Raw genomic sequence first — 119,350 nt, 5'->3', positions numbered from 1 at the left:
CTGCAGAGGAGGGGCTGGCCAACAAGCCCCACTTATCTGTGAAAAGACTTGCTAATAACTTTAATACCCCCTCCTAAACCACGGGGCCTTTGCCATGCAAACAGATTTTCTAAACCCACTTAGGTTCCTGGAGGAAACATCCCATCTACCCCCTTAGGATCCTGGAAAGCGAGAGTGACAAGGGGGTGGAGGTACAGGAAAGTGGGGTCATCACTGAAGGTGCAAGGCCCCACCTCCGCTGCAGGGCCCCTACTTTGGGATCCCACTCCCTGAAGCCAAATGTGGTCAGGGCGCTTGAAGTGCAGGTCGGCGAGCGCCCCCCTACTATGAATTACTGCCCCTCCAGGCCTAGGCAGGAGCCCTGGTTAGGATCCCAGAGGCGGGTTCAAAACAAACGCATCAACACCAATGGATAAATAAACTGTGGTGTGTAAATATAATGGAATACTATTGGGCAAAAAAAAAAAAAAAAAAAAAAAAGGAAAGGAAAGAAACCGATGAGCTGATATACAGACAGGAGTGAACCCTGAAAATACTATGCTGCATGGAAAAAGACAGACACAAAGGGGCCCACATGTACTGTGAGATCCATTCCCATGAAATGTTCAGAACAGGCAAATCCAAACAGAAAGCAGAGTAGCGAGCTGGGGGTGGGGTGCAGGAGTGGACTAGTTGGGAGTGACAGCTAATGGAAATGGTTTCCTTTTTAAAATTTTTTTTATTGAATTTATTGGGTGCCATTGCCTAATTATATTATATAAATTTTAGAGTTTCCTTTTTGGAGGTCTAAAAACAGTCTAAAATTAGTAGTGATGGTTGCATGACTCTGGATATATGAAAACCATTCAAATATACTTAAAAGGAATGGACTTTACGGTACACAAATTTTATCTCAGTAAAGTTCTTATTAAGAAAACAAATACCAAGGCCTGTGTTTCCAAGAAGCTCAAGGCAGGTGGAGAGGAGAACCAGGCATCCTTAGAGGACTGAGGGACCCTGGACAGAGGGAGTATGTCCTCTTGCCCACCAGGCCTGGCTGCTCGCCGGCCCCCCGGCCCCCGCCAGGCCCCTGGGCTGCAGGCCTGGTCTGGTTCTGGGTGTGGAGTCAGATGCAGCCTGATGGGCTCGTCACCTAACCCAGGCCTCTGGGATGTCCTGTTTCCATAAACACAGGATTGCCTCACTGATGTCACTTTCTGTCCCCAAACCATCTGGGAGAGGGACCTGAGGTGAGGGAGACGGGACAGTCCAGGGTCCAGGCCAGGATGCTCCAGCACAAGGGGAGGGAGGACTCTGGACACCCCTTGGGGGTGTTGTCCCCTTCACCCCAGAATGAACTAGGCTGACAAAATCCTACCAGGGCTGTAGTGTTGATCCTTGGCTTAGGCTTCTGCAAAATGGTTATTTGGGTACAAAACGTGTAAAGGATCCTATACAGTAAGTACTAATGGAGATGCACTTTCTGGAGATACTTTGGTTTTCTGCAGCCCCGCCCCATCCCGCCCCCATCACCCCCCCCCCCGCCAGGTTCAAAGAAAAGATGGACAGACTGCATTTTCGCCACTGCCCGGTTCCAGGCTGAGCCATCTGCACAGAGGCACTGGGGGCAAGGGGGCAGGGGCCTGTGTGCTCCGGGGGCTGAGGACTGCAGGAACCCTGCAGCTGTCCTGTAGTCTCCTCTGGAGAGGGAGGGAGCTTTGCGTCCACGCCAAGAAAGAAGAAATTTCCAATTGACACCAGCAGTTTATTCACAAATAAATAAATACAGAGCGCGCAAAGCTTCCTGACTGCCTCAGAGTGTCTGCTCTAAGGGTCCCCCCGCGGGAAGGGCTGGGGTGGGCGTGCTGGGGGGCCGGCTCTCACCCGCAGCAGTGCCGTGCCAGCCTCGCCGGTGCCCTCGGCGGGGAGACGGGGTCAGAGGGGACCCGCTCCCACGGTGCTGAGCCGGAAACCCCGCAGTGCTCCCACGCAGGGCGGCCGTGGTCGGTCAGTCGTCACGCAGCCGCTCAGGCCCGCGGCCACTCCAGGGGCGAGAGGGGACTCCAGGCCTCCAGCGGGGGCAGCACGTGGCCCGGAAAGAGCTGAGGGGACAGAGGGGACATCGTAGCTCTCAGCGCTCACGGGCTCCACTCTCGGGCACCCACGTACACCCGCTGCGACGCTCTGGAGCGCGAGTGGGAGGCCAGGCTGCGTGCCCGGGCGCGGACGGCGGGGGCAGGCGACACTAACCCGAGACGGAGATGAGGCCTCCGGCCCCGTCGCCAGCCCTTCCGCGCCCACCGGCGCGGGCACCGCCGCGGCCCCGGGGCAGGCGGGCGCAGACCCCCAGGGCCCCGCGGCGGGGGCGGTGGAGCCCGGGCCGCCGTCGGGGCAGAGCGGGCAGCCCCGCGGGAGCGCCGCGTCGCGGCGGCGCCGGCGCTGCAGGCGCTCCTCGCTGAGGCCCAGCACGGCCGACAGGTGGCCGATGTAGCGGATGGCCAGGCGCAGCGTCTCGATCTTGGTCAGGCTCTGGCCGGCGGGCGCCACGGACGGCGGCAGGAAGCGGCGCAGCTCGTGCAGCGCGCGGGCGAGCGTGCGCATGCGCAGCTTCTCGCGCTCGCTGGCGCTCTGCCGCTGCCCGACGGCCGGGCGGCTGCCCCGGGCGCTGCGCCTCCCGGCGCGCGGGGCGCGAGTGACTCCGCGAGGGCCGGGCCGCCCGGGGCTCGGCACGGGGCTGCAGACCGGGGCGCTGCCCCAGGAGCCCGGGGACGAGGCGGGGGAGCAGCCGTAGCCCGCGTCGGAAGGCGGAGGCGGCCGAGCGGCGCCCCAGCACGCGGGGAGCACCCAGGACTCGGAGAGCGGCGGGCACAGCGACTGGGCCATGGCAGCGGCGGTGCCTCTCGAAACTGGTGGCGCGACCGCTTTATCCTGAGCCCGAGGTGTGAAGTGGCCTCTTCCAGGCCACATCAGCACTTCAAAGCGGGCTCGGGGCCAGGGGGGACGGGGCCTGACCCTTTGAACCAACGCGGGCTGGGGGTGGGGGGCAGAAGGTGCTGGCCAGCTGGCTGCAGCACGTTGCCCCACCTGAGCCAGGGCACGGGCACCGGGCACCCGGCACCCGTCAGCCACTCGGGTCTGCTGCCTGCGGCCAGCTCAGCACCTTAAAGGAAGCCGGATCTCAGACCTCCAAGTCAAGCACCCAGGTCTGGGGCTGCCTTCGCCTCCTGGGGGCCTTACACAAATAACTGAATTTTCTTACACCTTCCTTTCCAATTTGTATAATGGGATCCTCAGGCCCTGCTGCAGCAGGTCTGTAGAATCCGCGAGGGCCAGGAGCGAGGCCCTGGCTCCCCACAGAGGTGAGAGGAACCGAGATCCATCCCTCCTCTGAGGCTGGTCCTGGGTGCACCCCTCCCTACCGCTGGCGAGCTGGGGGAACCGCGAGGAGGCGGCTATCGCAGGCCCCTCCACCGAGCTGGCCCGATGTGGTCAGGCTGCTGCCCAGCAGAGCCGAGGGAGGGGCGCATCTCCTGGCCTCCAGGCCACCCTCGCCTGGCACACCAGGGGCCCGGCCCGTTGCCACCACTGGCCTCCGGCTGGTGCCTCCTCACTTTGGGGCACGCATAACAGGCTTTGCCAATGAAATGAATGGAAATGACACGGAAAAAGCATCTGACAAAATTCAACACCCCTTCATGATAAAAATTCTCAGCAAACTAGGAATAGAGGGGAACTTCCTCAACCTTATAAAATACAGCTACAAAGAACATATAGCTGACATACACAGTGAGAGACTGAAAGCTTCCCACCTAATGCTGGGAAAGCGGCAAGGATGTCTGCTCCTACCCACGCCTTCCTATTCAGCACTGTCCAGGACGGTCTGGCTTATGCAAGAAGAAAAAACAAAAAGTCGCATGGACTGAAAAGGAAGAAACAAAATGGTCTTTTTTTATAGACAATATGATTGTCACATAGGAAATCTCACCAAGAAGTTACACTGCCTGCCTGACCCCTTCGGGTGGAGTCTGCACCCTGTCATAACAGCTACTTCAGGCGTGACTCTCTAGCTAGACTGTGCAGCACCTGGTGTCTGGCATAAGGTCTTCAGGAGAAGCGCCAGGGTCTAAGCTGCACCCTCCATGCCTCCAGCCCCTAGAGGCTGAGGGGTGAGCAGGTGGGAGAAAGCGAAGTGGCCTGGTACCTTCCCCACTCCCACCTGGCACCTCTGCCCAGCGCTGCCCCCTCGTTTCCTTCATCATCTGTGCATCGGCCCTCCTCTAACACCTGGACCCCCTCGGCAGCCTATCCCAGCAGCCCCAGGACGCCCACAGTCACATCTAGGAGAGGCAGAGCCAACCACCCTGGGTGCATGCGTAGGACCCATCTATGCCCAAGGGAGCCTGGCCCCTCAGCCTGCAGCTGTCAGCAGGGTCTGCCTCTTCCAGGCCCTGGCTGATGGATGCCTTCTTGGGGCTCCAGATTCAAGCCGAGAACCTGATACTGGAGCCCAGTGACTAGGCCCCTTCAATCCCACTGGACCCCAGGGAACAAGTGGTTGGGACTTGGCAGAGCGTGCTGTGCACAGCACAGGAGGAGGTACAGGGTACGGGCTGGACAGGCAGGAACTTGGGATCTTGGAGGGCCTGGGCACCCTGTCACCAGCCTTCTAAGTATCAAAAAATTTCTCCACTCCCATAAACTAGTGGCCTCCACTAGCTTGTTGGCAACGATGCTCCCAAGCGAATCTGTATCTCTAAGCACAAAATCAACGAGATGTACTTGGACATACTATCCTGAAAGCACAGCCCTGGCCCCTGGGGATTCATAGATGCCGGTACCTAACAGTTAACACTGAGTGCTTGCACGGTAGCCACCAGGAGTTCTGGGGCAGGAGAGGGCACCCTAACTGAGGTGTGACAAGAGGGTCTCTGGGGTCAGGGCTGAGGGAGGGTTCAAAAGGCCCAGGGGCTGAGTGTGGGGACAAAGCCCACAAAAATGGCATGAAAGAGGCGGGGTCTTCAGCCCTAAAGGGTGACAAATTGGAGGTGCCACGTGGGAGTCCCTCCCTCCCCTGTTGCCCCTGGGGTCTCTGGCCCCGACCTGTGCAAAGGCTGTAGTTACTGGGGGCAGAGGAGGAACCCCAACCTGGAGCCTGGGTCCTGCCAGCCCCTGCCAGCCAGCCCCCCTCTGCCCTTTCCCCGCACCTCCGCCGACTTTGATCTCCTTATCACCAGCCTCTCTGGTGGGTTCATTTGGGAGCTGTCCGAGTTAATGAGTTCTCCGGGCAGCAGGGCCACACGCCCTCCTGCTGGGGTGAGGACTTCACACCTGGGGGCCTGTGTTTTGACAAGTGCCGGAGCCAGTGGCTCCTGCTCCCCTGCCCGAGCCTGCTGCCTCCCCCTGCCAAAGTGTAAGGCTGGGAAATGAGGCCTTGGGGCAGCCCCACTGAGCAGAGGTGAGAGTTCAATGGGGTCCTTGACTAGGATGGGGGGCCAGCAGGACAGGGCAGCCCCCCTCGGAGCTGGGGAACGGGCCTCAGCCTTCCCGTGAGGAACCAGCCGGCCTCCTCAGGCCAAGCCCGGGTCTCGGGCGCTGCCGCCCTCCCAGCTCCAAGCCCCAGTGCCCTTATTTCCCGGCCAGCCTCTCTGACACAGGAGTGCTAATCAAAGGTGCCATGTCAATACGCCCCTTGCAGCCCTTAATCCCTGGGTCTGCTGGAGCCAGAGCCCCCAGGAGAAGAAAGCAGCTCTCCTACCGCCAGCCTGCTTAGCGTCAGCCGTCGCATCCCCTGGGAGGCTCTGGATTCGGGGGGGTCCCCTACTGCCAGCGGTCTTCTCACCACACCTCACACCAGCCCGAGATAGCCCCCACCTTCAGAGGGCTTAGGACATCCTTCTTGGGGGGAGTCCCTGTCCTGCCATGTCCTACCTGTGTCCCCCGCTCTGGTCTCCAGGCCCCAGGGTGAGTGGCATCAACCGTGCCAGCGTGGCAAGGACCAGTCACACCCCATAGACACGCCTGGAGCACACCCGCACCCACCTCCTGCCGCTGCTTGGGCTGGCGCTGTGCTGGCACCTGGCTGGGGCATGGTACACAGCTGTGCTGTGACGTGGGTGTTTTCAACTCACTCGACAGATGAGGCAATGGAGTGGCGAAGTTGTCCCATGTCACATGGCTGTATGGGGCCGAGCTGGGGTCCGCTCTGCTCTGTCTGGGGCCACAGCCTGTGTGGCCCTGCCACCTCTGAGTCTGGGGGCTCACGTGGCTCCTGTCCTGCAGGAGGGCTGCCCCAAGAGTGGGGGTGCCAGGGTGGGGGTCCGCAAGCCCCCATAGAACCTTGTTCTGTGTCAAAGGGACCTGCAGAGATAAAAAAAGAAAAAGATTTCCAGGGTCACCCAGACCTGAGGATGCAGCCGCAGAGTCTGGATCTGAAAAGGACCCAGAATTAGAAAACTCAGCCACCTTTGAGAAATGTGGCTATAGTGAACACCCCCCAGTGAAGAGAGTGGAAAAGGCGCTGGGAGTTCCTGCCCCCCATCCCATGGATCCTAGGAACCCCCTGGATCGCAGGTAGATGAGGATGAGCTTGGGCTGGAGAGGGGGTTGTGGCCGCCTGGAGTCCAGGGCAGCCAGAGGGCCTAGCACTGAGGACCCCACCTGCTCCACGCCTGCCTCTGTCCCCAGCAGCCTCCCAGCCACAGACTGAGGCTCTCAGGGGGCCCCTGCCTGCTGGGATCACCCCTTCTCCTAACACCTCTGGCCCCTGGAGCCACTGAGTTGGCAAGCCATATGGAATAGATTATTCTGGAGCCACGATAATCTGATTATCTTGGCCATGGGTCAGCTGGATATGCAGCCAGTGGAGTCACAGGAGGCAGAGGGCTGCCAAGTGGGGAGGGGGTGGGAAGAAAAGAGAGAGAATTGGATTCTGGGAAAGGATCAAGAGAAGTGCCAAGACCTCCAAGGTCCCCGGGAGCCAGGCGGAGAGAGCAGGGCGGGCAGACAGCGCCTCTCGCCTTGCGGGAGTCATAGGTTGCTCCTTTGCTTTATCTGGGGACATGGAGGGGGGTCTAAGCGCTACAGTGAAAGGTGGGAAAACGGAGGCATAAAGTGGACCTGTTTCTCCAACTGTAAAATGAGCAGGGACCCCCAACTGCCTGCTGAGATGCCCTGGGAGCTCTGCACACCTTGCTGAGGAGGCGTTGGTCTCAGGCCACAGTGTTGAACCCCTGAGTCCTGCACACAGGATACCCTAAGTGTCCTGGTAATCCCAGCGGCAGACAGAAGAGGGCGTTGCCCAGCTGCCTGGGATCTGGGATCCGAAAGGGCACAGGCACCTCTAACCAGTCTGAGGCCTTTTTCCTCCAGCCAGGGCCAGTGCAGGGTGGGAGCGCTGGTCACAGCTGCTAAATGCCCATGTCAGAGATGCTGGGGCCGGCCCGCAAAGTGGGAGAAGCTGGCTCAGTGCTGGCGTGATGGGCTCTGTGACCCTGACAGGCCACTTGCCTTGTCTGGACCCCAGTTTGCTCCTCTGTCCACTAGGAAAAACAGGCATCTGTATGCAGAGGCAGAGCCCAGCCCTGACCACTGTGGCTCAGTGGGTTGGAGCGCTGTCCCCTAAACCAAAAGGTTCTGGGTTCGATTCCCGGTCAGGGTACATACAAGAAGCCAACCAATCGATGTTTCTCTCTCACATCGATGTTTCTCTCCCTCTTCCTCTCTCTCTAAAAGCAATGAAAAATTCTCTGGTGAGGATAAATTTTTTTTTTTTTTTTTTTTTTTTTAAGAAAAAGACAGCGCCTAGAAGAGAAGGGAACTGGCTCAGGAGGGATGTGGACAAGCAGGGCTCCACCTTCCTCCGCATCTTCTCCCTCCCCGCCGCCGGCCTCCTCCACCCACTGCTAGCACTCTGCCTGCTCCAGCAGCCCTCGCTGTGATGTGGCCATGGTCTCCTTCCTCCAGAATTCCTCTATGGGTTCAAATCCTGGCTCAGCGGGGCCTTAGGCAAAGGCTGGGACCCGCTGGGCCTGGTTTCCCTGCCCTGGCAAGGGGAGCACAGCAGGCTGGAGCCCGGGGTTGGAGCCCTGAATGGCTATGCAGGGACTGCTGGGCGCTCACACAGCAGGAGGGCCTGCAAGGCCAGGTCAAGGGAGCTTCGGTTCCAGCAGGTGCTTTGTGACTTGTTCTGGCGGCTGTGGGTCTCTGGGCCTCCCAGGGACGTGGGGGTGCTCTGCCTGGCAGTCCTTGTCATCAGTCCTCCCTGCGTGTGCCCAGGGTCATGTGCCAGCACCTGGGCTGGGGAGGGACCGTATCTGGGCAGGCTGACTCAGGGCATCAGGAGTGAGGGGTCTGTGCAGGCCCCCTGTCCCTTCCTCCCTTGCCATCCCAGGGACACAGAATCTGCCTTTTCCCTAGCCCCCCACCCCCACCCCAGAAGCGCGTTCCAGGGTGGCTGAGGGGGCCCGCTGCCCGGCTGTTTTGGAGGCCCCTGCACACCCTCGTTCCCAAGTCGACACCTTCTGCGCCGGAGGAGGCGGCCTGTGTCAGCAGGCGGGGCGGAGGTGTGAAGGCAGCCCCAGTGCCCAGGGGGCTGCCTGGCTGGCCCGCACTGCTGGCTGGTAATGAGAATCCCACATGGCCCCTGCCGCCCGGCAAGGCCTGCCCCCTCCCTCCTTCCTGCCCGTTCCCACAGCCTTCCACCCCAGGGCGGGAAGGGAAAGAGGACCTGTGCGGCAGAGGCCCGGCTGTAACCTGGCTCCAGCCTTGGACCTGCTACCGGGGTAAGAGCAGGTGCAGAATGCGGTGGGGTGAACAAATGGAGACGCTCGCTCGCCTTAGGCCACCAAGAGCAGGCCTGACCGGAGCCACTGCCCTCCCATGGCCCCTCTCGTCTGACCGGTGGTCAGGGGCAAAGTCCTGGCAAGCCGAAGAGGGGACGATGGGGCAGAGGCCCCAGTGTTCAAGGAGGCCCAGCCCAGCCAGGGCTTCAGGCACGGAGACCAGGGCTGGGAGTATTCTGAACGCTGAAGCCCCCGCGAGGCCTCACTAAGCTCCTCCCAGCCCAGGCGCCCTGACGGACCCCCCGTGGCCCCCTCACCAAGACTGTCCAGAGCCCAGAGGCGGCACCTCCCAGCCGCGCCCCGATTCTTGGCTTCAGTTCTAACGGCGCCCCGGGGTCGGCAGGCCCCGCGCCCTGTCTGATGGAGCCTGTCAGCGTGGCCGGAGGCCGTGTACTGACGTGCCGGCCATGCGGTCGTCTGGCCTCTCCTTGATCACCTCCAGAAACAGGCCTCTCACTCCCAAGTCAGCCCCTCCGACCTCAGCAAGTTCTCCAGACTCTCCCTGGAGGATTCTGGGCATAACCTAGCACCTAATTTATTTTCTTTTTGGACAAAGGAGCCCTGAGTCCTTTAGCTATTTCTTAGGGACCTGGCTTCAAGCCCCCTCACCAGCCTCCCTCCCCTGGATTGTCCCCGTCCCTCATAAATTGTGGCCCCTAGGTGCGACCGCAGTCTCTGGGCATGGCCTACCCTGCCTGGGGAAGGGGAGACCAGCCTCCATGGCTGAAGACCCTCTTCGTTGTGGGTGGGAAGGGGATCACGTGTGTTTCTCATGTCCTTGATTCCTGGAGGGTGGCGACTGCCATGCCCTTGACAGACATGTTGCCAGCTGCATAATATCCTGCACCCTGAACTTACAGGGAGGACACACAGGGCCCCGCTGACTCCACTGTATTCGATCTGGTGGGTTCTTCCAGCCTGACTGGATCTCTTTAGATCCTGGCTGTTACCCAGTTCACTCCTTGGGTCGCCATCTTACCTACCTTGGATCAGTTCCTACCTTCGTAACGCTGGCCACGAGCAGGCTGGGAACAGAGCTGGAGACCTTCCTCCGGTGCGCACTCATCACCCATCCATCCGTCTGCGAACACAATGAATCTGCTGTGAATTCACTCAGCTGGACTCTCACCCAGCTCACGTGACCCCATTTATTCACAAGGACACCCTAGGAACGTCTTTATTCAGTGGGCAGGAATTGTGTCTGGCTGCTCATAGCTAACACCCAAAATGACCATAACTTAAGATAGTAATTTAGTTTCTCTCACATGAAAGAAACTTCAGGGCTAAACTGTGCTGGGGATAGTGTGGCACATCCATGTTGTCGCTGATGCCTTGGCCTTCTTTCTGCTCCCCCTTCCTTAGTGACGTCTGCCCTTGAGATTGCCTCAGGATCACAAAGTGGCTGCTGAAGCATAACCATTACGTCTGCTTTCCAGGTAGAAAGCCCTACTTTAAAGAGCTTTCCTAGAAGCTCCATTCAATACTTCCACTAACACTTCACTGGCCATTCCATCTGCAAGAGAGGCTGGAAACTAGGATTTTTAGCCGGCATGGAACCATCCGCAAGAATACAGGCTCCTGGTATTAAGGAAGAAAGACGTACAGAGGCTATATATAACTTGCGTCTCAGCGCTGAGATGCCACCCTCTACCTGTCTGATTCCACAGCCTGGCCCAGTGGGAGGATGTGCTTTGGTTTCTTCCCGGGGAGTGGGGCTGGCAGACAGTGTGCCCCTGGGCTGCAGAGCCCAGCTTTGAGGTCCAGTGAAGACCCAGGGGCCACAGAAAACCAGGCCCAGGGCCCCACCTTCAATAGCTTATGCTCTGACACCCCAGAGTCAGTCTGAGGTCCAGGCTCTGGGGCTGGCCCAAACCGAGACAGAAGCCCTGGCTATCCTAGAGAGGACAAAGCACCCCGGGCTCTGCGCCAGGTGGGCTCCCATTATTCTCCAAGCGCTTTCACAGCGGATTCCTCCAGACTGGCTCTGACAGGTGGGGGTGGGGTGGGAGAGAGCAGGAATCCCTCTGGGTATTTGGAGCCTTCCTGGAATCCTATAGCCACTTCACCTTCCCATTCCAAATCTAGCTGCCTGTGCACAAAACTAAAAACATGCCACAGGTGCATCAATAAGAGCCTGGTGATGACGTGAGCATGCTGGGGAATATTATATAGCCGTTAAAAAGAGCGAGTCGGAAAGCTCAAGATCATCATATTTAATCTGAAACTTTAGAATCCAGATCCAGAAATATATATGAAACCAGGTGAACTTTGTTTACAATGGTCAATTCCATGTACATAAATTCCTTGAAAGTACGGTCTGTCAGAGCTTTATAGTATTGAGTTTTGGAGGAATAAATGATGATTGACTTGTGTCTGCCACTATTTTAGCCTCAAACATGTAGGGCTGGATGTCTCCTAAGTCCACAATGCCCTCGGGAAGAAGTATTCTTTTTTTTAACCTTGGTTTAAACCCTTTTAAGTCACGAAATGTTGCATAACTACCTGCTTCTTTCCAAAGAAAGCCTGTCTGAAATCAGGCCTGGTTCACGGACTCCACCTTCGTCTTGTGTTATAGTTTCTCTCCTCGTTTACAGCAGCTACAATAAGCCAAACGACAGCTGTCCTGACCAATCTTACTCTAGGTCAACCATCACTTCATCATAATGTGACAGTGGTCACATGAGCCAGCTTTGCTCCAGTATATTTTAAAACAAGTGCTGGGGAGGAAGTGGTATAATTTCATCACTTGCCCCCCCACCCCACACCAGTTAAAATTATCCTCTATGAGTGAAATCGACTATGACCAACTACGAGCTAAACATGTGCTGACATGGGATGCTCTAAAATAGGCTGCTGAATGGAAAAAGAACAAGTTGCAGGCTCGTACATGCAAGGTGCCATGAAGTCACCTCCTTTACACTGTCTTCTAAGGACACGTGTGGATGGACGGGAAGGCACCAGCCAGGCCTGGAAATGCACCTGACAAATCTTTTTAGCCACAGCTGTTACCTTTGGGGACCTCCAGCTTTTTCTCGCTCATGCTTCCATTTCCAACCAAGAGAATGTATTTGTTATGTAATTTGTGAAACTAAAAATTAATTTTTTAAAACAGTCATAAAATACTACAAGGCCATTTCCATTTACTACGTGGGCTGATATCGGCTCGTCTATTCCCGACAACCGGGGAACACCTTGCGATCGGCCTCACCCTTACGCGTGGTTCCAGGCCCTGCTATGACCCCTACACCTCCGTGGCCAGACTTCTACGGTCGCTGGCTCTCGTGCGACCCTTAGCCTCTGAGTCAGGTCTTTTTTCAGAAAGATCACAAAGGACATTGATGCTTCCTTTAAACTGCAATTATTGCTGAGGGGTGAAAGGTTTTACTTTATAAACTTCACTATGTCCAGGTTTATGCTGTGAAGATGGGAACAGTCCTGTGACAGAGACATATAATTATTATTCCTGTTTTACAGAGCAGGAGGCTCAGACAAGTGAAAGGCTCTGCCCAAGAGCACACAGCTCATGGGTGGTGGGCCTCCTAATTATATAAGGCTGGCTCACGCCTCTCTCCCCCAAAGCTGTAACATCCTGAGAGGACAGAACACAGCTAGCTTGTTCACCCTGGCGCGACGGACACTTACCATTTGCTAAATAAATATGAATTAAAAGAATAATGCCTAAGAGCATCTTGAAATGTAAGTATCTTCATTATGAAATGACAGCACCGCACACTGAGCCTGCTTGCCAAGTCCACCCTAAGTGGTGCCAGGGACAGTTCCACTTGGTACTGGCCACCATCCCGGGGGGGGGGGGGTATTCTGTGCTCTTGCTGAGAATGACGATACTTGAGCCTCAGAGGAGTTATGTCACTTGCCCCAAAGTCACACAGCAAGTAAGGGGGGTCTGACTCTGGGCGGCTTGGGAGAACAGAAATGAACTGAGAGGACCTTCTTCGTGTCACTCAGCAAATTGGCACGTGCAGGTTCCAAAGGACCCGGGAAGCGTCCACCTGTAGGCTCCCCACCCCCCCGCACGGATGGCAGGTCCCTCGGGCGAGTCTCATAGGCACTGCGTGTAGGTTCCTGGGCACAGCCGCCTGGGGGCTGGTGCTGAGAGAGGCGGCCACGCTTTGCAGGGGCCCGTGGGTCATCTGCGCGGCAGTTCGGGCGCCGGCGACGATGGCAATGCCCAGCGTCATCGCACTCCTGGGCACTCACCCTGCGCAGCGGACGGGCGGGGTGGCTGGGCACCCGGCGAGAAGCTTAGCAGCTCCATCCAGATGCGAAGTGTCCCGCCCACACTTCCCGGGCTGCAGGGGCCTCCATTAGAGCCCCCAGGAGTCAGAATCCACACCTCCGCAAATGGGCCCGCTTTCCCAGGGCCCCCCTGCCCGGGCCTTCCCTGGGCTCTGTGGGTTTTGACACCTCTCTGTAACCTGGCGGGGGAGGCCACCTCGCACCTTCGGTCCAGTTAAAAGCTCGGGCCGGAGGTGGCCGGCGCAGCGTCCCCGAGCCTGCGGCCCGGCCATGGCCCAGTCCCCCACTCTGCACTCCCTCGACCACTGGCTCTTACCGCAGGGCTGGGGCTGGGCCGGGCACCCGGACTCCGCGTCTCCGGCCTCCTCTTCGGACTCGTCGGGCTCGTGCCCCTGCGACGGCGCCCGCGGCCCCTCGCAGGCTGCGCCCCCGGCCCGCGGCGGCCCCGCCGCCCCAGAGGCCTCCCCGACGGCGCCGGGACGCGCGCGCTCGGGCCCGGCCGTCGGGCAGCGGCAGAGCGCCAGCGAGCGCGAGAAGCTGCGCATGCGCACGCTCGCCCGCGCGCTGCACGAGCTGCGCCGCTTCCTGCCGCCGTCCGTGGCGCCCGCCGGCCAGAGCCTGACCAAGATCGAGACGCTGCGCCTGGCCATCCGCTACATCGGCCACCTGTCGGCCGTGCTGGGCCTCAGCGAGGAGCGCCTGCAGCGCCGGCGCCGCCGCGACGCGGCGCTCCCGCGGGGCTGCCCGCTCTGCCCCGACGGCGGCCCGGGCTCCACCGCCCCCGCCGCGGGACCCTGGGGGTCTGCGCCCGCCTGCCCCGGGGCCGCGGCGGTGCCCGAACACTTGACAAGTAGGATCCCCGACCAGGGTCCCTGGGTCTCCGCCCCTTACTGCTCCGGGACGCAGTCGCTTCCGCAAGTGTCCCAAGGCAGGCTCCCCGATGCGGCCCTTTGGACGCTGCCCCCCGCCAGTTCCGCTGCGCAGACACCCCCAAAGCCCGGCACCCAGGCCACGTCCTGGGCGCCGCCCCCCGCCGACCGGGAGCCTTCTGCAGTGTACCAGGTACGGTCCCCGGGCTTCCCTCGGAAACGGACGCGGTGGGGAGGCTCTCGTCTGCAGACGTCCCGTATTTTCTAGGTCCCCATTATCTAAGCCCTGGTTGGGGTTGGAGAGGGCGCTAACCTCTGGGGAAAAAGGTGGGGCCCTGGAGAGTTAAGCCCCCACCCCCACCTAGACATCATCACGCCTGGTGGAAGAGGGAGGCGCCATCAGACTTGTCCCCTCCACCCTGGCTTCTGGAGGTGGCGGGGGCCAGGGCCCAAGAGCTCCATTAAGGGCTGGAAGGAGGGAGGGAGAGCTCGCGGCCCCAGGGTTAGGGGCTTTGAGCTGGTGGCATTTGTTTCTGTCAAGCTTCATTCGCTCATGAGGTCCATGAATGAATGACTCACGGTTCATAAAAAAACGTATTAACAGCCAAAATTTATTGAATGCTTACTGTGTTCCCAACACCATTCTTGGCACTGGGCGCGAACTGACTCTTCCTGCCCCCCAGCAACCTTTATGAAATAGCTGTTATCATCACCCCGGTTTTACAGATGAGAAAACTGAGGCTAAAAAAGGTTACCAGCGTTCTTGGAGCTAGTGAGTAGCGGAGCTGGGATTTGAACCCTGGCAGTGTTATCTCCAGGGTGGAGGCTCCAAACCACTTTGCTTCACTGCACTCAGGGTGCCAGGGCGGTTCCGAAGCTTCCAGCGACACTGCGCAGCGTCGGGGTTCGAGATCTTGGAGCATCAGGCAGTAGCCCACTGACTCGCTGCTCTTGTCTGTCTTGCAGGGTATTCCTGCGTCTCCGGAGTCCTATCTGTTGCCAGAAACCCCACCCCTCCTGCCGGGCCCAGCATGCCAGAGACTCCAGCCTCAGACCCAGTGGGGCTACTGGAGCCACAGTGCAGAGGTGCTCCCCAGCTCCGAGGACCAGGACCAGGGCCCGGGCCCCGCCTTCCAGTTCTGTGATGAAAGCCCTCTCCAGAGCTCAGGCCTGCAGCTCAGCGGCTGCCCTGAACTTTGGCAAGAGGATTTGGAGGGGGGCCCCCTGAACAGCTTCTACTAATGGTCTTGCCTGTCCCCCTTCTCAGCAAGGAGTCAGGCCTATAGTGTGGGCATCCTCCTTACTGGCAAAGTCAGTGGTTTTTCAAACTTCCCTTTAGCTGAGGATCCCTTCCCCAAGTGACGTCTTTCATGGAAGCAGCGTTTGAAACAGATCGTTGGCGGCCGCCGCGGCTGGTGCTGGGGCTGGGCCAGTGCCCTGAAGAGCACAGCTGTTTGACCACCACGTTGGCAGCTGGGACTGATGGGGGGATGAATTGGGGGAGTAGGGTAGGGGGAGATCAGACATCTCTATGCTTTGATTTTGCTTCTTTAAAAAAAAAACCACACAACCAAATTTGCTTTGGTCTGTTTTTCTTCTATCAACTTGAGTTCTTTGGGCCCCTGGGAAAGGAAAAATGTTCCCATCCAGTGGGAAACAAATCATGCCTGGAAGGTTGACGTGGGCATCACTTGCCAGCTGGACCATATCTATTGTGTAGGGTGGCACAGGTATGTTGACATTTGGACCCCTCTGCTTGCCTCACACCCATCCCTTTGCCCTTTTCCATTCTTTTGGGTGCCTTCCTGCTGGCCCAGAGGGCTCTTTCCCAATTACATGAAGTTGTTTTCGAAGGATGCCTGTGAGTGGCCCCAGGTACTAGGCCAGTGCATCAGTTTGCTTGGGCTGCCCTAACAATACCACAAATTGGGCAGCTTAAAGACAGAAATTTGTCTTCTCACAGTTCTGGAGGCTAGCAGTTCAAGATCAAGGTATCAGCAGGTTTGGTGTCTTTGAGGCCTGTCTCCTTGGCTTGCAGATGGCCACCCTCACTGTGTTCTCACATGGGCACTCCTTGGCCTGTGTATCTTTGTCTCCTCTTCCTCTGATAACACCAGTCATACTATGTTCGGGCAGCTTTGTTCTCCCACGTCCCCTCAAGAGGAACCCCTAGGAGGGGTAGAGGTGAGAGGCTGCCACCCGCCCCCACACTGGAGTGACCTGAAATTCATCCCAGATGCTGCTGGCATCAGAGGACCTGGTCCCAGGGGAATGGGGCATAGCATAACCCTGTCCTCATCCTCGGGGCTCAGCCCTGCTTCTTGGGAGCAGCATCCCTTGCCCTCACCGGTCAGGGCTGTGTCTCCATCCCTGGCCTGCGGCTCTTGGCTGCACCTCTGCTAAGTGGCAGGGGAGGAGAGGAACCAATACCAGTGCCTGGGGTGACTGGTCCACCCACACCTTCTTCAACCCCCCCCAGCCATCGCTTGTGAGGCTTGACATTGGCTGAGTGCCTTGCCTGGGCTTTTCAATGACCCTGCAGTGTGGAGGGCAGGTCTCTTCAGATCCTGCCTTTACCCATGGCCTTGAGCCTGGTTCTGGTGGCCCCCTGCTCTGTGCGCAACCTTGAGCACAGTGCAGCGGGCAGGTCTCTGGTTCTGCATGTCCTCGCCGCAGTCCGGGAGCTGGTTCCTCCAGCCACATGGGGTACACGAATGCCAGGGCTGTGAGCTGTCAGGTGGCCTGAGCATGCGACATGTGGCCGTCACAGACCCTGCCCCAACTCCAAATGGAGACATGCTCCGCTCCCGCAGGGGCAGGAGACCCAGTCTTGGGTCTCCTTCCAGCTCTCCTGAGTTGTGACTTAACCTTCCTGAGCCTCAATTTCCTTATCAGTAGACCCTAGATGAAGGCTGTCCTTATCTCCTGGGCCTGTTGAGACCCAAATGAGATAATGCGCATAAACGCTGAGCTCAGTGTCAGGCACAGACTAGGGTCCTCAGCAGGCTCTTCTCCCTGCAGACCAGCTCTCTCCTAGGGACACTAGATGGCGGGGCTGACCCCTCCCCCAGCAGGGGCCACCTGAGGGGCCCTGCGCTCTGGTCCTGTGAAGGTCAAGTGCCAGCCGCTGCTGCTGGGCACTGGCGACAGGAAGGACTGGCTCAGAGGGGACCTGGTTGGTGGAGGGACCCTGCCCCGCCCTTTGAAGTGCGGCCACCAGCAGAGCACAGGGGGAGCCTTCCTCCCAAAGCGGGAAGGCAGAGGGGAGAGGGCTGGTGGGGCCTTGAAGCCCAGACACAACCACGATCACGGCCAGCTGCTCTCACCTGTCAGCCACGTGGTGGTGTGGGACCCCTTCCTTCTGCACCCCAGACCTAGGATCAACCTCTATCGCGCAGGTGATGAAACCAAAGCCCAGGGGTTCCGGTCACGTGTGCCAGAAACTGTGGCTGAGCCACTAGCAGAAGCCAGGGCCTGGACTCCAAGGCCCCAGCTGTCACATCCCTGCAGGCCTTGTCAGCGACCTCCCTCTGCCTCCCACCAGCCCTGGAACCCGGACCCTCAGCTGGGCCTCACTTCCTGCTGCCTGACTCTTTTTGCCAAGAAATTCCCAGCAAGTCCCATGTGGGCCATGGATCTCGGAGAGGTGGCAGGACAGGCCCCTGGCCTGGGACCCAGGGTTTGCCGCCCTTGGCACAAGCCCTGTTCCGTGTCCTGGGCTTGCTGGCTGCGGTGCACGGGGAGGGGCACTGTCAGGACCTGCTCTGGCCTGGCACCAGGCCCAGCCCTCCCCACTGCACCATGGGAGCTCCACACCCAGCACCTGCCCTCCACCTTCCAGGCTCCCCAGCACCAGCGTCGCAGGGCTGCCTCGTGATGAAATGAACGTGCGGGCAGACAGCGCACACAGGTATTCTGCAGGAAGGACTGGCAGGGGGTCACTTCCCTCCCATGCTCCTGGGGGTCCCAAGAGCCCACAGTGCTGCCTGTACACCCAGCTTCCCTCCTGAGCTGTTGTGCAGACCCACTCCTGCTCTGGTTTAGTGATGAGTCTGGAAGCTCATCTAGAAATCATTTATCACATTTTCTCTTAGAAAAAAATATACAGATCTGGTGCCCTGTTGAGTCCCCAGTGTCAGGGTCTTCGTGGGAAGGCAAGAGAGGGCGTGGGGCAGCTCCCCAAGGCCGCCCACCGTCCATCGAGGGCTTCTGCTCCTCTGCCCTGAGCTGGACGTCCCTGAGATCAGCCCCAGGGCCCGGGGTGCTGTTGGCACGAGGGGCGGGGACCGGGAGGTGCTTGGACAGTCTGGCCATCAGGAGCTGCGCTGGCCCCACAAGCAGAGTGGAGGGAACTTGGTCCAGGAATAGGGGCCCCGCAGCGGGCACGGTGGGCAGCTCACGTGCGGGCCAGGTGACCACAGACCACGGGTTACTTGCTGTTCTCTGTGAACCACTGGAACACCACATCCCTGTTTTCCTTCACCCACTTGATGTTGGCTTTGGTCTTCTCCAGGGCTTGCTCCAGAGCCCGGGTGGCTGAGCCGAAGCCTGTGCCCATGTTGCTTTGCTTGAACTGCTCCAGCTGCCGGGAAGAGGGAGACTCTCAGCCCAGGCTGGGAAGGGGAGCCCTGTCCCCTGGCCTCCCACTCCACAGTCCGGCCGGGAATGAGGCCCAGAGCTGTTTCTCCAGGACAGGAAGGACCGGTCATTCCCCTCCCCTGGGGCCAAGTCCTTATCTAGCTCAGAGCTCAAAGACGACAGCCACCCTCCCACTCCCCACCCCCGCCCCCTGCTTAAATCTGGCTCCTAGATGTATTTAGCCTTCAGTGTGTGGTTCCTCACTGAATTACAACCTCAATCCAATCAGGGGAGGACAGAAGGACAAATTAAACACAGACACAGGAAACAACCAGCCAAATTCAAAATGTGGCCATTTCCATACGATAATACAAAGGACCAAGTTGCTTCAACAAATAAATGTTAAAAAAAAAAAAAAGATGTTACAGATTAAAAGATATATTAATGTATTAGTACTGGAGGTTGGAAGTGGGGTAATTAGACTAGAAAGGAAGAAGTAAAACTCTCCTTGCAGACGGCATGATTTGTACATATACAGAAAACACTTAGAAATCTACAAAAAATCTTATTTAAACGAATGAGTTTAGCAAGGTTGCACAACACCAGAAATATCTAAAAATCAATTGTATTTCTACACACTAGCAATGAAAAATCTGAAAATGAAATGAAGATAACAGCCTCATTTACAACAGCATCAAAAAGAATAAAATAGTTGAGAATAAATTTGACAAGAGAAGGACAAGACTATTATGCTGAAAACTATAAAATGTTGTTGAAAGAAATTAAGAAGACCTAGATAAAAGGGAAAACGATCCAAATAAATGTGTGTTAACAGACTGGGAGATCTAATATTATCAACACGACATCAGTCCCCAAACTGATCTACAGATTATATGCAATCCCTATCAAAGTCCCAATGGCCCTTTCTTGCAGAAATTGGCATGCGAACCTAAAATTCATAAAGAAATTCAAGGGACTCAGAAGAGCCAAACAGTCTTGAAAAAGGACAAAGCTGTAGGACTCACATTCCTGATTTCAAAACTTACTACAAAGCTATAGTAATCAGCACCCTGGCTGGTGAGGCTCAGTGGATGGAGCACCGGCCTGCGACCCAAGAGGTTGCCGGTTTGATTCCCCGTCAGGGCACATCCCTGGGTTCTGGGCCAAGTCCCCAGTTGGGGGCATGTGAGGGGCAACCAATTGATGTATCTATTGCACACTGACGTTTCTCTCCCTCTCTTCCTCCCTTCCCCTCTCTCTAAAAATAAATTTTAAAAAAGTTTTATGTAAAAAAAAAAAAAAAGCTATAGTCATCAAGAGAGAGCGGAACTGGCAGGAGGATGGAGGACTGATAGATCAATGAAACAAAACTGAGTGTCAGTTGACTTTCAACAAGGGTGCCAAGACCATTTGATGGCGGCAAGAATGGTCTTTTCAACAAACGGCGCTGGGACCACTGAAGAGCCAGCAAAGGAATGAACTCAGACCCCAACTTTACACCCTACGCAACAGTAAGCAAAAACTCTCCAAAGCCCTAAATGTAAGACCTAGAATGATAAGGCGCTTAGTAAAAAGCACAGGTGTCAATCGCTGTGACTCTGGGTCAGGCCATCGTTTCTTAGCTGGGACACCCTAAAGCACAAGCAGGAACCACCACCAAAAACAGTAGAAAGTTGGACTTCATCAAAAAACAAACAAACAAAAAAAACTTCTGTATCAAGACACTTCTGCAGGAGGTGAGTATAAGAGGACTAAAGGGTAATGGGGAAAAATACAATAAAGATTTAATTAAAATTAAATCAGCCGGTGGGTGTGTCATCTCGATGCACGAAGGCTGCAGGTTCAATCCCCAGTCAGGGCACAGACAAGAAGCAACCAACGAACACATGGATAAGTGGAACAAATCGGTGTTTCAAAGGAATGGCAAGGGCACAGCAGGGAAGGACCTTGAGCACATGATGTGAAGTGAAGGAAGGCAGGTGCACAAGGGCACACTGACAGGCAGACCGACAGACAGGAGGCTCGTGGCTGCCCGGGGCTGGGAAACAGGCGGGGGGACTGCTGATGGCTGTGGGGTTTCTCTGGGGAGTAATCAAAATGCTCTAGAAGCAGACGGTGGTGATGGCACAATCTTGTAAATGTACGAAAAGCCACTTAAAAGGGTGAATTATATGATACATAAATTGTATCTCAAAGAAAAAAGGAAAAAGAAAAATCAACCTAAAGCAATGAGTTAACTTTGGCTTCTAACTCAACTATATCAATGGCAAAAATAATCTTTTAAAGAAACTTAGAGACTCTGAAAACAGGCTGGGTATACAATGATTATTAATTTTTTTGAGTTTGGTAATGACAGTGGAATTATGTTTTAAAAATCCCTTTGTGTTAGGTATGACCAAAGTAACTAGAGGTGAAATTACATAATATCAGTGATTTGCCTAAAAATTACCCACCAAGTATCAGGGAAAATGTTGATGAACTGTTCAGTCTGAGTAATGGGTACACGGAGGGTCACGTTACTCTCTTTCCTTTCTGCCTATACAATAATTCCAAGGGGACCTGTTCTGACTGATATGTCACCACTTAAGAAGTCTGGACACTGAGCTCCCTCTGTACACGAGGGAGGCCTGACAACAAGGCACCCATGCGCTCCCTGTGACCATCCTCGGTGACGGCCGCCCCCTTGGACAGGGGCTGGCCCCAGGGCCTGGGCTTCTTACCTGTTGCAGCTCGTACTCAGTGGAGAACCGTCGAGTGACTGCCTGGATGAGGTTGGAGAAGGAGAAGGAGCCGCCGCCATAACTGCAGGGCAGGGAGAGAGGTGACGTGTGAGGAGGGCGGGCACTCACACTCAGGGAGTGGCAGGCGACACTGGGACCGCCTGTCTTGTAGACAAGACGAAATGACACATCCACGGGACACAAGGCAGGTCTCACTGCTGTGTCCTGGCTCCCATCTCTCCTCAGATCCTGCCCACCATCAACCTTTTTCTTTCCTCCAAGGGGGACAACGGAGGGCCCAGACCCGTCTGGCCTTTCGGCCCCTGCCCCAACTCCTGGGCAGGCTGCCTTGCCGCTCCCAATGCCGCGGCATCCCAAGCAGAGACCACTCTCCCGGCGCCCCCGACGCAGCCGCAGCAGACTCACTCCTCAAAGAGCTTCTTCCAGTTCCTCTGGACAAAGTTCCAGGCCAGAGTCTGCCCCACGACATTGCTGGCGACACTGCTAATGGTGGAGGTGGCATCCTGCTTCCGGATGAGGTCAGGGTTTAGGGTGTAGTCCAGGTACCTGTGAGGGCGGGGGCTGCACTGGTGACCACGTCCAAGGGCTGCCGTCCGATGACGGCAGAGAAGCCCACTGGCAGGGGACCTGCCCTCCCCCCACACCTCTCCTGCACCCTCTGAGAACCCTCTGGCACACCGAGGGCCGAAGACCCCTTGGTCCTGCCTCTCCATGTAGATGGGACACTGAGTGCCCTAAGCAGGGTCACTGGCTATGCCACATGTCATGTCTGACATGGACCTGGCATGTGACAAATGTCTGATGGGAAAGGAAGGAGTACTGGAGCTGCAAGCCCTGTCAGGTAGGGGAGCCCCTCCTGTCTTTGACAGGAGGGTAGCCCTTCTTTACTGGGGTCCAGGAGATGGCATCTTGGGCAAGCTGCTTTGCTTCTGAGCCTCGGTGTCCTCATCTGTACAATGGGATCACCCTGCCCCACTGCTCAGCTCTGTAAGAGCCCCATGGGAAGTGTGGACGCGCCTGTGAGGCTGGTTCTTTCTCTTCCACCTCGGTATCCTGGCCCCCGGTGGGGAGGGGGACTCGCCCAGCCCTGCCGCCGGTTCTCACCTGTCCAGGATCCAGACCTTCTTGCTGCAGGCCAGGGCTGCACGGAGCTTGTCAGCCTCATTGACCAGTGTGGCTTTCTGGAACTGGTCCCAGGCGAAGTTCCACTCATCCTCGCCACCTTCGGCAATGGCGTTGCAGTAGACGGCGGAGCGCAGGTTAGGGTGGATCCTGGCGTGGGAAGTGGCGGGCGGAATCAGAGGTGCAGCAGCAGCAGGGAGCGGGGACCAGGGTCTGATGAGGACAGGGCTGTGGGCTAGAGGGACGGAGGACGCCTGGGGAGGAGCAGGGGACACTCACGGGTTGTGGCTGGTATTTTTCATCCACTGGGAGAAGAGGCCCGACACCAGCGTCTGGCACTCAGGAAGCCCACTGGAGCAGGCGGTGCTGATGGCGTTAACCTCGTTGTACCTGCACCAGGTGACACCTGGTCAGCTGCCTGGCCCAGGCTCCCGCCAACAGTCTCCAGCTGACCCATGACTCCAGGCCGTGAGCTAAGGCTGCAGCCACCCTGCCCTCTGGGTACCCCTTTGCTCTGTGCCCTGGACAGCCAGGGGGCCCACAGGGCCAGCATAGAGTCCAGCCCACACCTAGAATCTCAATGACCAAGTCAGGGGAGGGGGGGACCTCAGTTTCCATTTGGTCCTTTGTGCCACATGGGCCCACAGCCCACACGGAGACTCCAGCAGGGTCTCCTCCTAGTCTGGCCAGGAGCTGGGGTGTCCAGAGCAGAACACTGCCCGGGTGTTGCCCTGGACCCCCCCAGGTCAGGGTGGCTGGGCCCCATGACATGCAGACCCAGAGAAGGCCATACTCACTGGTCCATCAGCTTTTCTGGGCGCTGAGTCCAGTCCTTGGTGATATTTTTAAAATGACTGAAGAGTGGAGTGACCTGCTTCTTCAAGTAATTCTAGGAACAGAAGACGCACAGCTTCAGAGGGGAGACTCCTGCCTGACTTGTCTGGAGCCCCCCGGAACCAGAGGTGTGGGTGGGCAGGTGTCGCCAGGGCTAACGGCTACAGAGGCTCAGCCCTCCCGCAAGGCCAGACGGCGCTCAGAGCGGCCGTGCCCATGCTGGCTTCAGGGGGCCGCTGTGACGTCCTTCCCCCTCAACGGCTCAGCAGTGCCCACACCCAGGGTCCCCGTTTCTTCAAGGACAGTGTCTGGAGCCGTGCATTTCCTCCTCTTCTTCTTTTCTCCCTAGGGTGCCTGCATTCCACACACTGCACTTTCTACCTGGCTTTGTCACGTAAGCCCCACCCCATGTCATCCAAATCCTTTGCAGGCCCTGGCTGGGTGGCTGCATGGGTGAGAGCGTCTTCCCGACACGCCAAGGTGGCTGGTTTGATCTCCCATCATGTGAATAAGTGGAACGACAAATCGATGATGGTTCTCTTTCTCTCTCTCTCCCTTTTCTCGCTCTCAAAAATCAATACGTTAAAAAAAATTTTTTTTTTCGTTAAAAATGTTTAAAAATTGAAAAGCAAACTTTGGAAAGGCCTGTGATGAATATCCTGCGAGTGTTCAGAGGAGACCCTGCCCAGGACGCAGGAAGCCCGCTGGAGCAGGCGTGGACATGACCTTGCGGAGGAGTGGGAGGGCAGACCCCCGGGGGGCAGGACAAAAAGCCCACGTGCTGGGAAACAAGAGGAAGAGAATGGGAGGACTAATCTAAAAGAGAAAAAGAGCAAAAGCAGAGGAGGAAGGTTTACAGGAGCAATACAGAGATGCCCAGCCTGGGAGTGCGGCAGGATGAGACCACCAGAATGGAGAGAGGAGCCCACACGCTGCAGGAAGGGGACGGCGGCCCGTTCAAGGAACCGGAGCGAAGAAAGGCTCTGGGTTCCTGAATACAGACGAAAGGTCGGTGCAGCAAGACCTGGCATTTTCAAGGAATAATCTCCAGCGCGGAAACTCTGCACCCAGGTGCGCTCTTGTGCCCGTGTGAAGGCAGAATAACGACCCACCCCAGGACATCCACCTTCTATGAACTCTTTCTCAAAACTCCTGGAAGATGAGCCCTGCCGGCCCCTGACGAGACAGAAAACTCAAGGAAGAACGAGACCAGGGGAGCCTCTCAGGATTAAGAGCTGTGTGGGGGTCTAGAAGGTGAGATGCCAGGCCCCAGGCAATTGGGTGCTCGGGCCCTGTCAGCCGCGCCCCTCGGTACCTGCATGGGGGTGTAGACGTCGGAGCGGTCGAACATGAGCTTGAAGTAGCTCAGGCTGCTCAGGGCGGCCTGCCAGGGCAGGTATTCTGTCTCATTGCCCAGGAAGAGGGTGTTGTCCAGCGCCAGGGTGACATTGACCATGCGGGCACTGGGGGACAAACAGAGGGGCTCAAGTAAGCACCCCCACCCAGTCCTCTCTGGGAACTCCAGTCCCCTCCTGGAGCCTGAGGTCCCAGGGCCCCAACAGGGCCAGTTCCAGTGCCACCGGGGTGGGGAACACAGGCGCAGGGTGGGGCCACAAACAGGGTCAGCTCACGCCCGGCCCTCACCCGCTGCCAATCACAATCCTTTGCTCATTACCCCCATTTTACAGATGAGGAAATGGAGGCTCAGAGAGGTAAAGTGACTTGCCTAAGGCCACACAGCCCACAGAGACAGAGCTTAAGAGTCAAAAGGACCAAAAGCCTGTGTTCTTGCCCCTGCCGACCTCTTCTCTGATTTGTGTGGCCCTGGAGTCTTTCTCCCTCCCCCTCCTCAGGTGGTCTGTGCACCCCGGGCTCATAAACGTCCAGGCCTATGGCTGACGTCTGTTTATCCGCGCTGTGCGTCGCCTGTCCCATCCTTCCCAGATCGTTTCAGCCCCTAGCACAGCACCCTGGCACACGGCTCTGGGGGAAAAGCTTGGTGCCGTGTGGCTGTGGAGTTGGATGGGCCTGAGTCTGGCTGTTCATGGGCTGGTCATGTGACCTCAGGCCAGGCACTCAAGTTCCTGATCTGGGAATGCGGACCGAGGGAGGGCACACGGAGCACACGGAGCACAGGGAGGCTGCTGCACTGCGTGGCCCGCGGTGAGCACAGCCACTCCCCTGTGGAAACCCACTTGCTCCAGCCGCCAGGCCTTCCCAGCAGAGCCAGCCTGGGCCCGAGGCGCACTCACCTGGCCAGGTCGAAGGCATCATGGATGACCTGTGCCCGATTGATGACAGGGATGACCTAGGAGGGGCAACAGAGGGTGTGACCTCAGGGTGTGACCTCGGGCCAGGCCTGGGGCAGGGCACAGGGGCAGGTGGCAGACACCCACCGACAGGTCTCGCTGCAGCTGATCCTGAATCATTTTCCAGTTGTTGTCATCGTAGTTCACCTGGTAATAGCCCGTCACGTTGATGTTCAGCAGGACCCAGTCGTCGGGGCCGGCTTTGAACAGTTCGTTGGCTGTGGGGAGAGACCAGAGCTGCGGTGGGGCAGCTCCGAAGACCACAGGCTGACCCTTGACCCTCCTCGCCCCAGGCCTCAGCAAGAGCAGCCTCCTGCAGCCTGGCAGCGGCTGGCCCCCAGGCCTCTGGGGCGGTGCCAAGGAGGGGAGAAGGGGCGTTGGGCAGGCTGGCCAGCGACCTCAGAGGGACCACATGCCACGTCTGAACCTCAGCGCCTGCCCTGCCCGCCACAGGCAGCGGGTGCCCGGGCCAGTGCCAGCTCCCCGGACATCTCTCTTCTCACACGCCCAGTCCACTCAGACGCCCCTCCAGTCACCCCGCAAGCGCTGCCCATCTCTTCCATGGGGCTTAGCGCCCCTCCTCCCTGCTCTCCCTTTCACCCTTCTGTCCTTTCTCCTGGCACCAGAGGGGACCCTCCATACCTGCAGGTCAGACCCAATCATTTGCCCGCTTTCCACCTGCCCCAGCTACTCCCTGGCCTGAGGACATCGTCAGTGTCTCCTGCATCCTGTAGGGACTCTACTCAGTCCCCAAGTTCTCTCCTGCCTCTATGCCCTTGTACTTGCTATTTCCTCTGCCTGGAATGTTTTTCTCTGCCACCATTAGCCTAGCTAACTGCTGCTTTTCCTCTAAGACTCAGGTCACCTGCTCCAGGAAGTCTTCCCTGACCTCTCCATGAAGCTGAATCTCCCTTACTTCCAGCTCCTGGCCCCCGTGCCCAAGCAGCCCAGAGGCCAGAGGCGCCTCTGTTAAAGCACTCAGAACTGCTCGGAGTTTTAACTGCTCATCTTCCTTCCCTTCATCGGCAGCCTTGGCCTAGGCAGAGGACGAATTTCCTCGACCTTGGTTTCCTCCATGCCTGGCAGAGTGGGGCTGCTCATACTACGTGCCAGGCACTGTGTAAAACATTTCAGGTGCACTGTCTCCTTTAATCCTCACACAGGTCAATGGGGAAGAGACTGTTCTTAGCCCCACTTTATGGATGAAGAAATCGGGACCCGACAGGGACGGTAATGTGCCCAGGGTCACACAGCTGGGCAGCAGCAGCAGGGATTTCAACCAAAGTCGCCTCCACCTGGGGAGTGACAGGGCGAGGAGCTGGGAGTGGGGGTGGGGCTGTGTCCATGAGGGCGGGGTTACTTTCTGAGGCTCCCTGCAGCCAGGCGTCATTCTGCTTCTTGCCATTTTTCATAGATGAGATGTGAACGATCCACTGGTAGCTGCAACAAGAGACCCGAGGTCAGGCAGTGAGAGACGGCAGGTCGTGGCCACTGTTGGCAAAGAGAGGTCCTGCCAGGGCTCCCACTTTCTCCCCGCCTCTGGCACCAGGCACCCCCATCCTCCTGGCCCAAGAGGGACAGCATGTCTGCAGCCACTGGGGCTGAGACCACAGCAAGCCAGGCCCTCGGATCCCTCCCTGGGACGCCCGCCCCGTGACCCTGTCCATCTGCTCACCTGAAATTTGAGGGGCGGGTGACGATGGACTCGGGGTCAAGGAGGAAGTGTTTCTGGGAGATACGCCCTGTCTTGGTGTCCACAGTGATGACAGGGAAGCCCATCTGCAGGATCCAGCGGTCCATGATGTCGCTCACGTCTCGCGGCAGCTTGATGGAATTCTGTTCGTTCACAGCCTGGAAGAGGACAGCCAAGTGAGGAGAAGCCATGTCACAGTCAGGGTGAGAACCATGAGCACCCAGTTGGGGGCCTGGGGATGGATTTAAAGTGGTTATTACTGTAGTCATAGATCTTTTTGATCTTTTTCCCTGCATATGCATTGCTTTTTAAGAAAGATTTTATTTATTATAGAGAGGGGAGAAGGAGAGAAGCACTGATGTGCGAGAGAAACATCACTGTGTGGCTGCCTCTCACCTTCCCCTGCCAGCTGGGGGCCTGGCCCGCACCCCAGGCCTGTGCCCTGACTGGGAACAGAACCGAAAGAAGGGGTTCAGGGGAAGAAGGAGCAGGAGGGAGGAATGGAGTTGGAGGGGCACCTGGCCTGGAGGAGGGCTCAGCTTTGCAGGACAGGAGGAGGGAAACTGAGGCAGGGCACAGAAGACAGCGGAAGTGAAGGGGAAGGACTAAGGAGGGAGGAGCAGGTGGACCGGAGTCATGGCAGGTGGAGTGTGGGCTGCAGGTTGGCCCAGAGGACACTGAACCACGGCTGTGACCTGTGACGAAGCCCTGGGTCTGCCCTCTCAGGTCAGACTGGCAACCCTGGTGTGCATATGGCAGGGTGGGGGACAGAGCAGCTGGCGGGAAGCCCGGGGCATGGGGCTCTGCGGGGGTCAGCCCAGTGGTCTAAGGACAGCCTCAGGGAAGGGGTGGGGCAGCTGGCCGCAGTGAGAGATGTGGCGAGAGATGGGGGATGACCTGACCGGGAGGGCGCAGACTCCCGCCTAGGAGGGGCAGGAAGGCCTAGTGGGTGGCAGACACTCAGAGGGCCTGCCCCACAGGCAGGAATGCAAGGCGGAGCTGGAGGGGAGGGTCCTAGTTTGTGCAAAGTCATGGCCGGGACGGGGGAGGGCCCCAGGCAGCAAGGACAGCTGAGGAGGCTGAACGGCAGAGGAGGGCGGGGCCATGGGGGCCAAGGGGCCGTTGGGGCGTGCAGGGGCGTGCAGGCGGTTTCCTCAGCACTGACAAAAGCGGACTCCAGACCCCATCACGGAGCTCCCTACGGGGGGAGGCAGGCAGCCTGCTGGGGTCCTGCCCCGTGGTTTCTTGAACCACCTCCTTCAAGGGGCCCTCCTCGCACCCATTTTACACATGACCCACTGCAGCTCCAAAGGACCTGCCTGGGCTGGCGAGCAGCGGCGCTGGGCACATTCCCCTACATAGGCGCAACCACCAGGGACTCCTAGCATCTCAGACAGAATGGCTCTAGGGGGGCTGGCTGTTACTCACCTTCTGCAGGTGCACCCACAGGTCCTTGTAGGTGGTGCTACTATAGGCAAAGGCTTGGAGGTAGGACTGTGGAAAGACAGGCCATGGTGAGGGCAAAGCCGTTGTCCCCAGACTCCACCATGCAACCTCTGTGGTAGGCTGAGCTTGGGGACAAGGGGCGGGGACTGGGGGAACCCCCACCACCACCACCTGCTGGCCAAGCACACTCACCGCCAGGCCCTTCTTGAACAGCTCTTCAGTCAGGAAGCTGGAGAGCATCCTGATGACGGAGGCTCCCTGGGGGAGGAGAGGGGCTCAGAAAGCTGTATTCACCAGCAGGACCCTGAGACCCCGGCGGGACCCTGTGACCCTGGCGGGGCCGAGACCCCAGTGGGGCCCTGAGACCCCGGCGGGACCCTGAGACCCCGGCGGGGCCCTGAGACCCCGGCGGGACCCTGTGACCACGGCGGGGCCCTGAGACCCCGGCAGGGCCCTGAGACCACGGCGGGACCCTGAGACCCCGGCGGGACCCTGAGACCCCGGCGGGACCCTGAGACCCCGGCGGGGCCCTGAGACCCCGGCGGGCCAGGACAGGCGCTCCGGCCTGCGGGCCGCGCCCCCACCCCCCTCCCTGGGCCCCCGCTGTCCCCAGGGCCGGGAGCAGCACCTTGCTGTAGGAGATGGAGTCGAACATCTCACTGATCTGGGCCGGCGTGTTGACCTCGTCGGCAGGGGTGGTCAGCGGGTGGGAGGAGGCCAGGGCGTCCACGGCCATCACGCGGTACAGCTCGTTCTGCACTATGATGTCTTTCTGCAAAGCCCCAACGGCAGTCAGCGGGCAGCCCCGGCGCAGTGACCCAGGTCGTGCCCGCCCCCCACCGGCCCGGCTCCCGGGCCCCGCACGGCCGGCTCACCAGGTCCCACGTGGGCTCCGCGAAGTCGGCGCCCAGGTACTCCACGTAGGAGGCGAAGCCCTCGTTCAGCCACAGGTCGTTCCACCAGGCCACGGTCACCAGGTTCCCAAACCACTGTGGCGGGGGAAGGGCCTCTCAGCAAGCCCCCCAGGGCCGTGTGGCCACCAGCAGTACCCAGAGGCTGGGACATCACTGTGATCCCCCCTCTCTGCCCCGCCCCCCTTCTCCCTCCTCAGCAGCCGAGGGCAGAGCCGGGACCTGGGCTGTCGCCGCCCAGGGCCCCGCGTCCTTCTCCGCCCCCCACGTGCGGAGGGATTACCTGGTGGGCCAGCTCGTGAGCAATGACGGTGACCACGCGCTCCTTGTTGCTGCTGGAGGAGAACTGCGGGTCAAACAGCAGCGAGTTCTCCCGGTAGGTCACCAGCCCCCAGTTCTCCATGGCGCCGGCGTTGAAGTCTGGCAAGCCGATCTGGTCTGGGGAGGCCAGGCAGTTGGCGGGGCAGCCTCCGGGCACAGAGCCCCCCCGCTGCCCCCCCCCATGAGACCCCGCACTCCCTCACTCACCGGACTTGTCGAGGGGGTAGGCTGTGTTGTAATGAGCGGCGAAGAAGTTCAGGATGGGGCCGGTCACGTTCAGGGCATAGTTACCATGACCTGCTGCGGTGGCGCTGGGCCGAGCCCAGATCCGGATCTGCAAAGGGGGTGGAGGTCGGTCAGAGCCCGTCTTGGGGCCCAGCGCCTGGACGCGGGCAAACCGGCTGGCCTGGCCAGCAGAAGAGAGGGCTGCGGGGTCTCCGAGTCCCAGCCTTTGAGAAATAACAACAGTCACAGCCATCTGTCTGCCTGGCACCCAGGGGTTGGGAACTCCGTTCACGAAGAGACAGAGACTGAGGGCCAGAGAGGCAGGTAAGATGACTCCGCCGGGATTCCCACGGCGGCCTAACAGCTCAGGGGCTGGGACAGGGATGAAGAGAAACAGGAATACGCCTCAGGCAAGACCAGTCCTGATAGGACAGGGGGGGCCCTGCTTCGTACCAGCAACTTGTCGTCGTCCTTCTGCACGGACGTGAACTCGCTAACAATGTAGGCCAGCAGGTACGTGGACATCACAGGGGTGGTGTGGAACTCGGTCTGACTCCAGGCGGGGTCGTCCTTCAGCGCGACACTGGGACCTGGGCACGGAGCGTTCAGGCGTGTGGGCATGCCCCCAGTCCCCTGCCCGGTACCCCAGCCCTGGGCTGCCGGCCGCCCCCGGCCGCGTGGCCCCAGGTCGGACCTGCTCACCTGTGGGCCGCATGTTGGACAGGGCTGTGAGGTTGCTGGGATGGATGAGGGTGATGTTAAACCGGGCCTTCATGGCTGGCTCGTCAAAGCACGGGAAGGACTTCCGAGCGTCTGCAGACTGCATCTGCGTCGTGGCTAGCACCCTGTGGCAACCAGAGTGTCAGAGGGCCTGCCGGCACAACGCTTGTACCCCTGTGTGTGTGTGGGGGGGGGCTCTGCTGTTGCTGGGCCTGCAGGGAAAGGGGTGCACGGAAGGCTAGTCCAGCCTAATCCCTGCCCTCCCTGCCTCACCCAGGCAGTGTCTGGGCCCCAGTAGGCCAGCTGATGCTGGGAGATCAGAGCTCCTTCTGGACTCGGGGTCAAAGTCCCGGCAGGCTCCATCCCTGTATCAGCAGGGAGACCAAATCTCCCTCCTCTGAGCCTCAGTTTTCCTGCCTAAACAAGGGGCACTTGCGTTGCTCATGCCCGACTCCCTCAAGGTGGGGAGGCAGGCCCTCCGGGAGAGGGTTTGTTGTCTTGGGGGCTGCTCCCCGAGAGCTGCAGATGAAGCAACGGGCCAGCCGAGGGCTCCAGAAGGTTCAAAGGCCTCAAACCCAAGCCCTTCCCCGGCTCCCAGGCTCCAGCTCTGCCTCAGCACCGAGGACCTGCCCCCACCAGGCAGACCCAGCTCCGACTCACTTTTTGACGTTGCCGTCCATGTACTCGCTGCGGTAGAAGCCGGCCAAGTCGTCGGCCAGCTCGCCCTGGAACTGACTGTCCATCTCGTAGAGGCCGCCCGCCTGCAGCGAGCCCTTCAGGTGTACCACCAGGTACTCGGTGACCTCTACCAGCTCGGTCCTGTCGATGGCGGGGGTCTGGGCGCCCCCCAGGCCCCGCAGGACCACCCTGTGCCCCTGGGTCAGGGTGTAGTTGAGCTTCTTGCTGTGGATGATGATGACATTGGTGGCCTCCTTGCACATGAAGCGGACAGTGCTGGAGCCCTCGAAGATGTACAGGCCGTCCTTGTTGGGGGTGAGGTAGGGCCTCAGCGTCACCTTGTAGGACTCAGGCACCAGCGTCTTGGGGAGGCGGTACCGGTTCCATGGCTTGCTCGGGTCCAAGGTGGTGGCTGTGGTGGTGGGGCTGGTGGGGCCGGTGGGGCTGGTGGGGCTGGTGGGGGTCTGGGCGGAGTTCTCGGTGTTCTTGCTCTTCTCCTGGGAATACACCACAGACAGGGCAATGATGGTGCTCACGGCCCCCACGGCCAGGACGATGCCCAAGATGCCAAGGGGCTTGGAAATGTAGAAGCCCTTCGCCATGATGAGGGTAGGCGCACGCTCGGGAGGCTCAGGGCAGGCAGGGAGCAGGGCAGCCTGGGGCCAGGCTTTATATCCCGGCGGGGAGGGGCCCCACAGCCTGCAGACTGGGCAAAAATTAACCAGGGCTCAGACAGGCGAAGGTCACTGGGCTGGGCAGGGACGCGCTTCGTCCAGGCCCCCGAGGGGAGATCTAGAAACGGTGCACCTGCTGGAAGAAAACAGTGTCCGGTTACATGCTGCCGGCTGTCCCAGAGCCTGCCCGCCGACGGGCTGAAGGGTCAGGGGCAGGCTGCAGCCCTGGCAGGTAGGGGAGCAGCCAGGTGGCACTATCTGTGGGCAAGCTTCTGTGGGGACAGAAGCAGGAGGATTGAGGTTAGAGTCAGGGAAGGACTTTCCAGTGGGAGATGCAGAGAAGGGGCAAGGGTTGCTGGGCCAAGAACACACTGGGTCTCCTGTGCTCGGGAGCCAGAAGGGTGCCCGGGCTCTGCAGTGACTTGCTCCCAGCCTCCCCTGCATTCCTCCAGAGCAAGCGGGGCGCCCAGGTGCCCCTTTCTTCTATCCTCAATTATCAGCTCACTGAGTAAAATGAAATAAATTGTCTTTTTAAGAGAGAAAGCTGGTGGAGGCTTAACGTCTGGACCAACCATGACCTTGAGTAGGTAGCTCTATCTTTCTGGGACCTCTTTCCTCAAAATGATAGAATTTACCTCTCTTGTTTAGCAGAACCAAAAAATCATCCCCTTCTTTCTTACTCAGAGATCGCTCACTGCCTCTTTTCCTATCCTTGGTAGAAATGAAAATATTACTTATCATTCTCAATAAAACAGGTCCTTCCCATCCACCAGCACAATTTCTTGGACTGTGACTCTGCCTGACCCTCACCCATTGGCCCCTCCCCTGATCTCACCATGTCCTCGCTCAAAGCCACTCTCATTGTCTACGTGGATACTGCTGTACCCCCATGAACTCCCCACTTCTACCCCGGGCCCCCTCAAACCTCTTTGCCACACAAACTGGATCATTATTTTCTGCCACTGCCTAAAACCTTTCTTTTGGTCTTGGCGTCCAGACCAAATCTTCTGAAGGGGCCCACAAGTTCGGGTGCCCTCAGCCTGCCCACTGCCCAGCCTCCTCTCACCACACGCCCCTCTGTCTCGGTTCCCCAGTCCCTCACCACAGGACCTTTGCACACGCTGTTTCCTCCGCTTGGGTCATCGCTCCCTTCTCACCCTGGCAACTTCCTAGTCATCCCCCAAGTCTTTCTCAGAGACGATACCTGACCTCCCTGACCAGAGCAAGCCCCTTTGAGCTCCAACAGCACCACAAACCTCTTCTTCAAAGCCCTGTAACTCGGTGAATTTCCCGTTTGACCTGTGTGGTTGACGACGAGTCCGGCCTATTTCCCCCACGGACTGGAGGCCCTGTGAGAGCAGGGCCTGGGCAGCTTCTGTGTATCAGCTCTCGGCGCATGCCCGGCCATAGCAGGTGTGCAACGCACACTTGTTGGGAGAAGGCACGCGTGGGCGAATGAGCGAACGAACGGGTCAGTTCAGGAGTCTCGCCTTGTTGAAGCCTTTGTAGCCCATCCCTGCTCCCGCCCCTGCCCCCGCGCTTGCCCTGGGAGGACTGGCTGCCCTCTTCCCTGAGCCCACTTGCGTTCACGGCAAACAGGCAGGCAGGGGGTCTTGTTGGGGCCAAATGCATCTCAGGACTCACGTCTGTCAGCTCCATCAGCTCATCAGCCCCTCGAGGACCTTGTTCCCCTGCCACTCCCGAGCCCGGCAGGAAGGTCCGGTCAGTGAAGAAGTGCGTGAATGGATGCAGAGATGAATTCACTCAGGCGCAGTCGCAAGAGTGAATGACGGCCACATGTCATCCGAGTGCTGGGTCTTCAGGGGACTCCTGGGTGCCCATCTTTCAGGGGGAGGGTGCCCCGAGCCCTCAGCCTTTCCTGCTTTCTCTCTAGAGACCTGCCCCCAGGGCCCTGGTCTGGGCAGGGGGCACTTCCCCCTGCGGTGACTGGAAGGGAGCCACCCCCACGGAGTCCAGGCTGATGGTCAAGGGACATCCATGGGAAGCTAAGTGCCCAGGGTAGGGCTGCAACTTGGGCATGGGGACTGAGGGAATGGAGATCCCGGGGGTGAGGTAGCATGTGCTCCCAGCTCCCTCCATCAGGGCTAGAATTTGCCAAGGAAGGTCATCTGCACAGCACCCCTGAGGGCCAGAACCCGGGACCCACGCAGCCCCCCGAGTTGCGTTTCATCATGTCCCTGACTGGGCCTGCAGCCCCCTCCCACTTTTGCAGCAGAAAGACCCACAAATCCCCTTGGCCTAATCCCTTCTCCAAACAAAGAAAGAGGCCCCGCCTGGCCCACCGTAGTCTTTTCCTGTTTGCTTTGGACTCGGACCACGGGCCCAGCTGGCTGGAAGCTCAGTTCTTTCGGAAAGGGCCTCTGGTCTTCAAAGTTAGCGCAGCAGGCGGCCCACTGCCCTGTAATGAGAGGTCCCTGCTCTGGGCACCAGGCCAGCCCCAGCTAAGGGGCGCAGAGAGGGGCTCACTCCACAGCCCCTGCTGTGGCCCAGGCCTGGCCATCTCCACGTCCCACAAAGAGGTGGCGATGCTGTCCCTCCCCGTCTGTCACCCAATCCCGGCCCAGAAATCCTCTCCTGCTCATGCCTGGTCTCTGGCTCCTCACTGCCCATAGAACATAGAATGAAACCTCAACTCTGGCTTGGGCCTCGAGATCTTCTGTGATCTTGACCCTCTGGCCTCTTATTTCCAGTGCCCACTGCGGCCGGCTCCAGCTGCCAGCATTTCCCCAACCCCCTGGGCTTTTTCATATCTCCGTGCCTTTGCTCATGCCCTTTCCACTGCCAGGAGTATCTTATCTCTCCCTCCTGTCAAACTCCTACTCATCCTTCAAAACCCAGCTCTGATGTCACTGCCTTCTCCTGTACAGGAGGCCCTCTGTGCTTTCCTGGCCTCTGAGTCAGTGTTATCACAGCTCTGATGAAAAGGATATCTACACGTTGAAAGCCTGCCGCTAGACCCGGGCACCTCGAGGGACGGCTCGGTGACTGCGTACGCCCCTCTGTGCCTAGCACAGGTCAGAAGCCTGATGAATGCTGGCTGAATGAACCACAGCTACGCCCCCTGCCACGGCTTACAGGCCCAGCCTGATCCAGCCCCCACCCCTCCCACCCCCGCCGTGAACCTCCGGTCTCATCCCTCTCTCCTCTGCCCCAGTGACCTCTGTTGGTTTACCAAGCTCCCCAGGTTCTCCCCCCCGCCCCCTACGCCTCCAGTGGTCCCACAGGAGCTGCTCTTTGGGCCTAGAAAACTTCTGTCTTTCCCCCACCAGTCACCCTCTCGTCCCGGACCGTCACTTCAGCGATGCCGACCCAGGACAGCCCCCCGAGCACCCCCAAGACTCTGAGCACCGTGCGGGTAGCATCCTCTCCCCAGGCAGTCACCCAGTGGGTGGCAGGTGCTTATGGAACAGGTACACCAATAAGAGAATGAGAGGCAGTGGTTCACGATGGAATTCAGTGTAATTCAGCCCCTCGATCTGGGGGACAGGGTTCCCCGCCATACCCCCAACTCTTTCTTGGGGTCCCAGACTGGGCACCCAAACTACCTTTGAATTCTGCCACCCTGTGAGCCTTCTGTACGTGACTTAATATTTTTCTTTAAATCAATTCCCGACTTGCTCTCCTTCTGAGCAATGACCACAAAATGATGGCTGTCGTGCTACAGTTATGTTTTCCTAAAATCATCTTGTATGGCTGCGCCCACATTGGGATCACTGCTGCAGCCCGCATGACTTGGGGGGGCGGCATCACATGTGGCTGCCTTTGAAGTGGCACCTTTCTGTAGGTGAACACCATGGGTGTTCTTCTCCCGGTTTGCCTCTTGAATAGGGAGAAACCAAGTACCTCCAGGCCCAGCTCAACCAAAGCAGCCTTTCCATGGGCTTACATATTTCTGCCCTGCCTGCGTTTTGATCCAGAGGACAAAAGTTCCTCGAAGTTAAAAAAGATAATAAATTAAGGCTGACAATGATCACGGGAGAGGATCCTTAAGGCATGGCCACACATGCAGAAGACACCAACTGAATGGGGAAAGGCAGCTTCATCTCAGAGGTGGGGACAGGTTCCTTTTACTGAAACGAAGAAAGGCCATGCGCCTGGGAAGGGCTCTGGTGGGAGGACCAGCAACCGGGCAAGTGCCTGGGACTTGCAGGCTCTCTCGCGGACCACTGGGGCCTTGGGTAAGCTACGCATGCTCCCTCGGCCCCCTGCATCCTGTCAGCTGTTGGGTAGGGGAGCTGGGAGCAAGGGGCAACCCGAAGCCCATCTGTCTGCTCTGAAGGAGCAGTGAGGGGCCAAAGACAGGCCGGGGCCTCGGGGCAGGGTGCGCTGCGGCCCCTCTGGCCCCAGGCCTCCTCCAGGCTTCCGAGGCCTCCACCCCCAGCTGCGAGGGCCTGGGCCTGAGCCAGCCCCCAGGGTGCTTCCGCTGGGAGCCTCAGACGCTGTCCATCCTGTGAGAACCTCAGAAGGCCCCCTGATGGGAAGTCAGCTCCCATCTCAGCCTCTGCAGCCCGGGGCAGGGCACTCAGAGGAAAGGAGCAGGGGGGCCGGTGGGAGGGGGGGAAGCACACCAGCCATGGAGGAGTCATTCTGGGCTGCAGGTCCTGCCCAGCAATGCCCCTCTGTTTCACTGAGCGCTTACTGTGTGCTCCACCAGGGTAATCACCACCATTTGGCAGCTGAAGAAACCAAGGCACAGAGAGGTTAAGCGCCTTGCCCAAGGTCACACAGCTAGTCAGTGGCTGGTTCTAGAGGATTAACTACACATGCTTCCTAGAGCATCCTCTCATAAAGCACCCCTCCCCCAATTTTCTACAGGAGGGGGACACACACCTGTCAGTGTAGTAACCCTGGAGGAACATTCCACCTCCTCTGGGCCACGCCCTCATTTCATCCCATCATTGCCCCAACCCCAAAACTGATGCCCTGAGGGCCCATCTGCTCCAAAACTCGGGGGTGGTGGGAGAAAGGGGTTCAAGTCACAAAACCCAAGGCAGGGCTCACCTGGGTCCCCTGCCCACCGCACTGCTGGGGGTTTGGAGGTGCAGGATAAGGACCCCACTGGCCCCATTTGGGGACCTCTCCCCAGAACAAGGTACGGCAGGAACCTTGATCTGTCTCCCCAGGGAGTGCCCCACAATCCCAGAGCCAAGGCTCTGCACTGGGAGACCCGCATCCTAGCGGGGTGGTTGTAAGGAGAAAGGGAGACCGCGACTGTAAAATGGGTGCATAAAAGTAGGGGTGCTCTTTTCTCTCCCCGCAGGGGCCAGGGAAGGGCTTGGGACCGAGGCAAAATTCCTAAGGCCCCTGAAGAAGCCCCGGGGCGGCTGTCTAAGCCCCCAGAGATTCTCTCTCCTCTCCAGCTCCACCCTACCCGCTGTCAGTGCCCTCAGGCGCATGCAGGGTGCAGCCCGTCCCACCGGTCTGGTCTGCCCACCTATCCTCCCCCAGAGGCTCCAGCAGCCCCTTCCCCGCCCTGGGCCACCTCTCCAGGTGGGAGGTCCCCCGTCCCGACTGGGCTAAGAAGGGACAGCTTTGGGATCTCCGCCAAAGGCATTCTTGGCTCTCACTGGGCCTCAGTGAGCCCGCCCGAGAAGGGGGCGCGGGCAGCGGGCGTGGGGTTCCCTGTGCTGCACCCCCCCCCCAACGGCCCCCATGCCCCCTCCACTGCGTTCCACTTGCCTAGGCCACCGGAGCCTCCTCGGGGAGGACGATCTGCACCAGCCACCCGCATGCCCCGGCAGGACCTGACTCCTCCTTTCCCAGGCTTTTTAAAGGGAAGTAACCTGACCCGACCACTACTCCTCCGGGTTAACTCTTTCATGCCCCCCTGAGGGCCCCAGATGACTCTAGTTTCTGGTCTCCTGCTCCCCGCCAACAACAAGTGGCACCCCCACACCCCGCCGTGGCCCACCCCAGGGCCCCGCCCGCCACATCTGGACAGTTTCTGCCAGAGCCTTGCCCTTCCAGCTGAGGTGGGGGAAGCCCCCCCACCCCCACGCTCATCCAGAAAAAGAAACCATGAGTCCCAGCATCCCACCCACCCCAAAGATGGGTGTTGCAGGTACTGAACCTCGCCGGGATGTTCATGGAACTTTCGTGATTCCGGGGACTCACCAGAAAGATGGCAAAGCCAATAAACGTGAGCGGAGCCTGGGGACCCGCTTCTCACACCCAGATTCTACTTCCAGGGGCTGTGCCCACAGGGGCAGGATCCTCCTCTTCCCTGAGCATCTTTCTCCTGCGCAATACCGGGCCGTATCGAGTGCTCCTTTCCCGCGGCCGCTGTAACAAATGGATAGAAACTCAACACTGCACACTCCTTCTCCCACAGCCGGTTAGCCCTGTCCACACTGGGTCTCACCAGGCTACACTCACGGGCGTCCGCCGGGCTCTTTTCCAGCCTCCCATGGAGCACCTGTTCATTTGTTTGTTTTAAATTTTCTGCCCTCTTCCAGCTTCTGGCGGCTGTCCACACACCTTGGCTTGTGGCCTCTGCCGTTTTCAAGGCCCGCAATGGCCAGCCCAGGTTTTCTGACATCCCGTTACTGGGATGCATCACTTTTTTCCTGCCTCCTCCTGCTCCTACTTTTAAGGATCCCGGTGGCTACACTGCCTCCGTGGGCATATCCAAGAGGCGCTCTCAATTTTAAGGTCAGCAGATAGAAATCCTGATCCCACCCTCAGCTTTAATTCCCCTTTGCCACGCAGCGTAATAGATACAGGGGTGGGCAAAACTAGGTGTACACAGTTGTGAGCACGCAGGAAAACTTTTATTTATTCTTGGGTTAGTTTCCATACGAACTGTAACCCTACTTCTGCCGACCTTTGTGTACAATTGACTCTGAAGATGCACAAGGGAACTGATGGCGGGGGTGGGTGGTTTTCCCAGAGGGGAACTGGGCAGCTAGAGGACAGGGCAGGAAACTGATTTTTCAATGTAACCTTTTGTTCTGCTGTCTGTTCAAAATATAAACACAATTAAAAGTGGAAGACAGAAAGACCAGAGGATTAACAGATCTTCCAATATAAAAATTTAAAACTTTTCGTGTTTACAGATGAAATTATTTGAGGCCTGGGGTTTGCTCTGACATAATCCAGGTGAGGTGGGGAAGCCAGGCCTGGCTGCTCACTTAGGCAGGATTTAAAAAAGGGGAAGCTCTGAAACAACCTAATGTTCAGTAATTGGGGACTGGTTAAATAAATTATGGTCCTTCCTGTGAAAAGAAAAACACTATACCACCATTCAAAAGATAATAAATCATGTTTTACAAGTAACCAGAAGAATCTGTTTTGTGAATAATCGTGGAGTGGGAAGACCCTTCTAAGTGTTACACAAAGCCCGGAAGCTACAAAAAGAAAGACTGAGAAATGTGACCACATAAAAGCAAAAATCTCTGCATTGCTAAAACTGCCACAAGCCACGTCATAATCAAAAGGGAAACATTACTTGGGTTGGGGGGGAAGGGTTCTGCCCTCGCGTGAGCACTGTTGGAGCTCAGTGGTAGGTATGGTATGACTTCATCAGACTGGTCTTATTACTTTTTTTTTTTTTAGATTTTTAAAATTTATTTTTAGAGAAAGAGGAAGGAAGGGAGGAAGAGAGGGAGAGAAACATCCATGTGCAAGAGAAAGACATATCAATCGGTTGCCTCTCCTATGCCCCCAACCAGGGACGCAGCCTGCAACCCAGGCATGTGCCCTGACCAGGAATTGAAACAGTGACCTCTCCATTCGCAGGACGATGCCCAACCCATCACGCCACACCAGTCAGGGCCTGTTCCTATTACTCTTGAGTATGTTTTCAAATTTCTGTAACAAAGAGTTAACAATAACAAGTTTATACAAGCTTCTCTAGGGCCAAAGACAACCATCACACCGTACTCATTCTTGCAACACATGAGACAGGATTAATACCAATGATGTTCACAGAGGCCCTACGGGGCGGGTTTAAAAAAAACAGACACCACAATTGAAAACTGGGCAAAAGATTAGGTTCAGAAAACTCACGGAAGAGGAAATTAGAAAAGGCCAATCAACAGATGAACAGATGTTCGATCTCACATTCAGGAAATACAACTTCAAAACAATGAAATGTCAGTTCTTGCCCATGATCCTGGCAAAGGTTCCGACCACTGGCCCCGCCTGGGGTTGGCCAGGGTGTGGTGAACCAGCCTTCCCAGGGGCTCCTGGAGCCCTGGGGAGTGTCTCTGACCCTCGGAGAAAGCAAAATGCATATACCCTTTGACCTGTGGCCCCACTTTAGGGGAATTTACCCTAAACCCAGGGGGACCCAAATAGAGTTTCAAGGCCCAAGTGTCCACCTACAGGAACAATGACACGCCAGTTAGAACGAGTTAATGCTATGCATATCCCGTGGGAATGGTGACCATAGCCAATTTTTTAAGTTTAAAAGCAAGTGCCAACGTAATACACCCACTATGATACCACCGTCACGAGAACTCTCGGTGCTGGTAAACTTGTGTAGTGATGAGTGTTGGGAGGAGAGGGGACACATGTGCCAAATGGTGAGCCTAAGGGACCTCAGCGAGGCTGGCCTGACGGAGGGGGCAGGGGCGGGGACAGGGGTGAGAAACGGCCGTTTTTATCCTTAGGCACCTGTGTAGTCTTTGAATTGTTAGAACAAACATGTACTATTTTTGTAGTAACCACCACTACCAGTAAAACCAGTATAGCATTGTTTTAAAAAGATGAGAAACCCTCGGGAAAGGGGGAGATAGTAGGGGCTAGGCCCTGCCTGTCCGTTGCTCAGGGTTGCTGTGCAGAGTCCTGGCGGGGGTCATGCTGGACTTCAGGGTGGGGCAGGGGCCGGCTCCAGGGTGACCTTTCCTGGAAGCCCCCTTTCCAAGATGGAGTCCCTTGGTTGCGACAGGGGCGTTTGTTTGCAGGCCTCCCTCCTTCTCCCTGTGAGCTCACAGTGTGAGCTCAGGGCAGGGTATGGACACCCAGGCTCCCCGCCCCCAGCCTGGAGGATCATGAGCACTCCGTTTCCTCACCCCTCACTGCCTCTTCCCTACGCTCTTCTCTCCCCCCTGGGGAATGTGTCGAAGAACTGAGCACCCATGGCAAGTGGGTAACGGTTCAACTCAGAGTCCAGCACAACCCCTGCCTAGGAGCGGGAAGGGTACGGGTAGTCCCTCATTTCAGTCGGTCCACAAACATGGAAGGAGCACAGACGCCCTGCAGGCCCGAGCTCAGCCCTGCGCAGGAGGGGGTACCTGGCCTCATGGTCTCCCAGGGCAACGCTTTTGCCTGTGCTCAGTGCCGGGGCAGAGGACTTGTCACACAGCAGGTGAGCAAGGGAACTGAGCTCCTCCCGTCTGCCATGACAGTGGGGAGGAGCGCTGCTCCGTGCTGGGAAGGCCAGTGGTTGTCAGTGAACACAGGGGACTATTGGGGTGGAGTCTTGAGCCCCGATGGACGGATGGAAGAAGGGTGCCCCCAAGTAGAGGGCCCAGCATATGCCAAGGCAGGGGGTCAGGTGCATGGCGGGGGGAGAACCTGGGCGGGCAGGGGCTGGAGCCTGGAGCCTGGGGTGGTCTGAGGAGCTGAGGCTCTGTGAAGGTTAAAGAAAGGACACTGATGGATGTCCTTTTAGAGTGAGCCTCTGGGGACAGTCTGAGGACCGGCTGGGGGAGGGTCAGAAGGGAGGCCGGGAGGGCAGTGAGATGGGAGGGGCAGGGGCTCTGCAGAGGTGCAGGGGCTGGGCAGCGGGCAGAGACCTGGGGCTTGGTGACGGGGCCCCGTGGGCAGGAGGGGAGCCTGAGCTGGAGAAGACGGTGCTGGAGTCAGCTTCCTGGAGCTGAGATTTTTAAACTATTATTATTTCTTATTGCTGTTGTTTCCAAGACTTCAGTTTGGGTCTTACTGTAAAATTGATTAAAAACACATTTTTTTGGAAAAACAAAATAAAAGGACAAAGAGCAGCTTTTAGAACAAGCCCTCTTGGCGAGGCAGGAAGTGGGACAGCGTCTGCTGATGTCAGCCGGCCCAGCGGGGGCCGGGCCGGGAAAGGACCTGGAGGCCTGGAGCCCCGTGGGAGGGACCGGTCAGCAGCGCACGAGGCAGAACGAGCCCTGCACCCGGGGTGGGCTCCCACTCAGGGCCCCCTCAGGCCCCCACCCCCAGTGCACTGTGCTCGCACTCTGGGAGCCGCCTGCAGGCAGGGCAGGGTGCTTGGGCGCTGGCTTTGCAGTGACAGGTAATGCCAGCTCTGGGAGCACTGGGGTGGGGGGGATGTCCTGGTAGGGTGGGGGACACCAATCAGGGACAGGACAGTGGCAACTACACCCCGGCCAGGCACGCTCCCCAGGGCTGCCACTTGGGACTCCTGAGACCCCAGCCAGGCCAACACCAGGGACAGTGGGCTCAGTAACGGGGCCACCTTGGCGGACATGTGACAGCTCCGCATCACGTGGAGGCTGGGGGCAGGGGGTGGGAGCTGCTCAGCAGGGCTGGGAGTGGGGTGTGGCCCAGACTGCTGTGGCTTAGGGAGGGGCCTGCCAGGAAGGGCCCTCATCCCACGCTCACCCTGTGCCAGGTGCGGCTCGGTGCTAGGCAGCGTCACGGTGACACTCACGTGTGTGCAGTTTGGACCCAGGGATTCCCCTCCAGTCCTGTTTCATCACCGTGAACTTTACACGACTGATGGGCTGGCTGGCACCTCGCAGGTCCAGCTGGTGGGGAAGAGGCAAGGCGTGGCTGGAAACCCAGAGAGAGGAATTTCAGCAGGAAAAAGTCCCCAAAGCGCCCCGTCCAGCACCTGAAAGGGAGCCACCTCCTCAGGAAACCTCCCAGGCACACATGAGGTTCCGGACAAAGAGGCTCAGCAGCTAGCAGTTCAAACCCCACTTGCCTCAGTTACACACGCACTGTCCTGGCAAGAAAGGACTGCCTCCCGGGCCAGCCATGCTGCCACCCTCATGCCAGACAGGCAGGGCAGGACTCAGAGGCCTCTGGCCAGCTGGGAGCCACTGGGAGGCTCGGGAGAACGTGGGACGAATGGCACCCAATGCCCAGTGCTCAGCACTGGGGCCAGAGGGAAGTTCCGCACCCAGGCTGCCAAGGCCAAGGCGGGCAGTGCCCTGGGCCGGTGGCTCTCGCTCAGCCTCCCGTTTCTCTGCTGGCTTGTGAGGGTCCAGAGAGGGGGCATTAGGAGGCCCCCTGCCGCTCCCACCAGTGTCCGAGTTGTTAGCTCAGCAAGCCACACATGCAGCCAACGGGGCCTTATCTGGGCCTCACCCAGGCTGGCAAAGACTCAACTGCAGCTGCCCGAGGCGGCCGCCTCCTGGGCGCCCCTCTGCTGCCTCAGGACAGGCCGGGTTCTGGTGGCAGAACCGAGGCCCAAAGGTCACACCCCACCCCTGCCTGGTGCCTCCACTCCGCCTGCCCAGCGCCTGGGCCACGCTGCTCAGTATCTTGGTTGTCGCCCCAGGGAGGGCCCGCTTTGGGCATTGGCCTGTGCCAAGAAACAGGGACACAGCTTAGGTCCTCGTTCTCGTCCCCGGGGAAGACAACCTTCACTGCCCTCTTGAAGGTTTGGAGGGCACCCCGAGGAGGCAGGGGAGCCCCCCTGTTCCCAAGTGCTCTCAGGAGGCCAGGCCGATGTCCAAGGTGCAGAAGACCCAAGACCCCATTTTTTAAGGGACGTGTGGAGTTCTCTACAGGACCGCAACGCTTAGCCAGGTCTGCTGGGCCAGAGGCCCTTCCCCTGGGTCTGCGGGGCCTCGAGGCTCCCCTGCGGACCTGGGGAAGGGAGATCCAGGCTGGGGTCCCCACCCTTCTGGCCCTACCAGTCATGAGCTTGTGCCTGGGTCTTCAACTCCTCATCGTGAAGGAAGCTTCCAGAGATGCTGCCTCTTCCCCTGCAGCTTCGCCCAGCGGGGGGACTCAGCCACCGTCCCCATCACCCCCTGCACACCCACTCCCTGGAGGCCCACCTGGCTCCCCCTCTGCCAGGACTTGAGGGCCACATATCCAGCTTCTCCCAGCTCTCTGCACCTACATTGGCTGCCCTTCCCCCTGCAAAAACCCCGGCAGGGAGCCCTCGGCGGGGGCATCGGTACGCTCAGTTAGGCGACACGGCCCCCAGAGGCAGAGGCAGGGTTCCGCCGCCTGCCGTGTCCCAGAGCTGGGCTGTGACCCACCCACTCACACCACCACCACTGCCCAGAACCAACCCTTCCGGGTCCCTGTATTGCCACCTGCCTTGGGGGCCTGGTGGGGGGAGTAGCCAGCCCAGGAGGGGCCATCTCTTCTCGTTCCCGGCCTGAGCCTCTCAGCAGGAGCCACGCCCCCCACCCAACGGAAGTGCCTGTCCCGTCTGGAGTCTCTTCTCACTTCCTCTGCCCGAGGCTGGGTCACCCTGGCCCCTGACCCCCATCGCTCGTCTGCGGGCGCCCACTCTCTCTCTGGGATGGACAATCACTTCCTCTCCTGCCCACGGCCAGGTCCCCAGATGGCTGGTGCGCGTCTGCCCGAGGTGCTGAGCACAGCGGGGAGAACGACCAGTGGCCTCAACCCTGCACTCCTTCACCCGTCACTGAGAGCCGCGTACCGCGTGCGGCTCACAGCGGTCGGTCACAGCGTGAGCGAGACACGCTTCTCCCTCGAGGGGCGCACCCCCTAGCAGGGGACAGACAGCAGCCACGACCCCAACAGCCAGTTACGTCCAAGTCCACGGAAAGGGGAGGCCGAGCAAGAACAGGGCGTGCGGGTGGGGGTCTTCCCATGGTGGCCTGGGCACCCCTGCTCCGTACAGCAGCAGATGCCCTCAGTCTTGGTAATAAAAGAAATCCAGGGGCTTCTTAATCCTTGAAACGAAAAATGCTTGTTTCTACCAGGAGCGGGTGGGGAGGGGAGGCTCAGTGGTTTGGAGGAACAGGGTGAGTCTGGCTGCACAGTCTTTTGTTTTCTTAATTTTTTACCCACATGAGTGCGTTTCCTTTTTAAAGCTTCAATCACTGAAACAGGAGAGTTTTAAACAGTCGTTAGGAGACTGATCACTTTCACAGAAGCACTTCCTTCAAGGGTGCCGGTCTGATACCTGCCAGTCGCTGCTGGTGCAGAACCCAGGGCTCCAAGGCCCAAGTCTTGGCCGCAAGCGTGGCCCCTGGGCTAACCACGGCCACAGGAGACGGGCTCCTTTGCAGCAGCAGGCGGGAGGGCTTGGGGGGCTGAGGCCAGGGCATTTGCTAGGAGCCAACAACCCCTGGGTCTCTCTGGCTTTCCCCGCAGGGACCAATCACTGCTGCCCCCAGTTTGGTGGCCACAGTAAGGAAAATCCCTCCAAAGACTGGTCCCCAGGACAGGATTTAGCCAGCAGCCTGGCTTTAGCTCTAGTCCCCTGGTTTCTTTCCTAGTGAAGCTGAGGCCAGAGGGGGAGCTTCACCAGGGATGCCCCGTGGAGGGGGCGGTGGTGGGGAGGGCGAGCTGGCCCTTAGGTGCCGAGACGTGAATAACAGGAACCCGAGAAAGCGTGACATCCTGGCTTCATCCTCCCGCGGCCAGTGCAGGGCCATGAGCAGGCCCAGAGGAAACAAGGTCATGAGGTGCACTGCACGGATGGCGTGAGCACCCCCCGCCCCCCTGCCACTGCCGCTGGTGTGCTGAAGTCTAACATGCAGTGTGGAGGTGGGTGGCAGTGGGGCCACAGGAAAGACAGTGTGGATGGGGTCCCAGGGGCCGGCCCCCATGACAGGACTGGTGCCTTTCCGGGGGACAGAGCTTCTTCTCTGCCAGCAGCTATGAAGCGGGAAGCAGGCTCCTCGTGAGGCAGCGCACCTGCCAGCCCCTGGGTCCTGCCCAGCCCACGGTGTCTCTGTGACAGCAGCTGGAACCAAGGCTGCTCGCGGCATAGCCTGACGGGGTCAGTAGGGGGCGGGAAACGGGGGGTCCTTCAAATATGCCATATAACAGAGTCCCTGACTCCAGGCTGCCAGCCAGACTCAGCCTGAGCCCTCAGAGACGAGGGAGGAAGCGGAGGCCTGTCTCCCTACCAGTGTCCCCGCCTAGAACCGCGCCTGCACTCACCGGGTGCTCAGAAGCTCACGACAGGGTTTTACTTTCTAATTAGTGGCCGTGAGCACGGAAAACCCAGCACTCTTCTAATGCGCTTGGAAGCACCCAGGGCCAAGGTCTCCCAAATGAAGCCCAAGCCCCTGGTTCCATAACTGACCGCTCTCAGCAGCACTATCTACAGCTCTCCACACACAGGCCAATGAGGGTTTCCTCTTCACTTACATAAAAAAAAAAAGTTTATGAGTTTGCTGATAGTGGGCAAGAAACCTGCTGCATTTGCAGGCCGCCCCAAGCAGTTAATGAGCAAGGGACCGAGTCCTCCAAACACAAGGCCAGGCTGAAGCCAGTGCCGCTCAGAGGCGGTGCGCGGGGGCTGCTGGCGGGCCCACCCCTGCGGTCTGCGGGACCCGCCCGTGTCTGGCAGGCACAACACCCGAGACCACCCCAGGAATTCCTGGGCCCGTGGCTTCCTGCTGGAACGCATCACACCACAAACAAACCGAGCAAGAGGAGCTGGCTCTGGCTTTGTGACATCGGCCCGCCAGCCACCCAGGCCTCCGCTCCCCACACGCCGGTGTGGCACGTACGCAGTGGTCGCCAGCTACCTCATAAAGCCAGGCCCGTTTCTAATCAGGCTGGGAGAAGCTACTTAACCTCAGGGAGTCTTGGTTTCCTTACAGGACAGGAGAGAAACTCAGGAGAAATAACAAGAAAAGAAAAGGGCCTTGGAGTTAGGCAGGCTCCGCTCTTAGCCCTGCAGGGCCTTGGCTGGTTACCTGACCTCCCTGAGCCTTCCTTCCTTCCTGGAAAACGGAGACGACCAGGTCGGCTGCAAGGACTGTCCAGGGATCCCGCTGAGCCACCTTCCAGCAGATGCAAAAGAAACATGGCTGCCCTTGCTTTGCTCCTGCTTCACACCCAGCAAGCAGGAGGGAAAGGGATGCGAATGTGCCCACATGTCTGTAAAAGAAAACCAAACCCCTCTAAAGGTTCTGACACCAGACACACTCGCCTACATCCCCCTGCTCGACATAAGGGGCTTCTGACCAACACGGCCCCCCTGTGAGGCCGCCAGGGAGGACCTGAAAGACCGAGGCCAGAGGCGGCCTGAGCAGTGGGCACCATCCAAAGAGGGAAGAGCTGTAGTCTGGACACATGGTCCCGCTGGGCATCCTGTCACCGGGCTCTGGAATGCATCGGGAGGCCAAGGGAACAGTCTGGGTCCCGTCCAGCAAGCGCCCCAATGCTGCAGTGGCCCCCCGCTGTCAAGGCAGCTCCACACTGTCCCTGACACCTGGCTGAGGCCCTGCAGGAGCGGCAGGCACTTCTCCAAGGAGCAGTTTCGGCTCTGTATTAACCACGGGAAGGACTCAGGGCACACACCAACACTGACACACCCCAGACCAGCCCTGCGAGAACACCCTGCAGGGAACGAGGCGTGCCCCTCAGACCGCCTGCCTGCCTGCCTGCCACGAGTCTCAGCCGGCACGCTTCCCCGGTCCCCAGCCCTGCCCACCTTCGGACGGCAGTGGGTTCCCCACCCTGAGAAGACTCGTCATTCATAACACAGCAACCGACCCGTCTACTCCTCGTGAGGAGAATGTATTTTAAATCCAGAAAGAGTTGTAATTCTGAGATGCTCCATACGTTGCCAGCTTTACCTTCTACGTCAGCAGGAGTGTGGGGGCAGAGAACAGGCTTGTGACCCGAACGGCTGCCCGCACACACACTATGGGGGCAGCGCCCGACGGAGGCGGTGGGAGATGTGTGCTGCAGGAGGGGGCAGTCAGGGAGTTGGGCTACACAACAGGGTCTTGGGGCTGACGACCTAGCAGAGCCAGCAGGCTGCTCCAGTTCCCGTAAGATCCTGTCCTTGCCTGCCAGTCAGCCCGTCCCAGATCGGAAGGGTCACACCTTTTCCAGCTCTGGCGCCTCACCAGCAAACATAAACGCCACAGGACTCAGACGTCTCGTGCTGCTGGCGAAGGAGACTCTAAGTCAGACCCGGTGCCAGTGGGGGGCCTAGGAAGCAGCTGTGTTGTCTACGCACACTGGGCCCCCTCGCAGGTGCAGTCAGACCACAGGGCTGCACACGTGAGCACGGAGCACTCGCTCACAGCGACACAGGACTCCCTGCCCCGCGCCGTGACAGCACGAGTCGGGGCCCAAGGCTTCAGTCCTGAGGCTCAGAGGGGGTTCTGCTGCGGGACTGGCCTGGGTCTGCTTTCGTCTAGGACTCCAGCTCAGCCCAGTCTTCAGCCCTCAGACGAACTGGGACAGGTTGGGGACTTTGATGTTGAGGTCGCCGATGTTGATGTTCCGAGGAATCTCTGGCAGGTTGATGTTTTTCACGGCAGACACGGCGCGGGCAGGGGCCGCTGAGAGGCCGCCCTGAGGAGAGACAAGAGGTGGGCGTGAGAGGCAGACCCTCAGTGTCACCTACTCAGCGTGCAGGACAAACCGGGAAGGAGGCCTAGAAAACGGCCAGCCAGTGCAAGGTCCGCCCCTCCTCCCTATCCCTCCACGGCAGCCAATGTCCTGAAGTGACATGATGGGGGGGAGGACCCGCAGGGCCAGGTGACAAGCGCAGACAGCAGGCAGCCGGGCAGGCAGCACAGGTCAGCCCGCGCCCTCCGGGCTCCGGCCCCTGCAGACCAGGGGAGAAGCTGACAAGGACCCACAAAGCCATGTCCTCCTCATCGGCTGGCTGCTGGATGCCGACTCCGGCTCCACCTCTGCCCAGCAAGCCCCCACGCCTTCTCGTTTCCAGCTCCTGCCTCTGACTCACTACCCCTGGAAGCTTCCCAGCCTGCATCTCTAAAGCTGTAGTTGCCACAATAGCTGTGGTCTGGAAATGCTTCCTCAGCAGGACTGCCAGTCCTCACGGGAAGAATCCCTGGTTTCGCAAGATCAAGTTCTGCTACACAAAGCAAGGAAGCCGTTGAAGACCCTTGGAAAACTAAAGCGGTCGCTTGTTCTGTGATTTCCGCTGCGTGTGAAGGTGTACCCCTGTAGCTTCTCCTCCCTGGGGAGGCTGGTGAAGGCTGTGGAGAAACCGCGGGGGCAGACACATTCCCTGCGGGCATCTGTACTACGTGTGGCTGGACTGGGGCATGTTATGTTCAAACCCAGCCCAGACTTCATGCAGCTCTTTATAAGGCTAACTGGAAACAAGAAAACTGGCAGCTCTGAGGTCTGAGAGACACCGCGAGAAATGGCCCCTGGGAGAGCAGACGCATCTGGCGCACAAACTAGGAACCTACACTGGAATCGGAGAAGGGAACGTGGGCCCCCCAGGGAACTTGTGGCTTTGGGAGAAAGAATCACAAGCCACAAACGTGGGCTATAACCGCCCCCGCGAAGCTGCTTGCCTCCCCTGCCAGCTGGCTTTTCCATGCACACCTTTAGCCTCATTCTTATCTGGCCTTCCAGCTAATGAGCCTTTGTTTTCTTATGTATCATGTGAGCTTTGATTAGCGAAACAGAAAACTAAACGCAGACAACTGCTTTCTTTTTGCATCTGATCTGACCACATAGCAGAGAAGTGATTCTTTACGAGGATGTAGGTGAGAACTGTCAATGTGCCAGTTCTATTAAAAACGGCATGCTGAAATATCTAATACAGTTAGGTAAACGAAATTTAAAAGAGAACCAATTAAATATTAAAAACCACAGGGATCTCTCCCTCAAATATCAGGGGCCTCCTTTCGCAGTCTTCCATGTGGCTCATTTGCAATCAAGATCAATCACACTGCACAACCCACAAAGGAAAAAAGCGAGGAAATGCATGGGTAATTTTCACAGCTTCACGGTAAAGTCTAAGACCACAAGGATGGTTATCTTCTCTAAACTGCTCATAAGAGGCTCACATGATGGCTGCCTTGGCTGTTACTCTTACAACTACTTCCATGATTCCAGAGATTTCTCTATCAAAAGGCTCCATCAACTCAATGGTTCCCCCTGTCCTTCCCCGTCTTTCCCAGGCTCCCCACGAAGCAGACGGCGGGCGGACGGGCTGAGCGAGCGCGCTGGCAGTGGTGCGTGGCGTAGGCAGCTCCGACAGCTGCGCCCACAGCACTGAGCGATGGGCTCCAGGGAGAAAGAAGGTATGTGTGAGACATTCCTAAGGCTCCACAGAGGCAGAGAGCGACCCACGGACCCCTCCTCTGTCCGCCCAGGCACCCCTGAGCCAGCGGGGCTAGGACAGCTGTGCGCTCACCTCTGATCTCTCCAGCCTGTTCTGAGCTTCGATCTGAGCCACGATCTCATTCATGTTTGTCTCCAGGACCATCCCGCCCATCACCACTTCCTGCAGGATGTAGTGCACCTGGAGGGGGGCAAAATAAGAAGGGTCAGAGCCCTGCGCAGCCGTGCGTGTGGCCCCCAAGGAAACCTCACAGGCTCTCCTGCAGCAGCAGGGCAGTCGGACCTGACACCGGCTGCTGATCCACAGCAGACGCCGGGGCCCCTGGACCACCCCCTCTCTGGTGAGACCTCAGGGGCTCCCCACGCTCGCTCATCGCCACATGACGTGTCCTGCAAGCGGTGGGAGTGGTGCCTGGCTGCACTCAAGGCAAGGACACTGGTAGCTGAGGGCACAGGCTTTGAGGCCAGAGAGACGGGTTAAATCTGAGCTCTGCTATTAGCCCGTGAACTTGGGCACACTAGCCCTTCACTGCCTCAGCTTCCTTCCTGGATGGCAGTGAAGACGGGATGAGATGGCCGGTGCCTGGCGCACACAGGATTCTACAGATACTGGGGACGGCCATTAGAGTATCATCACCCCTGGACAGATGGGTGGATCAACAAAATGTGGTGCATTCATACAACGGACTGCTGTTATTCAGCCTTAAAAAGGAGGGACGTCCTGACACCTGCCACAGCATGGCCGAGCCTCAGACACTGCTCAGTGAGAGGACACACAGGGTTTGGTCCCACTTCCGTGAGGCACCTGCCAGTCAAACGCACGGAGACGAGACTGATGCGGCCTGTGAGCCTAGCAGCTGGAGACGTAACCAGACACAGAACCACTCTGTTAAAGGGTAGGAGGTGACCGACGGAGGGAGCTGGAGGATGTCAAGAGAAGCGTGGGTCAGGTCCTCAGAGCCCCGAGAGTCACAGGCCAACATCAGAAAGGGAGGGAAGGGAAACAAAACTGTACCGTGCAGGCAGCAGTAAAGGCCACACGGACGGAGGACGGCAGAGAGGTATAAAGTTCTTCACGAGCCCTGAGCCCAGCCTGACAGCACGCACCGAACAACATGAACTGCCCACGGATAACAGCGCACAGCATTCTGCCGTTTCAGCAGCCACCTAAGATAATGACGCCAGCAAAGTCCTGTCAGAGGTCTGTTCAGGGGACAGAAGGGCTGCAGATTCGGGCGAGCCCGCCGGCACTTCGATCCAGGCATCATCCCAACCAGGAAAGTTCCTCATCGGAACATCAAGATTACAATACCCCAATAAACCAGCAGGTTATCTTGACAGAAGAGGACAACAAGGACATACTTGCAGCGATGAGTCAGAAATGAGTGCTGGGTGGAACCTGACATTTTACAAGACCAAGATTCATAAATTACAGCCACACTTTAGTGACTGAAAGTTGGAGTTTATAATTCTGTCCTATTACACACTGCCTCTTAAAACTCTTTAAAACAGTCAAAAAGTAGGAATGGTGACCAGAATCAACACGTCCATTCCTCTGAAGGCAATCTAACCCACGACCAACCCTCTGTTCTCCCCCCGCCCCCACATCTGGACATCTGTCCTCCTCCCTGTTTCTTTTCTGGGAAGCTGTCCCATCGTCCCCCCTCCCCTGAAGGCACTTGCTTCTGTAACGGGATCCACTGGGCATCCAGTCGGGCCTCACTCCTCTTTCCTGCCCATGGAAGGTGAGTGTGTGAGCCCTTCCCCATCTCGTCCCCTGGAGGCAACATGAGTATCCTCGTCAGGACGGGGACCTGCAAGTCTGTGCCCTGGGCTCCGCCAGGAAGTCTTCCCGCAACCCCGTTCGCTAACGGGTGACACAGGAGAGCAGGCCGGCGTAGCCCCAGGGCGCGATCGTGCCCAGGGCAGCTCTGGGGCTCCTGGCGGGGGGCCTCTCCTGCCCTAAGGAGCGGGAGTGGAGGTCCGGCCAGCAGCTCCGTTGCGCACCTGCAGACGGGACCGAGTGCGCCGGACAAACGCCTGCTGTCCGCAGGCACCGCCGAGGCAGCCTCGCCGCCACACAGGAGACAGTAAAATGAGTCAGAGCCAGGGGCACGAGCCCAGTGCTTGTCCTGAGGCGGGAGGGTGCCAATGTTACGACAGTCGAGTTTTAAAAACCAGCAATCAGCAATAAAATACCGAGTCTGCTGTATAAAACGGTGCATGTGGACAACTTTCTCTGCCCCTTATTGACTTGGCTGGTTTCATTAATTCCTAGGAAAGGGCTTCCGAGAGCGAGGAGGAGAAATTCTTGGTGGGGCCACCCCTCCTCGTCCCTGCTCCAGGGTGTGGTCGCTTATACGCCAGAGGACACAGAGGACACGAGGAGGACTGAGCAGTGGTAGGGGAAGACCGAACTGAGTCATCGTGGCCCAGAGTCCGTCTCTAGTTCCCATATTATCCATTCTAGAAAAGATACGAAAGGGGAAGAGGGCACAACACCGCCCTCCAGAAACCTGGTGCGTAATGAGCCTTCTCTCTCACCCCCACTTTCGTTCCAAAGTCCAACACTCTATCAGCGTTTCAGGGCCTGCTCAGGACGGCCTGTCCCCAAGTCTTGCCCTTTATCGCCCTTGTCCACAGAAGGACACATGGCAATTAGATTCCACACCTGTCAGTTGAGTCTCTCTGCAGGCCTCACTGCCATGAACAGCACAGAGCACAAGGCAGCTCCAGGCACACCCGGTCCCCCGAGAAACTGACTTCCCAGCCAGGGAGACAGAACAACACAGGAGAGCGCCAAACATTCCGTCACCGTTACACTGTGTGCTACACACCCCCAGGACTTCTACAAACAGAGCACTCGGAAGGAAACGGAGCCTGGTCCCTGCCACTCGCTGTTGGTGTTGATGAATGAATCTCCTCCACGCGGAGGGGCCGCCGGAACCTAGCGCACGGGGCGGTCGGGCCCCAAGCAGCTCTGCTAAGGCAGAGGAAGCCACGTGCTCGGCAAAGGCCCACGCTTTCTCCTTTCCTTGCCATGAGTGTCTCCTGAACCACGTTTAGGACCTTCCTGGTCCTCAGACGGGACATTTACAGTTTCCTCCAGATTTCGTCTTAGGTCTCAGTCCCTGGGTCCTGACTTTCTCTCTCCGTTCTCATTCGTGTGATCGTACATTCTTTCAATGACGAACAAATGAACAAACGAACCTCTCGTCTGGGACGAGATCCAGTTCTAAAGCCACCAATAAGGTGGGAACCAGACGCGGCCCCAAGCCCCTGCACCACCGGTGTAGTCCACCCCACTACCCTCCCCTCCGCCGACGGAACTGCTCTCCCTCCCAGCTGAGCACCAGATGACGTGAGCCGTGCACTTGGGGACCGCACAGGGTGAACACCCGCCTTGGACCTTTCAGGGCTGACATCACTCCAGCGCCGTGAGAGGCTGATGCCAGAGCAGGGGCAAAGGGAAGCCAGTCCCAACCCCCCATCTCACCCCGGGCACTCCCCAGCTGAGGACTGTGGGTGGAATCATTCTGTACTTAGTTGTTATTCTTTTTGCCCAACGGCTGGAGCTGAATCTGCACACGGGAGCCCACCCGACCCACCGACACTGATCAGGTGCCGGGCCAAGGTTTTCGCTCGTGTTCCCCGGGAGAGTAGGGCCTGCATCCACATCTACCTTCACCCCACAGAACGCTAAGGGCTGACGGAGGAATGAAGATAAGATGTGGACCTTGTCCTCAAAGGGCTTAGGCTCACATACGGAGCATAAAACGTGGAGAATAAACTGTAATAAAAGGAAGACTGTGGTTGGTACCAGAACTCAAGGACAAAACGTGATATAAGTTTAGAGGAGGGTGGGCCTGAAACTAACTGGTAAACAAAGGAGGGAATTTCCCATCTCCCAGCAACTCATTAACTCTTCCTTGGGCGCTGCCAACAAGTCTTCCTTCATGAAAGGACCACGAACTCCGTGGCTTTGCATGTGCACAGCTGACTGCAGCAGAGGGCACTCCCTGCAGAGCAGGCCTTTAGAAAGGAAGCTCCCACTACGAGTCAGAGCTCTTTGTGAAGTGATGTTTCAGGTGCTATGGCAGGACGTTCTCTTTCCCGTCTGCTGCTCCGCCCCCGCCAGGCCGTGCCTGTTCGCAGCACAGCTCTGGGTGAGAAGAGGATGCAGGCCCCATCCTCCCGGGTTTTACGCTCTGGCTGGTTATGTGCTAACACGGCATGGCGCAAACACACATCTCTTTCCACGCTGAGGATGCTCAGGCAGGAGAGGGGGCTAAGGACCGCGTAGCGGTGTGGTGCCCAGGGTCTGCATTCTGTCTCTGCCGCTTACTAGCTGTGTGACCTTGAAGACACAGGCGTCCTGGCTCTGCACCTCAGTTTCTTCACCTGTAAAGTAGGGAGAACAGTTCTTCCCTGACGTGCCTGCCCTAAATCTAAAACAAGAGGCCGCAGGGGAGAAGTGAGACGCTGTCTCTGAAGCGCTCCGCTATTTCGTGCCTGACAACTACTAGCTGACGTGGCGATGGCAATCATGACCGACCCCCGTCCCAGTGCGGGTCTAGCCCTGGCTCTGGAGACAGAGCAGACCCTTCACCTCGGCGAGCAGAGCTCGCGCTGCTCCCACACCGCCCAGTCGCCTGGGCAGCAGCAGGAGCTGTCGGCAGTGCTCGGCTGCATCGAGCCCCAACGTGCAGGGCGCCATTCCCATCCCAGGCCCAACCTGTGCCCTGCAGTAGCCGAGAATAAGCCCTGCCTGCCACCTGGGATCCTGTCACTCTTCCCACCCTGACCAAACGACACACAGTCAGGTAAATGAAGCACATGTTATCTGGCCATCGAGAAAAATGTCCAAACACCGTGTCTGGATCAAGAGCCTATTTCTGAGACGGTCCCTGTCCCTCTCCAGTGCTGCTCCTGGGAGGGCCCTGGCCCGCCCTCTCTGGCCCTTCCCAGGCAGAACATGAAACCTCACAGAGCCGTAACCTCCCTGCTGACAAGGTATATAAATAGTTCGCTGTCGTGCAGCACAAAGTGCAAGGGAGGTGACGGCAGGTGGTGAGCGGGAGGCGGGTGGGGCGGTCCCGCAGGTCTCTGTAACCACTGGCAGCGGCCCCACGGCTTTGTCTACACTCCGGGGAACCCACCTGCATGACACACGTCCCTCAACCACAGGTCGCAGAAGGGTTTGGGGATGGCAGGTGAAGGGGTGAGGCGTGTCCTCCTCCTCCTCCGTAAGAGCTGCCACTGTGGGGGATCGCGAGCCACAGAATAGTTCAAACCATGGGGGCGAGGGGGTCAAAACCCCTTCTGATATGTCACCAGAAAGGTGTGTCAAGGGTGGATTTAAGGGGAAATTTGGAGCAAGAGAGAACAGTAAGAAAAAAGTAAAAATAAAGACAAAATCACCATTTATTGAGCTAAGCAATTACTAACTGGACTCCTCAAAGTAACCGTGAATGGCGGAGGTTAACACACTTGGTCAAAGCCAACACGCCACTGATGAGAAATCACACCGTTATCTTACGTACCACCAAACAGGAAAGACACTGCCAATGAGGCTACAACTGCCCGGGACTTCATGGCAAATCCTGATTTGCTGTGTTACAACCCCAACCATCACAAAAACGGGAGTCTAAGAGTCGATGGACTATGAGACATGAACAGGCGTTTGAAGGGGCCGCCTGCACCCCTCACTCGGAGCCCCAAAACCAGCATGCGTGTGTGGTCGTCACCCTGAAAGTCAGGGGCTAAGGAGAATCTGACTTAAAATGCCCATCAGACGTTAGGTCTGAAAGGTACTATAAACATTTAAAACTTAAAAACCACACATAGGGTGGACAATCACCCAACCAGCCCACTGTACGCGAGCGCCCGCACTGTTCAGATAATCAACGAAGTATCGCACGAGGGTATCCCAGGGCTCACGGTCCAGCGGACACAGGACGCACAACCTGAGAGCGGGAGCGGGAGGCCGGACCGGCTGGAAAACAGCACGCTGGCGGGCAGAGAAGACGGGAACGCAACACTGGCGCGGAGCCCTGGCATCGGGAAAGCTGGACGGGGCACGGGGAGGGCACTGGGGTGGGGGGCAGCGACAAGGGCAGAGGCGGGGGCGGGCACGTATGCAGGAAAGCGGAGGAAGCCGTCTGACGGGTGGGCCCGCGCCCGAGTGCAGGGAGAGCCGCAGGCCCAGGGGGTGTGTAACCCAGAGATCTGGAGGCCAGAGGGAGGAATGCAGGTGGGAGGGAGAACGGGAGAGCTGTTCCCTAGGGAAGATGAGACCAAGTGTGGGGGGCGACTGGATGTAGCTGCTGCAGTTCCCAAGAGCTGATCTGTCAGTCACCTGGACTCAGGTGAAGGGAGCTTAAAAACGGAAGGAACAGAGAAGGAAGAGGTGGGCTGGAAGTGAATACTGAAAGGAGAACCCACACCATCTGGGGTCCTGTGGAAGCAGAAGGGAGAGTCAGCCGCACTGAGACACCATGCCTGGAGGAAAGATGGACATGTACCACTGACAGAACTGGGACGGGCAGGACAGAATGGGGTTGGGGTCGGGGGGCAGCGGCTTGGCGCACAGTGCGCAGGAAGCGGGGCAGGCCGTCCAGGTGGAAAGGTGCTGCCGCTCCCAGAAGCACAAGCTGCACCAGGGTCGGAATGAGGGACAGACGTGCAGATGTACCCCGGGTGGGCGCACGGAGCACCAGCGGGGGCAGAGGCGGAGCTGCTGGTGAGGTGCCCGCTTCTCTTACTCAAGGGCAGGAGAAGGGGCCGCAGCCTGAAAGCCCGGGGTCAGGCCCATCAGTGGGGCGCCCTCCCCTCCTTCCCCGAGGCTTCCGCAGCCAACATTAAATTCAGGCGCGAGGACTCTGAGAACCCAAAGGGACACCTTGTGTAGTGCCTGGGAGAAACCCGGACGTGCTCAGCCCCTCCAGTGCTAGGGCAGAGGGGCCTGGGCACCCCTGTGCCGTGAGCTGCTGACGGCCTCGCGCGGGGCAGACCTGGCTGACTTCAGGAACAGGCTCGGCAACGTGTTCTCTCCTGAATGGGAACCTTCACTCTCAGGTCACAGGCAGAAGTGATCACCAGCACTTACGGACGACAGAGACAAACGGAGTGTGTTTTCACCAAGCTAACAGATCCATCTGCTTCCAGGCTCATAAATGCACCGAGGCAGACTGGGGGCCATTAGCGTCGCTGAGCACACACTCCTGCGCCCTCCCCACGGGGCTCGGGGACTCAGGGCGCTCCTGGGCTGCACTGGGGATAATGGGCAGACCATCTATCAATCTACCTGGCTCCCAGCTCAGACCTGGCCTCAGAGCAGCAGAGAGATTTTACACTGTTTACTCTGCCAGGCAATAAAGCTTAGAGGGAGGACTTCCTGTCCTCTTCAGCGCAGTGGGCTGAGAGGGCCCAGGGTAAAAAGCACACAATACGTGCAAGTGATGCGACATTTCTGAGTCAGTTCCTGTGCTGCGCCAGCTCCCCTCCCCAGACGCAGGGACTCTCGCAGATTTCTTTCGTAGTGAGGACCTACCTGATCGCTTCCCTGCCCCCACCTCACCACCTGTCCCATTCCCATCCAGCCCTCCTGGCCTCAAGGTCTCTGCTCTCCTTCCACTCCCGAATGCTCTCTGGCGAGCCTTCTCTCTCTTACTTCCCTCAGGTTCTGCTGAAATGCCATCTCCTCAGAGAAGCCCTCCCCCGCCACCGGCCATGCCTCAGCCCGCTTTATTTCCTCCCCTGCCTCCATCGCCACCTGCCGTTTCTTCTGTTCTGTCCCCTAACAGGTCAGGTGCATGAAGACAGCACTGAGACCAGCGGACGAGTAACTGGCTCCAACAGCGAGTCGCCGGTGCGCAGCCGCGGGGAACAGTGGTGACCAAGACGGTCTAACCTTCCCATAGTGACGTGCTGGATGGTGGGGGGGTGGGGTCTGGTGTCTGCTCTCCGCCTGGCAGAGTGCCAAAGAGCCCACCTGGAAACGCAATGGCAACAGTGCCGAGGGCGTGGGGGCAGGGGATGACAAGCATGGCCACTTCAGCTGGGGGCAGGCAGAGCAAGGTCAGGAGAGGCTTCGTGAAGGCTGATTTCCTTTAAGAGGGAGTCAGAACTGTCAGTCTGAACAGGCAGGGGCTGGAGACTGTCTTAAATGTAACTGACTGGGAAGTGACCTGCATTTCAATGGTAACTTAGGAGTCACCAGCAGACAGGAAACTGAAGCCTCGGTACTGTGTAAGCTTTCCTAAGAAGAGAGTGTCCAAGGAAAAGAAGAGGGACCACTCAAGAGGTAAGACAAGGCCAGATGGAAAGGCCAGGAAGACAGAGAAAACACCAGGTGAAGGCGCACCGTGGAAACGAGGGACCGAGCACACTTTAACAATGAGGAAGCGCCAGGCTGGCTGGCTGAGACACTGGGAAGTGCCCGCGGGAGTCAGCGACGCAGAGGACAAGGCTCTCCAGCCTGATCGCCACCCACTGCCTCAGACTTGGCTCCGACGAACCCCAACACGCGCCGTGCGCCCTGACCCAGCGCCCTTCGTACAGGCTCTGTCCCCACCTGAGGGCACCTGCAGCAGCATCAGGCCGGGGCCCGACAGGCATGTGTTGGGGGGTTGCCAGGGACGCTAGGCAGCAGCGATGCCACGAACAGGCGCACAGCCCTGAGCACCCCGGCACCCCCACTGGCGACCCCAGTCCCGCCGGAGCGACGCACAGCCCCCAGTCGCCAGTGGCCTTCCCGTCTCACGGTCACACACCCTGTGCTCCTGCTGCCTCAGGTGTGTGAGTTCTGAGAATCTAATTCCCCTGGAATCCTGGTTTTAGTTTAGAAACGGACAAATTCTGTAAATTTTACATGCCATGTCTATTGTAATAGTCATGCTTTAGAATTCTCTAGTTCTTTAGTGGAAAAAACATGAGCTTTTAGTTTCGGGTACTCCAGTTTAAGCCTCAGCTTGCTGATCTGTTCCACGGGGATGTTTACCGCCCACTTCATTCAAGACTCTCAGGCATGAAGTACCCAGATCAGGCCTGGCAGGCCCGGCCCTCAGCAGTGGCCCAGTCGGCTTCGGTCCCCCTCCGCTGGCTGCCCCTGCCCCGGTGACTGCTGCGCCCCACCTCGCTCGTGTCACCTGGCACGGACCTTCCACAAACCGCCACCACACTGTGGCGCTCGCCCGCCCTGCCTAGGCTGGGCACACTCGGTCCACAAGGGCCACAGCACTCAGCCAGCACTGCCTGACACTGGCTTCCAGGACCCCAGACTCGCAGCCGAAAGCTGCCGATGGGCCTCCTCGCAGACCGCCGTGTGGCACCTTTCCCACAATCCGCTCCCCCCATGTGACCCAGCCGTCCAGGGGAGGATGAGCTTCTTGAGTGTCAGGCATGTGCCTTTTCCACCTTCGTATCTCTGCACCTGACAATGATGGATCTAAAAACACCTACTTCCTCAGGATGAAAACAGACTCATAAAGGATCATGGCTTAGCAATAAGCAGTGTCCTAAAAATCAGTCTCTCTCTCTCTGGGGACCATGGCTCATAGTGACAACAGCTGAAGAAAACCCATGACCAGGTAGACCTGCGGCACACCAACCTCCTCCAGCAAACGGGCTGGGCACAGTGTGGGCCCCGCCGGAGAAGGTAAATGTGGCAGCTCCTATGCCCCCGCTGACTACCCCTCACGTTTAATCTGGCACGCGAGGGCATAGGTCATGTTCCAGAACACGCACTTCGAACCGCTTCCATTCTGCCTGCCAGCCCGCTTCCCTGCCAACCACCAGCGGACTCTAAGCTACAGTACTGCTATCTCAGCCACTGCGGCATGCACAAGGAAACTCCGAAGTCTTACTAGCTAAATCAAAGCCTGTGTCATGGTTATTTCGAAGCTTCTCTCTCCCTGGACTGCTGCCTGGGAAACATAAAACTATTTATAATCGACATAAAACTCTTTATCTCATTTATGGCTTGACAGCCGGCCAGTGCCACCACTGCCATATACCAGGGAGTGTCTGAAGGGATGAACCAGGACACAGGCCCAGCAGGAACCTCGGTGTGTTAAACCTGGGGACAGGTCTTAGCAAAAACGCCCCCCAAACTATCACACTTAAGTTATTAAGTAAAAACAGGTCCGAGGACGATCCCAGAGAAAGAAAAAGAAGAAAGAGCATGAAGGTGTAGAGGGAGCTAGAGAGGCCCGAAGCTCTTTGCCTTCTAGTAACCCGGGCTTGGGAGAGACGGTACCTTATCCATGTGGAAGATCAAATCCAATTCACAAACATTTTCGAAACATTTATCCAGGGTCTCCACAAAAACCTAGGAAACACACAAACAAACAAAAATCAGGTGAAGAAGAAAAATAGAAATATTCACATCTTCATAAATATCGCACCTGCAAGTAAAGGGGTAGTCATGATACCAGTTACCTTACGGTAAATCTCACACAGAACAGGACCTACCACCATTAGCTCACTCTAGGAATCCCAATTTGGAAGGCACAATCTAGGGCAAGTTTAAAAAAAAAATATATATATATATATATATATGTTGCAGGTATGAAATAAGACTGAGTCACAGAGAAGTACAGCCTTTGGACTCCCCTGCAATTTCCACAGCATTCGCTCATGTCTTAGAAGCATTCAGAGCGAAGCTACCTAGAGGGTTTAAGAAAGCAATCAGCACCCTGACCAGTGCGGCTCAGCAGGCTGGACGTCGTCCCGCAAAGCGAAAGGTCGCCGGTTCGATTCCTGGTCAAGGCACATGCCTGGGTTGCAGGCCTGGTCCTTGGTACATGTGAGATGTAACCAATCAATGTTTCTCTCCCTCTTTCTCCCTCCCTTCCCCTCTCTATAAAAATTTTAAAAATCTTAAAAAAACATCCAGAGAGATGGGGTATTACCAGCCGCCTAGAAGCCCCCTGCACCTCCTCACACACACCCCGTCTCTAAAGGCAAGCACCCCTAACACTACAATCCCAGGCGAGTCTAACCTGACCCCATTTACACACACAGTCCCTGGCGTCTGGATTCTTTCTCTCTGCACAGGCGCTGCGGGCCTCCATGTGACCTCACGCCATCCAAGCTTGTTCACAATAAAACACATCCCGTCTCCCACAGACTGGGCGTTTGTTTTCAGTTCTGGACTCGGCACACATTGATGCAAGTGGAAACTGTATTTACACCCACTTAGAGAAACTATTTGACGTAATTTACGAACCTCTATGGCCCAGCAATTCTCCTCGGTGCATACCCAACAGAAACGCATAAAGATGTCTGCCAAAAAACACATCCGTTCCTAACGTCCCATCTGTACCTGTGACTGCTGAGTCCCCTGCAAAGACAGCACACTTCACGCTGGGCCCTTTGCGAGCCTCACAATCCAGCAACTCAAAGTCCCTCAGTTTGGGGAAATGATCAGATTATTTTGTTGAGATTTCCTCCCTTCCCAGGTTTCTAATCTTTTTTCCGGAGCTGCTTATATTGGGGTACTGGACCTCCTCATTTTATCTTTTCTCTCCCATTTTCCTCTCAGGTTTTTAGTTTCTAGAAGATCATTTTGTTTCTTGTTTGTTTAGCAGCCCATTTTTGTCTTCTTTTATTTCTGTGGCTTTGAGATAAGGGTTTGTCTGTCTTATTGTTTTCCTTCCTTTGCATGGTCTCTACTTCCTCCAAGTGGGTTTTCACTGTTTGTTCACTCTGGTCTGTATCTGCCACGTTAGACGCTTTCCTGAGAGGCTGGATTGTCCTTGGCTTTTTATTCATAAGAATAAGAGGCTGATTGGAAGCTCTGCAATCATGGCTGTTTGTTGGGCTTTTTTATTTCCTTTTCCCTAGACTGGTCAGATTTCTCAAAGAAACGTTATCCTGTCTGCCTGAAGACTGAGACAAGCAGCCAGGAATCTGGGAGCTGAGTGGCGGGAAGAGGGCTGGACGTCAGTATATGGCATTCACACAGCTACATTGACGACCCCCACCAACTGGGCCTGGTGGCCCCCAAACCAGGACCGGAAATGGTGGCTCCCATGGCATCCTTGTGAGCTAACGCTCTGACAGACAGCGGAACAACTGTGTTTAGCTGCTATAACCCAGCACCTGTGAATCCGATGAAATCTGCTGAACAAGAGAAAATCTGCCTCGGTGAGGCAAGAAACAAGGAGACAAACCCAAGCCTGCTTAATTATATATAGGATCAGCTGAAGCTTGAGAACAAGGACCAAAATGTCAAATTTAGAAAAGGAGTGGGTATTAAGAGGGAATGATGATACAGCTGGACGTAGCTCAGTCGACAAAGCAAGGGACAACACTGAACGGCAGGAAGAAGTATCTGGAAATCGGGAAGTCCCTTTTCCCCTCAAAACATTCTTCTGCATTTCCTCACCACCCATTTTTCCTGACAAGTTTCCCCTTCACCAAGTTCTGTAAGCTCCCCTGAGGGAATTATACCTGGGGCTCCCATCTGAGCTGTTGGTTACCACCATCATCTTCGCTTGACTCTTCCCAACAAGGGGGAGGCTTACAGCTTCAGCTACTCTATTATTCCTTCATGATGTTCTTTTATGATTTTGCAATTTTATTGGGATCAATGTCAAGTATTCCACTTACTAATTTGCAAGTATTGGTTTCCAAACACTCAATATCCCTTGTCAACCACTATAAGTGAAACTTCTTTAATTATGAATTTCCTAGCTGTTTTCACAGAAAATCTAATTTTGAGGACCTTATCTTGTATTCTGCTATTTTGCTCTTATCATGCATAACTTGTGATACTTTTTGCATTTTTTCTTTTTTTTTAGGTTCTCTAGGTACATACTTAGGCCATCTTACAGTGACAATTCTCTCTCTCTTCCTTTACTATGTTATTTCTTTTCTTTTCTTATCACTCATTATATTTATTCAAATTGAAGTAAACAGTAAGACACACCTTGTTTACATAAATGTCTATAGATACTGCCCCTGAGATAACACTGCCTCTGGCTCCTGGTTTTAGAACTAAAACTGGCTGCTTCCAAGAGGATAAAGGAGGTGACTGGAGGAGCAGGCTGGGAAAGAAAAGGATATTTTTTGCTATATACTTCTGGTGTACTTTTTGAATTCTGAACAACATAAATGCATTATTTCTTCAACAGTAAATAGCTTATGCGAAATAAATAAACATGTACTAAATAATCAAATAAAAATGCTTCCTATTCCAATTTAAGAGTATTTCAGGGATACAGTTTGGATGGTCATTTCTCTCAGCTCCCACTGAGGGAAAAGGGAACTATTAGTTTCCACTGAGGTGATGCTGGGGGTCTGGTTGCCAGGGGAACCAACCATGTGACTAGAGGGCTGGAACTTTCAGTGCCCCCCACCCACCCCTCCCTGGAAGGGACTGGGGCTGGGGGTTGAGTCAGTCACCAATGGCTGATGATTTAGTTAACCAAACCTACGTAATGAAGCCTCCACAAAACCCCGAAAGGATGGGGTTCAGAGCTCCCAAGCGGGGAGAGCGAGTGCCTAGAGCGCCCACGCAAGCTGTGCCCTTTCCCTGCACCTCCATCAACACTGCTCTTCCATCTGGCTGTTCTCTGTCATATCCTCTCATAATAAACTGGCAATCCAGTAAGGACTACGTTTCCCTAGAGTTCTGTGAGCTACGTTAGCAAGCGAATCAAGCCTGAGGAGGCAGTCAGGGGAACCTGACTGACAGCAAGTCCGTCAGAAGGACAGACAACCCGGTCTGTGTTTGCTGTCCATCTGCAGACAGTGTCAGAACAGAGTTAAGTTTATGGGACACCTGGTCCGCGTCCACAAAGAACTGACCTGCTTGGTGGCTGGTGGGGCAGGGGGGCAACATATACATTGGAACTGGTGTCACAACAGTACACGAAAACCAAGGGCAGCGAGAGGACTGGGCAGAAACCAATGAATCCGAAGTGTTAAAATGTTGCTCAGGAGCTTTCTCGTGGCACCACCTGGTGGACATCTGGCAACTTTCACCAATGTCAGTAAAGGGACTCACAAGGGATCTGTCTACAGATGGTTCCTCAAAAGTCAGTGCTAACTCTCTCAGTGGCTGCCACGACCTGACTGTACATACCTGGATGAGGTCCAAGATCCCAAGTTCACTCTCTGATGAATCCACACAAAATACAAAGTAGAGGGTAGCGTAGTGCCGATAAATCAGTTTGTAGTCAGAGCCTCCAATCAAACTGTGGAAGACGGGAAACACTTAAATGCCTGTAGCTTAATTCAACACATCAAAGAGAAACCCTGTTCCGGGAAATGAGAATGGACCCCATAGAGAGAGGGGGGAGGACAGGCCAAAGAACAGGCCAGTCCTACCAAGTGAGTGCAGCCAGGTTTGGCAGAGGTGCCTAATGCCGCTTCGCCTCCCCTCTTCCCCTGCCCATCCTCCCAGGAACCACACACCTAAGTGACTGATACGTGAAACACAACTGTTCATCAGCTTCCAAAAGGAATCGGGTCTCTCCCTCAGCTGATCGTGCGGAGGTCAGCTCCAGCTGCACTGGGTACCCACCCACCCGACACTTGAGTACTGCCCTAAGAAACGATACTGAAGAAGGCCACCCAAAGTGGACATTTGGGGAGAACACTGAAGCTGGTCCTTTACCTTCCGCCCTCCAAGAAGTTACAGATATTGTCATCCCGTTTGAGAACTAGATGGAAGGTCTCTCGAACAATCTGCTGTTGAATTTCTTCTGGCTATGGAATAAATAAAGTGAGTCAGCGAGGATGTCTGAAAATACATTTCATCGATGGAGCTGGATAGGGGGAGAAGCGCTTCCAAGCTGGGAATGATCTGAACATTTGGTACCAACTTCCAGGAAAGACAAAAATGATGAGTAGAGAAAAAATAAAAGGGGAATCTATGGAAAAATGGACAAGGCTCTGTTATAGGAATTAAGAAAGGGTACATTTACCTACATATCTAGTCACTAACCACTATCGCTTGGATAGGTAAGCTGTTATTTCTTCACAGTTAATCACCAACGAAAGGCAAACTGACAAACTCTCAAGCAGGGAAATATTTTGTCTTCCCCTAGAAAACATCTATGCCAGGGTAAATAATATCAATAAGTCTAATACCTCAAGGAGATCAAGATGTAACTGCATACAGGTTTTTATAAAACCGAACTTGCCATTTTTCTACTGGTGATATAGGTACTACATTTAAGATGTTGTGTTTCAAAAAAAAGTGTTACTGAGGACGATAAAAAAAGTTCTACTTATAGTAAGAATTTTGAATAATCACAGAGCTATGAATACTTTTTTTTCACTTACTACATATGAGAAAGCTCAACTGTGATGGAATCTCTTGGTAACTCACATTTGATTTCTATTTATACATGTATATCAGGTTCATGGTAAGTCATTACAGAAGTAATTAAAAGTTCCAGACCAGTGCTCTCAAATCTCCATAAATGTGCAATAAATCACCTGGAATGTTATTAAAATGCAGATTCTGATTTAGTAGGTCTGGGTAAGTCCTGAGACCATTTTTAATAAACTTCTAGGTGGTACCAAGATTGCTGGCCTGGTAACCACAACTTGAGTAGTGAAGCTTAAGAAAGCCTTCATATTGGACTTGCCCTGAAAGTCAGAAAATAGATTGAAGAAATGTTCATCCCTTTCTTCCTGCAGCATTTAATTTAGACTTGACATGGTTTGTTATCTAAAAGAAATAGAGGTAAAAGTGGGAAAATGTCATTGTGGAGAAATTATTTTTCGTAACTTTGACTCAATGTGGGTATACAATGGTTCTTAGTATTTACTGAATGGACGGGTGAAAATTTGCTAATCACTGGCCCCTGTGAGTCTGAGTAAATCAATCACTACTTTCCTGGTTCCCATGAAAGACGTTCAGGGATGCCAGGAGTTAAAAGATTAACTGTGTGCTTGGAAATACAAAACATGCTAAGCATCAGCACTTTTAAACTGACAAAACCATCTTTCAAACTAAAGCCTTTTGGACTCCAGGGAGCAGTGGCATCAGTCAGTGGGGAAGTGGTATGAAATGGTGAGGCTGCCTAATTTCTAATTCATCAAAACAGTCAACTACCCATTGTTTATAGAGACTTCAATTATTTCAATAATCCCTCATACCTTTCAGTACTCTGCATTTTTCAAGGTAATTTTCACTCGTGAGCTACATATGGTTTTTATAAAAATCCTGTTCTTCAAAAAAAAGATCTACAAATGGTTACTAAGGACATGAAAAGCTGCTCAGCATCATGAGTCACCGGGAAAATGGAAATTAAAACCACAGTGGAAATCCACTTTACACCCACTAAAACATCTTCAATCAACGAGATAACAAACGCAACTAAGGAGGTGGAGAAATCGGGACGCATACACTGCTGGAGAGAACGTAAAAGCATTCAGCCACTTTGAAAAAACTTGGCAGTTCCTCAAAATGTTCACCATAAAATTACCATATGGCCCAGCAATTCTCCTCCTAGAGAAATGAAAACACATGTCTACATAAAAAATCATCGTGCACGAATGTTCCTAGTGACATTAATCACCAGAGCCACAGGTAAAGACACCAACTAACGAAGGGACCAGCAAAACACGCGACGTCCGTGCAATGGAATGTAATTTGGCAACAAAAAGGGATGAAGAACTGATCCACGCCACAGCGTGGATAAGCCCTGAGGACACACTGTGCTGAGTGAGAGCAGCCAGGCAGAGAAGATCCCACGCCATATGGTTCCATTCATGTGAAATGCCCAGCACAGGCACATTCGGAGACAGAAAGTAGATCAGAGGTTGCCTAGGGCTGAGGGTCTTGAGGGGGAAACACAGAATTATTGGCAATGGGTTTCTTTTCAGGGTAACGACGACGTTCTAAAATTGTGGGGGTGGCTGCATAACTTTGTGAGCCTACTAAAAACCACTGAATGGCACATGTTAAGAAGGTGACCTCTACGGTCTCAGTAACACTTTAAAAAACAGGGAAGAATTCACACACACACACACACACACACAATGCAAATAAAAAATTGAGTAGTTCTAGCGAATGCTGTCATTTTTGCTTCAACATCATTTAATCGAATGTAACCGAGTTTAACAGAGGCTATGAAAAAGAAAGCCAGACTCTCTCGCTAAAGCAAAAAAGCTTGAAAAGACTGCATATTGCTTCCCTTCCGTGAACCCGAGGTTAAGCAAGATTCAAGGGGCTTAAATCACTCACGTCTGCAACGGGGCACCATCCCCACCCCGCGTCACTGACGGAGCCCTGAGGCCCTGCGAGAAACGGCACAAAATGGCCCAAAACGCCGGAGTCGGGGAAGGGGTCGGGGCGGGCGGAAGCAGCGGGGCGCGGGACAGCAGGCCCGACACTGGCCCCGGGCCCGGGACGGAGGCTAAGTGTGGGGGTCAGGCGACGTGCAGGCGCCGAGCTGGTCCGTGCGCCGTCAGAGCCTGAGGGGAGGGGAGTGGCCGCGCGTGCCCGTTAGGGACGCGACGACGCGGGGCCGCACTCACGAAATGCTGGTAGAAGCGGACTAGCCGCGGCTTCCCGTGGTTGTTGAAAACCAGAATTGCCTGAATCATCTCGGCAGCCACGGTTCTCCGAGCACGGCTCCTGCTACTTAACAAAAAACCCACCAACTTCCGCCGCACACCGGACACTTCCGGTGGGGACGCCTCTGAAAGCGGCCGCCGGAAACTCTCCCCGGCGCCCAGGGGCCGGGCCTCAAAGAGTCCGGGTTCCCCAAATGCCGAGAAGGCTGCAGGGTGGGCGGCGAGATCGCCGGCAGGAGGGTCCGTGAGGACATCGAGACGCCGAGGCTGGGGAGGGTTGTCACCTCGGTCAGCGTCGGCCAGGACGCGAGCCTGGGTCTGTGTCCTTCGGCCAGACCAACCGCTTGGCCACCCGGCAGAGCAGGTGCGGAGGGCGAAGGGGCGGCCCGGGCCCCCCTTTATCACCGTCTGCGCCCAAACAGAATGGCCTGCCCTCCCGGTGTGAGGCGACAGCTCATTTGGCTCTTCCCGCGTTGGGGCATATTAAGTTCACTTTCATTTGTCGGCATTCCATCCATGGTAGAGTGAATGGTGGAAGCAAGAGATCGCTAATGCAATCCCATTTAAAAGGCACCGGCAACCCCGAACTGGTAAAATCTTTGTTTTTTCACTGAATGATTTAGTTGGGGTGGAGTGGAGCACGTCCCTATATTGCAGAGAGAGCTGCAGACCGCAATCACCTCTCCAGATGACTGCCACTATGTATCAAAAGCCTTTGAAATATATGGAATAGTAGATTCAGCATTTCCAGTTTTAGAATTTATAATAAGACGACTGCGGATGTGTAAAAAGATTAGGCTGTGAGAACGCACATCTCAGGAGTGTTATTATATGGGAAAATGGGAAGCAAACTAATTATGCCAAAGTGAGAAATTGGTGATATCTCAGATGCACCGATCCACATGCATCTGGCAGATATTAAATAGGTATTAAAAATCACGTAGGGAAAGATTTACGGTATAGGGACATGTGCATGACATAGCTAAGTGAAAGGATGACACGAAGTATGTACAGGGAAACCACACATTGTAAAAATTGTTATTAGATACACCAAAATATGAATCCCTGTGTGCGGCAGGGTGGCGGCCTCAGGGTGATCGGCACAGGCGCCTGGAACCAACCATTGCCCTGATTCAAGCCCTGGCTCTGCTCATCGCCCAGGGGCCTTGGGCAAGTGTCTTCATTTGTAAAACTGGCATAATGTCAGTCTCCTTTGCGGTAAAACTGGGGCTTTTCTCTTCTACTTGAAAAAAAATGTGCTCAGGCAGTTGTTATGAATACAGAAGGACATGGCACGTATCAGAGCACTACCTAAGTGGTTTTTTAAAAGGTGGCCAAATACTATATTTTTCTTCTTAAAAATTTTCTAAAATAAATATGTATTAGTCTTGTAACCAGGGGTTTCTGTGTGTGTGTGTGTGTGTTTAATGTATTCATTTTAGAGAGAGACAGAGAAAAAAACATTGATTTGTTGTTCCATTTAGTTATCATTCATTGGTTGGTTGCTTGTACGTGCCCTGGCTGGAGATCAAACCCGCAACCTTGGCATGTCTGGAAGATGCTCTAACCAACTGGGCTACCCAAAGGCAGTAAATATACACTGAACTTGACCAAGTGTTTTAAGTGTTGAGAAGGGATACCAAAGAGAACTCTAAAACAGGAGAATGAGGGGATCTAGCTCTACCAACTATCAAACCCTACTATGATAGTATGAATTGACGTTATAGGGAGACCTAGTGAAATACCAGGGAAAATTTAAGTGTAAAATAATTTAATATATGATGTAGGAGCCATCATAATTTGACAGTGGGAGAAAAAATTGACAGTGGGAGAAAAAATCCAATAAGGACATTGGGATAACTGGTTAGCTATTTGAAATTAAGCAATTTAGTTATCTCACTTCATATTCTCCCACAAATTAAACACAGAGTGGATCAGAGTTAAATATAAACCAGATAATAACCACAGTGAAAGACAATGAAGTTGAGTAACATCTGAAAAGAGACTATCTTAGAAGCAATAAAAAAAAGTCACAAAAAGTCAACAGATCTATCTAAAGATTCTACATTTAAAACCAGTTTTTAAGAATGGACAAAAATGAATAAGTAAAAATAGAAAAGAAATTGTTAAAATATGGCAAATGGTTGTATTGAAAAATATAAATAATTGTGGGAAACCAGAAAGACCTACCCCCTCAGTAGATAAATGGGCAAAGAAACTGAGTAATAAAAGAGAAAATACAGCTAGGAAATGAACATGAAAAAGATGTTTAAGCTCACTATAAATGGGGAAAGGGCTAATTAAACTATTTTAAAAATTATTTTCACCTTATCAAATATAATTTTTTTAATGTTATCATACCCAATCTGACAAAGTAGCATGAAAACGGTCCTCTCCAGCATTGCTGGTGAAATTATATAACTTAGAACAATCTATTTGGAAAGCAATTTGACAATATAACAAGACCTTGACAAAAATGTCCTAGATTCTCAGTAATCTGACTCCAGGAAATCTGTCCCTAAAAAAATAACTCAAAAATATAGTGGGGGAGGGGAGAGGGGGGTGGCTGGATGAGATTGTGGGGACTATATAATTCACAACAGTTTTTGACATAATTATGTAAGCCCACCAAAAGGGCTAATTAATTACCCCTAAATTGGACAGCGATAGAGCTATTTATTAAATGGCAGCCAATCTTAAAAACAACTGTTATGAAGACCAGATAGCAACATGGAGAAGGATTACATAACAACTGAAAAAGGATTATCAGCCCTGGCCAGGAGCTCCGTTGGTTCGTGTCATCCTGATACATCAAGGTTGCGGGTTCGATCCCCGGTCAGGGCGCATGTAGGAAGCAACCAATGAATGCAGCCGTAAATGGTACAACACATCGATGCTCCCCCCCGCTCTCAAATCAATAACACATTTTTTAAACATAAGAAAAAAGAATGTGGACTTTGAAATCAGCCTGCTGGGGCTCTCTTTACTATACACCTGGTATTGAGGGAGCCTCAGAGCTTCAGTATCAGGAACCAAACGGGGATAATAACCTCGTGCCCCTCACAGGATCGCCGTGACGATTACGTTAGCTGTGGCAAGTTCTCAGCCCAAGTACTAGCACCAGGAAGCACTCAACAGTCCGTGGCTCCCACTCTTACCATGAGAAGCACCTCGTACGATGTTAGACACGTTAGGGGGCTTGACAGTTGTTAGTTCACACCCACATCTTTTTCCAGAGCCAAGCTAGAGCCCCATGCCACCAAGTCCCTACCTAGTCTTAGGACAGGTACATTTCCATTTCCGATCTCACATGTCATGGTCATGACCGAAAGGAAATGGCTTCCTGCCCACAGGGACCCTGCTTGGCTGGAAGGCTGTTTCCATCGACAATAACCCAGTCCGTGTAGAGGAGTCCTTTTCTGAAGATTTACTTGTTTATAAAAAAGGACTCAAGGTACAAAACAAGAACAGAAAAAGGTGTTATTAAAACAGGGGCCTGGCGGAGTGCGGGTGGGTCCGAGAGACAGGCCGGCCAGCCACACCTGAGCGCAGCATCCCCAGGAGGGCAGCCAGGGGGGTCAGGAGGCAAGAACCCCAAGATGCCAGAGAACCAGAGGCAGCTTCAGGGAAAGAGAAGGGCCCAGGGGACAAGGAGGCCTGAGCAGGAGAGCAGAGACCCCAGCACAGAGCACCAGGGAGGGGGCAGGTGTGGAAGGAACACAGGAGATACAAGGACTAGAAGGAGCCCGCTAGCTTCTCCTCAGGGCCAGTCCGCACGTGGGTGAGGGATGTTCCCAGTTCTGCACCAAGCCCACACCCAGTTCCTCTGAGAGTCCTGGGGTACTGGCTCACCACCTGCCTCCAGAATCCAGGCTGCCGTCAGGGCAGGGCCGTCAAGAAAATATCTAGGAAGGCCAAACTCACATTCCGGGAGGGCCCCGCTGCTTACATCGTGGTCGTGGATTTGATCCCAGCAGGGTTTGTTCAAAGCACGCTCCGTGGTGCTGCAGGGAAGCACCAGGGAAGGCTGAGTGGGCTGCGTCCTTGAGCCCTGGACTGGACTGGAAGTCGATGGCAGAAACTCTCAACAGCACTGGTGAGCCCCAGGGACACCGCACCTCCCAGGAACCTCAGTCGTCCTGGGGATAAAGTAAAGAGATGGAAACTGAGCATGTTTCTTTAAGTCATCAGACAACCAGGGCTGGACTGAGGGCCCCCAGGGGGCCCTTAGCCACCTGCTTCAGGGTCACCTCTTTACAGGTGGCCCTGGGAGCCCGCTGGGCCTCTCCAATTGTTTTTTAGTCCAACGCTCACTTTATTAAGACAAAAGGGAATCCAGAACCTCTGCTCTACCTGCCCCTGCTTTCTCCAGCAAAGGTCGTCACCTTCATCTCCAGGATAAATAGCCCATTTTTCTGTGACTTTGTTGGTAAAGCGTCCATTGGGGCCTTTTGACATCAATTCAAATCTTGAGGTGACATACGCTTTAGAAAAACATATCAGCTGGGAGTAGGCTGAGGCCACCAGGGAGCTGACACATGTCCCCAAAACAAAACAACAAAAAAACATCTCCGAAGTTGCCCTGGCGCTTGGGACAAAGGAGAAAACACTGCTCAGTCATTTGCCTGACCGCCGCAGCATGGCCAAGGCAGCCCCCTGGCGTGACAACATTTGGAGGCTTGGTATGAAGTCACATTGGTCCCCTCAGCTGTCCCTTCCTTCTGTCCTTTGCTTTTATAAATCTCTGGGGCTTTCTTGTAGATGGGCACAGTTCAGACCCACCACAAGAAAAGGGCCCATATCATCCGCCTTCACACCTTGAAGGAATTTTCCTCACGCTAACACACCCTCGGGAAGGCCCTGGAACTCCCCCAGGGCGGGGGGTCAAGTTTACACCGTTGTCTCCTGGCCCTGCACACAGCCACCACCCCACCTGCAGGACGAAACTCCTGCCAAGAGAGAAACCATGCCGATGCCCCAGCCCGGACCTACCCACTCCGCGTCCTCTGCCCCGTCCCCCTGCTCTCGGGTCTCCGCCGTGGCCCCCTCGGAAGACTTTCGGGCCATGATGTTGTCTGTCCAGGATGCCCCTGTCTTTTTATCACCCGCAAAATTACACTTGGTCACTGTTCCAGCTTCAAGTTTGGCTAATGAGTCTGAAAGAAGGGAAGAAGTTGAGTGGTCTCTCTTTGTGGCGGAAACACAGTGGGGGCGGGCCCATTCATTGGGCATCTCCGAGGCCTTCGGTTAAGCCATTGCTCTCTTCAGCCCAGGTTGACCCTGGCTGGGACCCCAAGGCACCCACAGGAATCATGGAATTGGGCAGCACCCCAGGATCCAGGGTGTCCAGGCTACTGGCCTCGGGGCACCTGTCCAGGGACTTGGAAATGAATGTCAAGGGGTTATGACCCCATGGAGGCCGGACCTGGCCTGCACCCGTGAGCTCTAAGCAGCAGCGGTGGCTGAGCCCCACCCGGGAGACCGGGGCCCACCAGCCCACCGCAAGGGCTGCGCTGCTCACCCAGGAACGGGCCGTCGCCTCGCGTTTTCAGCCGCACCCCGGCCCCCAGCTCCAGCTCCAGGGCCTCCATCTCCGACTCGGGCATCCAGAACGCCACCGTCTGCTCGGGCGCGAGGCCCTCCGTCAGGGCAAGCAGCTCGGGCTTGTTCACCAGCTCCTTCAGGGCCTCGGGCGCCAGTCTGTCCGTGTCCCCCTTGGCGTCCACCTCTGCAGGCACACGGCGCAAGAGGGTCACCCCGCTCTGAGAGCAGCCCCTCCGCAGCCCGCTGCGGGCTGAGCGCTTCGCAGGTTCACGACCACCTGCAGGCAGGACGGGGAACCCACCCTCCAGGACTCATCCAGGGCCTCACGGCAGAGGGGGTCCAGGCGTGGCCTCTGGGCCTGGCTCATGGTGGGTGCCTGGGACGTGTTCTGAGAACTAATGAGCCACGAAGAACACGAATGGATGCAATGACAGAGGGGAGGATGGGTCCCTGCGCCCTTGCCAAACCTCACAAGGGCGGACAACAGAGGTCCTTCTACCACAGACACCGGGATGAGAAATGAATCCCAAAGGGCCCAAGGACCAAACGAGAACTTCAACGGGAACGTGGAGGCCAGCAGGCCCCTGGCCTGGGCGCTGCACAAAGGCAGTCAGAGCCTGGAGCCACGTTCGTGGACAGTTCTGCTGGGCGGAGGTGCGCACCGGGATCCTCTGAGTGAAGGGGATACAGGAAGGCGTCCACCCAGGGGGCCCTCAGACCACACAGGGGCTGAAAAGACACTGTCTAGGGGCCAAGAGACCCCCAGAGACAAAGGCAGGCTACAGTGTAGGCGGGACGGAGCGGGAGGGCAGAGGCACCTACTGTAGGATGACATCAGGAAGCCCGTGTTCACCTTCCTGGTGGCGCTGAAGTTGGGCTCGATCTCATTTCCCTTGGGGTCAAACTTACGGCGATGGATGAGACTAGGCCGGACATACAGCACGTAGTAGCGCTCCTGGGTGGCAGGCAGAGAGAGTGAGGGGCTGCTCCCCCCTCCAAGGTATACACACACTCCCCTAGGGCTCCCTGCAGCCTTCCCCAACCTCACCCTCTACCTCGGAACCCCACCCTCAGCTCCAAAGATATTCAAGCTGCACAGATCCCCACTCCAATATTCATTCATTCATTCATTCATCCCTCCCTCCATCCATTAATTCGTGTGTTTAATAGAGCCCTTGCCACATACAATGAGCTATGCTAGACGCCTGTGAGAGGATGGGACCACGGCATGACCCCAACTCCCCCACACAGCCAAGGTCAGAAGTATATACAGACAACCCTACACTTGGATTGTCCACGGCCCCAAATGCCATGCAGCAGGCAAGGAAGCAGCTAAGGTGCCCTTAAAAGGTGCTAACAGGCAGTTCTGAGGGAGGCCAGCCACTGTGCCTCTTCCAACAGATGGGGGGCCTGCGGCAAACCCCAGCCTCAGCTTCCCCCGTCGCATGGGGACAACGTGACATCTGCTCCCTAGGGGTTCAGGGAGAGAACGAAGGAGCAAGCGCCGCAGAAAACACGGAGGGCGGAGGGCGCTGTGTGCCGGCTGCCCGCTGTGCCCATCACAGCAGGCGAGGAAAGGCTCCCAGGGACAGGGAAGAGGAAACCGCCTTCGGGAGAAACAGAAGACAAGGCCTTGAAGGCGGAGAAGCCTGCAAGTGCAGGAGTAAGGGTGTAGGGAAGGTCAGAGCTGAGCACGCACCCAACAGGCCGTTACCGCACTCTGACCTTGTCCTTCACGACGAGCAGTGGGAGCCACCAGACCAGGGGACAGAAGACTGAGCACACAGCCCTCCCAGACAGTCACTCATCCTGCCCACCCCAGCAAGGCACCCGACACTCGAAAGCTGTCCCATCAGAAGGCCCCAGGAGCTCTTCTGTGGGCCTGCCAGCCCCCTTGGCACCCACAGCCTTAGTCCCCAACCCCCACCTCACCCCTTCCTGCTCTCCACCCTCCCATCTCTGCCCCAAACATACCACCTGGAATCAAGGCCTGGACTGTCTGCTCAGCAAGAACCAGACCCTCCCACCTGTCCACAGCCTAGCACACCGCATACGATCCCTTTCCACTCAGTGGCCCCTTTCAGCTGCTCATCTCCCGTCCCACCTGCCCAGTGAGACCCCCTCAAGAGAGAAGGACCCCAATGCTTGGCACGGGCTGAACCAAGCACAGGGAGATGCCTTGGTGGGTGGGTGCCCCCCAACATCCTCACCTTCCTGCCATGGGTGTCCAAGATGCTGTGCCGAGACACATCGACCAGCTCTCCCTCCAGCAGGACACCGCGTCCCCTGCGGAGGAGAGCGAAAGGCGGGATCAGCGGGTTCTGCCAGTCCTCAGGGAAGAGCCACAATTTCGATGGCCCACGTCAAGAGTCTGCACTGGGACAGAAGCAACTCCCTTGTGTATCGCCTGTCTACCTGGGCCCCTGAGCGGGCCTGGTACTGAGCAGCCCCCTCCTCTGCCCTTCCCACATGGGTCCCAAGGACGGGGGCGCTGCCCAGAGGGTAGGCAGGAAGCTCGTCAGGCTGCAAGACCAAGCCGGGGCCCCTCCTGTAGGAAGCGCTCTAACCAGAGCCTCAGTGTTCTTATCTGCAAAATGGGAGAGTAACAGCTGCATCTCCCTGCTTCTATGATCGTGATAGATCCTGCACATGAAGGTGTTCAGTCAATGTTTCAGTGTTTAATAAAGACTCAAGTTTTTTATTTAACCATTTTAGGGGGGGTGCCTAAGTTGCTATAAAATATCTTCCCTGTTCACCTGTTTGAAAGCCTACTGTTCTCATGGGCCACAGGGCCCCCCCACGGAAAGGAGCCGCCCCGCTTCCTGATTCCAGTTTTCATGAAAACAGAACCTGTGGGCTTCCTTTTCTGGAACCACAGAAATGGGAGGGGAGTGGGGCCGTCCTGTGACAACTGTGCCCCTGGCCGCCCCCTCAGCCCTCAGTTCTTCAGTGTTTGTCATTCCATTTGTTCTCACCACCTCCCGTCCCTAATGGCAGGCCTGGCCCTTCCATTCCCCCCACCTCCCCAGCCGGGGCTCCTGGCTTCGGTCCCGGCCTGACACTGTCCCTTCTGGAGGGGGAGGGGAGGGGGAGGGGAGGGGGAGGGGGAGGGGGAGGGGTGGGTACAGCCCGTGCAAGGTGCTGGAGCTGACAGCCACAGGGGTGGGGGGTGGAGACAAAGTTCTTGAGAACCGAGCTCTGTCTTCCGAGCCCTGTTTTGGGGTGGAGACCTGACCCTCTCCCAAGGCTCTGGGAGAGAGCAGGGGTGGAATTAGGTGCGCTCCTCCGGCTCCAAGGCCCGGGGAGCGCTGGGGGAGCTTTGGCACCCCCTGCCTTTCCTCCCACCCGCACCCCGGCCGGCGCCCTGTCCCCGAGCCGCGCGGGAGGCTGGGCCGGGGCCCCGGGAGGGGCTGGCGGGGTTACCGCTGGTGGGCGGCGGGCTCCCAGGCCCCGTCCAGCCGCGCGCTCCGCACCGCCTTGTTCCGCAGCGCGCTGTCCTGGTAGATGCGGCTCATCTCCGCAGGCCGCGGGGCGGGACGCGGGACCCGGGACTCCGCGAGGGGACGCGCAGGGAAGACCAGCCGCGGAGACCGGGATTCCGGCGGCAGATCCGGGAAGGGCGCGGTGGCTGCGGAGTTCCTGGGCGGGACTTAAAGTGGCCGGGCCTCATTCCTGCCCGCAGGACCCGAGGTTGGGCGGGAGGGTGGGGGGCTTCCGGGAAGACCCTGGGCTGGGGCCTCAGCACTTCCGTCCCTTTCTGTCCCTCTTCCTATGACCAGAGAGAGACCCCGGCCCCAACACACGCCCAGAGGAGAAATCGAGGCCCAGAGATCCTGTAGGGTCAGCTCTGAAAGAATGGGTTTCCAAAGACAGGAACAGAGAAAAGGGGAAAACCACTGCCCTGTGCCAGGTAGGTCCTCAGGGACAGGGATCGGTGACAGAGGAGCCTGCTTGGGAGTCAGATCAAGGACTTACCACGGTTTGGAATCCCCGGGTTGTGAAGCACCTGTAATGCAGGAGCAGAAAACAAACAAACAAAAAAATGGCTCGATTAAAAAATGGACAAAGGCACCAAAAAGAGATTTCTCCGAGGAAGACAGCAAATGGCCAACAGTCAGTGAAAGGCTGCCCAACGCCCCTCATCCTCAGGGACCTGCAAACCAAAACCACAGCGAGCGGTCACCGCGTGCCTGCCCGAATGGCCATCACCAAAAGGACAAGCGTGAGCGAGGAGGTGGAGGGAAGGGAACCCTCGTGCACTGTTGGCGGGATGGCAGATGGGCGCAGCCACGGCGCAAAGCAATACAGAGGTATCTCGGAAAACCAGAAGCAGCCCTGCCTGAGGATCCAGCAATCTCACCGCTGGGTATTTACCCAGAAGACTTGAACTCAGGACCTCCAGGGAACACTGCGCCCCTGCGTTCCTGGCAGCATTATTCACATCAGCCCAGACGTGGCAGCTGCCTACATGTGCATCACTGAGTACGTGGATTATAAAAGATTATAAAAGAGAAAAAGGTGGTATATGCATACAATGGAATATTATTATTCAGCCTTAAAAGGGAGGGACACCTGGCCACATGCAACAACATGGATGAACCTGGAAGCAAAGGACACCAGACCCAGAAAGACACAGACAGCAGAAACCCGGCTACAGGGAATCTAGAACAGTCAAAGCCATGGAAGCAGGGAGAGGAAAGTTGGTTGCCAGGGGCCAGGGGCCAGGGAAACAACTTAATAGTCAAAGGGAACAAAGGTTCAGGTATAAAGAGGGGCGAGGCCTGGGCAGCTGCTCTACAGCACGGGGCCCATGGTTAACATGCTTAAGTTTTTACTGAGAGGGTTGACACTGCAGCATAAGCCGTGGGGAGGGTTTCCTGGGTGTTGACTTGTCTCCAGCCTCTCAGGTTGTACACACTGAATACTCACGGCTTGTTGTACGTCAGTCATACCTCAATGAAAATGCTTTATAAAACAAACTCAAAAACTCCCCAGGCTGGTCACAGGCACACGGCTGGGGGTCCCCCTCCTCTTCCCTCCTGTGGTGCCAACTGTCCTGTCAAATGGCACCAGGTCATGGCTGCTTCATAGGGTAGCCACGAGCCACATGGGGCTATTCAAATTTAAATCTTAATGAATTCAACTTTCACCCCATCTGGACGATGGGCAAACCAGGCGCCAGCAAGACAGGGAACTTACAAGAATAAGCAGCCCTGGCCAGTGTGGCCCAGTTGGTTGGAGCGTTGTCCCCGAAAAGTCACAGGGAAGGACACAAGCCTAGGTTGTGGGTTCAGTCCCCAGAGGCAACTGATCAATGCTTCTCTCCCTCTCCCTTCCTCTCATTCTAAAATCAATAAGCATATCCTCAGGTGAAAATTTCTTTAATTAATTAATTAAGAACAAGCAAACACTTTTAAAAAAGGTTTTGATTTTTTGTTTCCTAAAAAGTGTGACTCATCATGGGGAAAATAACAGGACTTGGTGGGAATTTCTTACCCATATTTGTAGGTTACTGACGTTTCTGTGTTGAGTTCCAGACCACCAGGCACAGCACAGAGACAGCTCAGGCTGGGGGCCCCTCCGTTCCACGCACGGGGTTACAGAGGCCCCAGCAACGTGTTCACAGGGGCACGTGGCTTTGTCCCGTCTTCACAGGGAAGGCCCTTCGGGTGCCATCCGTGAAGGTCACTGTCTCTTTTTGCCTGGAATTCTCCTCCATCCTGTGCCAGATGATGTGAGGGGCCATGAGCACGGGCCGCACGGAATAGGTTTACCTGGTGTGTGGTCTCTCCCACCTACAACTCCGTCTTTGCCTTTGGTTTGGGTGTCAGAGTGCCCTAGCGTCCTCCATGCTGACTCACCTGGTATTGGGCACAAAGGTGGGGCCCCAAGGAGCAGGACAAGGGGTCCTGTCACAGTAGAAGCGTGTCCTGCAGAGCCTGGCACTGAGGCTGCGTGGGGACTGGAGAAGAAAGCAGATGGGAAACGTACACAGCCTGACCCCGGTGGCAGGAAGTCCCGCCCCTCATCAGACAGGTGGAACTGTAAGCAGCAGACTTGGTTCTCACCAACCCTTGTCAAAATCGAAGCTCTTACAGGACTGTCTCGCTACAGCTGTGTGTATAATTATAAACACAGCGACATTTATTCTTCTCTCTAATGGGCATCGGGCGACGTAGAATTTATCAGGATCCTGGCAGGGCACAGATATGTACCGGGAAAACAAAGGCAGAGCCTGTACGTGCGAGGAGTCTGAGGTCTCATGCGTCAGATCACATTGTAGCGTATCTGACACATCTGACACATCTTATCTTGACCAAGGCTGGTGGTTCCAGAACGAGAGTGTGAAATGCCACAAACGCAGTGAAATGACCTGAATCACACACACACACACACACACACACACACACACACACACACACGGCAGAAAGCAAATGGCACAAAACAAAGGAAGCACTCAGGAGAGAATGTGTAACATAAAATAAGATGCCAGAACAGGAACGCAACCTATCCATCATGTGACATCAATACATGCAAACAGGGCACGCCTTGTTTGGAAAGCAAATCTGCCATGCGCCTTTGTGTCTGACATTGCTTCGTGCCACATCAGAGCCTCTCCTCCTCACGTATCCTTTGACATCCTGTCCCAGCCTCTCTGTCGTAGTGACCACTCTGCTTAGGCTCCAACAGGCTGTACGCAGACGCAGAAGCCACCCTCCGTGCCGCACCACGTGGCCACACTACACCACTTGCCCCGCTGAGACACCTGGTCCCAAGAGTCTTATGGCAAGACTCTCGGGATAGGACTGTGAAATGGGATCGCCTATTGTGCTGATGGCAAAAGGGACATTGTTGCTAATAGCAAGTGGGTGGTGATAAGCCTTGGCATCAAAATTATTAAGGTTTCTGCCCTGGCTGGTGCGGCTCAGTGGATTGAGCGCCGACCTGCGAACCAAAGGGTTGCTGGTTTGATTCCAAGTCAGGGCGCGTGCCTGGGTTGGGGGCATGCTAAAGGCAACCCCACATTGATGTTTCTCTCCCTTTCTTCCCCTCTCTCTAAAAATAAATAAATAAAATCTTTAAAAATTATTAAGGCTTCATCACTGGCTGTTGGGCATGAGGCGCAGGTGAAATTAAGCTGGAAAGGGAGTGCCGGTAGCACTTGATTTGCATGGATGCCATGATAGTGGTAACAAACGTTGAGTAAGATGACTTTTATTAAAAACACTGGAAATCTTGCTAAAAAGTAAGTGATAGGAAAGCCCTGGCTGGCTACCTCAGTTGGTTAGAGCATCATCCTAATATGCTAGGCTTGCAGGTTCAATCCCCAGTCAGGGCACGTACAAGAATCTACCAGTGAATGTATAAATAAGCAGAATAACAAAGCAATCTCTCTCCCTCTCTCTCACCCCCTCCCTCCCTTCCTCCCTCTCTCTCTCTCTCTCCCTGCCTCTCCCTCAAATCAATTAAAAAAAAAAAATAGATAGGATCAGGGTAGCTAACAACCAATTGAAGGACCTACAGACGCCATGGGCATTTACGGCAGTCCTTACGGAGACTCAGATCTCCTGTAGCCTCAGGGAAAACTGCAAAGAGCCAGGCTCAGCAGCTGACTTGGAGGGAGACAGAGCTGCCACCAAAGGCTGAACGTGCAGCTCTGACAGATGTCCTGTCAAATCCAGGGCCTCGCTGGGGAATGACTAGCGCCCTGGGGTGGGGACATTGGGTAGGTGGATGAGCCTGAAAACCTTGAACCCCAAATTCCCCTGAACTCTCCTGGCCAGCAGACACAGCCCTTCCTCTACTTTGTAGACATTGTGGGGACCCCCCTGGAAGCAGGTGACTTTGCAAGATGTCATCTGCCTAAGCCCTGCCTCCAGTCACCACTCACGGACTCCGGGCCCATAACTAGAATTGGTTCTCACCACCACTTAGAGGATCAGGTTACACACCCAAGGAATTCCCAACACATGGCTGCTGTGGGGGATCAAGAGAAGCCACAGGGCCGTGGACCTGAGGTGAAGGACCAGGGGAGTGAAAATAAGGCTGACTGCAGAGAATCTATCGACGCGGGGCATTGCAGATCAGAAATATTTTTTTAAAGATTTTATTTATTTTTAGAGAGAGGGAAAGGAAGGGAGAAAGAGAGGGAGAGCAACATCAATATGTGGTTGCCTCTCACGCGCCCCCAACTGAGGACCTGGCCTGCAACCCAGGCTTGTGCCCTGACTGGGAATCGAACTGGCTACCCTTTGGGTGGCAGGCTGGTGCTCAGTCCACTGACCCACACCTGCCAGGGCCAGATCAGAAATATTTGAAAAAAAAGTGTTACTTTGTTGCTGACGTGTACTATTTAGTTAGGCCTATGAGGGTTGTATCTGTGCTGAACATGTACAGACATTTTTCCTTGTCATTATTCCCTAAACAATATAGTGTCACAGCTATTTACATAGCATTTACATTGTATTAGGAATTGTAAGTAAACTAGAGGTGACTTAAAGCAGACAGGAGGAGGTGCTTGGGTTATATGCAAATACCACAGCATTTTATACAAGGGACTTGAGCATCCTCAGATTTTGGTACCTGCCGGGGAGTCTTGGACCCTGTGGCCCTGGACTCCCAGAGATGACTGAATTAATCCAGCCCTTCCTTTATGCCAGGAACTGTCCTCGGTACTGGAGAAACAGCGGTAAACAGAACAGCTCAGATTCAAGCTCTCAGGAAGCTTCCACGCTGGTAGAGGAGCCAGGCCATGAACAAATAAGACAACCCAGAAGCGAGGTCACTTCCGACAGTGGTGTAAGCTAGGAAGGAAACGCGACAGACACGGGAGAGGGACACACTGGAGGCAACGAGTCTGCTTTAGAGCGGGGGCTCACGGAAGACTTCTCTCAAGGTGCCACTTGAGCTGAGGCAACAGGGTACAAGACGAGGACCGGAGGCAGGAAAGAGCTCACAGGGATGGGGGCCACAGACGCAGGTCCAGCCGGAGTGTGGTGGCCAGGGGAGGGAGCAGCCCAGATGACGTCTGAGCGGCAGGCAGGGCTCAGAAGTTGTATTTTACTCTAAAAGCATGTTCTCAGGCCCTGGTTGGTGTGGCTCAGTTGGTTGGAGCATCAACCCACAAACCAGAAGATCACAGGTTCAATTCCCGATCAGGGCACATGCCTAGGTTGCGGGTTTGGTCCCTGGTTGGGGTGCGTGCGAGAGGCAGCTATCTCCCTCTCTCTCCCCCTCCCTTCTCTTAAATCCATAAGCATGTCCTCAGGTGAGGATAAAAAATAAAATAAAATAAAGATGTTCTCAGATGTACATAAATGCACTTCCTCCTGCACAATGTGCTTCTTTACGTACATAATATTTCTGGAAGGAGGAACAAGAAGCTGATGTGGTGGCCTCAGGGACCGGGGCTCCAGGGCGGGAATGTTTCATAGCGTATCCTTTTATGCCGTTGGATAATTTTACCATGTACGTGAATTACTTTTTCAATTAAAAACGAGTTTATTTTTTAAACTGTGGTAACATGTTAATATTCAATCTCAGTTGTAATCAGAGAGATGCAAATTAAAACATCACAGAAATAACGTTATTTTAGGGAGGACTGAAAAACTAATAAAGCTCCGAGTTGAGGAGGATATGAGAAAAGGAACTCCTGTGTTGTTTGTATGTTTTATTCATGACAATGAGCATGCACGGAAGCCATGCCGTCCACAGTCACCAAATACTGGCCGATGTTTGTTCACCTCTAGGTGCTCCCCCTGACCCCGCCGCAACGAGTCACAGCCAGAGCTAACTGCCTTCCTGAAAGGTCGTTTGAAATGCCATCTTTGTCAAGTCCTGTTTAAAAACCACATGGCTACTCTACTTGCCAACATTTCTTGTTTTGTTTTTTTTTTTTATCCTGGTCCACTCGTGTGTCCACGCAGTTCTCTGAGATTTTCCAATCACTGACAGGGCTAGCTCCCCTTTGTCCTTCTTAATTTGACCTTGGTTTTCCCTCTTGCACTTATTTTTAAAATACATTTATTTATTTATTTATTTATTTTATGGAAGGGGAAAAGGGGATAGAGAAGGAGAGAAATGTTGATTGGCTGCCTCTCGCATGCACCCCAATGGGGGACCAAACCACCTGCAACCCAGGCATGGGCTCTGACTGGGAATTGAACCGGCGACCTTGAAACCTTTCAGTTCACGGGCTGATGCTCGACCAACTGAGCCACGCGGGCCATGGCTCCTACCCTTATTTTTATAGATGTATCTATCTCTTCCAGACCAATCAGAGCCCTTGGAGTGACAATAAACCTTTAGGATGTAGGGCATAAGGATGCTGGCCTTCCCAGGCAGGCTGCTCTCTGCCCAGTGGGAGCCTCCACGCGAAGGCACAGTCTGAGTGACAGCTATGTTAGGCTTTGTTTTAGATCTCTGTACTCACTGTAGAAAACTTGGGAAACACAGAAGGGCGCAAAGAAGGAAAATCACCAAGACTCCTCCGTTCAAACTGACTATCGTTAACACTTCCGTGCACTGCCTTATATTTTCACATATCGCTGAGACCTTCCAGTATGTACACATTTATTCCCTGATTCCACTTACTGCATAATTAGTTCACAAAGGTCATTTTAATAACTGGGTAAAATGACACTATCTGCACGCAGACTAACTTGCTAACCGCTCTCTCACTGCCGTATATGGAAGACGGGCCCCAGCTTCCCTTCTCACACACGAGCAGGTCTCAAAAGGCGACGCCACTGTATGTGGGGTGTGACGGAAACCTGTAGCTCTTTCACTGATTCTGGTTTTCTCACATCCTCGCCTCCGGCCAGTGTGGGGAGAAAAAATTACCTTTTAAGTCTTCGTCCCATGCAATAGTCCTTACAGGCAAGGTTCAGTCTCTTTAAGAAACTGGGGTGAGTCTTCCACTCCTGTCCAGATGGTGACTGGGAGTGAAGCAGACGGAGCGGGAAGGACACGCGGGGTCTCGGGCTGAGGGTGTGCTCAGGGCCCTTCTGAATCTGGGGTGACGTCATATACGGCGATCCTCTCCAACAAGTGCAGGGCTCCCTCTCTGCCACGCCAGGATGCCGCCCACACACGGGGATGCTGCAGGGGCTCAGATGCAGAAACGTGGCCCCTCCACCTATGCCGGGGTGGCCGCCTCCAGGAGCTCCGAGCGGAGAGACGCAGGGCCCTCTCCATCACAGGTGTCACTAGCGTGGGTCTCAGTCCCCCCAACTTGCTCCCCTCCTCCTCCTTCACGTGCCCCAGGGCTCTGTCACATGCCCCTCCAGTGCCAGCCAGCAAGCCGGTGGCCTGCCTTTCAGAGCGCGATGATTGCCTTCTCCACTTCGCGGGGAGCCTGCAGCCTGAGTCCTCTGGGCTTGGCTGTTGACAGCCTATAGAACAGGCTGTTGCAAGGGTGCCTAGGACCCAAAGAAAATAATGCAGGAGCGCTTCTTGTAAGACAGACACCCGATTTGCAAGACTGCTGTCTGGCTGCGTGATGCTATTTTCAATGTCAGAAGCTGGGTATTAATTCCTTCTTTCTCTCCTCACTCGTTCTATAATTTTGCACTTCATGGAAATGAATGCCATCAGTCATAAGATGCAGTGTTATTTTAGGTACTGCCAAGGGGGGGGGGGAAGCAGGCTGCCAATTAAGTTAGGAACAATGCTTTCCTATCACTTAAAATTTTGGTGTGTACTTACTGAGAGAGCCCTTTCAGGCTTCTTCAGACACATTTTTATCACATCTCCCTCCTGTGCACGGGTAAAGAAGGCAAACCGCCATGCAATGAACTGGGAAGTGTCCCTAAAGCTTCTTCATGGAAGAGACTGAGGCAGGAAAAGGATTCTTTGGAATCTCTTCTCAACTCAGAGTTAGTGAAGGTCAAGTCTTTCTCCTCAGTGCTGCCTGTGCCCCAAGAGTGTGGTTGGCTTGTCCCGATCCATGTGGCTCAGGGGGTTGGGTACGTCCCGTAAAGCAGAAAGTCGCCAGCTTGATTCCTAGTCAAGGTACATGCGGGGGGTTGGGGCTCATGCGAGAGGCAAACCAATTGATGTCAATGTCTCACGGATGTTTCTCTCCCTCCCGCCCCCTCTCTCTAAAAAGAAATAAATAAAATCTGAAAAATAAAAATAAGGACAAGAGTTATTGACTCTCACCCCAGGGACTAAGAGATCCATCTTCCACTGCCGCTGGGATTCCTTTCCAAATTGCTGACACCCGTCCTGTGTCTCCGCAGCCTTTTAAAGGTCTTGCAGGTGTTAACATGTTTTCTGACCACGTGTGCACACATATGGAGCATGACAACCATACCAAGACCGTTGCCTAGCCAATAGCTATTCATTGCAGGACACACCCCAGTTGCAAAGCAATGATGCATGACAGGAAACCTGAATATTTCCCAGCCCCGTGTCTCCTCTCCCACCTCTAGGCAGGTGGACGCTTCAAGGCAAATGGAAGGAAAGTCATGTTCTTGGAAAGACTCGGATTTCCCAGTTTGACTGACAATAGCAAGAATCAGGGCTGGGAACACAACAGGTCTGGAAGTCACTCAGAGGCCGTTGGACAGGTCCGGACCAGCCGCTCGCCAGGACTTGACAGCAGGCTGGCCCATTCCCACCCAGTGAGTCACCCTGCGGTTGGCAAGGACTGTGCTGGGGACTGGCTCTTGGGGCACTGAGCTGGGCCACGGACAGTGAAGCTCAGGCTGAGCAGCAAACAGCAATGCACCCGCAGCTAAGTAGTCAGATAATAAAGTTATTGTTACAGAAAATTAAAACGTTTATTCTGCCACCTGCCCCTGTCTCGGGGTCCCAGCCTTATAGCAGGCTTCACAAGAGACCCACTGCACAGGAGGCAGCGTTGTCCTGACTTGGCATGGTCACGGTCAGGGTGGTGCTGGAGGGGGATCCTGGTCTTGGAGGTGCTTGTCTGGCTCCGGACTTCCAGGCTGCCTCTGAGTTACACACCAGGGGCCCAACCAGGGGCCAGGGCTGGGGGTGCAGGCTTGGGCCAGGACCTGCTTTCTCTATGCCCGTGGGGTGGTCCTACCTTCATTTTTCAGACCCTCTCAGTTCCCAGAAGTCCATTATGCCGCTGTGTGGGCAAGCCCAGCACAGGGGAGCGGAGTCTGCTGGAGTCCGTTACGGGACACGCCTGCAGCACCGGCGCGCCCAGAGTCTTCTGCCAGGGAAGCGGGGCTCTGGACGAGCTCTGCAGTGTCCGTGGTCCTACGTCCCCTGGCCACTTCCACCCTCACTAGCTAATCAGCTTCTTCCGTGAGTAAGTCCTGCTGATGGAGCGTCTCTTGGAAAATGCTCGGCTGAAGGGTGATTCCTCAGCTGTTGGGTGCAATACATCCACGTCCTCATCTAGAAAAAGGCAGACGCACAGGGGATGGCTAAGGACGCAGCCAAAGAAAATGGGCTAGGACTGCGGACGGTTACACAGGAGGCCGTTCTCCCGCCTGCAGCGCCGTCAGGCACACTCAGTGAAGGACCTGCTGTACTGCAGCCAACCACCTACATGATCTTTCTAAGGTCTGCGGGCTCTTTTGCCATTTTACCTGCTTTCTATCGTGGTCTTGAGGGAAGAGACCCATCAAAGGCTCCCACCTCCTGCACTGCTCTTAAGATCTGGAAAGACAGACACCCTCCAACCCGTGTCAGATGGAACATACAGAAACACGTGGAGGAAATGGCCAACTCTGAACCTGTGTCCAGAGTCCAGGGACTACACTGTGTGACCTTCGGTGTCACTGACTCAAGGACCTTAAGTATTCTGGTAGGATCTTGTTGGGTTTCTGTTCAAATACACAAGAATTCTAATGTGGCATTTCCCGAGGGTGGGTGTAGCGCCAGTCTGCAGGGACAAAGCTGACTGGCCCGTAATCACAGCCCTGAGTCCTCCCCGATTCAGCTGCCTGGCCCTGAGCTATCACCCAGGACCTGGCACCAATTACCTGTGGTGCCCTTGCACTTCGAGGAGGATGTCTTCCCTGGTAACAGCAGAGGAGACTGGGTCAGAGCCTGGAGCCCGCCAGCAGACAGGCCGCCTCGCGGGGCACGGCTGGGCGGTGGAGTGGACCCTATAGAACGACATGCGGTCAGCACTGCCCTTCAGGCCCACAGAGGAGCCTGAGCCTCCTCAAGGCCTCCCGGCCAAGCTTGGTCGGTGAACTCACCTGAAACCAGTGCCTCGTCACCCCCCACAGCAGAGGGCTGCACTGTCGTCCTTGGGGGCCTCTCCTTGCTCTGACTGACCTCTGAGTCTTCTCTCAGCTTGTCACAGACCCTCTTGGCTTCACACTCGGCCTCTTCCTCAGCAGAAAGGAGTCTCTTCCTGGGACCCAACCCAAACTGTCCCCAGGAGGCTTCCTCAGCCTTTGACACCCCGTCTCCGGGAGGGGACTGGTCTGGCAGCTGACACACCCCCTCAAGCTCGAAGTCCCCCAGGAGGGGAGACATGCTGATGCTGAGTTCGAGGCTGGGCTCCTTGCCCTCCGGCCCAAGCAGCGACTCACCTGCAGAAAGGTCTGTGCCCTTCCCTGCAGTGGTGGCGCCCGGGCTGCAGTGTGCCCTCTTCCGGCGGGGCCAGTCCTTAATGGTGTCAGGAGTTGTCTTCCCACTGTGTTTGGGAGATGGTGTCCAAGGAACCCCCACGTCTGTCTGAAACGGACCAGGGGTGCTGGGGGGGCAGCAGGTGGGAGTACAGGACCGGCAGATGTAGGTTTGTCTGCTGCTCTTTCCAGGGCTGCTGTGTGAGGGGCATGGGCAGGGGAGTGACAGACAGGTGGCTTCAGGTTTGCAGGACTTGCTGCCCCTGGGCACGCCAAGACCAGGGGGGACGCTCTGGGCCCTCCTTAGGGGTTTAGCTTCTGAACGAGGGCTGGCATCTCTCTTTTTAATTCGGAGCTTGGGTAGGCCTGAAGCTTGCATCTCCAGCTCCACCTCGTAGGTCTGCGGCTCGGCAGGGGCTGCTGGACGCTGCGCTCTGTGTCCAGAACAGGGCAGCATGCAGGGCGGTGTCGGGGGAGAGCAGGGCCCAGAGCGAGGAGGAGATAGGGGGTTCCCAAGGGGAGACAGAGGCCTCTCATTGGCAGCCACCGTCCCCAACCCCGCCCCTACAGCCAGGGGAGCTCTGCTTTCCTGGTCCTTGGCGCCATGGCACTCAGCTTCTCCCAGGAGAGGGAGGTGCTCCGAGTCCCCTGAGATGAACAAAGTACAGGAACAGCGCCAGTCACTGCTGAAGCCAGGCCCAAGGTCACGGTGCCTTGCAGGAGGCTGAGAGGAGGGGCCTACGGCCTTTCGGCACTTCCCAGTGTCGGTGACAGCAGCAGGGTGGTCAGTGGCGCCAACTGCAGGAGCAGCCCAGGGGCTGGGCTCACCCCCGGCAAAGTGCCCCTGTTGATTGGAGGTCCCCCTGTCCCTTCTTCTGATCTGACGAGGGCGCAGACGGGGCATGACTTTGGGGTTAGTACTGTGAGAGGCTCTGTGGGGGGCTGGAGGAGGAGGATGGGGGGGAGGCGCAGCTACGCTTGACGGTTTTTGGGGCGCTTTCTGATCCAGTTCTCTAGGAACAGGAGACTCTGCCGGAGATTTCCCAAGTGGGCGCTGGGAAACACCACAGTTAGGAGAGGGCAGGGGCTCCCCTGGAGACACCGGTGGGGAACACATCATGGGTGTGTCCCTGGGTACCCCTGGGGTTCTGCCACCTGTGACCTTCTGTTTCTGGGCTGGCTCCTCACCCTGAGAGGTTCTGAGCACACAGGGAAGCTGGTGTTCCTGGTAGGGAGGGGTGCCCACGGGGACCGCTGCTGCTCGGGGGGGCGACCTAAGAGACCACCTTCTGGTACTCACACTCCCAGGCCTGGTGTGGGAGGCGGCCAGCCCACAGGTGCTTCCTGGACTGGCATTCTCTGCACGTGACCAGGGAGAATTCTGCAAAAACCCAAGTGGCTGACCACGTGGCCTGGTGGGAGTTCTGCATTTGTCCCCAGGTGGAGAGGAACCTCTTTCTGGCAGGGCACGTCCTTTCTGTGCAGTGACTTTGGGCGGAGAGGGCGGATCGCAGCTACGCGCCGAGGAACCGTGAGAGGCCTGGAAGACGGTCTGTCGAGCGAGGCTGCGGGTCGCAGGCGGGGTCTGCGGTGTTAGTGGGAGTATTCTGGATGGAGCGTCAGAAGAGCTAGCAGATTTCCAAAAACTCTTCGTAGGAGTCTGGCAGGAAAGTGCTCATGTAAGTACCTGATCACGAGGCCCAGCGCCCTTTCCGGATGGCTGTAGGAACCCCGAAAACGAGGAGAAAGGCCAGTGGGAGACTATGCAGAGCGCACGTCTGTCCCAGCACACTAAGTGTGAGTTTCGTAGCGGGGGTAGAAATGCACTTTGACCCCCCCGGTACTTGCAGAGGTGAAGGCATCTCTCTGCAAGGGGCCAGCTGCTGAGCCTCGCCGCTCCCGATGGGCCCCCAGACGCCACAGGACCCCTAAAGACTGGGACCACCACCTGCCCCGGAGAAAGGACAGGAACGTGGACAAGCAGCAGGAAAGGCAGCGGCACCACACAGAGACCGGCCCAGAGGGGCCGCACGCGCAGGTGAAGGCCATAAACGGGCCCCTCATTGGGCCGGCCTGTGCATCCACGGCCCCGCCCCGGCTTCCCTGCGTTTGCAGGGCTCTGACCAATGGGAGCTGCTTCACTCCGGGCCTATATAAGGTGGTGGGGTGACGAAGGGCTGAGTTTACTTTGTCGAGCGGTCAGTCAAAAGGCAGCAGCCCCAGCTCTGACGCCGCCAGTGAGTGTCGGAGGCCCAGGGAAGCCAAGGCCGGAGTCTGGGGGTCTAACCAGCGCGGCGAGGCCCGGCAGCCGGCCCAGCTCTCACCCACACACCCCGCTGTCCAACCTGCCAATGGGTGGGAGCCTGAACTGTCGATTAGGTATATCCCTCCCTTCTCCGACATGCACCCACTCTACTTCTGCCCTGGGTAGGGTAGGGTCATTCTTAAATAAAAAAGAGAGGAGGCTATGCCAGATGCCAGTGAAAAAGTGCAGAAGGCCAAAACAGTTTTTAACACCTAACCGCGACTCGGACCCGAGACCCCGGGCCTCCCACTGTAACACCCAACCGTGATCCGAACCCGAGGCCCTGGGGCTCCCAGGCAGCCGCTTAACCCACTGAGCCAAACCCGCTCTGCTTACTACTGTACGGTCCAGAGGAACTCTTCAGTACCCGTCAGTACTGTAGCCAGCTGCGGCTCCCTGTCTGTCTCTGTGCTGGGAATTATATATAAGTGTAGGTCACTAGGTACATTGTAGGGTTGGGGCTAGGGGGCTACGGTCAGGGTCTGCAGTCGGGGTCGGGCTTAGGGTTAATAGGCTTATCTTTTCATCGTTAATAGGCTTGGCATTAATAGGCTTAGCATTCCTGTTTTCCCCTTCCGTTGCCTACGTCACTCTACTTCTGCCATAGGTAGTGTAGGGTCATTCTAAATTTAAAAAGAGAGGGGGCTGATGACAGATGTCGGTGAGAGTTCCAAGAGGCCAAAACAGACTGTAATACCTAACCGTGAATCGAACCCGAGGCTCCTAGGCAGCCGCTTACCCCCACTGAGCTAAATCTGCTGTGCTTGCTACTGGAGGCTCCAGAGGAACTCTTCAGTTAATCTGTCAGTTCTGTTGCCAGCTGTGGCTCCCTGTCTCAGTGCTGCCCTCCTGTGGGAAACTCTGGGAATTACATCTAAGTGAAGGTCACCAGGTACATTGTAGGCTTAGGGCTAGAGGGCTAGGGTCAGGGGTTGAGGTCAGGCTTAGTGATAACAGACTTATCGGAAATAGACTTAGTGTTAATAAGTTTAGGGTTAATAGAGTTAGCTGCTACTGTGCGCTCCAGAGGAACTCTTCAGTATCTGTCAGTCCTGTTGCCGGCTGTGGCTCCCTGTCTGTCTCAGTGCTGACCTCCTGTGGGGACCTGTGGGAATTACATCTGTAGGGTTAGGGCTAGGGCTAGAAGGCTAGGGTCAAGATCAAGGTCAGGGGTCGGGTAAGGCTTAGGTTTAATAGGTTTACTATTAATGAATTGAGGTTTAATAGGCCTAGCGTTAATAGGTTTATCATTCCTGTTTCTCCTTCCATCGCCTACATTTTTTCCTTTTTCGTTCATGTCACTACAGTACTGTTGTCTGTTCTGGCTCCCTGCCTATCTCTGTGCTGCCCTCTTGTGGGTAACTGTGGGAATTACATCTAAGTGAAAGTCCCCACTTGCCTGCTGTGGCTCCCTGTCTGTCTCTGTGCTGCCCTCCTGTGGGAAAGTCTGGGAATTACATCTAAGTGAAGCTCATGAGGTACGTTGTAGGGTTTAGGGCTATAGGGCTATTAGGCTAGGGTCAAGGGTCGGGGTCAGTCTTAGGGTTAAGAGTTTTAGCATTAATGAGCTGAGGGTTAATAGGCTTATCTCTTTATTGTTACGAAGATCATCTTTTTATCGTTAATAGGCTTATCCTTCATAGGCTTATGTTTTTAACGTTAATAGGCTATCTTTAATGGGCTTAGCGTTCTTGTTTTCTGCTTTCATTGCCTACATCCTTTCCTTCTTTGTCGTGCATGTCCCTCTACATCTGCTATAGGTAGTGCAAGGTCATTTTGACTTAAAATATTTTGGGGGATGATGACAGATGTCAGTGAGGAAGTCCAATAGGCTTCCTGTACTTTACTTAAAATTGGACCGGAGGCCAAAACAAACTGTAACACTTCACAGTAATTCGTACCCCAGGCTCTGGGATTCCCAGGCAGCCATTTACTTCACTGAACTAAACCTGCTTGCTTGCTACTGTATGCTCCAGGGAAACTCTTCTGTATCTTTCAGTACTATTGCCGGCTGTGGCTCCCTGTCTCTGTGCTGCCGTCCTGTGGGAAACTATGGGAGTTACATCAAAGTGAAGGTCACCAGGTACACTGTAGGGCTAGGGCTAGGGCTAGGGCTAGGGCTAGAGGGCTAGAGGGCTAGGGTCAGGGTCAGGGGTATGGGTAGTGGTCAGCTCTCCCTAGCTCCCTACTCTAGTTCACCCCTTGAACCTGCCCCTTAGTTCCCCAGTCTACCTCTCCCCCGGCTCCCCTCTCCAGCTACCTGCTCAGCTCAGCCCTTAGTTCAACCCACTGGCTCCCACACCAGCTGTCCCCTCAGCTCCCCGCTCTTTCCGGCCCCTCTGACCTCCCTCTCCGCTCTCTCCACGCTCCCGCTCCCCATCCCAGCTCAACCCCTAACTTGCTCCAAGCTCCCCCTCTATCTCCCATCTAGTTCCTCACTCAAGCTCACCCCACTAGCTTCTCTCTCTTACTCCCCAGTCTAGCTACACCCGTGGCTCCCCACTTCAGCTCGCCCCTCTCACCCGTTAGTTCCCCATACTGCTCCCTGCTTCAGCTTCTCCCCAGCTGCCCAGTCTCCCTTACACCTCTAGCTGCCCCCCAGCTCCGCACACTAACGTCCCCTTGCGGCTACATCCCACTGAGACTAGAACAGGCGAGACTGGAGGCGGCCAGGCTAGACCATGCCAGACTAGAGTAGACTAGACCAGAGTGTGAGGTTGGCAGGCAGGCCTCTCTCACTAGTGCCGGCCGCGGAGCCAAGGCAGGCTATGCTGTGCTAGGCTAGGCTAGACTAGGGGAGTGTGTGATGTTTGTAGTTAGGCCTCTGTCTCCAGAGTCAGCAATGAAGCAGTAGAGAAATGTACTACCTTATAGGCTGGAAGCATCCTCGAAGCCAATTCGTTTCTTGAAGGCCTTGTATCCTGAGCTGAGTCCTTTTCCAACGGACTGCCCATCTGAGACACTTCCCCCAAAAGAAGCTTTTGTGGAGACTGAATACTTTGGATAGTAGAATTTTGTCTTCGGTCTGCAAGTCAAAAAAATTTAGAACATTTAAGTCATTTTCAGTTTCTCCCCTTTGAACAGGAATAGAACAGCCAGTGCATATGGAAATTTAAGTCAATTATTATTGGCAAGAACAAGCGGGACAGCCCCACCTAATAATGTGAGCAACCACTAAAGCCTCTCACATCCTGAACTTCATTCATTAAGACTGCAGTTTGCTCCATTTACTATGTTAAGAAATGTAGGCAACTAAGATAATTTCAATTTGTGATTATGAAAACACTTTTCTGATGATCCTAGCCAACGATGGAGAAAGGAGTAAAGGACATATGGATCAACAGAGCCTTCCACTGGGACACTTTTGTGTGGGATGAATTGAGTCTGGAAATCACAGGTAAATTCCTCTTTGATAAATGTAGGGTAAGAAGAGTGTGGGTGGCCAGCTCTGAGAATCCAAAAGGATCACGTGACAACTAAGACCCAGGATTGTTTGTCTGGTCATCACCTTGAACCTCATATATATATACAGTAGCCCCTCTCTATATCGCGGTTCACTTATCGCGGCCTCACTGTATTGTGGGATTTAAAAAAATATTATATTTAATTATTTATCGTGGATTTTTTGCTATATTGCGGGATTTTGTGGTACTGTACAGTAAATACTAAAATAAATGTAAGGTTCCTACTTCGCGGGTTTTCACCTATCGCAGGGGGGTCTAGAATGTAATACCCATGATAAGTGTGGGGTCACTGTACCTAATCTAATCCTACAATGTGAACAAACAAAAGGTCAGATCTCATACTTCTTTTTCCAGAAGTACTCCCAATGGGGTTTGCGTGAACTGCTGGAGACAGGCTGGAAAGTCTGTTACCTGGCCTGCTTTGCTGAAATGAGTGAACCCTTCGCTCACTTCGTGACTTCGGCTGAGGCACAGGATAGAAGGGACCAGAATTCGTCCTGCTGAATGACAGCTGCTTGATTCGAGGACTCCTTCTCAAACTTATTTCTACAAAACCAGAACCACACTTAGCAACCAGGGAGAAATGCAAGCCTGCCATTTCCCATATATGAAATGAGTAAAATTTATGTTATACCAAATATAGGATATAAATTTGACTTAATTGTTGTTTAGAGTTAATTATTATAACAAGATAAGAGGGTTTGACAGATGTCCCCAACAAGGCACAAAAAAAACCAGCAAGCCACCACTCTTTCACCTCCAGACAGTATCATGAACTGCCACTATGATGGATGAGGTGAAGTGAAAAACATGTGAAGTATAGTATTGTGTCTTTTGCAAAAACAATTTTAATTTAAAAACTGTAGTTTTCATGTGTATATTACATATATTTTTATAGAATATTACCTGTAACAATATTGTTAAAGCGAAAATGTAAACAGAGTAAATGTTCTGAGTTATAGGATTACCAAGTGATTATTAAAATTTTGACTTCTCTATACTTCCTTATTTTTCTACAATAAACATAAATTTCTTGATTAAAAAAAAAAAGTTAGTTTTTGGAAACTGTCACATATATTTTGGAAAGAGCCCATTCTCCAGTTGGCGTTACCAATATATGCATGGGCCAGAGCCGTCACCGCGTCTGTCAAACACCTTAGGACATGCTGAGCAAAGCCACCGGCACAGAAAGGCGTCACCGCAAGCAGATGAAACAGCCCCAAACCCCACAACAAATGCAAGTAATACCTTTCTCCGGGGACTCTTCAACAACAACAATATCAGGACCAGGATCAGAGGATCTAGAGGAATAAAAAGCACAAGGACCCTTCGGAGTCACCCATAACGAATTCACAATCACATACACAAAAGAGACCCAGCTTCTCACCCCACAGGTAACAAAGACCACAGAGTGTTACAACTCCAGTGTGGGCACTCTCGGACACTACTGGCAAGAGTTAGAACATTTTTTTTCTTGTAACTTAGCTTGAAGATAAACATGCAGCAGTGTGTGAAACCCATACACCCAGTGACAAGGCAGAGCCTTGATGAGATCCAGGGGACGTCCTCTCCCTAGTCCTCCTGAGAGGCACAGCTTGACACCCTGGTCGCTATGTGAGGCCCATGGAAGGCAGACTCTCAAAGATGGAAGAGACCAGGCAGCCTGGCTGGGACGCAGGCCCCCAGGGACAGGGTGGTGAGCTCCCAGAATTTTCTTTGTGCTTCAGAGATCCCGGATTAGGTGCTGAAGAAGCTGATAACTTGAACACACCAAAAAGTGCCCTCGGGAAAGCTGGCTCTCTCATCAGAGAACTAGGAAAGGGGCGGTCAAGCGAGGCAGAAACTTTCAGACAAGACCTGCCCTGCCCCAAGCAACCACTATGGAAAACCGAGGTCCCTGGCAGCATAGGGAGGTGGGGTCCTAGACTCTAGCCTTGCCTGGCCTTCCCTGCATCAGTATGTGAAGAGATTTTAAAATTGTAGACTATCCGTTCAGCAGAATATTACTCAGTAATACAAAGGGAGGAGCTGCTGATACATGGATAAACTTCAAGACAATTACGCCAGGTGAACGAGGCCAGAACAGAGCTCCTCCTGCAGGTTCTCCAGCCGTCAGAGAGCTTAAAGAATGCTCTTTGGTTATAGGAAATACAGAAATACAGATATTTGAGTCATGAAGCTCACGAGGAGGTATGAGACGTGTCTGGTATATGACGGAGCTGCACAGAGATGTCACTCACCTGCCCTTGACCTGTCTGTGCAGCAGCCTCCTGGACACCTGCTTGTGCTCCGGAGTCTCGGCCACGCTCCTCGTCAGCAGTCTGCGGTGACCTGTGATGGAAGCAGCACGCACTTCACTCCTTCAGAAGCGGCGGCAAGGCCTGGGGCGAGCTGGCCTTGTCTATGGCTTAATACGTGGCTGGAGGGGATGTCAGGGTCTCTGGACTCAGGTCTGACCATCAGTCAACATGACAGTTTATCAACTCTTTTAGAGGTTACGTAATAAATAAGCCCATACGAAACATGAAATTTCCATAAAATACGCAGTCCTGAGAAATGAGCTGTGCTCACTTAGTAGGGCTAACACTTCTGTCGGTGGCTCCTGTACTTAGGATTAAATAAAATAGTGTGTGAAAACACTGACATGCCATGCGAACGCTACAACACTTAATGTTAAGATAAATGTAGTGGGCATACCTGTTCTCAGTAGAGCGGGGAGCCCAGCTACTCATGGCACAGAGTTAAGAGGGACTAGAAGGAAGAGCGGTGTCCGCAGGAAGGTGGAGCGAGGACCCCTAAAAACCCTCTCCTCCATAAAAGGAAAGGCCGGAACCAACTTTTCCAGATTCTGGAAATTAACCAATCTGCAACAATCCAGGGATTATTTACTCAACAAAAAATGTCGAAATCTCAGTAAGAATAGCAAGCTTTGTGGAACCTGAACTTGCTCCAGAGTCCTCTTCCTGCCCCGAGGTAACCGTGAGAACCAACAGCCAGGAGCCCCACCCCAGGTCACCGCCACACTTGGCCTGTCTGGCAGTTCCCTGGAAAATGCCTGTCTCTGTCTGCCCGGGCTCAGAACTCACCCAGGGCACCCACGGAAATAGCCAGCACTTGTAAGTGGAAGAGCTGCAGACACCGGCTGACCAAAAGCTCACACGGGAAAACCGCGAGCCCCTGAACGTTAGCAGACAGGTTAAAGGAAAGTACGATCCAAGGAGATGCTGTCTGTAACGCTCCCTTCAGATCCAAAGACAGAAGGAGGATGCAAGTAAAAGAACAGAAAAAGATACTTTAGAGCTGGGGTGGCTACGTGACTGTCAGATCAAACAGATGTTAGCATATCCATAATAAGTTCAGTCCATCCAGGCAGATATAATAATTACAACCACATACATGCCGAAGCACAGAGCCCCGCAGTGTCGGGCGCAAGCACCCACAGGACTGAAGGGAGAGACAGGTAAGTACACAGTAAGGGCCAGAGGCCTGAGCACCCCACTCTCAGCAACACACAGAACAATAACAGAGACCAACAAAGAAACGTGAGCGGTGGAAAAACCTCTCAGTAGGTGTACTGCATCAGATGGAGAGCACTCGGGGGTGGCTGAAGTTTAAAAGTGTAACAATAAATACACAACATTTTATAAATAAATTCCAGGCTTTTGGGGGGCCCCCCACATATAGGGAAATTAACGTGCTCATAAATAACCAATGGATCAAAGGAAAAAATGCTAAGAGAAATTAGAAAATACTGTGAGATGATGAAAATGACCACTCCACACCCCAAACTTCCAGGCACAGCCAAGGCAGTGATCAGAGAAGGATCTTGCAAATGCCTGCATTAAAAAAAGAGTGCGAATCAATGACCTGCCCTTCACATTAAACAACTAAAAGGGATCAAACTAATAGCAGAGCAAGCACAGGGAAGCATGGACTAAAGATCACATCAGAAATAAATGAAACTGAGATTGGAAAAACTAATAGAGAAAATCCTATGAAAACAAAAGTTGATTCTTTGAGGAAGTTAGTAATCGACAAGCCTTTAGCTCGACTAACCAAGAAAAGAAGCCAACGCAACCCACTACCCAGGAGTGACAGAGGGGCCACGGTGGTCACTCTCACAGAGACAGGGACTAGAAGGCAGGGGTCCCCAGCCTTCAGGTCGTGGACGAGTACCAGGCCGGGCCTGTTAGCAACCGGGCCGCACCGCAGGAGGTGAGCATGAATGTAAAGCGCTTGAATCCTGAAACCACCCCCAACCCCCACCCGTGGGAAAACTATCTTCCACGAAACAGGTCCCTGGTGCCAAAATGGTCAGGGACCACAGCTATAAGAGACACTAGAAGCAGCTGTGTAGCCAAAAGTTAAGGTTAACCTAGACGAAATGGACAAAGTCCTAGAAAGACACCAACTACTGAAAACAGACACAGGAAGAAACAGAAAACCTGAATAAACCTATAACAAGTAAGAAGATGGAATTAGTTTTCAAAACAGTTCCCATAAAGAAATGCCCAGGCCTAGAATGGCTTCACTGCTGACTTCTAGCTAATGCTTAAAAAAGAATCAATACCCTAACACGTATGGTCAGTGGATTGCAGACCAGGGCGCCAAGACAAGTCAATAAGGAAAGAACAGTCTTCCCACCACGTGGGGCTGGACTCCCGTCTCCCACACACTCATATGCAAAAGCGAACTCAGAGGGAATCCAAGACCCAAATGGAAGAGTTTACACTAAAAACCTTGATTCCATGATTTTTTTAGATATGACACCAAAAGCACAAGCAACAACAAAAATTGCTAAGTTTCTCTGTTTCCATAGAAACAGAAAGTGGGCTGGTTGTTGCCTACAGCAGGGAGTGACCGCTCACGGGGACGAGGCTGTTCGGAGGACGAAAATGGTCCAAAATTATAGATGACTGTGATGGTGACAACCTTTGTCACCACACTGAAAACCACAGGATCACACTTTAAAAGAGTTGATTGTATGGGACATGAATTATATCTGAAATATTAAAAAAAAAACAAAAAACCACAAAACCCAACCTAAAATACAAAAAAAAAAAGACTAGAAAACCGTTTAATCGCTCGCCTTCATTCCTTTGTAACTGGGTTTATAAAGCAGATGCCTGTCTGCGGGGGGTCACCGGAAGGGAGGACAAAGAGGCGGAGAGGGCCAAGGACTGCGTTCTCCAGCGACCTTGGAGAAACCTCCCAGGGGAAAGGGAACCGGCGCCGTCCAGAGAACAGGGGAGCAGCTGAGAGTCACGCACTTCTGCAACGGAGCGCGTCTGGCGGCGGGTTTGGGCCCCCGCAGCCCCCGCCCTTGGTCACACACTGGAACGCACCTCTGGGCCCCTCGCAGCGGTCCCGTTCTGGCCGCGTGCCCTCCACCGCGGACACGGACTGGCTTCTAGGCAGCCCCCGCTTTCCCGAGCCCTTTGAAGGAGAAATTTCCTGGTTGAAGAGATTTCTCCGAACTTTGGTCACTTCTGAAAGCATTAAAAAAAAAAAAAAAAAAAAGTCAGATATCGTCACTAACAAATGCCCTACCTGGGAAAAGAAAGTTATCCAAAACAGAGAAGCTGCGAAGGAAACTGGCCCACGGCTGACCGCTGCTGACAGGGTTTCCTTAAACAGCACCCCCACATGCACAGAAGTTACTTCCTTTTACAAACTCAGTGTAGAACCAGCCTTTCAGGAATACACGGAAGGCCCACAGCACTTAAATCAGAAGCTTTACTCACAATCAAACGGACATAATCCTTAAGCAAGAGACCGGCTAATGTGAGGCATGGTCTTTTTAATGTGTCCCAGGGTTATGAAGATTTTCTCACTTCGGACCCCCTTGCGGCTTTGTATTCAGCTCAGCCCAAGTAGAGAGAAACTCTTCAACGTCAAAGATGTCATTCTTCTTATGAGTATTTTACTAACTTTCTGGGTTACTTTAAATTCTCTTCCTGACCCAAGAGCATGAAAGCTGTGACCATGTAGACTTAGGGAAAAAGGCAGAAGAGTCAAGAAGCACTTGACAAAGTCAGCAACGTGGCGCCTTAACCTTACGATGGCCTGGTGGCTGCTCAGACCCGCCCCCCTCCCGTGGTAAATTCTCCTATGAGCCAGTCATTGAAAGAAAACCGGAGAGAGTAGGACCCACACACTGGGAGGAGCCCTGAGGCTCCCCAACGATGACACAGACGTTAACGGTAAGGACCCCAGTAACACCCGCGTTTCAAAACCTGCTCCCCTCTCTCCACCTGAGAGCCCCTGTCACCTGCCTCAGGCTGAGTCCGCAAAACTGGGGTGTGGCCTGACAGCTAAGGTGCATTTGTCACTTTCTGTTTTCCCCAGGGTTTTGAAAAGTTTAATACCTACAGAAAATTTCAAAGACCAGTAAAACAGTGTCGTGGCTGAAGTCCAGGACTGTCCACACTGGGGGTCCCCCTCTCCCCCCGTCCGTATCACCTCCCACGCTGGCTCCCGACGCACGCTGCAGGCACCCCGCCTCCTCGGCCCCGAAACGTCAGCCCGTGTCTCCTGAGAACAGGCACGCCTGTCGCCCACTGCCATTCCCACACTCCTCTCATTGTCTCCGTGTCCTGATAGCTTTTGTGCTTTCTAAATTTAAGATCCAAGCAGGGACCATGGGGTGCACTCAGTTGTCACACTTAAATGTCTCTCATCTAAATCAGCTTCGTGTCTTTTATTTTTTTGGCTTTCATGATAATGGTGCTTTTTAAAAAAAAATTTCAGGTCAATTATTTTGCAAACGCAGTATGTTGAGACCGGGTAAACACCTTGTTCTGCTAGCACATGCTACCTGGACACCTTTCATTAACCAACAAGTACACGAAACTACGCAGCTGCTTAACTCCATGCAGTCAGAATAAAGGTGTCACTCTAGTCGATAAGTAGGTGCCCCGAGGGAACAAAGTATGTACCTTGTACTGTACCCTTCGCTGGGAGTGAGGGCTGCGGAAGACTGGGCCGAGAGCTCTCCTGAAAGGAGAGAAAACTCGGTAAGAAAATAGGCACAGACTTACAATCAAAGAATAAAATTCCACATGGAACGCTTTGACCCTTACAGTTCTACCAAAGTGCGCAAAAGGCGCACAGATATATGTTCCATGGACACTGAAGGCTGCAGTGCAATAACACAGCAGAAGAAATACCCTAAATATCACCCACAGAGAGGGAAACAAAGTATGGGTCATCCGTGCAAGGTGGGAATGAAAGGAATCAAGGAGGGGACCTGTAAACACTAACACAGAAAGGGGCCCCTAAGGGGAAAAGGTAAAAACGCAGACTACTAAGTGCAGAAGGTTAACCATTCGTGGTGTGTGTGCGTGTGTCCAGCCTACACATAAACCTTCCGCATGTGCTGCTGGCGCCCCAGTGCGGGCCCTGGAATATACACACCACTGTCATCAGTGGTCACTTCTGGGGACTCATGGAGAAGGGACACTCTCACTTTTAAAGTTTATAGGATTCTAACTTTTTAATGAGGATTTATATATACCTTTCATAACTAAGAACATAAGGGAAGCCCTGGCTGGTGTGGCCCATGAACCAACAGGTCACTGGTTCGATTCCCGGTCAGGGCATGTGCCTAAATAGCAGGCTTAATTAACAAATCAACATTCTCTAATAACCAAAATCACATCCTGCTCTCAGGAAATCCAGCTTCCCCGGCCAGTCTGAAACGGAAGTTCCAGGTGTACGAGAAGCAGCTTGAGCAGCACGAACGATGGAGGACGACGCATCTCCGCCAGGTCTGCGTCTTCCTCGCTTCCACGTACGACGGCCTACTAAGCCGGTGAAGACCACTGATTCTTTAAAAGAAATCCCACCTCGGATTCCAAAGGACAGCTCTAACTCTCGATCAACAGACTGCTAACCGCCCTGGTAACGATTTCTGCTTCTGAAGCTGCTTCTCACAGACTTTTAACACTTAATGACCCACACAGTTCACAAGCCTCCGCACACTGATCGGCTCCCTTCCTTCTGTAGCAAGACGTTACTTCTTACTCAGCAGACTCTACCTGGGTTTCTTTTCTTCTGCTACCAACCACGAAAGTCCTACCTCTGTCACAAAAAAGCCATTATCATCTGGCTCCATGACAGCCCCCGCCACCTTTCCCAATATTTTTTTAACTTGCTACTGAAATAAAACATACATACTAAAATGCACTTCCTGGTAGGGAGCCAAAGCCCTGTTAGGGTTGTACACTGCTTTTCAACGGCCTCTGCTTATGTTATGAGTATTCTGACCTACATTAAAGATTTTGACCTGACTCAGTCCTAACTTGGGCTTGCTTTTTAAATTTGTACCACCTCTAACCGTCCCCATCCTGGGTGAGCGGGTTCATCCTGAACACATATCTGTTGCTTTAGTCCCTGGATTACAGCTGTGCTCACACTCATAGAAGGACCTGCTTTCACTTCCGTGCACTCCAGGGCCTGGTTCCTAAACGCAGGGACACTGCTGTCCCTTCTCATCAGTGGGCGACACACGCCGGAAGGAGCAACTCGGCTGCTGCCACTTACGCTTTTGGCGGCTCTCTTGGACACCCTGGGAATTTCAATTTGCCGACGAGTCTGTGAGACCTCCGCAATGCTCTTATGTCTTCTTAATACGTTTTTCCTTTTGCAAATAGAGAGAAACAGTGAGACCCGCCCCGCAGAGGCCACCAGCAGTGACACCGAACTGGAACTAAAGTGCAAAGTAAAACACGCCTGAAATAGAGGTCGGTGGCCTTGGCGCTGGCCCGGATTTACAGCAAAACAAGTCAACCCCAGAATTTCCGGGAGTACCTACTATAAACTCAACCAGTGACGAACGATGAAAAGCATCGATGGAAACTGGAAAAGCAAGCGGAAACCCGAAGCTCATCTCGTGAAGGCCCCCAGCTCCCGGGGAGCCCGTGGGCAGCCCAGAAGGGCACTGGGGGCGACGTGGTAACACTGTAACGCCCTGGGTAACAGTGTCGCTGCTGCTGACGCTCTCCTAACACCCAGGGGACACATACTAGGGACTTCTGTGATTCAGACAGAAGGGCAACAGGGAAGTCAAGAAATTACAAACAAAGACAACTGGGCTGTGGGTTAAACGCGCCCTTTGTCAGAACCAGAACAGCGTAAGGAGCCCCTTCCGCCCCTTGAGCTCCTACCTTCTCTTCTTAGCCGATCGGGTTCGAAGCTCCTGCAGCTGGTCGGATTCAGTGCCGCCCGGCATCGACCCGCGAGCACCTGACGGAAGAGCCACAGAAAGAAGAGGCGACTTGCTCTCCTGCGTCATGGAGTCGTCGCTGAAAAAATCTGTCGGAAGGACGGCAGCCAGCTTCTGAGGGATCACGAAGCCCAGGCTATCGTAAAGCTTCCCGAGTGTCTCTGGGACGGAGTCAGCGTACCTGCGGGAGAGACTGGGTCAGTGCGGGCCCCTCGCTGCTCCCGCCCTCGCCCAGCACGAGCAGCGGTCCTCACCAATCCCTAACTCTGACACAGTACCACAGGGAGCTCTTGGGAAAACAGCTTTAAAGTTAAGGTAGTGGCCACCGAAACTTACAAGCCCAGGATTTCTTCCAGAAACGCTGCCAGGTACGCCGAATCCTCGGTTAAACACACCACGCGCAGCAAATCCGTCACCTGAGGGAGATGTGACAAAGTGAGCACGCGCCTCGCCGCAGGGAGGCCGAGGGCAGCCACGGCTCACGCGCGGCGGCACCGAGCAACACACTTGCCTCCTCCACTAGCTGCTCCGTGTCATCGTCCCTCTCGTGCGTGGACGGGCACTGCCGACCCAGCTCCAGGCGGAGGAGCACCTGAAGCTGGCACCTTGAAAGAAGGAAAGAAAGACACAGTTATCCTACTTTGAAAGCCACTCCACTAAAGGCTCCTTCCTTAATTGTGCACCTACTTAAGCAAAAAACTACAACAAAAGGAGAAGGGTGGCGCTTTCTAAACAGCGACAAGGTTACTGCATAAACAGGTGACAGGTTGCATATTAGATTGTGAAGAACCACCTGTAAAAGCCCCTTCAAGCAATTTGCCAACTATTCTAAATGCATATAAGTGAGTCTTAGGAGCTTTGTTTTGGAGTAATGGTTTAAAAAAAAAAGAGAGAGAGAGAGAAATTACTTACTCCCTGACTCTGTCTTCTTTACCCGGGTTTTTCCCTATATTCTGTCGAAGACTTTTGCTTGTTTTTAAGAGGTTATTTTTTACTTGGTCCAGGCAGCTCATCTGAAACACAAAATATCAAAAAGAAGAATGTTACTCTTGCCATCATTTCCAATTTCCCCATAGCCGACGAGGGCCCTAAGAGGGGAAGTTATCTTCCCTCACACATTTCCCCCTTTTTTCATCTGAATGAAAAATCGTGACATGAATATTCTTTTCAATCTTTCAAATGAACCTGGTTAAAGAAAGCAAATATTTGGGCATGGATGCAGCAAGCCTGCAGATCTGAACTTTGTGAAAAGGAAGATTCCGTACAGCACTGACGGAGACGTGTGAGCACTGGGAACAACCCTGCTCGCTCAGGAGCCTGGCTTCCCTGGCCGCGAACAGAAGCAGTAATGTGTCTCCCACAGTGCTCTGCGGCACTCCCTGCGCGTGAGGCTCGTTTAGGAAGCTTTGTAGCCGCATAGATGCCCAGGTCCCAGCTCCCAGGCATCTGTTTCAGTGCGTCTGGAGGAAGGAGGCCATCGGCTATTACAAAAACGTTCTGGGTGACGCTGGCGTGCAGGCAGGACTACAATCCACTCCCCGGCTTCCTTCAGGCCGCTCACGTGTAGCTCAGGTAAGGACAGAACTTTCATGGGAGGAGAAGCATGGAATTACCCTGCCTAGCCCGTCTCTTCGATTCCTGCCTTATGAGTTGACCATGGGCAACATCCAAGATCTGGAATCCTGCCCACTCCCTGCTCACCTTATCTTCCTTGAAGCCAGCACTGCATAATAATCATGTGACCCAAACCCACCAAAAGGCAACGATTACGTTTGTGACACACTTCATCCGGGCTCTCTTACCTCCACGTCCTTGGTGCCTTTGGCCTTTAGGAATGCTTTAATGGTCGAGATCATGTTCTCAGCACATGAATGCAACACGGCTTCTCCCGAGGCCACAGTCTTTTGGTAATTTTCACGTATGTAAGATTGTAGCTCCTGTTCAGTTTTAAACTCTTTTGGAAGAAAAAGTTAAATTGAGGACTTCGGGTCAAGATGGCTGAGTAAGTAAAGGCTGTGCTTGCCTCCTCCCACAACCACACCAAAATTACAATTATATCACAGAACACACTGGGCACCACCTGAAGGCTAGCTGAACAGGAGTCCCACCACTAACGGAATAAAGACACGTTGAAACTGGCAGGCGGGGTGGACACAGACTGGGCAGGTCCCACACTGAGGGTCTCTTGGCTGCACAGGTGCCCCTCGAGAAGCGAGGGGTCCCAGCCAAGCCAGGGGAAGTGGTGCCGGTTAGAGAAGCCCCCACAAGATCTGGCTGTGAAAGCCAGTGGATTGCACTGAGATAGACAGAGGTTGCTGTGGACTGAGGAATTCTCTTAAAGGGCAGGAGCACAAACTCACTTGCTTGCAAACTCAACTCGCTCTGCTGATAATAAATAATAAAAATCAGAGCAGAAATAAATCAAATAGAATCAAATAATAATAATAATACAAAAGATAAATAAAACCAAGAGCTGGTTCTTTGAAAAGATAAACAAGAATGATAAACCTTTAGCCAGACTCATCATGAAAAAAGAGAAGACCCAACTAAATAAAGTCAGCAATAAAAAAAATAAGTGATAACTAACACCACAAAAATACAGAGGATTTTAAGGAAATACAATTACATGCCAACAAATTGGACAAACTGGAAGAAATGGATAAATTCCTAGAAACATATAATCAACCAAAGGTGAATGAGGAAGTAACAGAAAATTTGAACAGACTGATAACTACTAACAAAATGGAATCGATAATCAAAAAACTCCCAACACACAAAAGCCACGGACCAGATGGCTTCACAGGTGAACTTCACCAAACTCAAAGAAGAATTAACACCTATCCTTCCTAAAATAGTCCAAAAAATTGACGAGGAGGGAAGGCTCCCAAACTCATTTTATGGGGCCAGCAGTAACCCGATTCTAAAACTAGACAAAAACACTACAAAAAAGAGAAAATTATAGGCCGATATCCCTGATGAAAATAGATGTAAAAACCCTCAACAAAATATCAGCAAGTCAAATTCAGCAATACATTAAAGGGATCATGTGCCATGATCAAGTAGAATTTATTCCTGGGATGCAAGATTGATAAAAAGCATTTGACAAAACCCAGCATCCACTTACGAGGGTGGGGTGGGGGGAAACCTGCAGCGAAGCGGGAACAGAGGGAACGTATCTCAACATAGTAAAGCCCATCCATGCCAAACACACAGCTACGTGAAAAGCTGAACACCTTTTCTTTAATGTCAAGGGTAAGATGAGGACATCTATTTTCACCACTTTCATTCAATGCAGTACCAGAAGTCCAGCCACAGCAATCAGACAAGAATAAAACACTCCCAAATTGGAAAGGTAGAATTAAAACTCCCATTATCTGCAGATGACATAATACTATATAAAGTGAACCCTAAAGAGTCCATCAGAAAACTATGAAAGCTGATAAATTGAAAGAAGTAGCAGGATATACAAAATTAATATTCAGAAGTTGGTTGCATTTTTATACTCCAGTAATGCTATCAGAAATAGAAATTAGGAAAACAATTCTATTTACAAGTGCATCATAAAGAATAAAACACCTAGGAATAAATTTAAACTAGGAGGTAAAAGACCTACACTCAGAAAAGTGTAAGACTTGAAGCCCTGGCTGGTGTAACTCGGTGGATTGAGCGCCAGCCTGCGAAGCAAAGGGTCACTCACAGGTTCGATTCCCAGTCAGGACACAGGCCTGGGTTGCGGGTCAGGTCCCCAGTTGGGGGCACATGAGAGGCAACCACACATGGATGTTTCTCTCCCTCTTCCTCCTTCCCTTCCCCCACTCTAAAAATAAATAAAAAATTAAACATATATATGTGTGTGTGTGTGTGTGTGTGTGGCATTGAAGAATGAAACTGAAAAAGACAGAAATAAATGGAAGCATATACTTTGCTCATGGACTGAAAGAGTAACATCATTAAAATGTCCACACTAACCAATGCAATCGACAGAACCAGTGCAATCCCTACCGAAATACCAATGGCACGTTCCACAAAACTGGAAGAACTAACCCTAAAGTGTACATGGAACCACAAAGACTCCGAAGAGCCACAGCAATCCCGAGGAAGGACAGAGCTGGAGGCACCGCTCCCCAAGGCCCAGCTGCACCGCAGGGCGGACAGACCCCCGGAACCTGGCCCAGCTCCCCACGAGCGTCTCCCTCTCTGCGCACAGACGCCGAGAGCTGCTTTATGCACCTGTCCCGCAGCCGCGCCGCAGCGCTTCTCTGTGACTCGGCCTGAGCTCACCCCCCACCCCTCCTCTTCCTTCGCCTACACTGTGGCCATCTGCCCAAGGCTACCCCGTGCTCCACGGGCTCCTGAGAAGCCTCCCCAGCCCGCGACTAACCTTCCCCTTTTCCACTCCTCTTATGTCTTTACTTCCCAAAGGCCAGTCTTTTCTGTTGTGGACTCCTGGCTCTTATGTATCAGCTTTATTAGTTCATCATATGTATTATGTATGTGTGTGTATCCCAAGATACACCTGCTCATTACCGTGTTTTTAGCTGGGTCATAAATCTAAGGAGAGGACATTATCTTATTAATTTATTGTGCTCGCCATGACACACATGTGGGCACGGAATAGATATTCAATAAATGTTTGATAACTGAGGGATGTGGTTGACCCACAGAAACACATGAGTACACACAGACGCAGACACCAAATGCTATGGAGTGAGGATACCTCTGGGTTTAGAGGTCCGTGCTCTCCCTCTGGTTTCCAGTTTGGCCACTGTTCTACCGCCAGCTGCCTTTGGCAGCCCCTTCTCCCCAGCAGCCTCTGGACTGGCATCTGGATGCAGCTTCTGGGCCTTGACATTCAGCCTCGCCACATTCAGCATCTTTAAGGAGCGGCACATGGTGTTCATCTTCCGCCTCACTGGAGTACAAGGGACTCCTCCTACCAAAACATCAGGGGAAGAAGAGGAAAATGAATTCTACCCCCGTGGAACCAAGAACGACTTCAGTTACAGAAAAACAAAACAAAACAAAACAAAACAAAAATACTTCCCCCCAAAACACTACTTTAATTCTGCACTAAGAACTGCTTTTCCCACTTCATGATGCAGTAACTTTTCCTAGAGGCTTATGCTAAAGAACAAATCATATGCTTAATGTACACTCCTGTATTATTTATAATAAAAATAACAATCTAAATATTCAACAACATAAGAATCTTGTAAGTTTTGTTAAGCAATGAGGTGGAATACTAACCGAAAAGGCAAGGTAGCAGATGAAGAAATAATTTTGAAAGTGGCACACAAAGTTGTAATTAAATATGCTATACCTAAAAATGAAAATTGTTCACCCTGACTGGCATGGCTCAGTGGGTTGGGCATTGTCCCTCGAAGCAAAAGGTCGCTAGTTCGATTCCCCCTCGGGGCACATGCCTGGTCCCAGGGCAAGGCACATATGAGATGCAACCAGATCGATGTTTCCCTCCGTCCCTTCCCCTCTCTCTAAAAATAAATTAAGTAAAATCTTCAAAAATGAAAATAGTTTATCATTAAGAAGGTAGGATTGTGGCTGATTTTTTAATCACTATTGTAACTAATGTAATTGTTTTCAAATTGAAATATAAGAACTTGTCCCCGTTTATTCAGTTACCATTTCAACCTCATTTTAGGGAATGCCAATCTTTTAAAACATGCAGCCTCAAGAAAGACTGCTCTGAACCTCCACGGTATGCACGTACGTTTCTTTCTGCTGTCCTCCTGAGTAGACACAGCGGACTCTTCACAAGACTTGCGCTGGTAGAGCTCAGACAGGCCACGCGTCAGTTCACTCTCAGTCTTAGAAGGCTCCTCCTTACTAGACGAGGCGGCCTGCAGCAAGCTGTGAACACAAGGTGACAAGTAGAGAGCCAAAGTTCTGATTTTCCAAAATGCTTTTCCGACAAAGCACCAAGAATTTTTTATAAGGGAATCACAGATGCCTTCAAAAATGTATTTTCAAGAAGGCAAAGTAGGTCGATCGAAGAAGCCGAGACAACAAGAAGAGACAAAGATCGGGAGACAAAGAAACAGCCCACACTGGAAGGAAAGGAGGAGGCCCCGGGGAGAGTGCTGAGTGAGACACAGGCCGGAGGACTCAGACTCGGAACTCAAACAACGATCACAGGGACGCTCGGTGAGCTCAGCGAGCTGAAGGAAAACTCCAGGGAACTCCAGGGAAGCTACACGGAACTCACTGAGAACCACACCAGCATGAAGGACAGAGGGACTTCCGGTCAACATGGTGGCCTAGACAGTCACACTGCGCCTCCCTCCACAACTAAGAAGGAAGACAACTACCTTAAAACTAGAGAAAACCAGAGTTTCCGGAAAGTCAAACTGCATGGAAGTCCAACGAAGAAAGAAATAAAGAAGAAATACTCACCCAGACAGGTAGGAAGTGGGAGAGGTGCCTGGAAAGGGGGTGAGTACTGAGCAGGCGGCATTGTTCCCTCTTGGACCGCCACCCCCCCCCCCCCACAGCGCCACAACGTGGTGACACGGGTCGCCCTGTACTGACGAAGCCGCATGCTGGCGCAGTTCCGCACGGACGTAGTCTCATACTAACAAATCCCTAAGGCTCCACCCCTTACAATGTGACAGGAGCAACAGCTCTCCCTGGGACGCGGAGGCAAACACACACAGGAGACTGTCAGATGAGGAGACAGAGGCGTGTGGCCCAAAAGGGGGATCGGATCAAGGTTCCAGTGGGAGAACTAAGCGACGAGGAGGTAGCCAACCTAACAGACGCAGAATTCAAAACCCTGGTGATAAAGATGCTCACAGACCTGACAGACATGCTTAAGTATGGCAGACACATAAGGGAAGAAGTGAAGGCTATGCTGAGTGAAATGAAGGAAAATCCACACAAAACCAGTGGTGAAGGGAAGGAAACTGGTGTTCAAATCAATGATTTGGAGCATAAGAAAGAAAAAAACAGTCAACCTGTACAGAATGAGTAAATAAGAATTGAAAAAAATGAGGAAAGGCTTGGGAACCTCTGGGACAACTTTAAACGTGCCAACATCCAAATCATAGGGGTGCCAGAAGGAGAAGAGGAAGAGCAAGAAATTGAAAGCTTATGTGAGAAAACAATGAAGGAAAACTTCCCAAATTTGGCAAAGGAAACAGACATACAAGTCCAGGAAGCACAGAAGAGTCCCAAACAAGCCAGACCCAAGGAGGACCACACCAAGACGCATCATAATTAAAATGCCAAAGGTGAAAGATAAAGAGAATCTTAAAAGCAGCAAGAGAAAAGCAGAGAGTTACCTACAAAGGGGTGCCTATAAGACTATCAGCTGATTTCTCAAAAGAAACTTTGCAGGCAAGAAGGGGCTGGCAAGAAGCATTCAAGGTGATGAAAAGCAAGGACCTACAACCAGGATTACTCTATCCAGCAAAGCTATCATTTAGAATGGAAAGGCAGATAAAGTGCTTCCCAGACGAGGTGAAGCTGAAGGAGTTCATCATCACCAAACCATTATTATATGAAATGTTAAAGGGACTTACTTAAGAAAAAGATAAGAACTATGATCATTAAAATGACAACAAACTCACAACTATCAATAACTGAATCTAAAAAGTAAGAACAAAAACAAACTAAGCAAACAACCAGAATAGGAACAGAATCATAGGTGTGGGGATCATTTGGAGGGCTATCAGCTGGAGAGGCGGGGAGAAATGGGGAAATGGTGCAGGGATGAAGAAGCATAACTGGTAGGTAGAAAACAGACAGGGGGAAGTTAAGAATAATATAGGAAAGGGTGAAGCCAAAGACCTTATACACATGACCCATGGCCATGAACTAAGGGGGGTGGGATTGCTGGAAGGGAGGGGGTACTGGGCAGAGGGGAGCAAAGGGGGAAAAGAAATTGGGACAATAGTAACAACATAATCAACTTTTAAAAATTAAAAAAAATAAGATAGTTTAAGTCTCTAAGTTTTCATTTAAGTATAAATTTAGCTGCATGATACAAGTTGCTATTTTTCATTTTCAGAGATGTAATAACTAAGTATTTTCTCACATCCATAACATAAGAGAACATTTTACTTTTGTAATTACTTGTTTCCAGTTTTGCAGTATGGTAAAATACACAGAAAATATCCTCTGCACCACTTTTAAGCACACAGTTCACTGATGTTGAGTCTGTTCATTACGTGCTACCGTCCCCGACAACCATCTCCAGAACTCTATTCGCCTTGTAAAACCGAAGTTGTATACCCATTAACGATACTCTCCATTTGTAATCAGTTTTTATTTACATACCTGTTTAAATTTGAAACTCATTTTACTTCAGTAGAAGTGGTTTTTAACATGATCCTACTGGTTTTAAGTTTGCTTTTTCAAAACCTTTTTTCCCATTTACAGTTGACATTCAATATGATTTTATATTAGTCTCAGGGGACAGCATGGTGATCAGACATTTATATAGTTCATGACGTGATCCCTGCTAAGTCTGGAGCCCAGCTATCATGATACACGGTTATGTAATTACTTTTTAATAATATTGAACTATACTCATTAAATGTGGTCTGTTCACACACACACACACACAGACCCAGCTCTGATCTCCATTACCAATACCCAGAGAAATAAAAAAAGTTTTACCAAAATGACTCCATCAAGTTGGAACTGGCGCCACTGAGGTTGGAGCAGGGAAACCAGCCCTCGGCCACGGCAGCGCTCCAGGGCGTGGTGCGGCGGAGCTCCTGCTGGGCCCACTCTGGACCGGGAGGCGCTACGGAGGTGAGAGGAAGAGGCCTGAGAACCAAAGTGGAGATCCCCGCACGGGCTCCTGCCGGGGATCTGCCCCCTTCTCCAGAAGGACATACAAAGCAGCATTAATTACATGCCTCCACCCGCCCCAATTCCGAAGGGCCTGTGTGTCTACAAAAGCTGTCACTGGGAAAACGTACAGACGCAGGCTTCCTGCCGCTTCTCAGACACAGCAGACAAACACCCGTCCCGCAGCCCCTATCAGGGGTGCTCGCCCCCTGCCGCTTCCTTGAAGCCTGGGCTCAAACACCGCTTTTCAACAGGGCCTGTTTAAAACTGTACTCCTCTAACCACCCCTCAATGTGCTCCGTTCCCTTCTTCCTGTTTGTTATTTAGCACTTATTGCTTTTAAATATACTATGCAGCCCTGGCTGGTGTGGCTCAGTGGACTGAGCGCCGGCCTGCGAACCAAAACATTGCCAGTTCCATTCCCAGTCAGGGCACAGGCCTGGGTTGTAGGCCAGGTCCCCAGTTGGGGGCATGGGAGAGGCAACCACACATTCATGTTTTTGTCCCTCTCCCTCCCCTCCCCTCTCTAAAAACAAATAAATAAATAAAATATATATATTCTATATAATTCCATTATTTAGTTTATTGCCTTGTCTCCCCAGACTAATGATAAACTCCATGAGAATAGAGACCTTCGTCTACTTTGTTCACAGGTGTATTCCCAACACACCTAGAACAGTGCCTGGCATATAGCAGGCACTCACTAAATCTTCTGAATAACAAAATATCAAGTTAATTCCATTGTTATCTACCTAGCATAAATAACAATGCCATGAACTGGAAGGTAGACAGAATTCCAGCAATTTATGTGCAGTCTTTATTAAACGTTAAAAACCAGCTTCCGGTCCTGGCCGGTGTGCCTCAGTGGACTGAGCGCCGGCCTGCGAACCAAAGGGTCGCTGGTTCAATTCCCAGTCAGGGCACAGGCCTGGGTTGCGGGCCAGGTCCCCGGTTGGGGGCATGCGAGAGACAACCGCACATTGATGTTTCTCTCCCTCCCTTCCCCTCTCTAAAAATAAATAAATAAAATTTAAAAAATATGTATTACGCCTTTGATTTCAAACAGGTTTCAGAGCCTTTGGCTTCCTCAGAAGCGCTTCAGAATTTCTATAAATAAAGATGACTTAAACTGCCTGAGGTCCTAGTTTGCTTTCACCTGTTTTATAACAGATATCGGGGGCCTACTAACAACATAGTAAAAAAAAAAATATGAATGCTGGAAATGACTGCACATCACGGCGCTGGGGGGTGTTAGTTATTGGTTCAGAACTAACCAGAGGGAGCAGCATCTTCCAGTAAGTTGGGAGTCTGATTCTGTAGAACATCCATGACATCGGGAAGAAGGGACGCTGCATCCTGGGGGGTCTCTGCCACAGCTGCTTGGAGAAAATGTCTTCGGAATTCGGCCCCCTCGGTGCGGAGCACAGTGAGAACGGCAGTGCTGGCAGACAGCGGGGAAACAACTCCAGTGACGGGAGGCCAGCCGTCACCAGGGTCCACGCTGGCAACCTACAGAAGAAGTTCCAGTTAGTTGACAATATTCTTGACATAGGCGTAAAGAAGAATGTAGCTTAGTAAAGGATAGTAGCTTCTCCTAACAATTATTAATATAAAAAACTAGAGAAGAGATGGGCTTGAGGATATTAGTGCTGAAATTGAACTTACAGGTCCTATTACCCCCTCCAGGCACAAACGAGAGAAGCCTGCGGTCACCAGGAATATTTACTGAGCATGTATTCTGTGCTTATTGTCCCTCGCCGAATCCTCCCAACCACTCTGAGGCCAAGAGGATTACCAGCCCCATTTCACTGAGGCGGGCTGACGCTGAGGGGTAAGGGACCTGTTCAAGGTCACCTGGCTGGTGAGAGGCAGGAGCCAGGGGTGTATGAATTCCAAACCCGTTCTGAACCCCGAGGCAGCAGGACCACCAGGGGAGTAACTCACTCACATGGTGAGCAGAGACCTGATCCCAATCCATCGCCTGACCCCCCTCCCAGTGCTCTCTCCACCAGAGCACACAACTCCTAGAACCTCTGCCCCATGACTACCCAGCTCTTCTCTAGAACGTTCCACGCTGGGATCCAGAAGACAGAAGCCTTCTGAGGTTACGAAGGCAAAAGTCAAAACAAGGTAAGGAATTTGTTGGTAGTTTAAAAATAACTATCACCTTTAAGCAAAAAGGAAAAAGAACTCATGGACAATAGCGGGGGGATTGCTGGGGTAATGAAAAAAATAATCATATATAATACAGGTTAAAAAGAATAATAATAGTAATAATAAAATTAAAACTAAAACAACCATCACCACCCTGGCTGGTGTGGCTCAGTGGACTGAGTGCTGACCTGCGAACCGAAAGGTTGTGGGTTTGACCCTCAGTCAGGGCACACGCCTGGGTCACAGGCCAGGTCCCCATGCAAGAAGCAACAGATTGATGTATCTCTCACACATCAATGTTTCTCTCCCTCTCTTCCTCCTTTCCCTCTCTCTAAAAATAAATAAAATCATTAAAAAGAAAAAAATAATAACCATCGCCTTTAAATAATATCACCTGGGTAAGATACTCCTTTTCAGAAGGCATTTCTAAGTTTGCAGAACTATTGGACACCGTATCTAATTTAACAGTGCCGGGCTTTTATAAAATGAAATATACTTTTTTACATAAAAGTAATAAATACACATCATAATCCCCTTATCCATGGGAGATGCATTCCAAGCCCCTCTGAGTGCCTGAAACTACATAGTAGCACACGCTATACATACACTATGTTTTTTCCTACGTTTACATACCTATGATACAGTTTAATGTATGAATCAGGCACCGTAAGAGATTAACAACCAACAATAAAATAATACAACTGTGACAATACACTGCAATAGAAGTTACAGGAATGGGGTTTGTCTCCCTCAAAATACCTCCCTGTGCTGCTGTGCTCACCTACTCACCCGCAGGAAGCGGCGGGGCCTCGTGGCCTATCAGAACTGCCGGCACCACGACCTGCACTCCAGGGCCATGAGGAAGTAAAGGGGCCCGCACACAGCGCTGCGCTACCGAGATGGCCCCCCTGAGCGCGGAGGTGGTGAGTGAACTAAGGGGCGAGGGGTGCACGCAGCACAGACACTGGACAAGGGGATGAGGCTCGTCCCGGGCAGGGCTGCGCGGGGGTGCATCACGTGGCTCAGAACAGTGTGCAATTTAAACTATTTCTGAAACTTCCCATTTAATATTTCAGACTGCATGTGACCATGGGAAGTGAAAACGTGGATGATGGGGAGGCGGGCGCAGGCTAGTGCTCCCACACTTCACCGCCCTGATAGTCACAGCATTTGGCTCACCGCCTTTTGTCTTATGTGAATATAATGTAACTTCATGGGAGTCAAGGCACACAGGGTTTTATGAACTGTTTCTTCATTAACGAGCATCGCCATGATACTATCATGCAGACAACATGATTTACAAAAACAACATGTTTCACTGACACTATACTACGTCGGGCAATCCCTGGCACTTCGTGAACACACGCATTTCACTTTACCAGGGTGTCACTAGGCAAGAACAACCGTGGGAGGTACCTACCAGATGGAACTCTTCAGCAGCCAGCCTGTTTACCAGCTGCTCAAACAACGTCCTGTGAGCTGGCTTATTCTCCTCTGAACTCTGGAGCATCCAGGTGTCGGTGCCCAAAGTGTCACTCATTGGGAGAGACCACTGCGTGGCCCGGCCTTTTAGGAAAATGCTTACTGGTTTCTGAAAATGTCTCTGATGCATGGTCAAGGGCTCCAGGATGACTCTCCATGGTTCTTGAACCTCCTTGCCTGTTAAAAATAAAGAATATCAACATTCCAATGTAATAAATAGTTACTAAAAATATCCAATAGTAAGGAAAAAATGAGACTGAGGTACTAGTATTGCCACTTAGTTCCCGATCAACCCCCATTCTATTGCCAACAGCAGGTTCACGTGGCTCTATAGGAAAAGCTGTACACGAACGGAATTACAAGGGCAAGACCTGACGTCAGCACTCCTCAATAATTACGACTTAGAAATAAATATTCAAGCAATACTCAATACTTGCAAAACTAAGACGCTGCTTCTTAAATCCACAGAATACAGTGCATAGCATATCTCAGGAGGCGATTAAATTCTACTGCACAGAATATATACCATTGTCTGAGGTTCACGCCTCTACATACGATGATTTCTGGGTGAATACACGAAGATTCAAAAGAGAGCTTCCCTATGCAGTGAATAACACGGTAAAGCAAACTGAGGACGATCCCAGCACGCTGGCTTCTCCCGGTCACAAGCGCCACTTTAGCTTTTCTTGACTAATTTCTTATCAGTTATGGTCTCTTCTACGAGGCAAGGGGGTCTGACTGCCCATTGGCTTGGGCACCTGAATAATATTATCTTCCTTTGAAAACAGTTGAGAAACTCTTTTCTTTGTAGCCATGGGCTGGTGGCTGTACTGAACCAGAGCTCCATCCTTTCCTGTGGGACACGGATGCTGCTGACATGTATTTCAATTACAAGCGCTCACGGAGAGCCTGGGCTGCCTGAAATTCGGAGGAAGTTGGAAGTGTGGGCCTGCCTCGAAGAAATGGATGTACAGTCACTGAGCCTAAAACCCTCCGAAAAGTCATTATTTGCTTACCGGCCCCAGGGAGAAATAACGTGCCTTCCGTCCGGGGAAATGAGGCTTCGTACGCAGGAGAATTGCAGAGCAGGCAGTTTACAGCGGAATCGGGTGGCAGCGTTGAAATCCACGACCAGAGGCGAGGTTCCCGTGGCAGCTGGTCTCCACCACCCAGCAGAGCCTCCCCAGCTTTCCTACAAGCCTGGCCCCAGGTCCCCGAGGGCAAGACAGCGCCTCCGACCTGGCGGAGCAGGTCACACACGGCCCAGTACCCCAGGTGGTCTGGGGACCCGCACGCCTAAAACAAAACCACAGAGCACCTCCAGTCATTCTACATTCGACACTCGGAAACGACGCTGAGGGGGGAGAAAGTCCAGGTGCTTCCTACGCTCAAGGACCAAACGACACAATTTACGGGCTTGGGGAGCGCGCCCCGGACCACGGCCGGCACCCTATGACTACCGTGCGCCCCAAGCACGTAATGACTACAGAAGGGATGCAAATCACTACGAACACATCGCAAAATGTTAAAGAGTCAGAAGGAATACAAAACCGGGGCCATTGATAAAATAATCCCGTCCCCTAAATCCCTCAGGGCGGGTCCCAGCGCGCTCCGTCCCCCTCGGGCACGTCCTCTTCGCCTTCCTTCCTCCGAGCTCCAAGCGCCCCTTCTTTAACCCCGTCCCCCGTCCCCGGAGCCCCTCTCTCCCGCGCTCACTGCTGCCCCCGGGCCGTTCTACATCAGCTTCCCCGCAGGGCTGGGAGTCTCGGCACGGACTTCCCGGCCGACCCGAGGGCCGACCCGACGCCGCCCGCATGGCTGCATGGCTTCCGCACCCCCAACACTTGGGCTCAGCAGGAAGCGAGCATCTGTCAAGCCCGGTTAACCCGGAGAATACCGGGGGGCGCCAAGTCTGACTCACCTGCGAGCCCTCGGCGGTGTCCGCCCAGTACAAGGTGATTTTTCGGGCGATCATGCCTTCCCGGACCCTCCTGGGCAGCAGCTTCTCCATCACCTGCTTCGCGGTGGGCGGCGGGCCCTGCGCCGGGGCCTCGCCGCCGGACACGAACCGCAGCAGCTCCCTCTGCGAGCGCGGACAGGGCGCCAGCAGGAAGACAGCGTTCCCGAAGCCCCCGAGCGCCGCCTCGGCCTCCCCGGGCCCGCTCTCCACGTCCAGCAGCCGCCGGCCGCTGCTGCGCAGCACCGGCTTGGCGGGCGACGCGATCTCGGGCCGGTCCCACTGGTAGTCCAGCAGCGTCTCCATCAGGGCGCTGTGCGTGTGCGCGGCCCTGGGCGCCGGGCCGGGCGGGAGGACGCCGGGGGCGGCATCCCCGAGCCGGGCCTCCAGCTCCTCTTCGAAGTCCTCCCAGGAGCGGGCGCCCAGCTCGCGGAAGTCAGACACGCGCGCCGGCCCGCTCCGCGCCCCCAGGGAGTCGAAGAAGCGGAAGGCCCAGCGGACCCTGGCCAGGCCGAATCGGCAGCTGAGGTAGACGAGGATGCGCAGCGCGGACCGCCGCACCGGGCTCTGGCCGGCGGCGCCGCCCGCGGTATCGAGCAGCAGCATTACGTTGTGACAACAGGCCATGGCGGCCGCCCCGCCGCCGGAGCGATCCGGTTCGGGCAGCTCACCAACGCCGCTCGCTTCTCCTCCCGGTGATCCTGGTCAAAAGGCTCCCGCGCTCTCCAAGAAACACTACCATTGGTGGACCCTACTTACAATGTCAGCTCCTATTGGTCTCTTCCTTTACGTATCTTACGTAAGCGACGCCCCTCCTGGGCGCTGATTGGAAGGGCCTTGGCCAAAACCCTCTGCTTGATTGGTGAGGGCGTGTCTGTAGGCGGGGCTCTGTGTTCCGGGAAAACCTTGACATTGATTGGCCTAGGCCTTCGTTTTAAAATTTAAAGAGGTGTTGCTAGGGCCGTGTCTGTAGGTCTCTCTCGGGGAAGGAGATGTGCGTCTAGGTGTGAATGCGGACCGCACGGGGAGGGCTTTTGAGATGGTTTGAATCCAGACTGGGTTGAAGCCGCCCGAGACTTTCCGTGGAGTACAATCCGATGTGAAGACTTTAATTTGCTGTCATTTAAGTTCACTCCCTTTGCTCCAGTAACTTGTAGGAGTGTCTCTGAAGAAGGGAATCAGATCCAAATAAAAGGTGTACGTACACCGTAGAGTTTTTTAATTTGAGAAAAATTGGAAACAGCTCGAATGGGAATGATTAAGGTCCGGTACCCAAGGGGAAGGAACGTCGTGTTGCTTTTTAAAATAACATTTTTACATGTAAAGTTAGATTTTGTTTTTAAAAGCCTGCAAACAGCACATGCAGTGAGATCTCCAAATTTTCTATCCATGTGTATATTTTTCACCTGTTAAGCTAATACTGTGCAAGAAACTTGTCTGCGATTGTCTCTGGGTGGTGAGATTATGGTGATTTTTATTTCTATTTATTTTTATTTTACACTTTCTAAAATTTCTAAGTTCTCTACAATTCTCTATTTTTATATTACTTTTCCACGGGGGGTGGGCGGGAATATCTTCCCTGAATAAGAAGAATCCTCAATTATAGAAAAGACTGTGACCCTGGGTGGGAGCAGTACCTATTATTGGTTGTAACAGCAGAGACGAATTTAAACTCTCTTGCTAGGAGGACTTGGCTGCCTTTCCTTCCAATACCGAGAGTCTCGGAGCCAACGGCTTTAAGCAAGACCACCAAATCATGTGGTCTTTGTACACTTGTCCAAAGCACGTCCCCTCCCCCCTGCCTGGCAGGAGTCCAGGACCACCCACAAACTTTAAGGGTTTGCTTCATTTTCTAAACTGTGAGTTCTGGGAGGACAAGCACTTTGCTTATCTGAACTTAT

General features: G+C 54.1%; 6 protein-coding genes, 1 long non-coding RNA gene and 1 other non-coding gene across 8 annotated transcripts; 1 reads left to right on the top strand and 7 right to left on the bottom strand.

Moving 5' to 3' along the window:
* Positions 1-1,730: 1,730 nt before the first annotated feature.
* MESP1 (mesoderm posterior bHLH transcription factor 1) lies at positions 1,731-2,862 on the bottom strand. The gene is made up of 2 exons (XM_090263776.1): positions 2,230-2,862; positions 1,731-2,081 (listed from the first exon to the last, which is right to left on the bottom strand). The coding sequence occupies exons 1-2, from the start codon at positions 2,860-2,862 to the stop codon at positions 2,007-2,009; spliced, it is 708 nt and encodes a 235-aa protein (XP_090119902.1). The 3' UTR covers positions 1,731-2,006.
* Positions 2,863-13,346: 10,484 nt separating this feature from the next.
* On the top strand, positions 13,347-15,482 carry MESP2 (mesoderm posterior bHLH transcription factor 2). The gene is made up of 2 exons (XM_090263774.1): positions 13,347-14,138; positions 14,912-15,482. The coding sequence occupies exons 1-2, from the start codon at positions 13,347-13,349 to the stop codon at positions 15,185-15,187; spliced, it is 1,068 nt and encodes a 355-aa protein (XP_090119900.1). The 3' UTR covers positions 15,188-15,482.
* A 2,497-nt stretch (positions 15,483-17,979) lies between these two features.
* ANPEP (alanyl aminopeptidase, membrane) lies at positions 17,980-32,205 on the bottom strand. Its single transcript, XM_090263784.1, has 20 exons — positions 31,506-32,205; positions 30,828-30,970; positions 30,579-30,715; positions 30,108-30,234; positions 29,863-30,017; positions 29,544-29,657; positions 29,297-29,440; positions 28,861-28,926; positions 28,651-28,716; positions 27,205-27,380; positions 26,890-26,969; positions 25,617-25,747; positions 25,473-25,528; positions 24,536-24,683; positions 23,184-23,275; positions 22,666-22,776; positions 22,369-22,536; positions 21,670-21,810; positions 21,244-21,325; positions 17,980-18,527 (listed from the first exon to the last, which is right to left on the bottom strand). Exons 1-20 carry the CDS (start codon positions 32,123-32,125, stop codon positions 18,375-18,377), a joined length of 2,910 nt encoding a protein of 969 aa, XP_090119910.1. The 5' UTR covers positions 32,126-32,205; the 3' UTR covers positions 17,980-18,374.
* A 15,626-nt stretch (positions 32,206-47,831) lies between these two features.
* Positions 47,832-68,049, bottom strand: AP3S2 (adaptor related protein complex 3 subunit sigma 2). Its single transcript, XM_090263749.1, has 6 exons — positions 67,904-68,049; positions 65,028-65,119; positions 64,494-64,605; positions 60,660-60,731; positions 50,475-50,582; positions 47,832-48,646 (listed from the first exon to the last, which is right to left on the bottom strand). Exons 1-6 carry the CDS (start codon positions 67,970-67,972, stop codon positions 48,518-48,520), a joined length of 582 nt encoding a protein of 193 aa, XP_090119875.1. The 5' UTR covers positions 67,973-68,049; the 3' UTR covers positions 47,832-48,517.
* On the bottom strand, positions 60,958-61,090 carry LOC149992086 (small nucleolar RNA SNORA14). Its single transcript, XR_016508552.1, has one exon. It is a non-coding gene; the product is annotated as a small nucleolar RNA SNORA14 (small nucleolar RNA).
* A 3,305-nt stretch (positions 68,050-71,354) lies between the features above and the next one.
* ARPIN (actin related protein 2/3 complex inhibitor) lies at positions 71,355-77,088 on the bottom strand. Its single transcript, XM_090263748.1, has 6 exons — positions 76,910-77,088; positions 75,697-75,772; positions 74,309-74,441; positions 73,464-73,670; positions 72,935-73,098; positions 71,355-72,081 (listed from the first exon to the last, which is right to left on the bottom strand). Exons 1-6 carry the CDS (start codon positions 76,999-77,001, stop codon positions 72,073-72,075), a joined length of 681 nt encoding a protein of 226 aa, XP_090119874.1. The 5' UTR covers positions 77,002-77,088; the 3' UTR covers positions 71,355-72,072.
* Positions 77,089-77,991: 903 nt separating this feature from the next.
* On the bottom strand, positions 77,992-79,779 carry LOC149992083 (uncharacterized). Its single transcript, XR_016508488.1, has 3 exons — positions 78,983-79,779; positions 78,686-78,830; positions 77,992-78,542 (listed from the first exon to the last, which is right to left on the bottom strand). It is a non-coding gene; the product is annotated as an uncharacterized LOC149992083 (long non-coding RNA).
* Positions 79,780-85,121: 5,342 nt separating this feature from the next.
* TICRR (TOPBP1 interacting checkpoint and replication regulator) lies at positions 85,122-118,131 on the bottom strand. The gene is made up of 22 exons (XM_090263750.1): positions 117,414-118,131; positions 116,509-116,788; positions 115,431-115,669; positions 113,131-113,365; positions 111,680-111,809; positions 108,771-108,910; positions 107,760-107,975; positions 104,845-104,996; positions 103,955-104,055; positions 103,554-103,647; positions 103,379-103,458; positions 102,984-103,223; positions 102,361-102,457; positions 100,755-100,812; positions 99,162-99,305; positions 96,057-96,147; positions 95,065-95,117; positions 94,228-94,362; positions 93,220-93,377; positions 87,673-89,707; positions 87,451-87,576; positions 85,122-86,860 (listed from the first exon to the last, which is right to left on the bottom strand). The coding sequence occupies exons 1-22, from the start codon at positions 118,074-118,076 to the stop codon at positions 86,748-86,750; spliced, it is 5,580 nt and encodes a 1,859-aa protein (XP_090119876.1). The 5' UTR covers positions 118,077-118,131; the 3' UTR covers positions 85,122-86,747.
* Positions 118,132-119,350: the final 1,219 nt, after the last annotated feature.

This window comes from Furipterus horrens, unplaced genomic scaffold, assembly GCF_987537825.1.
Source record: "Furipterus horrens unplaced genomic scaffold, mFurHor1.1.pri manual_scaffold_16, whole genome shotgun sequence".
In the NCBI taxonomy this organism is placed as follows: domain Eukaryota; kingdom Metazoa; phylum Chordata; class Mammalia; order Chiroptera; family Furipteridae; genus Furipterus; species Furipterus horrens.
The sequence above is the reverse complement of the archived record's forward strand: the minus strand, read 5'-3'. Positions and strand labels throughout refer to the sequence as shown.

Bases quoted from the DNA above. Each gene is read 5' to 3' on its own strand.
- MESP1 (XM_090263776.1), bottom strand. From the start codon at position 2,862: ATGGCCCAGTCGCTGTGCCCGCCGCTCTCCGAGTCCTGGGTGCTCCCC. The intron at 2,082-2,229 runs GTTAGTGTCGCC...CTGTCCCCTCAG, and splicing joins AGGCCTCATCTCCGTCTCGG to CTCTTTCCGGGCCACGTGCT.
- MESP2 (XM_090263774.1), top strand. From the start codon at position 13,347: ATGGCCCAGTCCCCCACTCTGCACTCCCTCGACCACTGGCTCTTACCG. The intron at 14,139-14,911 runs GTACGGTCCCCG...TCTGTCTTGCAG, and splicing joins AGCCTTCTGCAGTGTACCAG to GGTATTCCTGCGTCTCCGGA.
- ANPEP (XM_090263784.1), bottom strand. From the start codon at position 32,125: ATGGCGAAGGGCTTCTACATTTCCAAGCCCCTTGGCATCTTGGGCATC. The intron at 30,971-31,505 runs GTGAGTCGGAGC...TGGTTGCCACAG, and splicing joins ATGGACGGCAACGTCAAAAA to GGTGCTAGCCACGACGCAGA. The intron at 30,716-30,827 runs GTGAGCAGGTCC...CTCCGTGCCCAG, and splicing joins GTCCAACATGCGGCCCACAG to GTCCCAGTGTCGCGCTGAAG.
- AP3S2 (XM_090263749.1), bottom strand. From the start codon at position 67,972: ATGATTCAGGCAATTCTGGTTTTCAACAACCACGGGAAGCCGCGGCTA. The intron at 65,120-67,903 runs GTGAGTGCGGCC...TTTATTCCATAG, and splicing joins TCCGCTTCTACCAGCATTTC to CCAGAAGAAATTCAACAGCA. The intron at 60,732-64,493 runs GTATGTACAGTC...TGTGTTTCCTAG, and splicing joins GGATCTTGGACCTCATCCAG to GTTTTTGTGGAGACCCTGGA.
- ARPIN (XM_090263748.1), bottom strand. From the start codon at position 77,001: ATGAGCCGCATCTACCAGGACAGCGCGCTGCGGAACAAGGCGGTGCGG. The intron at 73,671-74,308 runs GTAGGTGCCTCT...GTGTGCCTGCAG, and splicing joins CTTCCTGATGTCATCCTACA to AGGTGGACGCCAAGGGGGAC. The intron at 73,099-73,463 runs GTGAGCAGCGCA...CCCTTCTTTCAG, and splicing joins AGGCGACGGCCCGTTCCTGG to ACTCATTAGCCAAACTTGAA.
- TICRR (XM_090263750.1), bottom strand. From the start codon at position 118,076: ATGGCCTGTTGTCACAACGTAATGCTGCTGCTCGATACCGCGGGCGGC. The intron at 103,224-103,378 runs GTAAGTTTCGGT...TCTCTCCCGCAG, and splicing joins CTGGAAGAAATCCTGGGCTT to GTACGCTGACTCCGTCCCAG. The intron at 96,148-99,161 runs GTGCGTTCCAGT...CTTCCATCACAG, and splicing joins CCGCTGCGAGGGGCCCAGAG to GTCACCGCAGACTGCTGACG.